This window comes from Eleutherodactylus coqui, chromosome 4 (genome assembly GCF_035609145.1).
Source record: "Eleutherodactylus coqui strain aEleCoq1 chromosome 4, aEleCoq1.hap1, whole genome shotgun sequence".
In the NCBI taxonomy this organism is placed as follows: domain Eukaryota; kingdom Metazoa; phylum Chordata; class Amphibia; order Anura; family Eleutherodactylidae; genus Eleutherodactylus; species Eleutherodactylus coqui.
Window position 1 is genome coordinate 139,177,031 of NC_089840.1, and position 144,179 is coordinate 139,321,209.

Below are 144,179 nucleotides of genomic sequence, written 5' to 3' on the forward strand. Positions count from 1 at the left end.
TTACTGCTACCCACAGTGCTCCCCAAGAGAACATAAGACTAGCACATTACGTCAATCAATCATGTAAAACAAGATAACTCCAAGGCATCAGGACCAACCTCCCATCACTATGTACCCTCTAAGGAATCCACATCTCTTACAACCATTGCACATGAACATAACCAAGGAACCATACTGATTCCTACACCCCAATTTGCTTCATCACATCATTGTTCAAACGACACCTAGTCACCTTGGTCACAGTTCCTATCCTAAGTGAATGCCCACTCTAATCAGTAGCCATCAATGCCAATGATTTCAAATAGCTCCTAACTACTGATATGTATCTGGATTAATAAGACTCCTTTGTCATGGTGGCACAAGCATTGATAGATTCCTACTCTGGACATGACAGAATTGCCATGAACCAAGAGAAGAACTTCTATACCCCCTTTCTGCCAACCCATATTCCCTCAGGCACCATAAGACGCACTGGAAAGTGGCCCTTCAAAAATTAGTACCAGACAATCCTGCCTTGCAGGATTTGTCTTCAACCAATGCAGACATATTTCCAGCCTTTTTCCTGTAAAAGTCCATATTCTCTCCCCATGACGACCCTCCATATACGACTTTGTGATACCGTGTTTCCCTGAAGATAAGACACTGCCTTATATTAATTTTTTTCCCCAAAAGAGGCATAGTATCTTATTTTTGGGATGGGGGGCTTATATTCACCTGGTCCATGACGTCTAGGTCCCTGGCACTGCTGATCTCCAGCGGCGCTGCTGCAGGCTACAGTGTCCTCGGCGTTCATACGGAACTCTCCTTCTGGTGATGGGGTTTTGAATACCCCGCCTCTAGCAAGTGAGTGCTGTGATTGGCTCACGATCGCCATGGCTCAGCCAATAAGAGTCGGCGCTTGATGAGCCAATCACAGCTATTCAGTGATGTCATTCACTGAATGACTGTGAATGATTGAGCGCAGGCTCTGATTGACTGGCGCTCAATCCAATCACAGCACTTACTTGCTGGAGACGGGGTATTTAAAGCCCTGTCACCATAAGGAGAGTTCTGTGTCAGTGCAGAGTACACAGTAGCTGCCGCAGCCCCGGGGGATAGCGCGAGAGATTAAGACACCGCCAGCTAGGTTAGTATTGATGTTCTTCATTTTTTTTCAATTTGCTAAGACTTATTTTCAGGGGAGGGCTTATATTTGGGGAAACCGGTAGTTGTGATTTATGTCCTTTATTATTTTATGTTCTGATGCATTTCCTTGATAAAAGCCTCCATAATCTGTGCTACAAGTGTGAGATCTCCTCGAAGTCGCTCCGTGATGTGGAGTCCAAGAGACTGTAATGGTCTCTCCAGAAGCCTCACTTCCCTTCTGCTGTAGTTTCTGAAAGATCGAGTAGACATTATGTTTCAGATCATTGTGTTGGGAAGTCCCAAGTGCGCTCCATGTGCAGCTTATTGACTGATCAATGCAAACTCTCCAGTATTTTCTGATAAGATGCTGCATTCATCCAGACATCTATTTTGACTAAGTACTTTTATACGGTTCAACTATCGTCCGAAAAATTGCTCAAACAAGTGATTTTAAGCCATAGTTGTCATGTGTTATTGTGGGATCCGACAGAGAATTGAACGAGAAATCGCTCATTAGTGACTAGTCACTTCGTTTCGGCTCACAGAAATAAAACGACTAGTGAGTGACTTCTCGCTCAGTGTGAACAGGCAGTCATTCATCTCTGAACGACTGCCTGTTCATAGTGAATGGAGATGGGCGGCTGGAAGAAATCTCCGGTGGGCTCTGTCTCCATTTAGGGAGAGACTATCACTACTGTGTGAAAACACCTAAGTTTCCTGTGCCCCTGTAGTTCACACACACCCTAATTAGCATAAATTCACCATCACGCTCCATGGTATAGATGATGTATTTCTCTTTACAGGCCTTGTTGACCTCTTCACTTCTCTTCACTTCAATGGGGTTGACTGCAGTGGACAGTTGTGGCACCACTATGTGGGGAAGCAGAACTGGTGGGAGACAGAGGTTCCAGACTTTGGACCCCACAAATTATAAAGTTATGGCAAATCCTAGCAACATGCTATCGCTTTGTAAATTGGGAATAATCCTTAAAATTTGCTTCACATTCAAAACACTGATTTGTTTAAAGGTGCAAGTGCTTCTAGGCTCCCCCATTTACTATACTCTAATGCTCCTCCTCACATGATGGGAAATGATAAGTCCTCAATTTTGAAGGAAAATAGACATATGAGTTCAACTCTCATGAGCCTATAAGTTTAGTGAATGGGGCTCATAGGAGCTGCAGATTTCCTTTAAATCACATTTACTTAGACACACGGATATAGAAAAAATGACTCAGACAAAGTGCAATTAGTTAAAAAAATGTAATATTTATTATTTGTGTATTCTATGTGTTTTGGTTGTTACCTCCCATCACTCATGAAGAGCGAATAGCAACACGCAGGACAGGAAAAAACCCCTGTGCAGGAAACCTGTAGGGAAACCATGGCCGCTGTACTGCCCTTCCTCCGGGCATACTAAGGGAGGTAACACTATACAATGTATGCAAGGTGAAGGTGTGTGACTACCTACAGTGACCGCATGTGACCGCCTACCGTGACTGCGTGAGACTTCCTACCGTGACTGCGTGAGACTTCCTACCGTGACTGCGTGAGACTTCCTACTGTGACTGTATGGGACTACCTATAGTGACTGTGTGGGACTACCTATAGTGACTGCTTGGGACTACCTATAGTGACTGCGTATGACTACCTACCATGTGCGGGTGTGTAATAATGTTCATTGAATGTGTTGTTGGCTGTACAATGTGTGACCATAAAAAGCATACGTGACATCTTCAATCCTCATCTGTCACTGCGACAGGTTCCTCTTCTGCCTGTTGGACTCTCCACATCGATGGAAACCTATGGATGTTCTCACAAAGGGCGCAGGGTGGAGGTGGGTTGCCCCATGGGCCGTGGATGGTGAACTCTTTGTGATGTCTCCTGAACATGGGAATAGCCCAGCTGTGTTGGACCTGCCACTGTCTTCTCCATGCCCAATGTGACGGATCTTCTGCCATGACCTAGGATTAAACAGTGTATGATTAGTATTATTATCCCCATAGACTCTTCATGGAGTGTTTTGTATTATTCTTACCAGGTCACAGGCGCTCCGGTCCACAAACGCATTAAATCCCATGCGGCGGAATAGCTGGTTCCGTTGTTCAAGAAATAGGTCCTTCCTCTTCCTCCAGCCATCTCCAAGGGCCCAGGCGTAGATCTCTTCACAGAAGTCAATGTCCTCCTCCATCTGGTTGGCTAGGAAGCTGCCAGGAAAAATTAACAAGTCAGAAGAATGTAGAGCGGGTTACCTGTCTAAAGCCGGCTGCACACGGCCAGGTCAGATTCTGCATGCTGGAGGCTGCAACAGAATCCAGCTCTGACCACGGCCGGTGACCCCGCGCACCTGCTTTCTCCTGTACTGCAGATGACCGCAGACACTTGTCGTCAGTCATGCGCAATACAGGTTTTTTGTTTTTTTTTAATCTTTGTTTTCCCGTGTCATTGCTAGGCGATGACTTGGGTATCCACAGCCTATTCGCAATCGACATTGTGGATGGTCTGCGGGTCGGACGCCTTCCATTGACTTCAATGGAAGCTGTCCATCCGGATCCCGTTGAAAAATAGGACATTCTGCAAATTTAAATCCGCTCTCGGAAATCACAATTGCCGTCATGTCATGTGAGCGGATATGTGAATGTTCTATTTTTTAATGGGTGCGAAATACCCTGGATTGTCCGCTCAGGTGACGATCGTGGATTCCGCAATTCAAATCCTAAGCAGATCTGTTCTAATAAAAGCAACTCACAGCGCTCGAAAGAAGTTTATTCGATATTCCTCTGTTCGCTGTCCGACTCTCCGGAAGTAGATGAGGACCATCGCCAGCAGGTACTGGTGGGAGGAGAAGGACAGTGAGAGGCTGGAAGTAGATTTACTTATAATTCATTATATTAGTGATCAATATACTTCTGTGAATACTAGTCAGTAAAGAATATAACTACACTGTATGGTTAGCTGTCACTGTTACATCTAATACTGACTATAATGTCACTAAGTTACAGAGCGCAGCGCATCACCAGGCCGATTACATCAACAGAAGTCCCTTTATTTAATGGGGTTGTCCCATGAAGAATAGTGTTTATATTTAAATCCAGCCCAGAATTAAGAACATTTTGCATTTACACTTACTAAATGTTTCTATCCCCAGATATTCCAGGACTAATGTTAGAATAGCGCCACCTGCTGGGGCAGAACCTTTATGCATCCAGTCCAGACTTGCTTCTCTGTAGTAACAATGTCTTACTCTCTTATCACTCAGGCCGGCTTCACGCGGGCGATAAAATCAGGCAAGATTTGTGCGTTTTGAGACACACAAATATGAATCCCATTCTTTTGAACGGGATCATACACATGAGCGATGTTTTTTTGCAAAGCGGAAAACAAATCACATGTTCTATCTGGCTGAGTGATCTCACATTTCAGCCCCATAGTTCACAATAGGGCCATCTACAGCAGTGACGGCCCCATTGAAAGCAATGGGAGTAACTCCTTGATCCTTTCACAGCTGCACCAGAGGATCCCCGTTTCCCCAAAGTGATGCAAGGCTGTTTTCTAATGAAAACAGTTCAAATCCTGGGGGATATCACATGGTCGGGAGCGTGATATGGGGGCGTGATTCATGGCCCAATATCGCGATTGCCTGTGTGAAGTTAGGCTTACTCATCATCTCTTCTGACATCAGAGAAGATGCAACAACTTCAGAGGCAGCTGCTTATCACACCAGGAATCCCTCAACATACTCAGTGGAGCTGAGAGGGGAGCAAGACTGAGCTGTGACCACCTTGGAAGATTTACTGAGGTGGATACAGAATAGAAACAGTAGGTGGCGCTGTTCTATCATTAGTCTTGGAATATCTGGGGATGGAGACATTTTTTAAAGAGTGTAAATGCAAAAATGTTTATAATTATCATCTGGATTAAACTATAAACAACAGTTGTCGTCCCTTTAACCCCTTTACACCACATGACATAAGGTTATGTTTCGGCAGGGTGGTTCTTTAGATAACATGACATAACCTTATGTCATGTAGATCCTACAAGATCTGAAGAGATCCTACACTATCCGGCAGCGGGAGCTGGTTGTTACTGATAGACGGTTTCCCGCTGCAACAGCGGGGGTGCATCGGGACAGTGACCCCTGCTGTTAACCCCTTGCATGCCACGATTTATGTAGATTGCGACGTATAAAGGGTTCACAGAGGGAGTGCACTACTTCTGTAATGTTATTGGACCCCTTGCAATGTAATCGCGGAGGGAAGATGGGTTGCCTGGCAACAGGATGCCAGATACAGGTGCCTTGCTTTGCCATTGTCAATGTTCGCTATAACCAGCGATAAGGCATTGCAGGACAGAAGTGCTGCAATGTCTCACCAAAGCGATCATAGCTGCTATGAACCAGGTCCCCTTCAGGAACATAAACTGTGTAAAACAGCAAAAGAAATTGTGTAAAGAAAAAACATTAAAAAAACTAATGAAAAAACTTTTTTGCTCAATTTCCTCTATTTTTATTTTTTTTTAAATAAAAACACACATATATGGTATCATCTATCTGTAATGACCTGTACTATAATTTGAGCACACTAATTATCCTGTGCAGCAAAAACTTTAAAGGAAACACACAGGGAAAATGCTTATTTTATTCATTTTACCTCCAAAAAAGCACAATAAAAGTCAGAAAAAAAGCCATATGTACCCCAATATGGTACAGAGAAAAACTACAGCTCGTGAAATAACAAACAAGCCCTCAAAGAGCTCCATCCATGGAAAAAGAAAAAAGTTAGAACTTTCAATGAAACGATGTAAAAATAATAATCATAAAAAAAGAGGTTTTATTGTGCAAAAGTGTAAAAACCTAAAAAAATGATGTTTTTGGTATCATTGTAATCATACCAACCCGCAGAAATAATGTATTGTGTCATTTATGGTGCTTGATTGACGCTGTAAAAAAATAAAACTAAAAAACAATGGCAGAATTAATGTGTTTCCTCTCCCTGCTCTGAATAAATGAATAAAAGTTTTACATCACATTATATGCACCCAAAAATGGTACAAATAAAAACTATAGTTCACCACATAAAAAAGAAGACCTTATACGATCGTATCAATAAAAAAAATAAAAAAAACATGGCTCTTGAAAAGTGCAAATGAAAATCCCCCAAAAATCGTTGCGTCCTTAAGCTTAATATAGGGCATGTCCTTAAGGGGTTAAATATGATGGATATTCTCTAATTTGCCAGATTTTCTACTTCTTTCCACAATATTAGCTCACCTTGTCAGATATCCTCATGCAGCTGTCTCTGGCCAGGAACTTCTTGAAGTAGTCAAGCTCTAGAAAAAGAGGAGAAATCTGAATATTTCGGCAATTAATGTATCAGTTTTATCAATCTGTTTAGTCACTACAATAAGTAATAAAATTTTTGGGACATAAGGGCGAGCACCCACTGGCGTTTTTTTACCTGCGTTTTGCGTTTTGCGTTTTGCGTTTTTCCTGCACAGGCATAGAGATAACATGTGTTCCTGTCCACTGGCGTTTTTTTTGCATTGCGTTTGCGTTTTTAACATAGGAGCTGTCAGTTGCATATGTGTCCTTATTTTTCTCCATGGAAATTAATTGGAAAAGCCGCGAAAACGCCGCGAAAACGCCGCGAAAAACGCCGCGGAAAACGGGCGGAAAAACGCGGGGAACGCGGCGAAAACGCTGCGTTTTTTTCCCGCGGAAAACGCAAACGCCAGTGGGTGCTCGCCCTAAGAGTGAAATCAGCAGCCGAAGAGCAATCAGTTCTGTCCTTCTACAGGAGTCTCCTGAACACCACTGACGTCACATGTGGTGACCGAATCACCCAGACAGAAGGACAATATATCACTGACGTCACATGTGGTGACCGAATCACCCAGACAGAAGGACAATATATCACTGACGTCCATGAGAGGTTGGAGATAGATAGGTTAGAATGAACGAAAGGGAAGTAAAGTGTTAATAGCCGAGCGAACTGTAGAAGAACGGTGAGACCCCAGGTACAAACTTCTTAGAAACATTTTTGGGGAGAGAACACTTTTAAAAGCTAAAATTGTGATATGTTAAACCAAACCTTCCAGCGGGATAATGCTGGCTGAACCAAGTGCAGCATGAGCCCAGGACAGGTATGCAGGGTGCCCGCATGTAATGTGATGCTGATACATTGGGGCGTTTCAGGATAACACACTTTGAAATTTGCTTGTTTGACTCGGGACAGAGCTCTCAAGTCAATGAGGCGGCCATGCCAGACGCTCTTGTGACTAACGGGTCCTCTCTCTGCTTGTGTATAGGGAGACTTGTCAGTCAACATACGGGTGGGGAGAGTCCAGCTTGGGCCGCCTCATTGCCTTAAAAGCTCAGTTCCTGAGTCAAACAAGCAAACTTCAAAGTGTTTTATCCTGAAGCGCCACAGGGTATCAGCAACACATTACATGCATGCACCTTGCATACCTGTCCTGGGCTCATGCTGCACCTGGTTTCGCCAGTCGGATCCCACTGATACTGATACATAATGGAGTCTGATAGATTTCTGTAGGATACTGTATACCTGCTGTAACACTAGAAACACCGGATGCAGTCTTACCGAGTACACGGAAGAAAGCTTCCCTTTCCTCCTGTAGTTGGGCCCGGTCATCCCTCCTCCTCTTCTGGGGCTCATCCTGACACGGGCCGAGATCTCTCTTCCTCTTCTGGCCGATGCGTCCTCTGTTGTCTCTTCTGCACAACGTGCCATCCGTAATCCTTACAGGGGAAATAAAAAGGGATTATCATTAGGACAAGCCCATCATAGCTTCTATGTCCGGTCTAACTAACCATGCAGTCTCAATACACTGGGGTTACATTATGTGTATTTGTCCTGTCCCTCCCTGTGTAGTCACTGACCCCTATAACTTTTCATAGCTTACCTGGAGCTCACGGCATTCCTTCTAAACAGAAAAAAGAAAGAAAATATCAATAAACGTTCATTTACATACAATAGAAAAATCATTAACACGGCATCATTTATTTATAGTCACCCAAATATCTCTATATTTATATCTAATCACTAGAGATGAGCGAGCACCAAAATGCTCGGGTGCTCGTTACTCGGCACGAAATCATCGCGATGCTCGAGGCTTCGTTTCGAGTAACGAACCCCATTGAAGTCAATGGGCGACCCGAGCATTTTTGTATATCGCCGATGCTCGCTAAGGTTTTCATTTGTGAAAATCTGGGCAATTCAAGAAAGTGATGGGAACGACACAGCAACGGATAGGGCAGGCGAGGGGCTACATGTGGGGCTGCATCTCAAGTTCCCAGGTCCCACTATTAAGCCACAATAGCGGCAAGAGTGGGTGCCCCCCCCCTCCCAACAACTTTTACTTCTGAAAAGCCCTCATTAGCAATGCATACCTTAGCTAAGCACCACACTACCTCCAACAAAGCACAATCACTGCCTGCATGACACTCCGCTGCCACTTCTCCTGGGTTACATGCTGCCCAACCGCCCCGCACCACCCAGTGTCCACAGCGCACACCAAAGTGTCCCTGCGCAGCCTTCAGCTGCACTCATGCCACGCTCATGTCTATTTATAAGTGCGTCTGCCATGAGGAGGAACCGCAGGCACACACTGCAGACGGTTGGCACGGCTAGGCAGCGACCCTCTTTAAAAGGGGCGGGGCGATAGCCCACAATGCTGTACAGAAGCAATGAGAAATATAATCCTGTGCCACCGCCATCAGGAGCTGCACACGTGGGCATGGCAATGGGGAACCTATGTGCCACACACTATTCATTCTGTCAAGGTGTCTGCATGCCCCAGTCAGACCGCGTTTTTTTATAAATAGTCACAGGCAGGTACAACTCCGCAATGGGAATTCCGTGTGCACCTACAGTATGGGTGGCTCCCTGAAACCCACCGGCTGTACATAAATGTATCCCATTGCAGTGCCCATCACAGCTGAGGTAACATCCGATTAAATGCAGGTGGGCTTCGGCCCACACTGCATGCCCCAGTCAGACTGGGGTTCTTTAGAAGTGGACACATGCAGGTACAACTCCCTGTGGACCCACAGCATGGGTGGGTGCCAGGAAGCCACCGGCGGTACATAAATATATCCCATTGCATTGCCCATCACAGCTGAGGTAATGTCATGTTTAATGCAGGTGGGCTTCGGCCCACACTGCATGCCCCAGTCAGACTGGGGTTCTTTAGAAGTAGACACATGCAGTTACAACTCCCTGTGGACCCACAGCATGGGTGGCTCCCTGGAACCCACCGGCGGTACATAAATATATCCCATTGCAGTGCCCAGCACAGCTGATGTAACGTCAGCTTTAATGCAGGTGGGCAAAAAATTAATTGGATTACACTGTAGGCGAGGGCCCAAAAAAATTGGTGTACCAACAGTACTAATGTACCTCAGAAAAATTGCCCATGCCCAACCAAGAGGGCAGGTGAAACCCATTAATCGCTTTGGTTAATGTGGCTTAATTTGTAACTAGGCCTGGAGGCAGCCCAGTTAAAATAAAAATTGGTTCAGGTGAAAGTTTTAATGCTTTAATGAGCATTGAAACGTATAAAAATTGTTTACAAAAATTATATGACTGAGCCTTGTGGGCCTAAGAAAAATTGCCCGTTCGGCGTGATTACGTCAGGTTTCAGGAGGAGGAGCAGGAGGAGGAGGATGAATATTATACACAGATTGATGAAGCTAAAAGGTCCACGTTTTTGATGGTGATAGAGAACAATGCTTCCATCCGCGGGTGCAGCCTACGTATTGTTTAGGTATCGCTGCTGTCCGCTGGTGGAGAAGAGAAGTCTGGGGAAATCCAGGCTTTGTTCATCTTGATGAGTGTAAGCCTGTCGGCACTGTCGGTTGACAGGCGGGTACGCTTATCCGTGATGATTCCCCCAGCTGCACTAAACACCCTCTCTGACAAGACGCTAGCCGCAGGACAAGCAAGCACCTCCAGGGCATACAGCGCGAGTTCAGGCCACGTGTCCAGCTTCGACACCCAGTAGTTGTATGGGGCAGAGGCGTCACGGAGGACGGTCGTGCGATCGGCTACGTACTCCCTCACCATCCTTTTACAGTGCTCCCGCCGACTCAGCCTTGACTGGGGAGCAGTGACAGTCTTCCTGGGGAGCCAGAAAGCTGTCAAAGGCCTTAGAGAGTGTTCCCCTGCCTGCGCTGTACATGCTACCTGATCTCCGCGCCTCCCCTGCTACCTGGCCCTCGGAACTGCGCCTTCGGCCACTAGCGCTGTCGGATGGGAATTTTACCATAAGCTTGTCCGCCAGGGTCCTGTGGTATAGCATCACTCTCGAACCACTGTCCTCTTCGGGTATGAGAGTGGAAAGGTTCTCCTTATACCGTGGGTCGAGCAGTGTGTACATCCAGTAATCCGTTGTGGCCAGAATGCGTGTAACGCGAGGGTCTCGAGAAAGGCATCCTAACATGAAGTCAGCCATGTGTGCCAGGGTACCTGTACGCAACACATGGCTGTCCGCACTAGGAAGATCACTTTCAGGATCTTCCTCCTCCTCCTCAGGCCATACACGCTGAAAGGATGACAGGCAAGCAGCATGGGTACCCTCAGCATTGGGCCAAGCTGTCTCTTCCCCCTCCTCCTCATCCTCCTCATGCTCCTCCTCCTCCTCCTCCTCAACGCGCTGAGATATAGACAGGAGGGTGCTCTGACTATCCAGCGACATACTGTCTTCCCCCGCCTCTGTTTCCGAGCGCAAAGCATCTCCCTTTATGCTTTGCAGGGAACTTCTCAAGAGGCATAGCAGAGGAATAGTGACGCTAATGATTGCAGCATCGCCGCTCACCATCTGGGTAGACTCCTCAAAGTTTCCAAGGACCTGGCAGATGTCTGCCAACCAGGCCCACTCTTCTGTAAAGAATTGAGGAGGCTGACTCCCACTGCGCCGCCCATGTTGGAGTTGGTATTCCACTATAGCTCTACGCTGCTCATAGAGCCTGGCCAACATGTGGAGCGTAGAGTTCCACCGTGTGGGCACGTCGCACAGCAGTCGGTGCACTGGCAGATGAAACCGATGTTGCAGGGTGCGCAGGGTGGCAGCGTCCGTGTGGGACTTGCGGAAATGTGCGCAGAGCCGGCGCACCTTTCCGAGCAGGTCTGACAAGCGTGGGTAGCTTTTCAGAAAGCGCTGAACCACCAAATTAAAGACGTGGGCCAGGCATGGCACGTGCGTGAGGCCGCCGAGCTGCAGACCTACCAGGTTACGGCCGTTGTCACACACGACCATGCCCGGTTGCAGGCTCAGCGGTGCAAGCCAGCGGTCGGTCTGCTCTGTCAGACCCTGCAGCAGTTCGTGGGCCGTGTGCCTCTTCTCTCCTAAGCTGAGTAGTTTCAGCACGGCCTGCTGACGCTTGCCCACCGCTGTGCTGCCACGCCGCGCGACACCGACTGCTGGCGACGTGCTGCTGCTGACACATCTGGATTGCGAGACAGAGGTTGCGTAGGAGGAGGAGGGTGGTTTAGTGGAGGAAGCATACACCGCCGCAGATACCACCACCAAGGTGGGGCCCGCAATTCTGGGGGTGGGTAGGACGTGAGCTCTGACTCTGTCCCAGCCTCCACTAAATTCACCCAATGTGCCGTCAGGGAGATAAAGTGGCCCTGCCCGCCTGTGCTTGTCCACGTGTCCGTTGTTAAGTGGACCTTGGCAGTAACCGCGTTGGTGAGGGCGCGTACAATGTTGCGGGAGACGTGGTCGTGCAGGGCTGGGACGGCACATCGGGAAAAGTAGTGGCGACTGGGAACTGAGTAGCGCGGGGCCACCGCCGCCATCATACCATTGAAAGCCTCCGTTTCCACAACCCTATACGGCAGCATCTCCAGGCTGATAAATTTGGCTATGTGGACGTTTAACGCTTGAGTGTGCGGGCGTACTTGCGCTAGCGACGGCTGGACGGTGCGCTGAGAGACATTGGTGGATGGGGCCGAGCACAGCGAAGGTGAGGGTGTGGGTGCAGGCCAGGATACGGTAGTGCCTGTGTCCTGAGAGGGGGGTTGGATCTCAGTGGCAGGTTGGGGCACAGGGGAAGAGGCAGCGGTGCAAACCACAGGCGGTGAACGGTCTTCGTCCCACCTTGTGGGGTGCTTGGCCATCATATGTCTGCGCATGCTGGTGGTGGTGAGGCTGGTGGTGGTGGCTCCCCGGCTGATCTTGGCGCGACAAAGGTTGCACACCACTGTTCGTCGGTCGTCTGCACTCTCAGTGAAAAACTGCCAGACCTTTGAGCACCTCGGCCTCTGCAGGGTGGCATGGCACGAGGGGGCGCTTTGGGAAACAGTTGGTGGATTATTCGGTCTGGCCCTGCCTCTACCCCTGGCCACCGCACTGCCTCTTCCAACCTGCCCTGCTGCTGCACTTGCCTCCCCCTCTGAAGACCTGTCCTCAGTAGGCTTAGCTAACCAGGTGGGGTCAGTCACCTCATCATCCAGCTGCTCTTCCTCCAAGTCCTCTGTGCGCTCCTCCCTCGGACTTACTCCAATTACTACTACCTGAGTGATAGACAGCTATGTCTCATCGTCATCGTCCTCCTCACCCACTGAAAGCTCTTGAGACAGTTGCCGGACGTCCCCAGCCTCATCCCCCGGACCCCGGGAATTTTCCAAAGGTTGGGCATCAGTCACAACAAACTCCTCCGGTGGGAGAGGAACCATCGCTGCCCATTCTGGGCAGGGGCCCGAGAACAGTTCCTGGGAGTCTGTCTGCTCCTCAGAATGTGTCATTGTAATGGAGTGAGGAGGCTGGGAGGAAGGAGGAGCAGCAGCCAGAGGGTTTAGAGTTGCAGCAGTGGACAGCGTAGAAGTCTGGGTGGTCGATAGATTGCTGGATGCACTTTCTGCCATCCACGACAGGATCTGCTCACACTGCTCATTTTCTAATAAAGGTCTACCGCGTGGACCCATTAATTGTGAGATGAATCTGGGGACACCAGAAACGTGCCTCTCTCCTAATCCCGCGGCAGTCGGCTGCGATACACCTGGATCAGGAGCTTGGCCTGTGCCCACACCCTGACTTGGGCCTCTGCGTCCTCGCCCGCGTCCACGTCCTCTAGGCCTACCCCTACCCCTCAGCATGGTGTATTACGAGTAGAGCAGAAACAGAACACTGTAATTAAATGTGCCGCTTATTGGCCTGTGGTTGGAGGCTGACTTCGCTTACGGAACGCACAGCAGAGCCAGGAAACAATTTTGCGCATGCCTGTAGTGAGACATAGGTGCTTTTGACTGAGCTAGTGGAATTCACAGTGCAGAAGCAGTCAAGTGGCCAAAGGGCAGTGGTAGGCCTTAAGTGTTTTGCTTCAATTTTTTTAAATGGTGAGCTGAAACACCAGGCAGATACTGTATGCAGCGTATATTATGTATACTGTTTCCCTCTGGCGCTATGACGGCGGTGATGTAATGGGCACAGCAGAGCCAGGAAACAATTTTGCGCACACCTGTAGTGAGACGTAGGTGTGTATGACTGAGCTAGTGGAATTCACAGCGCAGAAGCAGTCAAGTGGCCAAAGGGCCGTGGTAGGCCTTAAAGGGGTTGTCCCGCGCCGAAACGGGTTTTTTTTTTATTCAATAGGCCTCCCGTTTGGCGCGAGACAAACCCAATGCATGTGTTAAAAAAAACAAAACGTTTAGTACTTACCCGAATCCCCGCGCTGCGGCGACTTCTTCCTTACCTTAGCAAGATGGCCGCCGGGATCTTCACCCACGATGCACCGCGGGTCTTCTCCCATGGTGCACCGTGGGCTCTGTGCGGTCCATTGCCGATTCCAGCCTCCTGATTGGCTGGAATCGGCACACGTGACGGGGCGGAGCTACGAGGACCAGCTTTCCGGCACGAGCGGCCCCATTCACCAGGGAGAAGACCGGACTGCGCAAGCGCGTCTAATCGGGCGATTAGACGCTGAAATTAGACGACACCATGGAGACGAGGACGCTAGCAACGGAACAGGTAAGTGAATAACTTCTGTATGGCTCATATTTAATGCACGATGTACATTACAAAGTGCATTAATATGGCCATACAGAAGTGTATAACCCCACTTGCTTTCGCGGGACAACCCCTTTAAGTATTTTGCTTCAATTTTTTTAAATGGAGAGCTGAAACACCAGGCAGATAATGTATGCAGCGTATATTATGTATACTGTTTCCCTCTGGCGCTATGACGGCGGTGATGTAACGGACACAGCAGAGCCAGGAAACAATTTTGCGCACGCCTGTAGTGAGACGTAGGTGCGTATGACTGAGATAGTGGAATTCACAGCGCAGAAGCAGTCAAGTGGCCAAAGGGCAGTGGTAGGCCTTAAGTATTTTGCTTCAATTTTTTTAAATGGTGAGTTGAAACACCAGACAGATACTGTATGTAGCGTATATTATGTATACTGTTTCCCTCTGGCACTATGACGGCAGTGATGTAACAGGCACAGCAGAGCCAGGAAACAATTTTGCGCAAGCCTGCTGTAACGCTTAGCTGCGTATTAATTAGGACTACTACCCCCAGCAGACACGCAGTACACTGAAGACGGTCACAGGCAGCCCAAATATAGTATTTTTCCCCAATTTTTTTGAAAAAGCCCACTGCCTAGTGGGCCTGACAGTATATCTCTTTCACCTTTCCCACTGTCCCTGCCTCACCAGTACTGCCTCTATACTCTGTACAATGACTGCAGACTGAGGACGCAATGGTCTGCACGCCCGATATACAAAAAAAAAAATAATTGTGCAACACTGCTAAAAGCAGCCTCCACAGTACTGCACACGGTCAGATGTGGCCCTAAGAAGGACCGTTGGGGTTCTTCAAGACGAATATAACACCTAACGCTCTCCCTATAGCAGCTAAAGCAAGACAGCACTTTCCCTGATCTATGTCAGAATGCATCTGTGGCGAGCCGCGGGCGGGTCAGATTTTAAAACTCGGGTATCACCTGATCTCCCCAGCCACTCACTGCAGGGGGGTGGTATAGGGCTGGAACGTCACAGGGGGAAGTTGTAATGCCTTCCATGTCTTTCTATTGGCCAGAAAAGCGCGCAAATGTCTCAGAGATGAAAGTGAAAGTAACTCAAACATCGCGTGGTGCTCGTCTCGAGTAATGAGCATCTCGAACACCCTAATACTCGAACAAGCATCAAGCTCGGACGAGTACGCTCGCTCATCTCTATTGTCTAGTAATTTTGTTATGTGTATTGCACAGCTGCAGCAAATGAGAGGCTAATGTTTGCATGAGACTGGGGGATGCCTGCAAATGTATCAATTTATGTCCTGTCATGTGGTGTGTGAGTGATTATAAGTATGAGTATCTGAGAGCAAGGGTTATTTCTTCTTCTGGAGTCTTCTATTCTTCTGGGTTCCTGAGTGAGAGTGCCAGCCACATGGGAGTACCTTCAACCCTCATGTGGTGAAGAATGGAAGAGAAAGAAAGGTATCCTGAGGACCCTAATGCCAGAAGCCAATAGAGAGCAAAAGAAGTAAGAGAGAGAGAGAGAGTTTGAGACTGAGCATGTCCAGAAAAGGCTGAGATCCTCATGCAGAGGTACTGTACTTCAAGAGTGTCTGTGGAGTGACCCTACCCCTATCCTCGCCTGGAGAGTTTCCCTGCCAGATAATTGAGACTGCAGGACCGACGTCATCCTGTTTTTCCTCCCTGACCGCAAATCTGCTGTTTTGCCTGCACGGCCATCTTTTGCATCTGTGCCTTGTATCACGTTTATCAAGTAAAGTTTTGCCATGCCCTGATCGTTCCCAGGGACCTGCTTTACATTATACAGTCTGCGGCTCCTTTATTTACTGGCGAGGGTCATTCCGGTGGTTAATGGAATGGTGGCGTCACCCGTGACAACCTTCTCTCCTGTTCTTATGTTTATTGGCTATCCCTCCCCTAGGGGTGTCCAGAAGAGCCCCAGCGCTGCTCTGGCTGAGGCTACATGTCCCCCCCGGGGAGGGAGCGTGGTAAGTGCCACCGTGACAAGTGACCACTCTACCCTCCCAGCTCCTCAACGTATGCCCTGTGTCTGGAGTCACCCTACGGGATGCTGCACTTATTTAAGATCGGGCCGGTAATACAGCATTTTAGCGCTAAGTTTGCCGAGGCATACTCCCCTGAGCAGGGCGTAGCTAAAGGGGTTCTAAAGTTTAGCTTGGGGCCCTTCTGGAACTTTGCTTCATGGCCGTGTCTCACCCATCACTTTTAGAAGCATTGCTGGCCGGCTTTTTAAGTGATTTATTAATGTAGCATAAGCCTTGAGACATAAGTCCATCCTCCACCACTCCACGAAAAGAAAAAAATATACTGTATATACACATTGAAGACAACATAAGATAACTTTCATACCATGTTAGACTCAGATACAGTGGCTTGGCTCTAGTGTACCTCTAAGGCCTCCTTCACATGGGCAATATAGCATCGCTGCGAGAAAATCGCAGCGATATCGCATCGCTGCACCGTGCGATATCGTTGCGTCTTCTCGCGGCAATACCGTGATTTTGTAGCATCACATGCGAGGATTTTTTTTGGGGGGGGGGCTTGAAATATAAGCCCTAGACCAAAAATAAGCTGTAACTAAAGGGAAAAAATGTATACATCACCTCTCCTGTGCTGTCCGTGCCGCTGCAGCTTCTCCCCTGGTCCCAGCACTGATCTTCTTCCTCCTTTTCTGGATTGAAAAATCCCTGGCTGCTGTAAGCACTGGCTGTGATTGGCTGCCGCTTAGCCAATCACAGCCAGGGCTTGAAGAATGGCTGTGATTGGTTCAATCATTGCCATTCATCTAGCACTGGCTGTGATTGGCTAAGTGTCCTGCCAGAAGAGAAGAAGAAGATCAGTACCGGGACCTGGGGAGAAGCTACGTTCGGGCTGACAGCGAGGGAAAGGTGATGTATGTGTATTTTTTTTTCCAGCAGTTAGGGCTAAGATTATAGCTTTGGCAGTAGCATTTGCTACTGTCAAAGTCGCATTGCATCGCACGCAAACCGCGTTTCCGTGCGATGCAATGCAACAGAGAGGAAGGCTCCATAGGGAAACATGGAGTGTCGCGGGCATATCGCCGGACGTATCGCCTGACCCATGAGGTTTTTGTGTCGCTTTGTAGCATGCTATAAAACATTGCATGTGTGAAGGAACCCATAGGAAAGCATGTACTTCTCATACATGCGATTTTTTAGCATTGCAGCAACACTACAAAATAGCGCGACCTTGTCGCCCGTGTGAAGGAGGCCTTATAGTGAATTTAGCATATAATGGTCAGATACTAGTTCTACACAGTGATAGAGATTACAGTGCAGTTAATTCCTGCAATCACAGATAATGTCATATCTGATTAGTATCATTCACTTTCAGTTTTCACCTCTACCTGGCCCAGACAGCCATGACAACTTTTTCTAGCTACCGCTCGTCTCTGCAGAATTTGCAACATAGACATCTTTGGCTTTATAAGTACCCTTTGTAGTTCCTCTTCTCGTAGGTAGATCCTCATTCTCTCCCCTGCCCCGTCATCACACAGAATGCCCTTTCATGGTTTTGTCCACCTTACTTGTCACACACTATGCTTCTTATGGTTCCCTCCTTCCTCCTTCATCACACATGATGCCTCCTATAGTTTTTCCTCTTCCCCGCATAACACATGATACTCCTTATAGTTCTTTTTCTTCCTTCCTGTCACACACAATATCCCTTATAGTTCTCTCTGCCCTCCTATCACACACATGATATCCCTTATACTTCTCTCTCTGCCCCTGTCACACACAATGCCGCTTATATTTCTCTCTTTGCTTCTGTCACACACGATGCCCCTGATAGTTCTCGTTCTGCTCCTGTCACACACGATACCCCTTATAGTTCTCTCTCTGCTCCTGTAACACACAATCCCCCTTATTGTTCTCTCTGCCCTCCTGTCACACACAATGCCCCTTACAGTTCTCTCTCTGCCCCCTGTCACACATGATACCCCTTATACTTCTCATTCTGCTCCTGTCACATACTATACCCCTTACAGCTCTCTCTCTACCCCCCTGTCACACATGATACCCCTTATACTTCTCATTCTGCTCCTGTCACATACTATACCCCTTATAGCTCTCTCTCTCTACCCCCCTGTCACACACAATGCCCTTTATAGTTCTCGTTCTGCTCCTGTCACACACGATACCCCTTATAGTTCTTGTTCTACTCCTGTCACACAAGATGGCCCTTATAGTTCTCTCTCTACCCCCCTGTCACACAGGATACCCTTTATAGTTCTCGTTCTGCTCCTGTCACACATGATACCCCTTATAGTTCTCTCTCTACCCACCTGTCACACATGATGCCTTTTATAGTTCTCTCTACACCCTACTGTCACACACAATACCCCTCATAGTTCTCTCTCTGCTCTTGTCACACGATGTCCCTTATAGTTCTCTCTCTGCACCTGTTGCAGTGTCCGAGGAGCAGGCCCACAGCCTAGGAGACAGCGGGGTAGAGTTTGGGCCTTGTCACGGGGCTCTACTACCATCTCCCACCCTGAGGGTAGCATGAGACCCATCTCAGTTGCCGCTGGAGGGAACTTGCACAGGGGTACCCAAATATGTAGTTTACCTTAACAGTCTTGTCACTGGTGACATGACCATACCTTCCTCTATGGTGAATCCGGATGATGGAAGAAATGGTCCACACTCACAGGGAACTTTAACCCTTTCCAATCCACTGTCTGACGTCTGAAGACATCCTGATTGAAGGCTGTACAGCTCCGATGTCGGAAGATGTCCGGCCAGGTATTCTTACTGTATATTATTGGCCGCTCTGTTGTCGGGGGCCTCTCCAGCATGTTCAATACCGCAGTACTGGCTCTAGCCAGCAGGTTGCGCCATTGTATAATGGCAGAAAGAAAGCCCCCTAGGAAACCCTGCATCCAAAATTGGATTGCAAAGGGTTAAATAGCAAAGCCGGGAACAGTCGGCAGTGCTTGTTTACTTGAGAAAAAACATTCACAGTCCAACCAATTACATAACTTCCGGCCAGCAGGAATATTGGTGCAGAACTCACAAAGTGGTGCAACTGGGAGAAAAATCATAGGATAGCAGAAGAAGCTACAGTCCTATTTATCTGTAGGGTTCTGGTCCTGGCACAAACTCCTTTAACACTCGCCAGCTCTCTACTGGTCGGCACTCATATCCGGCATGCACTCCATGCTACGATGGCGGTTCCATTCTCTCTGTTCATCAGTGGCTCAGGATACCACTGGCATCTCTTGGGTAAAGGAGGCCCAGGGAAGGCTGAGGATGCCTTTAAGCTTCTTTCATTCTTAGCCACACAGAACTGAAGGTGTCTGTGCGGTTAACTTGAAGCTCCACGCACGCTCCTATCACTTGCAAGCTCAGAACGGATCTCCTTCCAAAACCATCTTGCATTCACATATATGAAGCACGATCACATGACTAACAAGATACATTTCTCAGACATCTCACATACCAGTTCTGCAGTGCTGCAGCTATGCAATACACATCATATTCATATAACATGAAAGACACTGACAATACATAAGCACGAGACAAATGCACACACACATTATGGAGGGGTCCCGTTAACTCTGGGCCACTACACTGTCACACACAATGCCCCTTGCAGTTGTCTCTCTGCCCTCCTGTCACACTCGATTCCCCCTTGTACTTGTCTCTCTGCCCCCCTGTCACACACGATTGCCCCTGGTAGTTGTCTCTCTGCCCCCCCGTCACACATGATTGCCCCTTGTAGTTGTCTCTCTGCCCCGTCACACTCGATTCCCCCTTGTTCTTGTCTCTCTGCCCCCCGTCACACATGATTGCCCCTTGTAGTTGTCTCTCTGCCCCCCTGTCACACTCGATTCCCCCTTGTACTTGTCTCTCTGACCCCCTGTCACATATGATTGCCCCTTGTAGTTGTCTCTCTGCCCCCCTGTCACACACAATTGCCCCTGGTAGTTGTCTCTCTGCCCCCCCGTCACACATGATTGCCCCTTGTAGTTGTCTCTCTGCCCCCCTGTCACACTCGATTCCCCCTTGTACTTGTCTCTCTGACCCCCTGTCACATATGATTGCCCCTTGTAGTTGTCTCTCTGCCCCCCTGTCACACACAATTGCCCCTGGTAGTTGTCTCTCTGCCCCCCCGTCACACATGATTGCCCCTTGTAGTTGTCTCTCTGCCCCGTCACACTCGATTCCCCCTTGTTCTTGTCTCTCTGCCCCCCTGTCACACATGATTGCCCCTTGTAGTTGTCTCTCTGCCCCTCCTGTCACACACGATGCCCTTAGGCCTCAGGTCCACTAGAAAAATACAATCCGTGCAGAATCTGCGGATTTTGCCCATAGGGAATCATTGGCCATCCGTGGTCCATTAAATTGATTTTTGCACCCGCAAGTGCAAGTTGCTCTAACTACTAAAGACACTTGTCATGAAGGTGTTGAATAATCCAGAGACTGTAGTAGCCATTAAAAGTGTCATTTTCCGCTGAATTTGGAGAAACCCCTTGTTATATTAGTTGCGTTGAGCCATTTAAATCATTCTTGTTTGACTGTTGTTTTTTTTTTTGCAAACAAGTGAAATTTTGTCAATTTGGGAAATAAACTTAATTTGAAATTGAATAATTTTGATTACAAGTGAAAATATGATGAGGTCTTTCTATGTAAACTTTCTATGTTTCATGCTCTTAATAGAATAGTCACAAAATTTACTTAAGAGGCTGGCACCTCTTAATAGATGAGGATTTGTCAAATGCAACTAATGTGATAGATTGAAACCTATGCCAGATTCAAGCTGGCGTAGGCTTCAGATATAACTTATACCCGTTTCTGGCATAGATTATAATAAATGTGACGGGCTATGGGCGACCACAACCCCTAATGCTAGACGCAACCAACTTTTAGAAAAAGTAGCAGGAACTGCTATAAAAGTCCAGTTGGTGTGTATCCCAAAACTGACTTTCGTTAACCTGAAATTTGGCGTAGAAAGCATGATAGATATGCCCTAATATATACAATTCATGGTGGTTTCAGGTGGCAGACCATTACTGGTTGCTGCTGCCTTTAGCAGGCCTTCATTAACTGCTGCCCCCTTTAACAAGGCTGGCTGTTGTGACCTGTGCAATCATATCCTTAAAACTGAGTGCAATACTTATATATTTTTTAAATAAATTATCTGTAATGAATTTATTATACTTATTTTAAATAAACCACAAGAATGTTTTCTACAAAAAAGGAACTTTAAAGGAGTTCTGTCGTTAAAAAAACAAAAATCATTACTTACCTATTCCTCCCCCCGTCAGTCTTCTTACTGCATCTTCTCCTCACTGATCTTCTGGCTCCTGCAGTCCCCCAGGTCATCTCACCCTCAGCGGTCTGGATCTTCTTCCGGTGACAAAGCCTACATTCACAGGCAGTCTGCCTCCTGCAGGTGAATGTATGCTACGTCACTAATGACATAGCGTTCACTGCCTGGCTGGGAATGCTGAGTTACTGCCCAGACTGTGCATGCGCTTTGTCTAGCGGCAATAACATATGAACACTTGCAGTGAGACAGCACGCATGCTCAGTCTCGGCAATAGCTCGGCATTCCCTGCTAGGCAGTGAATGTTAAGTCACTAGTGATGTTAAGTACACTGACCTGCAGGAAGGAGAATGCCAAGAATGGATGCTCCATAACAGGAAGAAAAAGGATCCGAACAGCTTGCGGTGAGTTGACCTGCGGGACTGCATGAGCCAGGAGAAGATCAGCGGGGAGAAGATGCAGTAAGAAGACTGACGGAGAGGAATAGGTAAGTATTGATCTTTTTTCTAATGACAAAACCCCTTTAAAGTGATTACAGTGATATGTCTGTTGTGTGGATCTGTGCAGGAGTTTTGGAGAAAATTGCCTTTTATCAGTAGCAGCAAATACATAGAGAATTACTTATAGTCCTGAATATTCATGAGCTGCAGGCTGGTGACACCCACCCCACCATCCAGCCAATGATTGGCTACTCTCTCTCTATACACAGAAATAGGCAGAGGGCAGTCAAACATTGGCTGTAGGCTGGACTGGGTGTGATAAGCCTGCAGCTCATGATTATTTAGTGCAAAGGCTGGACTGAGCGTGCCAAAGTGGGTGAAACCACAGGGATTTCAAGATAGTTGTCACTGGTGGCTCTGTAATCCCTCCCGACATTAGCAGTAATGGTACTCTGCTAAGCTGTCGCACAGTGGCACAAATAACGTATATGGATATGTTTGAAATAAATAATTGCTTTGTCACGGATAATGACAGTACTCCAATCTGAACTCCCAATCTGGTGATAGAAAAATAACTTGAGACGAGTCCAGTAGCTTGTATTAGTAATCTGGGAGCATGCAGTTTTACTTAAGCTTTTTGTAAATACAGGTGAAATACATTTAAACTTTGCAGCATTAAGGATGTAGCAGAGCTGGCAATGATGCAGTAATTTAACACATTGAAAGCAGTAGATTTGCACCTTAAACAACACTTTCTTCAATGCTCTCTCTGTACTTCTCTAGAGGTGACCCAGTAATGATTTCCTCTCAGTGTTGACTAGCCGATGGGCTTACTGGAAGTATATGATGCAGGTGTTAGATAAAGGTTGAAATTGGCCGCTGAACTAATCCTGGCTTTGAATTAACTTGGTAGTTTAACTCACTGTTTTGTGGAACACTGGCCTCCGACTCAGATCTCCTCACTTCAGGAATGAAAAGGCTGCAGAAAGGGACCTCGCTACCCTTGCTGGTTTGCTGAAATACTGCACACACGGCTGTACTGCTAACACAACTTCTCCTCCGACTGCGACTTGCTGCCCACTCTCCTCCGACTACACTCTGCTCACCTCTCTTTCACTTCCTCCCCCAACCTGCACTTTCTTCAATCAACACCCTCTCTTCATAGGGACTCATGTTAGTGTTTTCCCACTCTAGACTCATGCACCAATCAGCGGAGGCGTGACATATAACCCACAGGCAACCAGTTATTGCCAGCACTTAAGCTCTTAGCTTAGGAAGGGGAGAAACAGGGTTTCTCTGATGCGCGGCACCTTCTATGCCTACAGGAAATGCATAGACAGGTGTGACAGACCAAGGTTGGTGTGACTGCTCTGGAGTCCCTTTCGGGCCACTACTTTAGGACTATTTTAAGTAGTCCTCTGTACAAGTGCTGCTATGAATAAAATGCAATACAGTCTCCTTAATAAGAAACAAGGTGATGTACCCATGCATTGCACAGTGCTATAAGCTATATTGAAAATTTTAAAGTTACCTCCTTCTACTACATGGATTTGTAGTGTCCTGGAGTAGAGCAGGAATGCCACAAACTCTTTCTTGCCTCCTTTTTATGTGTTGTATGTGTTTGGTGTTCATATCATTAACCTTAATGTGTCTGTGTCCTTGTCACCCTAACCTGCTCGTAATTGGAGGAATAGTGAGTGGGCGGGTTAGGGGCGAGGAGTGTGAGAGAGTGAGAAGAAGACGAGATGTGGATGGGAGGACGTGTGTAGTAGGCTCAGACCCCGTGAAAAAGCCAAAAGAAACCCAACCTAACTGTGGAGTCGGGGCAAGATCCCCTCAAGAACGAAGGACCTGTGGAAATTCGGAAGGGAAATCGAGCGGAGTATGCCACCGCCTCCTCTGCTTATCCACAGAAGGGTGCAATGGGTCCGGCTGCACGTCTTCTGGTTGGAGTAAAGGTTGGGCGTGAGTCAGTGTATGGAGTCCTCGTTAGATCCTAGACGAGAGAGCCTAGGAACAGAGAAAAAGACTGTCCTATTTTCCTTCCACACTGACAGCACTTGTTAAGGCAATCCCCTGTCAGATAACTGCGACTGATGGAAAGTGTGATTATGGTACGGAATGTTAGCAAACAAAAAATGGTTGGCGATTGTCATGGAAAAGATGGTTCAGATATGTTGCTACCCAAGAATGTTGCCGCATGTACTGAGGAATCCCATGTTATAAAAGGTTAAACCGGAGGCACACAGTTTACTTAACAACAATTGGATTATTGACTCTTTATTTGTTTCATTATTTTAAAGGAGCACTTGCATCACGTGAACATTTCAACTTAGACTGTTATCATCTTCACTGCACAATTCCTTAAAACATAGATTTTATTATTTATCCTAAATTAAAATATGAGATAATCAAGAAACATAGAAAAAAATTTCGTGTCTGGAATCCCAGTATACCAGGAATTAAAAAACAAATGTGAAGTGTATTGAGTAGCTTCCCTTAGATGCCCAGACACTGATATTAGCTTATGAGATTTGTCTGTATGGAAGACAAATAGGCTACTTTGATACTTGTGAACCTTAATTATAATACTGTTGTCGCGAAACTCATCTAAATCTCAATTGCTAAATAGTGAAAGGATAGACCACTTGTATCTGTGTTCCTTTTTCCTAACGGCACTAAATCTTAGATCGATCAAAAAGAGTATAGTTCACTGGCGTGACACGTTTCTGCTGGATAACCGGCTCCTCAGGAACCTTAGTGAACAAATGTTCATAGTCACAGTGCTATTTGTGTTACGCAATGGACTTCAATTCTCACCAAGCTTAAAGGGGTTGTCCCGCGCCGAAACGTTTTTTTTTTTTTTCAATAGCCCCTCCGTTCGGCGCGAGACAAACCCGATGCAGGGGTTTAAAAAAAAACAAAAAACGGATAGTACTTACCCGAATCCCCGCGCTCCGGTGACTTCTTACTTACCTTGCGAAGATGGCCGCCGGGATCTTCACCCTCGGTGGACCGCAGGTCTTCTGTGCGGTTCATTGCCGATTCCAGCCTCCTGATTGGCTGGAATCGGCACACATGACGGGGCGGAGCTACGAGGAGCAGCTCTCTGGCACAAGCGGCCCCATTCAGAAGGGAGAAGACCGGACTGCGCAAGCGCGTCTAATCGGACGCTGAAAATTAGACGGCACCATGGAGACGAGGACGCTAGCAACGGAACAGGTAAGTGAATAACTTCTGTATGGCTCATAATTAATGCACAATGTACATTACAAAGTGCATTAATATGGCCATACAGAAGTGTATAGACCCACTTGCTGCCGCGGGACAACCCCTTTAAGCTCATGGCTCGTCCAAAATTAAAGATCCAAGCTGACAGCAGCATTTAAAGGGTTAACAGAGCTGATCAGCTGCACGGCTGATTGCTGTAATAAACAGCTGACGCCTGCGCTGCATGAAGAGAGGTCGCCCCATGATCTCTCTTCATTCATACCCTGACGCTGCAGGACGTAAATATACGCCCTGGAGCGTTAAGGGGTTAAAAGTTGTGGTGGAAGGACAGGACAAATGGGTCCCTGGTAGCTTCTGTAAATATTGTGTCAGTCACATGTAACCTCATTTTGTGAAAACCTATATGCAATCTTCTGCATAATGCTTTGTCTCTTTTTTCATCTCTTCTTTTTTTTTCTTCCCAGCTTTATCAAGTTGCATTGCAGACAATTTTTTTTTTCACTCCAACTTTATCAAGTTGAAATATTTTTTCTCCCTCCTTTCTTTTTCCCGCTTTTCTTACTTTATAAACCAGGGAAGAAGGCATACTCACACAGCTCTGCGCATGCTAACAGCTAACACAAGGGTAAGCCCTAAACACCTAAACATTATGCTCCAGTCTGCCTATTGTTTCATTTGGAAGCCACAACTAGTCTTCTAGTGTAGTATCACTATCTCACCTGGAAACTACCAGGGACCCATTTGTCCTATCATTCCACCATAACTTTTAATATTGCTTATCGCATCACAGACGTTTTGAGGCCTTTACCGCACGAGCGACTTCCTTGCACTGCGAAAAAAAATCGCATGTATGTAGAGCCCATGCTTTCCCTTTGGGTTCTTCCACGCAAATTATGTTTTGTAGCATGAGAGATAGCGAGATTACAAAATCATGGCATGCTCCATACAGCGGCGATTAGCATAATCTTTATTTTTTTTGTAGCCCATGTTTCCCCATGGAGCCTCCTTGTTTATCGCAAAGCACAAACTTGCGATTTTCATGCTATGCGATGTGATTTTAACATTAGAAAGTCCTACTGACCTTCTTGCTACAAAATCGCACATTTTTTCTCGCATTAGGAAATCGCACGTAGTATTTTTCCTCAAGAAAAAAGCATCTCTGAAGCTACAAAATCGTGTATACATAGCAGCGATATCGTTGTCGCCGTTGGGAAGAGGCCTAAAAGTCGTTTTAACATAAACACATTTTGTCTTTTAATGTCTTTAAAAAAAAACACGCCACCATAATCCCGAAAAGGGATCACGGTTTTAAAAGTTATTGTTATTTTACAGGACTTTATTATTACTTTATTTTATAATATTTATTGTATTACCGTGTCCTACAATAGTGCATAACGCTTTATTTTATGGCTGACATTTTTCCTCATTTTTTTCTTTTCTGCTCTTTTACTTTTTTATGCACTATAATTATTGTACACACGTCTTTCTTTTTTTAATCTGTTACTGGTAATAGTGTATCCCCAGCTGCAACTGAGGAGTGGGCATTGCCCTGAAATGCGTCTTTTTATGCTGGTTTAAAATAAAACGGAGAAGCTGAGCTTACTTCTGGTACTGTATATTTCGGTCAGCTGTGCCTACACCCATCATATTTTTTTCTTCACTAATCCATCAGAATAATCTCACCTGCCAGTGTGACTATAAGGGCTCCAACACACTTGCGTTTTTTGTTAACGCGATTGTCAGTGGGACTTTCTAATGTTAGAAACCCAACGCACCAAAAACGCAAGTTGCGTTGCATTTTTAACATTAGAAAGTCCCATTGACAATCGCGTTAACAAAAAACGCAGCGTTAAAAAAAACACAAGTGTGTGGTAGCCCTCATTGGGTTGGCTGCATCCGAACAACTAAGGGCTCATGTCCACGGGCAAAAGAAGAATTAAAATCCGCAGCAGATTTTAACTCTTCTCCTGCCCGCGGATCCGCACCCCATAGGGATGCATTGACCACCCGCGGGGTAGATAAATACCCGCGGATGGTCAATAAAAGTGATTTTAAAAAAAATGGAGCATGAAAAAATCTGGACCATGCTCCATTTTCGTGCGGGTCTCCCGCGGGGACGGCTCCTGCGGGCTTCTATTGAAGCCTATGGAAGCCGTCCGGATCTGCGGGAGACCTAAAATAGGAATTTAAAAGAATTTACTCATCCGGAGCGGGCGGGGAAGGTCTTCTCTTCCTCACGGCCGGATCTTTCTTGCTTCGGCTCGGCGGATGTGCCCGGCGCATGCGCGCGGCACGTCGGCGACATGTCGGCGACGTGCCGCCGGCGTGACGAGTTCATCCGCCGGCCGAAAAAGAAGATCCGGCCGTGAGGAAGAGAAGACTTTCCCCGCCCGCTCCGGATGAGTAAATTCTTTTAAATTCCTATTTTCAGCGCTCATGTCCGCGGGGCAGGAGGGACCCGCTGCAGATTCTACATGTAGAATCCGTAGCGGGCCTGATTTTCCCCGTGGACATGAGGCCTTAGTCTTTTCCCTGACCCACCATCTTAACCCCTTAGTGACCAGCCCAGAGTGTTTTTACATCCTGGCCTGCTGGGCTTTAATCCCCAAGGATGTAAAAACATGCCTCCTCTGGGGATTAAAGCCCTGCAGGCTCTGGATGTGACAGCTCCATGCCCACCCCACCCCCAATCACGTGAACGCCGGTTAAGGTCAATACAAAGTAAACAAAAAGTAAAATTTCAGCTCCCCTTGTCCTTTGTCTCCTGTCCATGTTCCTAGTTCCGTATTTCCTTGTCTGGTACCTTTCCTAATTACGCTCTCTATAAAAGGCCTGGCCTTTGCCACTCCCTCCTTGTGTTATTGTGCCCTGTGCCTCTAATCAAGCATCTCTCCCACGTACCTGCTTCTCTACAACCGTTCGTCCATCTCGGCTTACAGAATGGTAAAAGGAGAAGTTTTGGCTTTTCGGAAATCGCCCATCCTATTCATTCAGTCCATCCACCCAAAACACCCAACCAAGGACGGACTCTGCACCCGAACCAATGCAGATTGACGCCAAACTCCTGCAAACTCCTCTCCTTAGCAGAGAAAGAAAGGAGCCGCTCTGAGAATTTATGCCTGTACTGCGGGAGGTCCAGTCATCAGGCTATGAACTTTCTTATCTCCCCACTTTCTTATCCCTATCAAGATAACTATGCGGAGCCATAACATCTAAAGCATTACCATGTTGAATTCAGGAGCAGGAAAATCATATTGCAATCAGAGCTAAAACCTGTTGCGTCCTCCGGACTTGCAACCTCAAAAACACAAACAAAAGGCACAACTGTGCAAAAAAAAAAAACTAAGGGGAATTCTCTCCCCATCATCCTCTAACCCGGGAGGGGGCCCTGCCTACTCGGCGGACCGACGGCTCTAACAAGTGCGAGTCCGCGCGCGTGCCTGGGCCCAGTTCCTGTCAGGGAGCCCTAGCACAAAAGAAAGGTAAAACAGAAAACCAAACAAAGCATAAAAGAACTTAGCTAGGAGCTTCAGCCAAGGTGTGTTTCTCCGTCGCTGTCCAAAGGTAACTGAAGGATTGACCAGCACAGGAGATCATGCTGGCACTGTTTAAGTAAGAGCCAAGCTACTCAGCACCAGGTGCTGACTGACGTTATTCCTGCAACTACCACACCCCTCAACTCCAGGAGAAGCAAGGGCACACCCAAAACCTGGTCTGGCCTGCAAGCAAAGTGCAGGCCTCAGAATGGCTGCAACAAAACCGAACCCGTTGACATGGAAATGGTGGCCTTTTTCCTTATGGTTTCGGGGCCCGTCCTTCAGGAGACAAGGGAACTGGATATTCACATAGAGCCAGATCATCATCAGTTTTCATCTCATCTCTTCTCCAAAATTACCAGTCATGCTAGGAATCCCTTGATTTTCTACTCACAAGCGGGCCATCAACTGGGAATCAAGAACCATTACCTTTCCCTCAGAGCATTGTAAGGTGAATTGCCAATTCAAACTGTCGACACCCAATGTTATGACCCTCCTCAAAAGATTGTGAACTTCCCAACACTTGGCAATTTTTTTATCCTGGGAACCTTGATGTTTTCCGCGATGGATCCTACAGCTTTTGCCTTGGAGGAATTGAAAATCTGAAAACAACTGATATCAGCTTCTGAGGGTGTCTCCTAGGTGTAGTGGTCACTCCATTTTTCTTGGTTTGACCTCTGATACCGGGTAAATTCCGCAACATATATATTTTTGTCATGGTTAATCTTACTTTGTCCAAGTGCTGTTCTTATACCATTATTTCTACCGTTAATCCCAGAACTGCTAGAAAGGCTGTGGGGAGCAAAAATCTTTATACAACTGGATCTCAGAGGAGCATATAATCTGGTACGATTCCGCCCTGGGTATAAATAGAAAACAGCGTTCAGAACAAGATATGGACACTTTGAATATCTAGTCATGTTGTTCAGTCTTTGCAATGCTCCTGTCACCTACCAATATGATATACTGTAGAAACTGTAGATTAAGGCTGACCTTTTCTCAGGAACTTAAAAGGTTAAACGTTTTGTCAGGTTTGCAAATTTTTACAGGAAAAGACTTTTCAAAAATTTGTTTCATACGGCCCTTCTGAAAACCTTTAAAGAAGGCTCCTTTCCAGGGAGAAGCCAGCCACCTCCTCCACCAGTGATTGTTCAAAGGGTAGATGAGTATGTTGTGAGTTCAATGAATATTGTGAGACAATGTTCTGGACTCAAGACTTTGTTTGCAGTATCTGATAAGGTGGAAAGGATACAGGCGAGAGGAGAAGTCTTGGGAGGCGGTGCCTATGTCCCTGAGGCTTTTACTGCAAGTATCTGGGAAAACCAGAGCCTGGGATATCCAGGAGCTGTCAGGATTCAAACCTGCAACCTCCTGCACTCAGAGCAGCAGCTCAACCTATTGAGCCACTTCAGCATGCTGGAGAGCTCTTCTGAGTCCTAGCACCTTGTTCCATGTCCTTTGTATCCTTTCCATGTTCCTAGCTCAGTTTTTCCTTGCTTTGGTCCATCCTGTGTCTTGTACCTTCCCTGATTAGGTTCTTTATGAAAGCCTGGCCTTGCCACTCCCTCCTTGCTTGTTATTGTGCCCTGTGCCTATAATCAAGCATCTTTCCTACATTCCTGCTGCTTTACAACTGATTGTCCATCTCCTGCACGAGACCACTGCTATACATCCTGACTATGGTATTGCTTCAACCCTTGTATTATCATCTTGCAAACCAGACCCCGGCTACTCCTGGACCACGCTACCTTCCTGCAAGTGGCTACATCACGAGACTTAAATACCACGCTAGACTTCAATAATATTTCTTTTAGTTAAAATGTTCAGTAATGTCATTAGTTGCTACATAAGTGGCACCAGCGGACACTGTTGGTGAAGTCACTGAAACGCGAAAACTTTGTTTTGGTAGTATATCGTAGACAGCAGCTTTGCCCGACCTAATATCAGCAGTTTAAGAAATAGCAACCAACAACAGCACAGCTTTCATTTTACCTCAGCTATGTAAGAAATGAAAGCTGAGCTCTAGTGACCAATCACAGCACAGCTTTTATTTTACCCCAGCAGTAAGTGAAAGCTGAGCTGTGATTGGTTGCTATTGCCAACAAAAATTAAAGGGTAAGTCAGTGAGTTTTTGATTTTTTAAAATTATGCCAGTACTCGCCACCTAGTGCTGAAGCACGCTCATGCAAGATTTCACTCTTCGGACCAGAACTGTGGATTTGTATGCAACACAAACAGATTTTGTGTTTTACATAAGACTAGCTGATATACCCGGATTAACCAGACTTAATTTGGTACAGGCGTTTATCTGTTCACATGGAAAATTTTATGAAGTCGTGGGTACTTCAGAGGAATAAAATATGTATGCACATAGAGGAGCGTTAGATTCTCCTCAGACTGCAAGTACTGATGTCCCACCCTTCCCACTTTACTTTTTAAAATAATCCCCCCTTTTTATTCAAATTTAACCACAGACTGGAGGTTGCAGCCTATTCTTAGCCTTAAAGTCATGCTCCATTCCTGCAGTCCATGGCTGCATGGACTTTCAGTATATGCACAAAGAGGGGAGGTAGATTCTCCTCAGTACATACACAGATAGGTGAGGTAGATTCTCCTCAGTATATACACAGACTGGGGAGGTAGATTTTCCTCAGTATATACACAGAGAGGGGGGGGGGTAGATTCTTCTCAGTATATACGCAGAGGGGGGAGCTAGATTCTCCTCAGTATATACGCAGAGAGGGCAGCTAGATTCTCCTCAGTATATATGCAGAGAGGGGAGCTAGATTCTCCTCAGCTTATACGCAGAGAGGGGAGCTAGATTCTCCTCAGTATATGCACAGAGAGTTGAGGTAGATTCTCCTCATTATATACACAGAGAGGGGAGGTAGATTCTCCTCATTATATACACAGAGAGAGGAGATAGATCTCTGTATACAAATCATTTCCCTAGGCCAGTGATGGCGAACCTTTTAGAGACCAAGTGCCCAAACTGCAACCTAAAACCCACTTATTTATCGCAAAGTGCCAACACATCAGGGGGCGGGGCTTATCACGACGTATGATTTTACCCCAGTCATTCTAAAAAGGACCGGGCCGCTTAAAAAAAAAAACAGGGTGCAGATTTTGACTGCTTTTTAGATGCGGAAATACTGCAGAATGTGCTCAGCGGAAATTTCTGTGGAAAATTCTGCAGCATTTCCGCATCCAAAAAGTAGTCAAAATCTGCACCCTGTCTATTTTAAAACAGCCCTGCCCATTTCTGCCACCTGTAAACATACCCCAGCAGTAATAGTGACACACCCCCAGCAGCCCCAGCGGTAATAGTGACCTCCACCCCACAGCGGCAGCAGTGGTAATAGTGACCCCCTACAGCGATAATAGTGACCCCCACCACACAGCAGCCCCACCTGTAATAGTGACCCCCCAGCGGTAATAGTGACACCCCCCAGCAGCCCCAGCGATAATAGTGACCCCAACCCAGCAGTAAGAGTGACCCCCACCCCCCAACGATAATAGTGACCCCCACATCACAGCGGCCCCAGTGGTAATAGTGACCCCCACAGCGGCCCCAGCGGTGATAGTGAACCCCACCTCACAGCGGCCCCAGCGGTGATAGTGATCCCCACCCCACAGTGGCCCCAGCGGTAAGTGACATCCCCAACAGCGGCCCCAGCGGTAATAGTGACCCCCACCCTACAGCGGCCCCAGAGATAATAGTGACCCCACCCCCACCCCACAGCGGCCCCCAGTGCATTAGGGACACCCCACAGCGGCCCCAGCGATAATAGTCACCCCCACCCCACAGCAGCCCCCAGGGCATTAAGGACAACCCCCAGCGGCCCCTAGTGCAGTAATGACACCCCCAGCGGCCCCCAGTGCAGTAGTGACACCCCACAGCAGCCCCCAGTGCAGTAGTGACACCCCACAGCGGCCCCCCAGTGCAGTAGTGACACCCCACAGTGCGCCTCCCGAGACCCACATACTTACCACCTCCTCCTCCTCCTCCTCCTCCTCCTCCTGGAAGCTCAGCTCCTCTTCTGGTCAACGATGGTCCCGCCATACATATTAACTTTTTATTACCCACTTCTGCCTCAATAGGTAATTCCCAGCAACCTGATTGGTTGTTTGGTGAATCAGCCAACCCAAACAACCAACCAGGTTGCTGGGAATTGCTGATTGCAGCAGAAGTGGGGAAGAAAGAGTTAATATGCTCCCGGCACACACTCTGACTTCAGTGTGCTGCCGGACGCCTCCCCCTCCTGACGGAACCAAGTAGTAGGAGACGTCGGAACAGGGGAGAGGGGAATTCCAGCTGCACACTGAAGTCAGTGTGTGCCGGGATCAGCGCGGCTAGCAGTGCCGTTTGTGAATGCCAGCAGGGGAGCCACGGCCTCTGCTGGTATTCACAAGTGGTGAGCGGCCAATGGGGCGCGTGCCAGTAGGGAGGGCTCTGCGTGCCGCCTCTGGCATGCGTGCCATAGGTTCGCCACCACTGCCCTAGGCTTTATGATTTCTGAAAAAGAATTCTGATGTATCGAGGATTTTCACAATTTTTCACGCTTTGAATTGAATACAGAAGTTGCGATCCATTTACTTTTCCCATTTACGACAAAAAATGCCTGGGTTAAATTTCACATTTCTGCGGTACAGATGTGTGTTATCTACATTACATAGGGGTGCACTTACTTTTGCACTTAAAATTGAATAATCACGTTGCCATCCCTCTACTTTTCCTATTTAGGACCTAAAGAATGGTTGTGCCAATTTTCACATTTGTACGACCCCGGGAATTTACATAACATGGGGGTCACTTGCTTTTGCTCTTAAAATTGTATAATAAAGTTGCGACCCATGTACTTTTCCTATGTATAACCTAAGGAATGGTCATGCCAAATATCAAATTTGTATGACACTGGGTAGTTAAAGGATTACTGGTGAGTCAGTCAGTGAGGACTTTTGATTATATGAAAAAAAATTATATATATATATATATATATATACATGCGCACACACACACATACACATACATATATATGATTATTAGTGGCTGCAACAAGCAACAAATATTGTTAATGTGTTTGTTTACTGACATGAGCGGCAAATAAGGAGTTAATCTAATTAAAAGATGGTAACGTCACCTCAGCCAAAAACTGAAAGGAGGAAAGAGTAGGGTAGAAGAGGCGGAAAGTCTGAATCTTGTGGCTTTCTTAATTTCCTGTTTAAACAAATGCACACTACAACGTGAGGAGAGCGAGGTGTGAAATGTACAAGTATCTCTTATGCAGACATCATAAGAAGCAGCGAGAGAAACCCATCAGTAGCAAGAAGCTGGGCCACCAATACACCACCGAACTGCACAGGTAACTGCAAACATTAAGGGTCACTTATATGGGGACTACACCTTAGAACCAGGAACGTGGGTCAGCCTTGACATTTTCTGAATGGGTTTGACTGTTGCTTTTCTACTTCTGTATTTTCATTTTCCGCTAGAACAGTTGAATTCACAATGCTGCAGGAACAAAAATAAAGTTGCACGCTAGTTTTTTGTAATTCCTCCAAGAAATGTTCAAAGGTTGCGCCACACAACAATGATGGCTTGCTACTACGGTGAGGCAACAAGTATAATCTGTCGTAAATGTACGCTACTTTCTGGAGACCATAACAGGCATGATTAAATTCTAAATATTGTTGCAACAGCATCACCACCCCCTCTTAAAACCAAAAAAAAAACTGTCAAAACCTGACCTGCGTGTCGTTTATAGATATAAAGTTCAGTTTATAGACCACATATTGTTTACATAATTTTGTCATAATTGCATCTTTACTAGTAAATTGAGGGCGTGTAACTTCTTCTATAAATGTGCTGCTTGTGAATGATATAATGTGAATGAAAGGATACAGGGGGTGGACATGCATTTCATACAGTGTTTCCATATTTTTGTCCATCCCTATAAGTTTATTTGGTGCAATAGTGCTACTACAGTTGCTCATGATCATTGCTTCTTTCTATCCATTTTTCCTATTGCTCAGCCTTGACTGAACTCACCATTTGATCAACATTATACTGTTTGTGACAGGGAAATAATGAAATATATATATATATATATATATATATATATATATATATATATATATATATATATATATATATATATATATATATATATATGCCTTTGGCCTAATGCACATGGACGGATTTCTGCTGTGCTTCACGCGACAGAAATCCGAGGCGTTACCCCGCAGCTAGTAGGTTCTATTGAACCTAATAGCTTTCTGCCTTTCAATGTTCATGCTGTGGAATTCTACAGTGGAATTCCGCAACGTGAAAGAAATCGCAGCATGTTCTAACTGCCGTGGAAAAACGCGTGGCTGGCTTCCATTGTAGTCAATGGAAGCCGTCCGTTGCACAATTTTTCCGCTGTGAGCACAGTGGAAGTATCGCATGATTATGCGTCACTGCCCACCGCTGGTGCGTCATGCGCTGCACTGCACATGCGTGCAGGCTCGCCAGATGGGTTCGCGTGGCGGATCTGCAGAGGTTAGTATGGGGTCTTTGTGGGGCGCCGTGTCGGACTCCGCTGCAATATTCCGCTGCCGGAGTCTGCCACAGCCGTGGGCATGCGGCCTTACCCAGAAAAAATGAGCTAGGAAGCTGAAACTGCCCTTACTATTCTACATATTCCCCCAGATATCAATGCACTTGCAACATCTCTGTGCAGTTTTTTGAGTCCCTTCAAATAGAATTCTCAAACCACTCATTTGCAGCATTAGTTGCCTCTAAAACTCTCCCAAACCGTTGTCTCTTTAGGTGTTTTTTGAGATTGGGGAACAGATGGTAGGCAGATGGAGCCAGGTCCGGCGAATAGGGTGGATGGGGCATCAGTTGAAAGCCTAAGGAGGCCATTTTTGCAATACTGGCACTTGCAGTGTGTGACAGGGCATTGTCACGCAACAGGAGGACACCTTCGGAGATCTTTCCTTTATGTTTTTCCTTAATATTTTGCCTTAGCTTTGCCAATAACGAACAGTAATATGTTGCATTGATGGCTGTACCCTTTGGGAGGTAGTCTACGAGCAGAACTCCCTTCCTATCCCAAAATGTGGTTGCCGTTGGCCTCTGCGCTGACCTTTGCAGATGGAACTTCTTTGGCCTGGGGAAACTACTGTGCCTCCATTCCTTGGACTGTTCCTTTGTCTCTGGATCATAACAGTAGATCCAAGTCTCATCACCAGTTACCAGCTTGTCCAGGAAATCTGGTGCAGATTTGGAAGTGTTTTTTCACGTATTTCTGTGCGTAATTCACCCCCTCATTGAGAAGACGTTAATTCCGCAGCAGAAATTGCAATAAAATTGATATGCTGCAGGATTGAATTCTGCACCGAATGTGAATGTCTCACGCGTTGCATTTCCCACTGCTAGGTACACGTGATGCGATGCAAGGTTTCCCTATTGAAAACAATGGGAGAAACTCAGTGCTTCTACTTCACCCAAGTGATGCGAGGCAGTTTTGTTACAAAAATGCCTTGCATCTGCTGCAAAATCGCATGTTCGCAGGCGCAATATCGTGCATATTTTATATGCCCACGCAAATAGATTCATAAACGTTATGAACTTTTAAATCTCTGTTAGGCCTCTTTCACATGAACGTATATCGGCCACTGTTTTCACGACCAGCCGATATATGCTACTATCATATGGCCGTATTCCAGCATCTGAAAGTGGCCTAATACAAGCCTATACCTACCCTGTTAAAAACATAATTACAGTATAATTAAAATCTTGACAGGATATTAGGAAGACTGTTCTGTATATACTAGTCTGGTCTTTTACATTATGAAGTATGAGGCGTTCCATATAAAAAAAATATATAGTAGATATTGTCAGTTATACAGTGCTTTATGTGACATTGGCGGGTGGATGCGTAGTTCTAATCTATGCATTGATCTCATTGGTCATCATGGTTTAGTCCATACTTACATTGTTGTTGGTAAGAAGCCACAGTACTTCCCGCAACTACTAGACTGGACATTATCAGTAATAACAGAGCTTAAAAAAAAGAGTGCTAAACACGTTCCCACCGCTGCCTGCTGTGCTCAGATAACACTTGCTGGGTGTCGCTTGCACTACCACTTCTCACGCCATCTCATCCATGTCGTGCACAATCCTCTCATTATTGTGGTAGGTTTCTTTAAATTATATGTTAATACAAAATGATTTTAATTTTTCCTATAACCATCTTTATATAGTAAATGCAAATTCACAATATGGTACTTGAATGTGTCCTAATTTTCTGTAATTGTGATAAAAGTAATCTGTTTGGGAAATTGTAGGGTGTTAATTTGTGGTGTAGTAAAACAGAGGACAGATATGATCTTCTCAGGCTCAATCTAAAATTCATCAAAGTTTTGTCTTGTGTTGCAGAAAACCTTCTATGTTGTGGCTGTTATGTACAAATGGTAGTGGAGGGCTGCAAAATATACAGGATAAGGCCTCCTGCACATGGGCAAACCTGAATTGCCCCAGGATTCCACAGCAAATACTGTCCATAGCTTGCTATGACAAAGTGATTTTTCATGTACAAATTGCGATTTCTGCTCATGGAGGGGAAAAACAAATCGCTGCATGCTCCACAGATGTGAAGCGCCACACAGACAGCCTTCATTGAAGTCAATGGAAGCCATCCGACCCACAGCTTTTTAATCTCTTAATTTTTCTTTTATGCAAATAGGAAACTGCACAAAAAAAGGATTTTTTTTTTTTAATTTTTAACAAATTTTTTTCTTTTTACACTATTTTTTGGTTTTTGTTATTTAAAACTTATGTCCCTATGTGGGACTAGAACCATGAAAGTTATGATCGCTATGATAATGCATTGCAGTACTTCAATGCCTTATTTCTCATGATAGTGATCTTACACAATAGCAGGCCAGGACTCCGTTGTCTAGCATCCGGGTGCAATGGCTACCCATCAGTCCTCCCACCACAATGACCTCACAGAGGGAGCACGCTCCCTCTAAACTATTTACATGCCACGATATATATTGATTGCAGTATTAAGGGGTTAAGAGCAGGGATCGATGTTCTCCTAATCTTATATCAGTCACAGCAGGCTTCTGCTACGCGATGGCTCGGGCTCAATTCTGAGCCCCCTCCATCCACAGAACACAAGTTAATGTCCTATTGCGTTAAGTGCCCCCCAGCCAGGCTGTAAACTTATGTCCTATGGGGTTAATTGTTTGTACAATAGCCATCTTTCTTTGTAGATTAGGGTCAGTTCCGGGTTTTCTGGAGGAAAGAAACTGAAATAAAATGATAACAAATAGATCACTTTTTTTCCCCATTGAAATCAAGTGAAAAGACTTCTATTTGCTTCCATTCTATCAGGTTTCTGTTTTTTTTTTCTTTTGGGATGGAAAAAGTAACGCTGCTGACTGCACTATTTTCTTGTCCAAAAAAACGGAAACCTAACTGAACGCAAGCAAACTGAAGCGGATTCCCCAGTGGCGAAAAGTATGGATCAGTTTTTTTCCATTTTATTTCAGTTTCTCTCCTCCAAAAACTGAACAAAGAGGAAGGAAACCCTGAAGTCAGCCTAACGCAGGTGTGAGAGCAGCCTAGTTTGTCCCTAAGGGGTTATGTGACAGAACACTGTTTAGTAAACATGGGCAGAAGCATGTATTACATAAAGAAGACAGGAACCTAAGAGGAGACATACATCTGTTACACCTACATGTCAGCCTCCAATCACAATCCACACGCACAGCACATGACCTGCCCCAAAACACTATGTTCTCAGGGATGCAGACACAACACACGGCGGTGAGACACGAGGAGCTGGGACTTGCTGCCTACTTGGAGGTTGGAGGATGAGCTTCATGTACTGTGTGTTTTCATTCAAAACTTCCTCAGGCGGACAGACAGGTAAGGACAGGTGTGCTCACTATTACTTCTTGTGTACTATGAAAGTGGCCGTAAATATGGATATCTTACAGTATTACTTGCATGTGCTTGTTGGTCACCTCAAGGCAGATTTGGTGTAATTACAAAGAATCCAGTACCTATGTCAACCATGAGAACCCAACCTGCAGTACTACAGCGCAGTGTTACCCTACCTGTTCTAGCTCGCAGCAGACATCCTCAAAAAGGTTTTATCTCACAGCAAATGTGCAACAAAATTGTAACAGTCTTACCTTCTCTCTCTCCTTCTCACCTACTGTTTCCTCTCACTTTCTCTTTTTCTGTCTTATTCTCTTTCCTTCTGCCTCTCATTCTCTCTTTTCTTCTCTATCTTCTTCTCCCTTTCTCATTTTCCCCTTTCTCTCTCCTCCTCTTACCCTCTCCTTTTCTGTCTCCTCTTTCCTTCTATCCATTGCGTTCTCTCTCCCTTTCCTTCTCTCCATCTCTCCCCTCTGTTTCATTCTTTCCTTCTCTCCCTCTCCTTTTATCTCTCCTCCTCTCTATTACCTTCTCTTTCTCCTCTCTCCTTTTTTTCTCTGTCTCCTCTTTCCTCTGTCTCATTCTCTCTCCTTCTCCCACTCTTTCCTTCTCTCACCATTCCTTGCTCTATTACCTTCTCTTTCTGTCTCCTCTTCTTCTCTTTCTTTCTCTCTCCCCTCATCTCTCTATTACCTTCTCTCTCCTTTTTCTCAGTCTCCTTACCATGGCCCCCCCTTAGGAGCTTCTCTTGGCACAGCACCCCGCTGGGAATCACTGCTATAGGGCAACATTACTGGCTAAAGTTGAATCCCTTTATTAGTACTGCAACCCAGCCATGTAGGAGTCATCCATATACACTGGTCCCAAGCCCGGATAAATGGGGAGAATTAAGGAAAGACCTTGCAATCTACCCTGTAAAAATGTCACCTTGGAAACCCTATGAAAGAGCTCTCAAATGATTCCGATGTGGTATTCGATGGCAGGGCCCCCAGGCCAAAGGATTCTCTAAATGCTACTGCAGGGTCTGAGTACAAGTAGTCAGGGTTTTTCTCATGACGCAACTGGGGAAAAGCTCTCGCAGGCTCAGCTGCTGATGCACCTCATGAAGAATGGAGAGGACTGCGCTGTACTAAAGCTCACATACTAGCAGCATGGAATATGCGTGGCATGAATCTAGGGAAATTGGATATTTTGAAATGCAAAATGGCAAGACTTGACATTGACATTCTTCGGATTAGCGAATTGCACTGGACAGGTAATGGATATTTTCAGTTCGATGACTTCGCATTGCACTATGCCGGACATCAGGATATCAAGAGGATTGGAGTAGCCTTTATTACAAACAAGCAGACCTCAAAGGCAGTAGAAAGTTTTAGAACAATCAGTGACTGTATCATTGCCATCCGGATACATGGTAAGCCAGTGAACATCTCAATCTTCCAAGTCTATGCCCCAACAGCTGATGCTGATGAGGAAAAATTTTTATGCAGATGTCCAGAAGACTCTAAATGAAGTGCCAAAGAAGGAAATCATTTACATTATGGGTGACTTCAATTCCAAAGTCAGTAGCCAGCCAGAAGCAACCATCACAGGAAGATTTGGGCTTAGTGAAAGAAATTAGGCCAGTGATCACCTGGTACAGTTTTGCCAACAAAATTGTCTCAGGATAACAAACACATAGTTTATGCACCCCAAACGCAAACTATACACGTGGACATCTCCCAATAACCTCCAGCGAAGTCAGATTGATTACATCCTGTGTAATCATCATTGGCAAAATTCAGTTGTTGCAATAAAAACCTTTCCTGGCACCGACTGCAGCACTGATCATGAAATCCTTGCTGCTAACATCAAATTCCGTAGCATTAAGAAAGGTACGCCATTAAGAAAATTTGACACCTCTAAAATCCTTCAATCCTTCACTATTGAGTTAGCAAACTGATTCGAACTGCTTGACACATCAGAAAAGCATCCCGAGGAACTATGGCACGATATACAGTCCACAGTTATGGAAACAGCCAATAAGAAGCAGGAAAAACAACTCTATTGGTTGTCCGAGCAAACCCTCAGAATAGCTAATAAAAGAAGAGTGGCAAAGGTGGCCGGCAACAAAGACGAAGTTGTGCAACTAAATGCCGATTTTTCAGCGAGCGGCAAGGAAAAATAAGGAAATGGACTGAAATGAGCATTGCAAAAAACTTGAAGCAGAAGCCATGAAAAGCCATATGCGATTCTCACAAGTCAAGATGGCCCGAAAACCTTTCTTGGCATGCAACAGCACAATCAAAGGCAAAAATGGGAATTAACTGAATGACCAACAGAGTATCAAGAATAGGGGAAGGGAATACTCAGAGGAACTATATGCCTGCAACCACATACCTGGACCATTACATGAGGTGGAGCCTGTGAACTTGGAGCCATCCACTATGAAGTCAGACATGGTTATAGCAGTGAAACAACTAGCCAAAAATAAAGCATCAGGTGTAGATCACATACCGGCAGAGTTATTGCTGCCAGTACCAGTGAAAACAATCACAGCGCTGTGCCAGGCAGTATGGAGATTCGCACAATGGCTACAGGACTCCAAAAGATCTGTCTTCATCCCTCTACCAAAGAAAGGCGACTCCCAGAATTGCTCCAACTACTGAACAAAAAAATTATACAGGAAACACTGAAATCAGAAGTTGAAGCGGCACTCCCTGATGCGCAGACAGGATTCTGGCAAGGACACAACACCCACGACCATATTGCAAACCTGCGATGGACCATGGAAAAAGCTTGAATGCCAAAAGAATATCTACATGTGGTTCATCGACTACATCAAGGCCTTTGATTGCATTGACAATCACTTTATACCAATCAAGTCACTGTGAGAACACAGTATGGGGACACAGATTGGTTTGGGATTGGCAAAGGTGTACGGCAGGGCTGCATCCTCTCACCCTTCTTGTTTAACCTATATATGTGGAAGTGATCATGCGTAAAATGGACCTAGATGAATTGGAAATCAGGGTGAAAATAGGTGGAAGAAACCTCAACAATCTCCGTTATGCGGATGATACAACTCTGCTTGCAGAAACAAAAGCCGGTCTGGAGCAGCTGATATGTAAGATTACAACTGAAAGTGAAAAAATGGGCCTCTACCTGAATTTAAAGAAGATTGAAATTATGACAAATGCAAAAATTGGCCAAATTTCACGATGAGGGCATAGAGGGCATAGAATGCATGCAAAGCTTCATCTTCCTTGGCTTAAAAATTATCCAGGCTGGAAAATCTATGTCAGAGATAAAACGTAGTATTGGATTGGGGCGAAGCTACACATGGACAAAATCTGGAAAAGTAGGGATATCTGTATAGCAACTAAATGCAGGATAGTGCAAACAGTTTCCCCACAGCCATGTATGGATGTGAAAGCTGGACTGCGAAAAAAGCTGGAGCTGGAGCTGTGATGCCGGCGAAAGCTGCTGCGTATATCCTGGATGGCAAGAGTAACAAACAGAGAAGTTCTGAATCGTATAAGACCCTGTATCTTACTGGAGGCCAAGAACGGCCCGGCTCAGACTCATGCATTTTGGTCATGTAATGCGAGCAGAGTCGCTAGAAAAAGCTATAATGCTTGGAAAGATCAGTGTCAAAAAAAGACCTGCCTGCCAAAGGACACGATGGCTGATACTGTCAAAGCTGATACTGGCATGGATCACACAACTGAAAGAAGCAGTGCAAAACCGAACAACATGGATGGAACTCGCCTTTAGGGTTGCCGAGGGGCGTGAATGACTAAACGGCTAATAACAACATTAGTATTCCAATATAGAGCATCTCATTACTTACATATCAACTCGCGTTCCATAATAAATACACCTATAGCATGAATAGGGAATAGACAGACACAACTCATGTTACCAGTTTTGGTGGGTGTAGTTTATGTCCATGTTGCCAACTTGCCTTATTCTTTTCTTCTGGACAACTTATTCAAAAATAACAGACAGTCAACATTTTTTACAGACTGGAAAACCCTAATAAATGCTAAGGATTATAAGGGATACGGGTTTATAGGTCAGCAGCTGATATGAACACATTACCAGCATTTGATTTGAGTTGTAAAATGAAGATAATAATAGCCATAATAACCTGCTCAAGTACCTCACAGGTTCATCAATTTTTTTTTTCACGGACCCTGGAAAAAAGTGCCCTATTTTTATGGACTGTAAAGGAATTTGGACGTTCAGTAGACCTGATTGCTTCATGCGAATGGATATAAAGCTACGGCTGTGGTGAATGTTCAAGTGATTGGCTGCAGCAGTCACCTGCAAAAATCTCATGTATCACAGACAAAATAGTCATGCAGTTGTCCATAGCAACTCGTCAAATTCCAACTACTATTTTGCTGGGTTAGAACATGAAGGATGTAATGTGTTTTGTTACTATTGGCAATTTATCAACATTTTGGTATTTAATGAATTTTAGCCTTTTCCGTACTGAGCAAAAGAGGTAAAGGGGTTTTCCCATGATTTAGGCTGGATTCACATGATCATATGCATATTTACATGTGTTCTTACAGAATGGGCATCGCATATTTATGCACTTATCTGCATATGTTACTGTACTTTGTGTGTGCAAATCATGCACAAAAAACATGCACCGATGCTCTCAGACATTGAAATGGCCAATTAGTTTAATGAGTTCCATATCCGCTCTTTCCCTTCCCAAATGCACAGGATAATGAAGCATGCTGCATATTTTTTGTGTGACCAAAATGCACATGCAAAATATGCACATGTGAGCAAACCCATTAAAATCAATTGGCTTAATTCTCGGTGTATTGCCTGTGCAAACTGTTTATGTTCAAATACGTCTGTCTGTAAAGCAATTTTAGGGCTGGATTCACACACTACCCCTCCTGGTTGCTGCTGACCAGGACATGTGACTACTGCAGCCAATCAATGGCCACAGCATTGACCTTCTAGAGACAGTGTTTGGCTGCAGCAGTCACATGCTCTGTGTTAGAGATGGGCTTACCACTGGGGGCACCAGGGCCCGGTTGCTGCGAGCTGCTCGTCTGGGTGCTGCGGGGGCCCGGGCTGGCACTCTGGTGGTTGATCACGGCGGCAGGTGCGCTTGTCCGCTGATCGGCCACACGGCGCTCGAGTCAGTGCGCGCCGCCGGAGGGAGGTTTTATGATTTCTCCCGGTTGTCATGTGACTTCTCCCTGCCCTCTGGGCGGGGAGTTCTGCATATAAGCCTGGCTGGCCCACACTCTCATTGCCAGTGTTTGGTTTAGACTCGCTCTGCCTACACCCACGTTTACCTGATTTTCTCGTGTTTGACTTTGGACTTCTCTTGACTCTGCCTCCTGTTTGCCCCTTGTACTTCGCACATGTCCTCCGGTTTTGACCCTACCTGCTTCTCGACGACTCTCTGGTTTGCTCCGTTTGTTTTCTGTCACTTTCTTAGAGCTTCCTGTTAGTTTTGCTGTCCCTCCTTCCGTGGGGTCCCTGTCCCTAGTGCAGCATAGGAACGTCGCCCAGTTGTCGCCCTGGGGCCTAGCCCAGGGGGTCAAGTAGGTAAGGGCACAGGAGAGGGCTGGTGTAGGAATCCCCTGTCCATGTGTCCCAGCCGTAACAGAAACACTGGCCATATTGCTGCTGGATACTCGTTTTGACCTCCATGTCTGACCCCTGACATGGAGGCTGTTGCTGCTCTAGCCAACCAAGTTCAGGTCTTGACCGGGGTAGTGCAAGACCTGTCCACTTGGCTCCAGTTACAGGAGCAGTCTGCCACCAGTGCCTCGGCTGCAACAGCTGCAGTCCCGGGGTCGGAGGTCGAGCCTAAGGTCTCCCTACCTGATGTTTTTTCCTGGGGACCGCAGGGGCTTTTTCTCTTTCTGGGAAGCATGCCGGTTATATTTTGAATTGCGTACCCACTTGTCGGGTTCTGAATACTAGAGGGTGAACATAGTTATTTCACATTTGAGGGGCGACCCTCAAAACTGGGCATTCTCGCTACCACCTGACTCACGGCCCCGCCAATCTATAGATGCCTTTCTTATGGCCCTTGGGCAGATTTATGACGAGTCAGATAGAGCAGGGTACGCCGTGAGTAAGTTATTGAGTCTTCAGCAGGGTAAACGTGCCACGGAAGAATTCTGCTTCTGGCACTTTTGTGTGGAGTCAAAATGGAATGACCGCGCTCTGGAAGATTTATTTCTAACTGGTTTGTCTGAGTCCGTTAAACATCTGTTGTTGTCGCATTCGGAACCCAAGACGTTAGAGCAGGCTATGACTATCGCAATAAAGGCTGACCATCGTCTTGCAGCCCAACGCAAGACTCGGACCGAACTACCAATGCCTGCTTCTCGACGACTCTCTAGTTTGCTACGTTTGTTTTCTGTCAGTTTCTCAGCGCTTCCTGTCAGTTTCCCTGTCCCTTCTTTCGTGGGGTCCCTGTCTGTAGCACAGCGCAGGGACCATTGCCAAGTTGTCGCCCTGGGGCCTAGCCCAGGGGGGCAAGTAGGTAGGGACACGGGAGAGGGCTGGTGTAGGGATCCCCTGTCCATCTGTCCCTGCCAACTGTAACACTCTGCTCAGCAATCAGGAAGGACAGAACAGTCATGAAGCAATTACAGTTGCAAGAAAACCCCTTTAAGGTCATTAGTAGGGATGAGCAAGCATACTCGTCCGAGCTTGATACTCGTTCGAGTATTAGGGTGTTCGAGATGCTCGTTACTCGAGACGAGCACCACGCGATGTTTGAGTTACTTTCACTTTCATCTCTGAGAAATTTGCGCGCTTTTCTGGCCAATAGAAAGACAGGGAAGGCATTACAACTTCCTCCTGTGACGTTCCAGCCCTATACCACCCCTCTGCAGTGAGTGGCTGGGGAGATCAGATGACACCCGAGTATTTAAATCTGCCCCGCCCGCGGCTCGCCACAGATGCATGCTGACATAGATCAGGGACAGTGCTGCTGCTGCTATAGGGAGAGGGTTAGGTGTTATTTTAGTCTTCAAGAACCCCAACGGTCCTTCTTAGGGCCACATCTGACCGTGTGCAGTACTGTTGAGGCTGCTTTTAGCAGTGTTGCACAATTTATTTTTTTTTATATATCGGGCATGCAGACCATAGCGTCCTCAGTCTGCAGTCATTTTACTCAGTATAGGGGCAGTACTGGTGAGGCAGGGAAAGAGGTATACTGGCTATATAGGCAGTGGGCTTTTTCCCAAAAACTTCCAAAAAATACAATATTAGGCCTGCCTGTCACTGCCTTCAGTTTACTGCGTCTCTGCTGGCGGTAGTAGTTGTTGAATTAATACCCAGCCTTGCGCATAATTGTTGCCAGTGCATATCACAGGCAGTGTGGTTGTTCCCACAAAGTTTAAAAATATACAAGATTTGGCCTGCCTGTCAGTGCCTTCCGTTTACAGCGTCTCTGCTGGGGGTAGTAGTTGGTGAATTAATACCCAGCCTTGCGCATAATTGTTGCCTGGCTCTGCAGTGCGTTACGTACGCGAAGTCAGCCTCCAACAGGACAATCGAAATACAGTGCATATCACAGGCAGTGTGGTTGTTCCCACAAAGTTTAAAAATATACAAGATTTGGCCTGCCTGTCAGTGCCTTCCGTTTACAGCGTCTCTGCTGGGGGTAGTAGTTGTTGAATTAATACCCAGCCTTGCGCATAATTGTTGCCTGTCTCTGCAGTGCGTTCCGTACGTGAAGTCAGCCTCCAACAGGGCAATCGAAATACAGTTCATATCACAGGCAGTGGGCTTTTTCCCAAAAAGTTCAAAAAAATACAATATTAGGCCTGCCTGTCACTGCCTTCAGTTTACTGCGTCTCTGCTGGGGGTAGTAGTTGTTGAATTAATACCCAGCCTTGCGCATAATTGTTGCCTGTCTCTGCAGTGCGTTACGTACGCGAAGTCAGCCTCCAACAGGGAAATCGAAATACAGTGTATATCACAGGCAGTGGGCTTTTTCCCAAAAAGTTCAAAAAAATACAAGATTTGGCCTCTTGTGAGTGGCTGGGGAGATCAGATGACACCCGAGTATTTAAATCTGCCCCGCCCGCGGCTCGCCACAGATGCATGCTTACATAGATCAGGGACGCTGCTGCTGCTATAGGGAGAGGGTTAGGTGTTATTTTAGTCTTCAAGAACCCCAACGGTCCTTCTTAGGGCCACATCTAACCGTGTGCAGTACTGTTGAGGCTGCTTTTAGCAGTGTTGCACAATTTTTTTTTTTGTATATCGGGCGTGCAGACCATAGCATCCTCAGTCTGCAGTCATTTTACTCAGTATAGGGGCAGTACTGGTGAGGCAGGGAAAGAGGTATACTGGCTATATAGGCAGTGGGCTTTTTCCCAAAAACTTCCAAAAAATACAATATTAGGCCTGCCTGTCACTGCCTTCAGTTTACTGCGTCTCTGCTGGGGGTAGTAGTTGTTGAATTAATACCCAGCCTTGCGCATAATTGCTGCCAGTGCATATCACAGGCAGTGTGGTTGTTCCCACAAAGTTTAAAAATATACAAGATTTGGCCTGCCTGTCAGTGCCTTCCGTTTACAGTGTCTCTGCTGGGGGTAGTAGTTGGTGAATTAATACCCAGCCTTGCGCATAATTGTTGCCTGCCTCTGCAGTGCGTTACGTACGCGAAGTCAGCCTCCAACAGGGCAATCGAAATACAGTGCATATCAAAGGCAGTGTGGTTGTTCCCACAAAGTTTAAAAATATACAAGATTTGGCCTGCCTGTCAGAGCCTTCCGTTTACAGCGCCTCTGCTGGGGGTAGTAGTTGTTGAATTAATACCCAGCCTTGCGCATAATTGTTGCCTGTCTCTGCAGTGCGTTACGTACGCGAAGTCAGCCTCCAACAGGGAAATCGAAATACAGTTCATATCACAGGCAGTGGGCTTTTTCCCAAAAACTTCCAAAAAATACAATATTAGGCCTGCCTGTCACTGTCTTCAGTTTACTGCGTCTCTGCTGGGGATAGTAGTTGTTGAATTAATACCCAGCCTTGCGCATAATTGTTGCCTGCCCCTGCAGTGCGTTACGTACGCGAAGTCAGCCTCCAACAGGGAAATCGAAATACAGTGTATATCACAGGCAGTGGGCTTTTTCCCAAAAAGTAAAAAAAAAATACAAGATTTGGCCTGCCTGTCAGTGCCTTCCGTTTACAGCGTCTCTGCTGGGTGTAGTAGTTGGTGAATTAATACCCAGCCTTGCGCATAATTGTTTCCTGTCTCTGCAGTGCGTTACGTACGCGAAGTCAGCCTCCAACCACAGGCCAATAAGCGGCACATTTAATTACAGCGTTCTGTTTCTGCTAATCTCGTAATACACCATGCTGAGGGGTAGGGGTAGGCCTAGAGGACGTGGACGGGGGCGAGGACACGGAGGCCCAAGTCAGGGTGTGGGCACAGGCCGAGCTCCTGGTCCAGGTGTATCGCAGCCGACTGCTGCGGGATTAGGAGAGAGGCAAGTTTCAGGGGTCCCCAGATTCATCTCACAATTAATGGGTCCACGCGGTAGACCTTTATTAGAAAATGAGCAGTGTGAGCAGGTCCTGTCGTGGATGGCAGAAAGTGCATCCAGCAATCTATCAACCACACAGTCTTCTAGGCCGTCCACAGCTGCAACTCTGAATCCTCTGGCTGCTGCTCCTCCTTCCTCCCAGCCTCCTCACTCCATGAAAATGACACATTCTGAGGAGCAGGCAGACTCCCAGGAACTGTTCTCAGGCCCCTGCCCGGATTGGGCAGCAATGGTTCCTCTCCCACCAGAGGAGTTTATTGTGACCGATGCCCAACCTTTGGAAAGTTCCCGGGGTCCGCGGGATGAGGCTGGGGACGTCCGGCAACTGTCTCAAGAGCTTTCAGTGGGTGAGGAGGACGATGACGATGAGACACAGTTGTCTATCAGTGAGGTAGTAGTAAGGGCAGTAAGTCCGAGGGAGGAGCGCACAGAGGATTCGGAGGAAGAGCAGCTGGACGATGAGGTGACTGACCCCACCTGGTTTGCTAAGCCTACTGAGGACAGGTCTTCAGAGGGGGAGGCAAGTGCAGCAGCAGGGCAGGTTGGAAGAGGCAGTGCGGTGGCCAGGGGTAGAGGCAGGGCCAGATCGAATAATCCACCAACTGTTTCCCAAAGCGCCCCCTCGCGCCATGCCACCCTGCAGAGGCCGAGGTGCTCAAAGGTGTGGCAGTTTTTCACTGAGAGTGCAGACGACCGACGAACTGTGGTGTGCAAGGTTTGTTGCGCCAAGATCAGCCGGGGAGCCACCACCACCAGCATGCACAGGCATATGATGGCCAAGCACCCCACAAGGTGGGACGAAGGCCGTTCACCGCCTCCGGTTTGCACCACTGACTCTCCCCCTGTGCCCCAACCTGCCACTGAGATCCAACCCCCCTCTCAGGACACAGGCACTACCGTCTCCAGGCCTGCACCCACACGCTCACCTCCGCTGTCCTCGGCCCCATCCAGCAATGTCTCTCAGCGCAGCCTCCAGCCGTCGCTAGCGCAACTGTTTGAGCGCAAGCGCAAGTACGCCGCCACGCACCTGCACGCTCAAGCGTTAAACGTGCACATAGCCAAATTGATCAGCCTGGAGATGCTGCCGTATAGGCTTGTGGAAACGGAGGCTTTCAAAAACATGATGGCGGCGGCTGCCCCGCGCTACTCGGTTCCCAGTCGCCACTACTTTTCCCGATGTGTCGTCCCAGCCCTGCACGACCACGTCTCCCGCAACATTGTAAGCGCCCTTACCAACGCGGTTACTGCCAAGGTCGACTTAACAACGGACACGTGGACAAGCACAGGCGGGCAGGGCCACTATATCTCCCTGACGGCACATTGGGTGAATTTAGTGGAGGCTGGGACCGAGTCAGAGCCTGGGACCGCTCACGTCCTACCCACCCCCCGAAATTGCGGGCCCCAGTTCGGTGGTGGTATCTGCGGCGGTGTATGCTTCCTCCACTAAACCACCCTCCTCCTCCTACGCAACCTCTGTCTCGCAATCAAGATGTGTCAGCAGCAGCGCGTCGCGAGCAGTCGGTGTCGCGCGGGGTGGCAGCACAGAGGTGGGCAAGCGCCAGCAGGCCGTGCTGAAACTACTCAGCTTAGGAGAGAAGAGGCACACGGCCCACGAACTGCTGCAGGGTCTGACAGAGCAGACCGACCGCTGGCTTTCGCCGCTGAGCCTCCAACCGGGCATGGTTGTGTGTGACAACAGCGGTAACCTGGTGGCGGCTCTGCAGCTCGGCAGCCTCACGCACGTGCCATGCCTGGCCCACATCTTTAATTTGGTGGTTCAGCGGTTTCTGAAAAGCTACCCACGCTTGTCAGACCTGCTCGGAAAGGTGCGCCGGCTCAGCGCACATTTCCGCAAGTCCAAGACGGTCACTGCCACCCTGCGGACCCTGCAACATTGGTTTAATCTGCCAGTGCACCGACTGCTGTGCGACGTGCCTACACGGTGGAACTCTACGCTCCACATGTTGGCCAGGCTCTATGAGCAGCGTAGAGCTATAGTGGAATACCAACTCCAACATGGGCGGCGTAGTGCGAGTCAGCCTCCTCAATTCTTTACAGACGAGTGGGCCTGGTTGGCAGACATCTGCCAGGTCCTTGGAAACTTTGAGGAGTCTACCCAGATGGTGAGCGGCGATGCTGCAATCATTAGCGTCACCATTCCTCTGCTATGCCTCTTGAGAAGTGCCTGCAAAGCATAAAGGCAGACGCTTTGCGCTCAGAAACGGAGGCGGGGGAAGACAGTATGTCGCTGGATAGTCAGAGCACCCTCATGTCTATATCTCAGCGCGTTGAGGAGGGGGAGGAGCATGAGGAGGAGGGGGAAGAGACAGCTTGGCCCACTGCTGAGGGTACCCATGCTGCTTGCCTGTCATCCTTTCAGCATGTATGGCCTGAGGAGGAGGAGGAGGAGGATCCTGAAAGTGATCTTCCTAGTGAGGACAGCCATGTGTTGCGTACAGGTACCCTGGCACACTTGGCGGACTTCATGTTAGGATGCCTTTCTCGTGACCCTCGCGTTACACACATTCTGGCCACTACGGTTTACTGGGTGTACACACTGCTCGACCCACGGTATAAGGAGAACCTTTCCACTCTCATACCCGAAGAGGAAAGGGGTTCGAGAGTGATGCTATACCACAGGACCCTGGCGGACAAACTGATGGTAAAATTCCCATCCGACAGCGCTAGTGGCCGGAGGCGCAGTTCCGAGGGCCAGGTAGCAAGGGAGGCGCAGAGATCAGGCAGCATGTACAGCGCAGGCAGGGGAACACGCTCCAAGGCCTTTGCCAGCTTTATGGCTCCCCAGCAAGACTGTGTCACCGCTCCCCAGTCAAGGCTGAGTCGGCGGGAGCACTGTAAAAGGATGGTGAGTGAGTACGTAGCCAATCGCACGACCGTCCTCCGTGACGCCTCTGCTGCCTACAACTACTGGGTGTCGAAGCTGGACACATGGCCTAAACTCGCGCTGTATGCCCTGGAGGTGCTTGCTTGTCCTGCGGCTAGCGTCTTGTCAGAGAGGGTGTTTAGTGCGGCTGGGGGAATCATCACGGATAAGTGTACCCGCCTGTCAACTGACAGTGCCGACAGGCTTACACTCATAAAGATGAACAAAGCCTGGATTTCCCCAGACTTCTCTTCTCCACCAGCGGACAGCAGCGATACCTAAACAATACGTAGGCTGCACCCGCGGATGGAAGCATTGTTCTCTATCACCATAAAAAACGGGGACCTTTTAGCTTCATCAATCTGTGTATTATATTCATCCTCCTCCTCCTGCTCCTCCTCCTGAAAGCTCACGTAATCACGCCGAACGGGCAATTTTTCTTAGGCCCACAAGGCTCAATCATATGACTTTTGTAAACAATGTTTATACGTTTCAATTCTCATTAAAGAGTTGAAACTTGCACCTGAACCAATTTTTATTTTAACTGGGCTGCCTCCAGGCCTAGTTACAAATTTAGCCACATTAACCAAAGCGATTAATAGGTTTCACCTGCCCTCTTGGTTGGGCATGGGCAATTTTTCTGAGGTACATTAGTACTGTTGGTACACCAATTTTTTTTGGCCCTCGCCTACAGTGTAATCTTAGTATATTTTATGGGCTTCGCCTGCACTCATGCTACAGCAAGGTGTGTGGGGTTGGCCCACACTTTTGCTACATAAATGTAACTGGGGCCTTGTCTATACTGCAACTACTGAAATGTGAAAGAGACTGTTATCTCCCTAAACTGCTGCAACGGGAATGTTACTGTGGCCTGTCTTGACTGCTACTACTACTGAAATGGAACTAATACTGTGCTCTCCCTATACTGCTGCTTCGGAATTGTTACTGGGGCCTGTCTTGACTGCTACTACTACTGAAATGGAACTAATACTGTGCTCCCCCTATACTGCTGCTTCGGAATTGTTCCTGGGGCCTGTCTTGACTGCTACTATTACTGAAATGGAACTAAGACTGTGCTCTCCCTATACTGCTGCTTCGGAATTGTTACTGGGGCCTGTCTGGACTGCTACTACTACTGAAATGGAACTAATACTGTGCTCCCCCTATAATGCTGCTAGTGATATGTTAGGGCCTGTCCCTAATGCTACCGCTGAAATGTTACTAATTCTGGGCTCTGCCTATACCGCTGCTAATGCTATGTCACTGGGGTGTGGAAACGGAGGCTTCCCAAAGACATGATGGTGGCGAGGCCATTTCCCACCAACGCGGTTACTGTTAAGGTGCATATAACCACGGACACGTGGAGAGGACACGTAGTGCCTCAAAAACATCCCCCTCCTCCTCCAACAATGAAAACATTCTTGCCAAATACCTTTGCATTGGTCCGTCTGGTGGTAGTCCAAGAATTTCACCTTTACCGACACAACAAGAGAGCCCCCCCACCATCCCCCCGCCACGGCCCACTTAATCCTGACCACATTCCGAAAACCAACTAAATAAAACCGCGCTACTAGGTCCGCAGTCGCCACCACATTCCCACCAACGCGGTTACTGTTAAGGTACATGTTACCACTCTGACTGGGGCATGCACTGTGGGCCGAAGCACACCTGTATTGTATGTGACGTTAGCTCTGCTGAGCAGGGCACTGCAATGGGATACATTTATGTACCGCCGATGGGTTCCAGGGAGCCACCCATGCTGTGGGTCCACAGGGACTTCACATTAGGGATTTGTACCTGCCAGTGTCTATATATTAAAAACCACGGTCAGACTGGGGCATGCAGTGTGGGCCGAAGACCACCTGCATTTAATCGGACGTTACCTCAGCTGTGCTGGGCAATGCAATGGGATATATTTATGTACCGCTGGTGGCTTCCTGGGATCCACCTATGTTGTCGGTCCACACGGAGTTGTAACTGCATGTGTCTACTTATAAAGAACCCCAGTCTGACTGGAGCATGCAGTGTGGGCCGAAGCCCACCTGCATTAAACCTGATGTTACCTCAGCTGTGCTGGGCACTGCAATGGGATTTATATATGTACCGCCGGTGGGTTCCAGGGAGCCACCCATGCTGTCGGTCCACACGGACTTCACAATAGGGAGTTGTACCTGCCTGTGTCTACTTATAAAAAACCCCAGTGTGACTGGGGCATGCAGTGTGGGCTGAAGCCCACCTGCATTTAATGTGACGTTAGCTTTGCTGTCCAGGGCACTGCAATGGGATATATTTATGTACCGTCGGTGGCTTCCTGGGACCCACCTATGCTGTCGGTCCACACGGAGTTGTAACTGCATGTGTCTACTTATAAAGAACCCCAGTCTGACTGGGGCATGCAGTGTGGGCCGAAGCCCACCTGCATTAAACCTGACGTTACCTCAGCTGTGCTGGGCACTGCAGTGGGATTTATATTTGTACCGCCAGTGGGTTCCAGGGAGCCACCCATGCTGTCGGTGCACACGGAATTCCCATTGCGGAGTTTTACCTGCCTGTGACTATTTATAAAAAACCCCGGTCTGACTGGGGCATGCAGTGTGGGCCGAAGCCCACCTGTAGTTAATCTGACGTTAGCTCTACTGTCCGGGGCACTGCATTGGGACAAACTACAGGAGCAATACAGCGCTAATGAGACGTGCACAGCTACGCTAGCATTGGAGTCCGCTGTAGGCCCGCTATTGCTGAGGGTTTGTGCAGAGGCCTATATCCTGGGTGCAGTGAAAGTCCGCTTCCTGCCTAGGATTGCTGAAGCTGGGGGCTGAGGCCTATGTCGTGGCTGCGGTGCAAGTCTGCCATGTTTGGCCGGTCAGATCAATTTTTGGTTCATGTCTTGGGTTTCCTAGGACCCACCTATGCTGTTGGTGCAAACTTAGCAGACGGCTTTCCCCTTGCAGTGTGGATTGAGCTATGCGACACCTTGACAGAATGAATAGTGTGTGGCACGTGGGTTCCCCATTGCTATGCCCACGTGTGCAGCTCCTGATGGAGGTGGCACAGGATTGGATTTCTCATTGCTTCTGTTCAGCATTGTGGGCTATCGCCCCGCCCCTTTTAAAGAGGGTCGCTGCCTGGCCCTGCCAACCCTCTGCAGTGTGTGCCTGCGGTTCCTCCTCATGGCAGATGCACTTATAAATAGACATGAGGGTGGTGTGGCTATGAGGCCAGCGTGTGGCATGAGGGCAGCTGAAGGCTGCGCAGGGACACTTTGGTGTGCGCTGTGGACACTGGGTCGTGCGGGGGGGGTGGGGGGGTGGGCAGCATGTAACCCAGGAGAAGTGGCAGCGGAGTGTCATGCAGGCAGTGATTGTGCTTTGTTGGAGGTAGTGTGGTGCTTAGCTAAGGTATGCCTTGCTAATGAGTGTTTTTCAGAAGTAAAAATTGTTGGGGGGGTGGGCACTCTTGCCGCTATTGTGGCTGAATAGTGGGACCTGGGAACTTGAGATGCAGCCCAACATGTAGCCCCTCGCCTGCCCTATCCGTTTCTGTGTCGTTCCCATCACTTTCTTGAATTTCCCAGATTTTCACAAATGGAAACCTTAGCGAGCATCGGCGATATACAAAAATGCTCGAGTCGCCCATTGACTTCAATGGGGTTCGTTACTCGAAACGAACCCTCGAGCATCGCGTAAAGTTCGACTCGAGTAATGAGCACCCGAGCATTTTGGTGCTCGCTCATCTCTAGTCATTAGTAAAACTGAAAAGGCCTTTTCTGTCATCAGAATGGCACATTCTGCAGCACTAATTTTCCTATAAAAAATACAGAAAAATACTGAAAATTTGGCAGACCCCCATAAAGTCAATGGGATAGATCAGTTTCTTGCTTGAAAACAGATCTGTCATGGCTCCAATGGCTTACAGAAGCCATGACACTAAGGGTGGTTTCACATCTGTCCGCAGGTATTCTGCTTTCCTGCTCCATTCAGGTTCTATTCTCTTGACGGAACAGAGCATTACTGGACAGACCCCATTGACTATAATTAGGTCCACCCAGCTGTCCGTCTTTTGGACAGAAGAAAGTGCTGCATGCAACATTTTTACTTCCTGTATTTCCAGCCAGATCTGTGACGGACCCTCCAGCCCTGCGGTTTTGGCGCAGATGTGAAACTGGCCTAAGGTCAACAGTGTGTAAAAACTGAACAAAATATGATGAAGTACACATTCTAGAAAAATGTAATGTACAGTCAGTACGGCATGTTTTAAACTTGTCCTATTAAGGATTGTCTACATAGCAGCTGTAGTTTAATTTGACTGTATTTTGATCAGTGCTATTTTCTTGTTTAAGGCTGAACTCTTCATTTTATAACTGAAATAAAAACACCCCGATGAGGTGCGCCTGAGGTGACCATGGCCATTAACAATGGAAAGTCCCCAGTTCGGCAGAAACCAGACACTGAAAACTTTGAAGCCAAGTATGACAGAAGACTCGAGTTTCATGAAACCTTGAGAAGTCGCCACAATACTACCTCTTGTCGGCAGGACAATCCCAGCTGGGGTAAAGAGCAGGAGAGACATTCCCCGAGAGAGCAGGAGTTTTTTAAGAGACGACATCTTTGGATTGATGAGTTAGGAGATAAACGAATAAGATCTCCTCCCAAGTCAAAGAAATATATTCCACATGTTCCTATGAATCAAAATGTATTTAAAGTATGGAGCAAAGATGAAGACATGTCACGTTTTCAGGTAAAGCCATTGTGTGAGGATGCAAATCATGTGCCGAAAAAACATCCGTATATATAGTTATGTATGTATAGCTTTAATTAATGCAGATGTACTATATGCAGGGGCGTAGGTACAGGGGGTGCAGAGGTAGCTGTCTTAACCCAGCCCTGGAACCTTAGGTGGCCCAAAGGTCTATCATATAAGAAAACACCAGTATTATAAATGGCGCATGGATGGTCGAGGGGCCACATTACAGATTGTGTCTTGAGAGCCCCCTACATTTACCCTCTGCCTAATCTTTTAAGATTCTATCACTGTCATTGGCTGCTTTCATTGCATCAATGGCTTCTTAAGAGACCCAGCGATGCAGAGGAAAGTTGTGGGGGCCCCCCCCTCCCATACTGAACTTCTGCATCCGGGCCCCTGAGCCTTTAGCTACGCCTCTGAATTTATGATTTGCATGAATTCTCTAGCATGCATTTGACAGTTTGTATGTCTAAACACCTTTGTTTTTCGAGGGTACTGAAAAGCATAAAGCAAAGGCTACTAAATAGTGTGACCCTAGCCTCAGTGTTCTCTTTATGGTACGTAAGGCATGGGTAGAGAGGTGAACTCCCCCATCCGCTCTTTTTCATAAGGTATAGTCATCTATCGCGGTTAGGCCGACCTCACCACTATAGCCATTGCCAATCTGCATGTTGGTATATGTGATTTTGTCCCAATTGCCATTATTTAGTATTTAGAGGCAGAAATGTTCCCCAATGTCCTGCAGGAATATGATTGTAATGCAGTCAGGGCTTCATGGCATGATTCTTTTCTTCCAGATAAAGTAAAAATTACGAAAAACAGGAGCTTACCTTCCAGCATACCTCAAATTGTGAACAAATATCTGTTTTCAGTTGCAGAATTCTGTTCAGGTCTCTATAAAGGTGGAATATGTTAAAGCGACCCTCCGGGCCGGGAGAGACAAAGATGGCCGTACCAGCTTCTGACTACCTGATACACTGTGCATTAGTAGCGTCATTAGTCTAAAACCCTAGACCTGCCTTAATGAACCAGTGTCTTAGGCTGCTTACACATGTGCGTTGGGGCGTTCCATTTTCCTTCTTTGTTTGGCAAGCAGGAAAGAGGAGTCTTCTGGCTAAATGGGTCCGTCTTGTGATGGAACCAAGCAGCGCTGAATGGACCCCATTGTATATAATGGGGTATGTTCGGTTTTCGCTCAGCTGCCCAGCATTTTACTGGAGGAGAAAGTGCTGCACGTGGTGCTATTTCTTCTGGTGTTTTGTGCCGGTCCTGTAAGGGAACCTACGATCGGAGGTTCGAGCACAGATGTGAAAGTGGCCTTAGACTACTAATGCATAACTACTGCACAGTGTACATCAGGTAGCCAGAGGCGGTTCAGCCATCTTTGTTTGGACAGGCTTGGAGGATCAGTTTAATGACCAGTAAAATACTTTGCGATAAAAAAAACTATTTTTTTGACACACCAAGATTTCTTGCCGTTCTATCTTTTGACGGCACAATGCCAGCGGCTCCGTAGACTCCTATAAGAGACTATGCAAGCCGGCCAGCAAAGTAAGGGGGAGTTTAAAGGGGTTGTCTCGCGAAATCAAGTGGGGTTATACACTTCTGTATGGCCATATTAATGCACTTTGTAATATACATCGTGCATTAAATATGAGCCATACAGAAGTTATTCACTTACCCGCTCCATTGTTAGCGTCCTCGTCTCCATGGTTCCGTCTAAATTCGCTGGCAGCTTGCTTTTTTAGACGCGCTTGCGCAGTCCGGTCTTCTGCTCTGAGCACGAGCCGCTTCAGCCTGCTAGCCGCTACAGCTCTTCTGTGCATGCGCAGAAGAGCTGTCACTTCTCGGGAGCGCGCTGGAGCGGCCATTCTGTACCATCCTCTGTTAGAGGAAGGTGCAGAAACTGGAGCCGCCCAGCCGTCCCGAGAAGCCGTCCAGCCGTCCAGCTGTCCCGAGAAGCCGCCCAGCCGTCCCACCGTCCAGGTAAGTGATGGGTCGGGGGTGATGTGTCACTAACAGGCGTGGGCCCCTCCGGGTGTCCTAGCGCTGAGCTCCGGAGCCTAGCGCTGGGCTCCGGAACCTACCGCTGGGCTCCGGAACCTACCGCTGGGCTCCGGAACCTACCGCTTGGCTCCGGAACCTAGCGCTGGGCTCCAGAACCTAGCGCTGGGCTCCGGGGCCTAACGCTGTGGCCCGGGACCTTCACCTGTCTTGAGGGGACTGGCGCTGGGCCGAGGGGCCTTCGTCTGATGTCAGGGTCTAGCGCGGGGGGGCTGGGGTCTAGCGCGGGGGGGGGGGCCGGGGTCTAGCGCGGGGGGGGGGGGCGGGGTCTAGCGCGGGGGGGGGGGCCGGGTCTACCGCTGGGGAGCCGGGGTCTAGCGCGGGGGGGCCGGGTCTAGCGCGGGGAGCCGGGGTCTAGCGCGGGGAGGGGGGCCGAGGCCTAGCGCCGGTTATCTGCTGCCTGGCGGTGGGTGACTGTGTGCCGTGGTCGGCCGCGTTCAATCCCGGGGTCCGGTCGGCGGCTGCGGGACGTCTGGTTGTCAGGGAGACACAGCTGGTAGCGTCTCGGGAGCGCGCACGTCGGGCTACAGCAAGCGAAGGGAAAAGAGCCGGCGGCCATCTTGGGAAAATTTTTATAAGTTGCTGAAACGCTGGAACTGTAAGTACAAACCAGCTAGAAAAGTCATTTACAGGGGGGCTTAGTAATGTATGCTTAATTAGGGGGACTGGGCAAAAAAAAAAATTCACTGCTTCCTCGAGACAACCCCTTTAACACTGGGGAATGAATGGAATCCCTGGGGACTCCCTTAGTATCCGCAGGGATTCCCTTCATTGTCCTGGTGGCCAATGGATTTTAGGTATGCGGCGTCCGTGCACTGCAAGGTGCCACAGCCAGGCATGTAAATTCATGGAGCATAACCACGACTTGGTCCCGGCTATTCTTCGTTCACACGATTTAACGCTCCGATAGCCGCATTGTTTTAGTGTGGTTATCGGAGCCTTAAACTGACGCCCATGTGAAAGCTACTACATGAGCACAAGCAGCTGAGCTAGCTCACATTTTCCAAACAATTGCAGGTGCAACCCTGCAATTAGCGCTATTACATGAGCCTTAACGGTGCTTGCGTAATAACGCCCTAAATGTCTTTTCACATGGGACAGAATATGCCATCCCTAAATTCTGCACCAAACCATGCACTGCTAACTGCAGATTTTGATGTGGAATTGCCTGTCGGATTCTGCAATTAATATTATTAATAATGATAATAATAATAATCTTTATTTGTATAGCGCCAATTTATTCCGCAGTTCTGCACCAAAATCCGTACAGTAGCAGGGCAGATTTTGGGGATGAGCATTCCGTCCTATGTGTAAGGTCCCAAAGACTGTTATAGGAGCTGTAGGCTGAACCTGCAAGCACCCAGTAATTAGCGCTATAACATGAGCATCAATGGCCCTCAATTAATGGCACCCTAAGGATATGTCCACACTTTTTTTCCAACACATATTTCACTAAAATCAGTGAAAGTGAAAAAAAGCACCACTAAAAAAACCCCAAGAAACACCATTTTTATAGGGCTTTTCACATTGTAGCATTGACCTACAGCTGACATATGGACGCAGCGTTTTTTGCTGCAAAAAGAAAAAAAAACACCAGGGTCAAAAATCGCTAAAAACTTGGAGCTTTTGGGGAAAAAAAACTATCAGTGTTACTTTCCTTGATGTAACAACTGATGTAACAACTAGAACTACAGAACACGCTCTTGTTTGCTCTGTTACTCTATTTTGTTGCAAATGCTTGCTTTATTTCAAAAAATGATGATTTTTTTCCCTTTATTTTCTTGCAGACATCTTGGTACCATAATCGCTCTAAATCATATCCTTTTGACTTCAGAATTGGAATATCAGAACAGTATTTGGGTCCCAAAACCAAAAAGAATGATGTAACCCTGAAAGAAAAAGGTGAGGATCTGACTACTCTACATTATACATATTTTACCAAAATGTTGGAATTTTACAAACATTTTATAGACCAGAAAGGATGTTTGAAACAGTTTAACAACTTTAAAAAAAAAAAAAAAGAAAGTTGCAGTTTTTACGGCAGTTCTTGATGCACTATTTTAAACTAAAGTCAGAAGTGTTAGGCCTCATGTCCACGGGGAAAAGATTATTTAAAATCTGCAGCGTTTTTCCCGCAGGGATGCATTAGACGCCCGCAGGTAGTTAAATACCTGCGGATGTCATTTTTCCCTTCAGGCGCGGATCCGCGTGTGGGAAAAAAACGTGACATGCTCCATTTTCATGCAGGTCTCCCGCAGGCTTCTATTGAAGCCTATGGAAGCCCTCCGGATCCGCAGAACACCCGTACCAGAATTAAAACTTACCTGTCCGGATGCTGCGGATCTTCCCTCCGAGCACATCCGCTGGCCCGTAGAAAGTGATCCGACCGCGACGGAGGGAAGATCCGCAGCGTCCGGACAGGTGAGTTTATTCTTATTTTCAGCCTCATGTCCCCGGGAAAGGAGGGACCCGCTGCGGACTCTGCATGGAGAATCCGCGGCTGCCTGATTTTCCCCGTGGACATGAGGCCTTACTCACAGAAACAGATCAGTTCTTCTATATAGAAAAAAAATTCACTGCAGAGAACCTACAGAATATAATTATCTAAAATTTAACTTTTATTGATATTCTAAAATAATGGACCTACTACCTAAAACACAGACAAAACATAAATTAAGACCTGGTTTGATACATGACCCCAGGTTATTGACTTATAGATGTATTACTAGTGTTTATGACATATTTCAATTAGTGCTATATTATGCCAGTGTCGCAGTGCAGCTGGTCATAGACCAGTTCAGGGTAGATTTTTTTGTCCAATGGTATATACCGCCACAGGCTATAATATGCACAAAAGTATGCCGATAGCGTCTTGTCAGGATCTATCCCTATTGTATTGTTGGAAACTCAGCTATATTACGTGACCAACTCAGACGTCAGTTTTTTCAGGCTTATTGATGTCCGTTATATGTATAGGATAAGGTGTTCTGTCAGGAATGGTAAGTTGGGAATCTTAAGGGACTAAGGCCATCCGTCCCTATAGTTTATCAGGCCTTATATACAAAGAATGCGTAATTCCTCTTTTCCAATTCTGACATACATCTAAGTTGTTGATCATACCAATAGTGCTCAACTTAAATGGGCAAGCAATTGTGATCACCTCCTCTGTAAAGGCCCATTTAGACACAACGATTATCGCTCAAAAGATGTCGCTCAAGCGACTTTTGAGCGATACTCGTTCTGTTATTTACAGCGCAAGATGATCGTTCAAGATGAGCGATCACCTTGCGCTGCCAGCGGAGGATGCAGAAAACAAGCGCAGTATCCCCGCTTGTTTTCTGCACCCAGCTGTTCCCCGCTCCGGGCGCCCGGCTGTTATACAGCCAAGCGCTCGGAGTGGAGGATGCAGAAGACAAGCGGGTTGTCCCCACTTGTCTTCTCCATTTAGCTGTTCCCCAGCTCCGGGCGCCCGGCTGTTATACAGCCCGGCGCTGAGGGCGGAGGATGCAGAAGACAAGCGAAAACTGCATGAAGTAAGTGCAGTTACACACAACGATTATCGCTCAAAGGATGGCTTTTGAGCGAATTTTGAGTGATAATCGTTGTGTCTAAATGGGCGTTAAGTCTCTGCTGAGTTCCACTTGACAATCACTAGCCATCTATAGATTGCTGACTGCCCCTCTCACATCTTTACTGGTGACACTTTTGAGGGACTACACGTCCTAGGACAGACTGACTTATAGTTTGATAGTTTTACTCTAGTTGTGCTAATGTCTCATAATGCAGTTGTTTGCTGCTTGTTACTGCGATGTCATGTTAGTACTTGACAGATTGCCGTTATCATTATTTTCTATCATCAGATAGTTTTTATCACTGCTTCCTATCATCAACGCGTTTCCTCAGCTTGATCTATACTGATTGCTGATTCATCAGGATGTTAGAAGTTTTTTCTCACGCTCGTATACTGCCTTGATGTCCGGCTATATACTCTCATGCAGCCGTACACGCTCACGCAGCTTCTGGGTTTAGTTTCCCAGTGTATACTCACAGTCTTGGTAGGCACAGGATTCGCCTACGTTTAAGCAGTAAAGGCTCCACCTACTCTGGACGGGGGCTCGACCTCACTTGCACCTATCAGCTACCGTTCTCGGACGCCAGGCGCTCCCTGACGAAACATCGCAATCTTACGTCAGGTCACACAAGTCCTTGCATGCGCTACTGGTCCCGGCTTCACATACAGTGCTGGGCTGTGATCCCGTAGCGATATGGGGATTCTGCGCATGCGTATAACAACAAGTACAGTGGCCTACATATACAATAAAGTGTGCAGGTAACACCACGATCTATTGCGGAAGCGCACTTTATTAGATGTACCTTAAATGCCAATCGTTAGATTTTCATCAGAAGTGAATACAAAATAAACTGGAAATATAAAGCTGGGACTTATTTCTGTTTCTGCTTTTAACAACTGCTGACTGGTTCAAAAAAACTGCGCGAAAAACTGCAGTGTCGTTTTTCTGAAGGCCCCCATGGCTGTCATGAATAAATGCCTATGAAGGTTGTACCTTCACAGACTGCTTGTTAAAGTGCAGTATAATGTAATCCTCCGGTATTACTTTATACTGAATAAAGCCTTGGTCAGACTAGCATGTTTTCCGTGCATGAATAACCTAGTAAACCCCCTCCCCCCCAAAAAAACCCGCACATCGCGTGTAGAAAATTTGCGTGAACGGGGGCATTTGCATTCACATGTCCTATCTTTTGCAAGTGCGAATATTTTGCGCGTCTAACAAAAAACGGACATGTGAACATTTCATAGGAAACCATTGGTTCTAATAAATGCGATCTTTTTGCGCAACTATTCATGCATGGAAAACATGCTCATCTAAAAACAGGCCTAAGAGATCAAACAATTGCAAGTTTAAATCCTCTATGGGAAGTAAAACAAACAAAAAAAAGTAAAAATCAATTTGTAAAGGTTTTTTTAATTGTTGAAAAGAAATATAAAAGGAAGTAAAAGTTTAACCCCTTTTCCTAGATTAAGGATGAAAAAAATACAATTTAAAAAATAAAAGGGATATTTAGTATCCCTGTGCCCATAAAAGTCCGATCTATCAAAGTAACACATTATTTAGCTTTTCAGAAGAAATGCAGCAAAAAATATATCTCAATTTGGTATCAATAACTATATTGTCAAACAGAATAAAGGTAACGTCATTTTTTCCACAATGTATACGCGGTAAAAACAAAACCCCCCCACCCCCCCAAAAGATGGTAGAATTGTGTTTTCTTCCCCAGTTCACTTGACTTAGAAATTTTCAAAACCTTTCCAGTAAATCATGTGGTACATAAAATGGTACTGTTAAGGACCGTTACACATGACCGGTCACATTAACCTTTCAAGCCTTGGGTTCCAAATTAGTTCATACCTGGATGCATCAGAGAGGCCAAAAACTATAGAGATGAGCCGCGGCAAGTATTCAGCCCACTCTGCTTAAGGCGCGTACACTGAATCTTTATTGACTGAGTATATCTAATGCAGGAAAGGAATACGTCATTAGTCACGAGGTTAATCTTATTGGGTTAGAAAAACATCAAGAATTGTGCTTTGTTGAACAATCAGCGCAGTGAGAATAAATATGTGAAATGTCCTTCAAATGATTATTCTCTCTTGTGAGTTTGGATGATCGCAGCGTCTTATCAGCATGATTTGCTCTTTTCCCAAAGCTCAGGACATGGGGGAGTCTTTTCTGATAGCGGCTGTACCAGGCAAATGTTCTCGGATGAATAGAAAGAAAAAAACAAATCATTAGACATTGCACCGAATACCCTGCTGTAAAGTTATTTTTGCAAATTTATTGTTTCACTACACACAAGCTTATTTACATCTTATAATGCTCCATTTTGTATCTAGCGGCCATTTTGAGACAGATTCTTCCATTTTATGGACCTGTACTTTCTCAGTACCACTGAAAAATAAAACTCATTCCGCAAAAAACAACCCTCATTTCGCTACGTGAAAGGAAAAATTAAAGTTATGATTTTTTGGAAAGTGGGGAGGAAAAACTGATATTGGAGAAAAAAAGGGCTGTGTCCTTAAGGGGTTAAATAAAGCACATTTGCTGTAAAATTCCACAACCAAGTACCTTACAATACAAGAGAATGGGAGCTTCCAAAAGAAAAAAAACCTGCATACAACAATTGATTTTGTTGTGAATTGTCAGCCCGGTTCCACAGTTTGTTTTTTTAAACACACTGAAATCAGACAGCCGTACTATATTATGACTGCAATATCCCGAACTCCAAAAGTTCTACTTACCGTCCCATATAAAGTCATGGGGATCTAAGCCTGGGTCAGTAGCATCGTGAGAGAATCTGGTATGGCGGTATACATTTTCCCATATTTTGGCAACGTAAAAGTGGCCTTGGGGGCCAAAAATAGTTTTTCATTAAACTGACTCAAAACCTAATCAATTATGGAAAAATAGAGCTTGAATTCTAGGGTCTCCAGTTAGATTATGCATCCAGCTCCAGAAAATGAGTTCATGTTTGACAACTGCTTAGTAGAGGATAGAATTGTTCCTGCTAGGGGTTCAGTTAAAAAAAGAACCGTATAATGCAACAGCAGAGAAGCCACCATCCTAGATTGCTACATTATGTCATACTCTTATAATGCCTACCTTCTAAAATAAGCAAGTGTATGTCTCGTATGCAGCCAAGTACTATATACTGGTATACAGGCAGAGCTCTACTAGTATTTATCTATTCTTTCACAGGAGTTCAAACAATCCAGGAAACTGCCACAATCCACTTAAAGAGGGAATCCAGCCAGCAAACCGAGTAAGCAGTTTTGCATAGAAAGTGATCATTCCTTTGTTTACCAGTGTAGTCTTTGATAATTATGTTTTGCACAGTACAGCATTTGGCTGTCTCCACTCCCATAGACATTGAATAGAGCGGTAGGGCACATGCATGATCGCTGCTCCATTCAAAGTCCTTTGTAGTAAGGGTTCGGGATTCCCATTCCAGGGCTCAATGGCAGTCCCGTCAGTTGGATGCCTGCAATGATATGTCACCTATTCTTTTGCTAATTAAATAACTGTAGGAATTACACATGTAGCTTGTATATTTTGCATTAGTCACTCAGAATCTATCAATGGTCATTTGCTCAGCATGTTCCACAAGAAAGGGCTCTTTCACGCGAGCATATATTGGCCATTGTTTTCACAGCCGGCCAACATACATTACGATCTGATGCTTTGGATTCCAATGCATCAGCTCACATGGCCGTATTCCCATGGCGTAAAAACGCCCGGCCGAGCCAGTATAGCGCCGGCCGCTTTCACACTGGGCCAAAAAAATTGTCCTGGAACTATCTTTCCAGCCGGAATACGTCAGCCGCTGCATCGGCTCCTATGGAAGCCAATGACAGCAGATGGAGAAGGGAGGTAGTTTAGCAGCATTACTCCTAAACTTCCTCCCTCTTCTCTCCTCCTCTTTCCTTCCCTACAGACGTTTGCAATGGGAGGGGTGGGGCAGAGCTAAGCTCTGGCTGCAGACAAGGGGCAGGTGCTTAGCTCCACTTCCATCCTGACCACTCCCATTGCGAACAGCTGGAGGGGAAGGGAAGGGGAGGCAACAGCATTGCGGTTTTGGTGTATATGCGTCAGGGCCCATGCCGTCTGAATGGGCGCATAAACGTTAGATTTGTGCAACCGTTCACCCGTTTTTATGGCGCCAGTGGCTACCTTCACATTTGCATCGTGGGGGCTCCATTTTCATTCTGCGTTATGATGGTGCTAAATGGACCTCATTGACCATGTGTTCATTTGCTCTCCGTTCAGCTGTCTGGCATTTTACTAGACTTTTTCGTCCTTCGTGCAGGAGTTTTTCTTCCGGCATTTTGTGCAGGATCTGCAAAGGAACCTCCAAACGGAGGTTCATAACACAGATGTGAAAACAGCTTTATAACACTACCATGAGTTTCTGAGAAGTGACTGTGCTCACATGATGACAGGCAGCAGCGCATCTGTAATATACCTAAGTGTAACTACCGGCAACACTTATTGTACATGGGAGGAAAAGGTCATGTATCTGTGATCCTCAACCACAGGGTTGCTTCAAATATACAAATAAAAAGCTGGACACCATTCTAATGAGAGAGATGTTCCAATCCCTAGAAGGTCATGTGTTCCTCAGAGTTGGGGCTGAAGTGTGAATGGATGTTGAGTAATATATGGAACACCAAGTGTTCTGTACTCCAGAAGTGCGTTCCAGCAATCTTATAGATCCACCAGAACTACAACTAAAAATCAATGGACTACACTTGTATCTGGCTTGGGGAGACACAATGATTATGTATTGCCCTTTGTTCACCAATAACAAAATTTAGTTATACAATGTTTTCTTTTCCGTGAAACCACTTGGGTGCCACGGTCAGTGTTGACCATAGCATCTAATGGATTAAATAACTGGATTAAAAAGTCAATAAAAAGCCTAATTGGAAAACACAAAAAGGATGTGTGTGCAAACACAAGACACACTGATATGTAAAGACGCAATAGTACAGTAAATGTATATCATCCCAAATATTTTCTTGAAATAAATTGTACTGACTTTATAATTAAACATTTAGGCCTCGTTCAGACGAGAGTATTTTCGCGCGCACATACACGCGCACAAAACTGTGCGCCTATTTAAAACCATGGAGTTCCTATGAAGTGTTCACATGGGCGTGTTTTTACTGCGTGCGAACGTGCGCAGCAACTAAGAAAGGACATGCATGGCAGTTTGGTCCGTACTGCGCTGCTCTTAACATTGGCTCCTATGGGACACGCTGCACACGAGTCAGCTCGTGTGACCGACCCAATAGACAGAAATGTAAATTTTTATTTTTTTTTATGCTAAAGCTAAATGCTTTTGTGTCTTTCCCTTGGCATAAAGCACTCCATGTTGTGTTCCGGATGTGTTTTGTTGTAAACACCAATAGACGATGTGCAGCCTGTTATATAAAGAAGAAACTTAGTAATCAAAAGTTCGCTGGGGCGCGAAAAATCGTGTGTCTCACAACTATCAATAGTTAAAATACTGGCGCCGTGTATATTGGCTGGGATGCTGATACAACTCAAGGTATGAAGCGCATCTACATGCGCTCCATGCAGCCTCAGTCACATTTGCTAACACGCATATGTAAAGCACGGACCTTCGTTCACGTGCATTTTTGCTCGCACGTTCAAACACGTGCATGTGCGCGCGGAGTAGCGCATACGCTCGTCTGAACGCACCCTTAAAAAGGTGTCAAAAGACCTTAAATAACTAAAGGAGATCACTGACATAATAGAGAGTGGAGCCGTAACTTACCACTTACCACTTCTATAAAGAATTAATAGCCATGTGAGACAGATAAGACAGGAGATCACATGTATAAGTATAATAAACGATACCAGAATGAAGTGCATTGGTGCTAATGGATAAATAAGGGCCACAACATAGGAACAAGATGGGATTATGATCCACAAGAAACAATCAAGGATCCAAATTGTAGGCCCAGGATCATCTAAAAACTGAAGAGGAGCACTGGGCCCATGCACAAAAGAGCCCACGTGCGGCATTGTTTGCGCAAGCGTAGAAGCTTTCTTGCCAGCCAGATCAGTCCCATAATAACTTTAAAATAGATTCCATGTTTATGTTTACACTTTATCTGTGTTTTCACTTTAAGAGGGCAATTTATATATTTTGTATCTTTTTATTTTACAGTTGTGCCACAGCAGTTTTGAACGGGGTAAGGCTACATGTGATTTTCATTTAATCCCCTTTAGTGGGGGTAATAATATGATAAAATCTGGAAACATAAAATTGTTGAAATATTTGGGTTTACGCTATAACATCTTTCATGGCAAATATTCTCGCTCACGACCTGAAGGTTGCAAGTTCAAACCCCGAAGGGTTCAGGTAGCCAGCTCAAGGTCGACTCAGCCTTCCATCCTTCCAAGGTTGGTAAAATGAGTACCCAGCTTGGTGGGGGAGTAATAAATAAAAAATTACCTGAAAGTGCTGCAGAATAAGTTGGCGCTATACAAATAACAAGATGTCTTAAGCCTCATACAAAACTGTGTGTTTTGGATAGTGTGGTGTAATGTATTACTGTGTTGTGGAATGCTTTGCTGGAAGAACACCCCCACAAATGCCACGTTAGACCGTATTATCCTAGAGGCATTAAGATGAGGAGATTGCTATGCAATGGAAATATATTCCTGTTTTTAAAAGTGTGAACATGTTGGATATTCTGCAGACAATTGTTGTTAATGTATTTCCTATATTTTGCATAATACAAACTATAGTTTTTTTTAGCTCTGTACACAGAAAATGTACACTGACATTGTGATATACAATCTAATCTTTCTATCTCTGTTACACAGCCATGTATGTACTCACTGAGGCCAGGATCATAGGAAGCCAGTTAACCAACCAGGAAAGAAACAGAGCTATGTAAAATCCCATGCATGGAAGCACGTGTAGAACATACAAATTACATGCAAATATTATCCTGATTTCAATTTAGGATCCGGTTCTGCAAGGCATCAGCGCTAACCACTGAGCCACAGTGCCGACCACATGTAAAGCTCCATTCACATATATGTTTTCCCAGTGCCAACTAATGTCCTGCTAAAGCATAACACAAAACATTTCTTCTTTGCAAATCATTGATTTTATCAATTTATAGCATTTCTGATTATTGGAAATAATCCTTCATAGCATTTACGCTGACCTCTTATTAGTACAAGCACTAAATAATAAGCAAAATGTCTCAATAAGCGCCCTGTGCAGATAGGCTTTAAATGAATGTCCGCTTTTAACATGTACAAAGTGTAAAAGTCACTATCAACAGCATCAACTGGTAACCTACTAGCATCAATGGTGCAAAGTCACCAAAAAGTCCAGAATCCAAAGGATGGAAAATAGCACCGAGAAATAAGGAAGTGTAACAGCATACAGGTGCAAAATAGCCCAAATTGGATTTTATTCCTCCATCACCAAGAGCAATGTTCCAACCTATTGGTCTTTGACAAATGTATGCTGTTGGTGCTGGAGCAATGAAATCCAACTTGGGCTATTTTGCACCCTTAGGCCTTAGTCAGACGGGCGTTTTTTGCCGCGATTTGCGGATCGCATGACGGATGCGCATCTGCAAATCGCGTGACCGGTGCGCGCAAGTCGCCCGCAAATCGCCCGAAAATCTGCTCCTAGCCGCGTTTCATTAGAAACGGGCCGGAGCTGGCCAGCGCATTGCATTCAATGGAGACGGCAATACAGCCGTCTCCATTGAAAGCAATGCGCTGCGGGCGAGCCCGGGATGAATTGTCGGTAAGGGCTTAAATATATAAGCCCTTACCTGCAATCCATCCTAAAATGTGTTAAAATAAAAAAAAAATGCATTCTCACCTTCTGCCTGCAGCTCCGGGCAGCCGTCCTGCAGTGGGTGTGAAGGGGGTGTGAGTCAGACCTGCCCCCTGATTGGCTCAGCGCTGAGCCAATCAGAGGCATGCCTCACTCACACCCATTCATGAATTCATGAATGGATGTGAGTCAGACCTGCCCCTGATTGGCTCAGCGCTGAGAGGCAGCAGTCACTCACCCATTCATGAATTCGATGCTAGATGTAACCTACTAGCATCAATGGTGCAAAGTCACCAAAAAGTCCAGAATCCAAAGGATGGAAAATAGCACCGAGAAATAAGGAAGTGTAACAGCATACAGGTGCAAAATAGCCCAAATTGGATTTTATTCCTCCATCACCAAGAGCAATGTTCCAACCTATTGGTCTTTGACAAATGTATGCTGTTGGTGCTGGAGCAATGAAATCCAACTTGGGCTATTTTGCACCCTTAGGCCTTAGTCAGACGGGCGTTTTTTGCCGCGATTTGCGGATCGCATGACGGATGCGCATCTGCAAATCGCGTGACCGGTGCGCGCAAGTCGCCCGCAAATCGCCCGAAAATCTGCTCCTAGCCGCGTTTCATTAGAAACGGGCCGGAGCTGGCCAGCGCATTGCATTCAATGGAGACGGCAATACAGCCGTCTCCATTGAAAGCAATGCGCTGCGGGCGAGCCCGGGATGAATTGTCGGTAAGGGCTTAAATATATAAGCCCTTACCTGCAATCCATCCTAAAATGTGTTAAAATAAAAAAAAAATGCATTCTCACCTTCTGCCTGCAGCTCCGGGCAGCCGTCCTGCAGTGGGTGTGAAGGGGGTGTGAGTCAGACCTGCCCCCTGATTGGCTCAGCGCTGAGCCAATCAGAGGCATGCCTCACTCACACCCATTCATGAATTCATGAATGGATGTGAGTCAGACCTGCCCCTGATTGGCTCAGCGCTGAGAGGCAGCAGTCACTCACCCATTCATGAATTCATGAATGGGTGTGTGAGTGAAACCGGCCTCTGATTGGTCAGGCTGTGACCAATCAGAGCAGATCATTCAGCAGGCGGGGATTTTAAAGCCCCGCCGGCTGAATAGTGCCGAGAAGCAGTTCAGGAGAACTGACAGCGGCCGCGGCTGGACTCCGGCTGCAGCGGAAAGGTGAGTATACAATTTTTTTTTATTTTAACACATTTTAGCATGAATTGCAGGGAAGGGTTTATATATTTAACCCCTTCCCGACAATTAACCCCGCGCACGCCGGCAGCCCATTGCTTTCAATGGAGCGGCTGTATTGCCGCTCCATTGAATTCAATGGGCAAACATCGTTCTTCTCTGCCACAGCTGTTACAGCTGTGGCAGAGAAGAATGATTTGTCTTCTATATGTTCTCAATGGGGTCGGCGCTGCTGCCGCCGGCCCCATTGAGCGCATATACAGAAGGGAACAGGAATCGCAGATCGCAGATAGGTGCGATCTGCGATTTTTTGTTCTATAATTTTTCGGACGAGCGCATAAAAAGCGCTCATGTGTCCGATACCATTGCGAAGCAATGGTTTTAAAAAATCGCCGGACGCATGCGCATGCGCAAATCGCGGCAAAAAACGCCCGTCTGACTAAGCCCTTACGTTGTCACACTTCCTTATTTTTTAGCTTTACATAAGTTTTATCAGTATTCCTTAAAACAAGTTAAAAACTGCATATACAATAATGTCATGAAGCAATGATAGGAACAAATACTTGAAGAACCAATCAAACTAAATATATAATAAGTTGCAAAATGTAATTTTCCATTCTTGTGTAACCTATAAAAAATGCAGAAGGATACCTAAAAGGAAACCATCTTAACAAAAAACATGGGGAGACAAGACAGACATGAAAGGGATCGATGTGGGGTAGAGGAAGAAATATTAGGCTAGTTAACCCATTAAGGACCAAGCACGATATTAGGGTGTTTGGTCCTGGACCTTTAATCCCTGCCGATAACAAAAAGCTGAGAACCCAGAGGAGAAGGGAGAAGTGTTCTTTAACTGCTTCTGCCTTCTCCTTTCCTGGGTACATAGCGCTCAATGAGCGCTATTTACTAAAAAGTGAAAGTGTTTCTTCCACTACACGATTCAGCGATCACGTGACCGCTGTGTTCCCCTGTTACAACAGAGCTGATCAGCTCTGACAGTGACTATTGTCAGTATATGGGGATGTGGAAATCCCAGCTGCAGGGGAAAAGTGTCAAATATAGTAAAAAACACAATGTGAGTGTCCCCCTTTTATGATGTCATAGATGGTAAAGAAACTAGTTACAAAAATAAACAAATACAGAATAAAACAAAAATATACAAAAAAAAAATGATCCAAAGCTGACACCATATGCGCCCTATAAGGCTGGGTTCACACAGGGCGGATTTGCCGTGGCTTTGCCGCGCAGAATTTCACCGCGCCAAATCCGCCCGCGGCCGCTAATCTCGGGATTAGCCAGCCATGTGGATGAGATTTCTCAGAAATCTCGTCCACATGGGATGGTCAATCCGCTGCTGTAAGTCCGGCTGAGACTGCGGCTGCGGCCGCCGCAGCCGCGGTTTCAGAAGATGCAGCATGTCTATTTACTTTTCTTTTCTGTTTATTCTTGTCGCGGCCGCGCTCTCTTCTATGGAGCGCCGGCCGCAACGGAAAAGCGAGCAGCCGGGCCGCTTCAAAGCCGCCGCGGTTTAAGCCGGCCAAACCGCGAGATTTCCGACGGGAATACACCCCGTGTGAACCCAGCCTAATACAAAACTATGCATATTATATATCAAAACGAAACAAAATGTGGAACCCGTTCCCATACTTTATTTTGCCCTAAATTTACTACTTAAAAAAACAAAACTATAAATAGTAAACATTTTTTTACCCCCAATAAAACTAAAAAATGGGGAAAAAAGTAGCGGAAAAAAAAGATATAAAAATATAGCCCTATAGGTCATGGGGAAAAAAAGCTTCAAAAATAATTTTGGTAGCTGAAGGAAAAAAATATGGCAGTAAAACCACCACATGGGTAAAATCCCTAAAGTGTCTGGTTCTTTAGGCACAAAATAGCCTGGCCCTTAAGGGGTTAAGTAAAGACTGAATGGGGACTTTATAGCCACCCCATCCCCCATCTCATTCCCCTATAATGAAAAAAACTAAAACAAATCAGACTACAAATTAAATAGCGGGTAGTGGAAGCGACCATAACAGAATGACGACTGGGAGAATCTGGGATTGGACTGAAGAACTCCATAACCGCATAGAGGGGGAATATTGATACCAGGATTCCCAGGGTCTCTCTAAAAGTTCCTCACAATCTGTAAGAATGACCCCGGCATCTCATTAATCATAATCCAGGACAATACTTCCTTATCTTTTGGCGTCCTTAATCTGCAGTGATCAGTGGATTTGAAGTTTAGAACCAGAAAAATGAAGCCCTGATCGCTATAGAGATATATAAAGAAATTATTTAGCATAGTAATTAGAGATGAGCGAGCACCAAAATGCTCGGGTGCTCGTTATTCGGGACGAACTTTTCGCGATGCTCGAGGGTTCGTTTCGAGTAACGAACCCCATTGAAGTCAATGGGCGACCCGAGCATTTTTGTATTTCGCCGATGCTCGCTAAGGTTTCCTTGTGTGAAAATCTGGGCAATTCAAGAAAGTGATGGGAACGACACAGCAACGGATAGGGCAGGCGAGGGGCTACATGTTGGGCTGCATCTCAAGTTCTCAGGTCCCACTATTAAGCCACAATAGCGGCAAGAGTGGGCCCCCCCCCTCCCAAAAACTTTTACTTCTGAAAAGCCCTCATTAGCATGGCATACCTTAGCTAAGCACCACACTACCTCCAACAAAGCACAATCACTGCCTGCATGACACTCCACTGCCACTTCTCCTGGGTTACATGCTGCCCAACCCCCCCTCCCCCCCACAGCGCACACCAAAGTGTCCCTGCGCAGCCTTCAGCTGCCCTCATGCCACACCACCCTCATGTCTATTTAGAAGTGCGTCTGCCATGACGAGGAACCGCAGGCACACACTGCAGAGGGTTGGCACGGCTAGGCAGCGACCCTCTTTAAAAGGGGCGGGGCGATAGCCCACAATGCTGTACAGAAGCACTGAGAAATAGAATCCTGTGCCACCGCCATCAGGAGCTGCACACGTGGGCATAGCAATGGGGAACCTATGTGCCACACACTATTCATTCTGTCAAGGTGTCTGCATGCCCCAGTCAGACCGCGGTTTTTAATTCATAGACACAGGCAGGTACAATTCCCTATTGTGAAGTCCCTGTCGACCCACAGCATGGGTGGCTCCCTGGAACCCACCGGCGGTACATAGAAATATCCCATTGCATTGCCCAACACAGCTGAGGTAGTAATGTCGTGCTTAATGCAGGTGGGCTTCGGCCCACACTGCATGCCCCAGTCTGACTGGGGTTCTTTACAAGTGGAAACAGATGCATTTATAATTCCCTGTGGACCCACAGCATGGGTGGGTGCCAGGAAGCCACCGGCGGTACATAGAAATATCCCATTGCATTGCCCAACACAGCTGAGGTAGTAATGTCGTGCTTAATGCAGGTGGGCTTCGGCCCACACTGCATGCCCCAGTTAGACTGGGGTTCTTTACAAGTGGACACATGTAGTAAAAACTCCGTGTGAAGCTACAGCATGGGTGGCTCCCTGGAACCCACCGGCGGTACATAGAAATATCCCATTGCATTGCCCAACACAGCTGAGGTAATAATGTCGTGCTTAATGCAGGTGGGCTTCGGCCCACACTGCATGCCCCAGTCTGACTGGGGTTCTTTACAAGTGGAAACAGATGCATTTATAATTCCCTGTGGACCCACAGCATGGGTGGGTGCCAGGAAGCCACCGGCGGTACATAGAAATATCCCATTGCATTGCCCAACACAGCTGAGGTAGTAATGTCGTGCTTAATGCAGGTGGGCTTCGGCCCACACTGCATGCCCCAGTCTGACTGGGGTTCTTTACAAGTGGAAACAGATGCATTTATAATTCCCTGTGGACCCACAGCATGGGTGGGTGACAGGAAGCCACCGGCGGTACATAGAAATATCTCATTGCATTGCCCAACACAGCTGAGGTAGTAATGTCGTGCTTAATGCAGGTGGGCTAAAAATTTATTTGATTACACTGTAGGCGAGGGCCCACAAAAATTGCTGTATCAACAGTACTAATGTACCTGAAAAAAATTGGCCATGGCCAACCAAGAGGGCAGGTGAAACCCATTAATCGCTTTGGTTAATGTAATGTGGCTTAAGTGGTAACTAGGCCTGGAGGCAGCCCAGTTTAACGAAAAATTGGTTCAAGTTAAAGTTCCAACGCTTTTCAGAGCATTGAAACATCTAAAAATTGTTTAGAAAAATTATGAGTGAGCCTTGTGGCCCTAAGAAAAATTGCCCGTTCAGCGTGATTACGTGAGGTTTCAGGAGGAGGAGCAGGAGGAGGAGGAGGAGGAATATTAGACACAGATTGATGAAGCAGAAATGTCCCCGTTTTGGATGGTGAGAGAGAACGTAGCTTCCATCCGCGGGTGCAGCCTACGTATTGATTACGTATCGCTGCTGTCCGCTGGTGGAGAAGAGAAGTCTGGGGAAATCCAGGCTTTGTTCATCTTGATGAGTGTAAGCCTGTCGGCACTGTCGGTTGACAGGCGGGTACGCTTATCTGTGATGATTCCCCCAGCCGCACTAAACACCCTCTCCGACAAGACGCTAGCCGCAGGACAAGCAAGCACCTCCAGGGCATACAGCGCTAGTTCAGGCCACGTGTCCAGCTTCGACACCCAGTAGTTGTAGGGGGCAGAGGCGTCACCGAGGATGGTCGTTGCGATCGGCTACGTACTCCCTCACCATCCTTTTACAGTGCTCCCGCCGACTCAGCCTTGACTGCGGAGCGGTGACACAGTCTTGCTGGGGAGCCATAAAGCTGGCCAGGCCCTTAAAGACTGTTGCACTGTCTGGGCTGTACATGCTGCTCGATCTATGCACCTCCCCTGCTACATGGCCCTCGGAACTGCGCCTTCTGCCACTAGCGCTGTCAGATGGGAATTTTACCATCAGCTTGTCCGCCAGGGTCCTGTGGTATAGCAACACTCTCGAACCCCTTTCCTCTTCGGGAATGAGACTGGGAAGGTTCTCCTTATAGCGTGGGTCGAGCAGTGTGTACACCCAGTAATCCGTAGTGGCCAGAATGCGTTGAATGCGAGGGTCACGAGAAAGGCATCCTAACATGAAGTCAGCCATGTGTGCCAGGGTACCTGTACGCAACACATGGCTGTCCGCACTAGGAAGATCACTTTCAGGATCCTCCTCCTCCTCCTCCTCCTCCTCCTCCTCAGGCCATACACGCTGAAATGATGACAGGCAACCAGCATGGGTACCGTCAGCAGTGGGCCAAGCTGTCCCTTCCCCCTCCTCCTCATCCTCCTCATCCTCCTCCTCCTCCTCCTGAACGCGCTGAGATATAGACAGGAGGGTGCTCTGACTATCCAGTGACATACTGTCTTCCCCCGGCTCTGTTTCCGAGCGCAAAGCGGCTGCCTTTATGGTTTGCAGGGAACTTCTCAAGATGCATAGCAGAGGAATGGTGACGCTAATGATTGCAGCATCGCCGCTCACCACCTGGGTAGACTGATCAAAGTTTCGAAGGACCTGGCAGATGTCTGCCAACCAGGCCCACTCTTCTGAAAAGAATTGAGGAGGCTGACTCCCACTGCGCCGCCCATGTTGGAGTTGGTATTCCACTATAGCTCTACGCTGCTCATAGAGCCTAGCCAACATGTGGAGCGTAGAGTTCCACCGTGTGGGCACGTCGCACAGCAGTCGGTGCACTGGCAGATTAAAGCGATGTTGCAGGGTGCGCAGGGTGGCAGCGTCCGTTTGGGACTTGCGGAAATGTGCGCAGAGCCGGCGCACCTTTACGAGCAGGTCTGACAAGCGTGGGTAGCTTTTCAGAAAGCGCTGAACCACCAAATTAAAGACGTGGGCCAGGCATGGCACGTGCGTGAGGCTGCCGAGCTGCAGAGCCGCCACCAGGTTACGGCCGTTGTCACACATGACCATGCCCGGTTGGAGGCTCAGCGGCGCAAGCCAACGGTCGGTCTGCTCTGTCAGACCCTGCAGCAGTTCGTGGGCCGTGTGCCTCCTATCTCCTAAGCTGAGTAGTTTCAGCACGGCCTGCTGACGCTTGCCCACCGCTGTGCTGCCACGCCGCGCGACACCGACTGCTCGCGACGTCCTGCTGCTGACACATCTAGATTGCGAGACAGAGGTTGAGGAGGAGGAGGAGGAGGGTGGTTTAGTGGACGAGGCATACACCGCCGCAGATACCACCACCGAGCTGGGGCCCGCAATTCTGGGGGTGGGTAGGACGTGAGCGGTCCCGGGCTCTGACTCTGTCCCAGCCTCCACTAAATTCACCCAATGTGCCGTCAGGGAGATGTAGTGGCCCTGCCCGCCTGTGCTTGTCCACGTGTCCGTAGTTAAGTGGACCTTGCCACTAACCGCATTGGTGAGGGCGCGTACAATGCTGCGGGAGACGTGGTCGTGCAGGGCTGGGACGGCACACCGGGAAAAGTAGTGGCGACTGGGAACTGAGTAGTGCGGGGCCGCCGCCGCCATCATAGCTTTGAAGGACTCCGTTTCCACAACCCTATACGGCAGCATCTCAAGGCTGATAAATTTGGCGATGTGGACGGTTAACGATTGAGCGTGCGGGTGCGTGGCGGCGTACTTGCGCTTGCGCTCCAACACTTGCGCTAGCGACGGCTGGACTGTGCGGTGCGAGACATTGGTGGATGGGGCCGAGGACAGCGGAGGTGAGGGTGTGGGTGCAGGCCATGAGACGGTTGTGCCTGTGTCCTGAGAGGGAGGTTGTATATCAGTGGCAGGTTGGGGCACAGGGGGAGAGGCAGCGGTGCAAACCGGAGGCGGTGAACGGCCTTCGTCCCACCTTGTGGGGTGCTTGGCCATCATATGTCTGCGCATGCTGGTGGTGGTGAGGCTGTTGGTGGTGGCTCCCCGGCTGATCTTGGCGCGACAAAGGTTGCACACCACTGTTCGTTGGTCGTCTGGCGTCTCTGTGAAAAACTGCCAGACCTTAGAGCACCTCGGCCTCTGCAGGGTGGCATGGCGCGAGGGTGTGCTTTGGGAAACACTTGGTGGATTATTCGGTCTGGCCCTGCCTCTACCCCTGGCCACCGCACTGCCTCTTGCAACCTGCCCTGCTGATGCCCTTGCCTCCCCCTCTGAAGACCTGTCCTGAGTAGGCGTTGCACACCAGGTGGGGTCAGTCACCTCATCGTCCTGCTGCTCTTCCTCCGAATCCTCTGTGCGCTGCTCCCTTGGACTTACTGCCCTTACTACAACCTCACTGCAAGACAACTGTGTCTCATCGTCATCGTCCTCCTCACCCACAGAAACTTCTTGAGACAGTTGGCGTAAGTCCCCAGCCTCTTCCCCCGGACCCCGGGAACTTTCGAATGGTTGGGCATCAGTGACGATAAACTCCTCTGGTGGGAGAGGAACCGCTGCTGCCCAATCTAAGCAGGGGCCCGAGAACAGTTCCTGGGAGTGTTCCCGCTCCTGAGCAGGTGTCATTGTAGTGGAGTGAGGAGGCTGGGAGGAAGGAGGAGCAGCAGACAGAGGATTCGGATTTGCAGCACTAGACGGCGCAGAACTGTGGGTGGATGATAGCTTGCTCGAAGCACTTTCTGCCATCCACGATAGGACCTGCTCACACTGCTCATTTTCTAATAAAGGTCTCCCGCGTGGACCCATTAATTGGGCGATGAATGTGGGGACGCCAGAAACGTGCCTCTCTCGTAATCGCGCAGCAGTCGGCTGCGACACACCTGGATCAGGAGCTCGGCCTGTGCCCACACCCTCACTTGGCCCTCCGCGTCCTCGGCCACGTCCACGTCCTCTAGGCTTACCCCTACCCCTCAGCATGCTGTATTACCAGTGATTTGATTTCCCAGGCAGGAAATAAATTGGTGCAAGCCTGCAGGCCAAATATAATGTTTTCGCTTTTTTGCAAACGGAAGACCCCACTGCGTATATTCAATGAACAAGAAGTTTAATATCTGTGGTGTGGCCCTCAAAAAGTGTCACACAAGTATAGTGTAGCAGAGTTATTAACTCTAGCAGAGCAGGTATTTGCCAGTCAGGAAAGACAATGGCGCTAGGCTGCAGTAAAGCGTAGCTGGTTGCGTCAGATTTTTGTACGTTGTACACGCAGCACACACGTACACGCAGACCTTAGGACTGACACAGGCAGGCCAAATATAATTTTTTTCCTTTTTAGCTTAGGGAAGACCCCACTGCGTATATTCAATGAACAAGAAGTTTAATATCTGTGGTGTGGCCCTCAAAAAGTGTCACACAAGTATAGTGTAGCAGAGCTATTAACTCTAGCAGAGCAGGTATTTGCCAGTCAGGATACACAATGGCGCTAGGCTGCAGTAAAGCGTAGCTGGTTGCGTCAGATTTTTGTACGTTGTACACGCAGCACACACGTACACGCAGACCTTAGGACTGACACAGGCAGGCCAAATATATTTTTTTTCCTTTTTAGCTTAGGGAAGACCCCACTGCGTATATTCAATGAACAAGAAGTTTAATATCTGTGGTGTGGCCCTCAAAAAGTGTCACACAAGTATAGTGTAGCAGAGTTATTAACTCTAGCAGAGCAGGTATTTGCCAGTCAGGATACACAATGGCGCTAGGCTGCAGTAAAGCGTAGCTGGTTGCGTCTGATTTTTGTACGTTGTACACGCAGCACACACGTACACGCAGACCTTAGGACTGACACAGGCAGGCCAAATATAATTTTTTTCCTTTTTAGCAAAGGGAAGACCCCACTGCGTATATTCAATGAACAAGAAGTTTAATATCTGTGGTGTGGCCCTCAAAAAGTGTCACACAAGTATAGTGTAGCAGAGTTATTAACTCTAGCAGAGCAGGTATTTGCCAGTCAGGATACACAATGGCGCTAGGCTGCAGTAAAGCGTAGCTGGTTGCGTCAGATTTTTGTACGTTGTACACGCAGCAGACACGTACACGCAGACCTTAGGACTGACACAGGCAGGCCAAATATAATTTTTTTCCTTTTTAGCAAAGGGAAGACCCCACTGCGTGTATTCAATGAATAATAAATGTCTTCTGGCCCTGCCTACACAATTCTATCCCTGTAGTATTAATGCCGGGTGCAATGCTCTGCACAGCCGGTTTTGAGAAAAAAAAAAAAATGCAACACTGCTAACAGCAGCCTGGACAGTACTGCACACGGATAGAAGTGGCCCTAGAAAGGACCGTTGGGGTTCTTGAAGCCTACACTAACTCCTAACACTCTCCCTGCCTAACCCCCACTTCTGTCCCTATTGCTGGGCGCAATGCTCTGCAGATCCAATTTTGGACAAAAAAAAAAAAAATACTGTGCTAACACAGTACTGCACACTAGTAGATGTGGCCCTGAGAAGGGCCGTTGGGGTTCTTGAAGCCTACACTGACTCCTAACGCTCTCCCTACAGCAGCACCAGCATGATAGTACTTTCCCTCAGCTAACTCACAAGGCATGTGTGGCGAGCCGCGGGAGGGGCCGACTTTTATACTCGGGTGACATCTGATCGCCCCAGCCACTCACAGCAGGGGGGTGGTATAGGGCTTGAACGTCACAGGGGGAAGTTGTAATGCCTTCCCTGTCTTTCAATTGGCCAGAAAAGCGCGCTAACGTCTCAGAGAGGAAACTGAAAGTAACCAGAACACCGCGTGGTACTCGTTAAGAGTAACGAGCATCCCGAACACCCTAATATTCGCACGAATATCAAGCTCGGACGAGTACGTTCGCTCATCTCTAATAGTAATATGAACCTAAAAATGACCTGATGATAAAAAGGTGGAGGAAGATTTCTACTAAAAAAAGAAATAAAACCGATCTGATTGTAGAATTGTCATTGTGTCATTGAGTGAACATCATGGGGATGTTTTCAGAGAACCAAATTTAAAATGGCAAACACTTCCCAGTGTCACATTTTGCAAAAAGGTCCACCCACACAAAACCAAAAAATGGCAATATTTATGTAAGTAAAGAAGACAAATACCAAACTTTGACTATTGCTGTAACTTCTAATTTACTAATTTATGGCCAGTTTTACTTTAAGACATTCATGAATTCTAATGCACCGAGCAGAAGTTGGCCGAAGGCTAGCTCGAGTGGTTATGCCAATTCTGACTATGTCACTGGGGTTGCTACTCTGCCCACAAGTGGTGGCTTGTGCAGCAGAGGTGGATTGCAGTAGGGCCCTAGCGGGGGCCCATCTGTAATTAGTGTGGGTTTGGTGTGACGCCAGTGCCTTTTTGTGTTATGGGACAATAAAATAATTAGTTCAGTCCCAAGCAATTTAGTGAAACCCGAAGGCACATAGTTTACTTGCAGCTTGGAAAACACTCCCCACTAATCAATGTTGGGTTAAGGAGAAACCTTCTACCAATCCCAGTCCTAGCTAGGGGTGACTGACAAGTAACAAAGTGGGTTAGGGGGCATTTTGCACAGTCATGCAGAGTTAGACAGAGAACACCAGTCATTAACACTTAAGTGACCAGTTAAAGTCAATACACATAACAAAACACTAATACACACACACATCCACATTCTGCATGGGATAGCTAACAAAGTGCTGTGGGACTCCAACTCTGGGGCACTACACCAATGCTAAAATAACTGCTATAACTTATTTATCTTTTTATTTTTCTAGGAGTTACTGCAGCTTTCTGAATACTTGATGGTATGTAAAGATGATATTACATGAATGTGCATGTGTGAGATGTCATCTAGAAGTAATCGAATACTGGTAATACCAGTTTTTACTATTTAGGACACTATTTACAAATGTACCTCTTAATGAAAATGGTGTTAAACATATTTCTATGATTGAGGTTTTTATGAGGCCGTGTTATAGGAGATAAAATAACACAATCGATTCTTACTGAAAATTTTGTACAATTTTTATTATTTCTGTTTTCCCTCGGCCCACTCTTGTAAACAGTTCAGCAAAACTCCATGCAGCGGTGATGTGCCCCTGTCTCATGGCCACTGAGGGTCACCGATTCCGCACTGTTCAAATGCAATGCCAAATCTTTTGGATGAAGAAGCCGTGTGAGATGGTGATTGTAAGAAGATCTGCTGAGCCACCGCTGCAATGTTTACAGGGAGAGCATCAGAAATTATCTAAAAGTACAAATCATGAAGTCCGTCACATCACTGTTTGCCACTACTCCAACTTTTCAATGTTCTGATCCAAGTCAGAAGGAAACTAACGGCTGTTCTGGATCCAGCACATGTCGGGCAGCAGCAGCATCTGACGGGCTCCATTAACTATAATGGGGTCCTCTGGTTCCTGTTACAATATCCGGCATTCTACCAGAATAAATAGTACTGCATGCTGTGCTATTGTTGTTTGATAATTTACTGAAAGCTGCAATAGAGGCTTAAAAACCGAACCTCTGACATCGATGTGAATAAACCCTACCACAGTCACTTATCAGCAGTGAAACTCTAATGATTGATTGAACTCTTACAATTAACATGTTGCTATAGGACTCAGTTTTCATTTGCTCTGATTTAATGATATGTTTAACCCTTGATGCTTTTAGGCGAACATGTAGGAGTCAATCCTGCTACATACACAGAGGGTGCCAGCTGTTTCTCATAGCTGACACCTGCCGACAAGAAAAGCAATAAGCACTAAAGGCCCTTTTAGACACAACGATTTTCGCTCAAAAACGCTTAAAGACGTCTTTAAAGCAATAATCATTGTGTCTACTGCACTGACATCGTGCAGTTTTCGTTAAGCCATCGCTGATCTTTCAGCATGCTGAAAGACAACAATCAGCCTTATCAGCGGAATACAGCTGATACTATTGTTACTATTGTATCCAGCTCCCTGACGACAGGTGGGGTATGAAGAACACAGATGCCCAGCTGTGTTCTTTATCCCCAGCTCGGAGCGCCCGGCTGTATAGCAGCCGAGTGCTCCAAGCGGGAGACAGCTGGCTGCAGGAGACAAGCGGCCCCACTTGTCTTTTGCATTCCCCCCTCGGAGCGCAAGGTGATCACTCAATGTTTGAGCGATCACCATGCACTTTAAAAAGCATACAACAAATATCACTCAAAAATCGCTCAAAAGATTTTTTGAGCGATAATCGTTGTCTAAACCAGGTCAGTTGTCATGGCAGCACAGGGTCTTCTGAAGTCCCCCAGGGATGCCATGTATTTCTGCCTATTAGGACGTGCATATGGCTCATCCTAATAAAATGCATTGGAATTATACGAAGTACTGCAGTATATGGCATGAGCAATCAAACTATCGAAAGTTCAATTCCTCTTTGGGGGCTAACAAAGTAAAGCGAAAATAATTTTTTTTATTCTAATAGGAAAAAAAAAAGAAAAAACATACTAAAAAATAAAAAAATAAAAACCTTTTCCCGTATCATTACAAAACAATCGGAACAAAAACAACCCCAAAACATATTTGGTACCACCGTGTCCATAAAAGAAAAAAAAATACACATTACTAGAACTGCACTCTTTTGAACACCCTGTCACCAAGAAAAAATGTAATAAAATTAAAAAAATACATGAACAAAAAAGTCATATGTATACCAAAATAAAAACCACAGGTCACCTTGTTAAACCGTGAGCCCTCACAACCACATTGACAGAAAGATAGAAATGTTATGATACATAGATATGGGATAGATAGATATGAGATAGATAGATAGATAGATAGATAGATAGATAGATAGATAGATAGATAGATAGATAGATAGATAGATAGATAGATAGATAGATAGATATGAGATAGATGGATAGATAGATAGATAGATATGAGATAGATAGATAGATATGAGATAGATAGAAGATATATAGATAGATAGATATGAGTGAGATAGATAGATAGATAGATAGATAGATAGATAGATAGATAGATAGATAGATAGATAGATATGATAGAGATAGATAGACATTAGATAGATGGATGGATGGATAGATAGATAGATAGATATGAGATAGATAGATAGAAGATAGATAGATATGGGATAGATAGATAGTTATGAGATAGATAGATAGATAGATAGATAGATAGATAGATAGATAGATAGATAGATAGATATGAGATAGATAGATAGATTATACACACATATATTACTTTAAGACATTTCATTTTTTAAGGGTAGTACAGAAAAACAACTACCGGTACATCTGTTATCGTATTAATCGTACTGACCCGTAGAATAAAGTTGTCATTTTTGCAGCAGTATGGAAGCTGTAAAAACAAGATGGCCTTTAAGATGGTGAAATTGCATTTCTTTTTCATTTCACTCCATTTAGGAATCTGAAAAAGTTATTCATTACTATAAATGGTGCATTAAGTAGTACCTATGAAAAATACAAGCCCTCAGACAGCTACATCGACGGAAAAATAAAAGTTATGTTTTTTTAAAAGTGGGAAGGAGAAACTGAAAATCAAGAAAATGGTTGTCCTTAATGGGTTAATGTCTAAAGTTGTACTCTTAAAAACGTAGTCTTTTATTTACTTGTGACAGCGTGGCTTGCTAGACCAATCCAACTATCCCATCAATGTGGAGTTAGTTATGTACTAAGTGGTTTCCAGTGAAGTAGCATTAAGCTTGCAGTTACCACTACCTTGTTATGAGTCACTTGTATATAATAAGACCTATTATCTTTTTGCAGGAAGCCCTACATAGGGAGCGGAAACTGAAGAAGAAGCTGTGTGTCTTACAGGAGCTTCTCGGTGTGCTAGTACAGACCTCAGAGAAGTCATGGACGGTAATTATTTATTACTATGGTATATGAAGGGAACCAATAATAAGTGATTCTGATGTATTGATTATATATACACTACCGTTCAAAAGTTTGGGGTCACATTGAAATGTCCTTATTTTTGAAGGAAAAGCACTGTACTTTTCAATGAAGATAACTTTAAACTAGTCCTAACTTTAAACAAATGCACTCTATACATTGCTAATGTGGTAAATGACTATTCTATCTGCAAATGTCTGGTTTTTTGTGCAATATCTACAAAGGTGTATAGAGGCCCATTTCCAGCAACTATAACTCCAGTGTTCTAATGGTACAATGTGTTTGCTCATTGGCTCAGAAGGCTAATTGATGATTAGAAAACCCTTGTGCAATCATGTTCACACATCTGAAAACAGTCTAGCTCGCTACAGAAGCTACAAAACTGACCTTCCTGTGAGCAGATTGAGTTACTGGAGCATCACATTTGTGGGGTCAATTAAACGCTCAAAATGGCCAGAAAAAGAGAACTTTCATCTGAAACTCGACAGTCTATTCTTGTTCTTAGAAATGAAGGCTATTCCATGCGAGAAATTGCTAAGAAATTGAAGATTTCCTACAACGGTGTGTACTACTCCCTTCAGAGGACAGCACAAACAGGCTCTAACCAGAGTAGAAAAAGAAGTGGGAGGCCGCGTTGCACAACTAAGCAAGAAGATAAGCACATTAGAGTCTCTAGTTTGAGAAACAGACGCCTCACAGGTACCCAACTGGCATCTTCATTAAATAGTACCCGCAAAACACCAGTGTCAACATCTACAGTGAAGAGGCGGCTGCGGGATTTTGGGCTTCAGGGCAGAGTGGCAAAGAAAAAGCCATATCTGAGACTGGCCAATAAAAGAAAAAGATTAAGATGGGCAAAAGAACACAGACATTGGACAGAGGAAGACTGGAAAAAAGTGTTGTGGACGGATGAATCCAAGTTTGAGGTGTTTGGATCACAAAGAAGAACGTTTGTGAGACGCAGAACAAATGAAAAGATGCTGGAAGAATGCCTGACGCCATCTGTTAAGCATGGTGGAGGTAATGTGATGGTCTGGGGTTGCTTTGGTGCTGGTAAGGTGGGAGATTTGTACAGGGTAAAAGGGATTCTGAATAAGGAAGGCTATCACTCCATTTTGCAACGCCATGCCATACCCAGTGGACAGCGCTTGATTGGAACCAATTTCATCCTACAACAGGACAATGACCCTAAACACACCTCCAAATTGTGCAAGAACTATTTACAGCAGAAGCAGGCAGCTGGTATTCTATCGGTAATGGAGTGGCCAGCGCAGTCACCAGATCTGAACCCCATTGAGCTGTTGTGGGAGCAGCTTGACCGTATGGTACGCCAGAAGTGCCCATCCAACCAATCCAACTTGTGGGAGATGCTTCTAGAAGCGTGGGGTGCAATTTCACAAGCTTACCTCAACAAATTAACAGCTAGAATGTCAAAGGTGTGCAATGCTGTAATTGCTGCAAAAGGAGGATTCTTTGACGAAAGCAAAGTTTGATGTAAAAACAATGTTATTTCAAATACAAATCATTATTTCTAACCTTGTCAATGTCTTGACTCTATTTTCTATTCATTTCACAACGCATGGTAGTGAATAAGTGTGACTTTTCATGGAAAACACAAAATTGTTTGGGTGACCCCAAACTTTTGAACGGTAGTGTACTTAAACTATTTACGAAGCAGGAAAGCAGGAACCATTTAAAAATTGAAAACACTATAGAGATACCGCATATTGAATAAATTATATATTCACCATATAACCAAAGAATGAATAGTTGGTGCGCCTACAGGTGTTTATAATATGAGAGTAACTATTAAAGGAGTTTTCCAGAAAAATACTATTGATGACCTATCCTCAGGTTATCAACTGGAGTCCACTGCTTGGGACCCTGACCGATCTGCTGATTGTGTGCCCGCTAAGAACACCCCAATACCCAGCCTGTGTATAAATGCAGGCTGGGGTCCCATTGATTTTGGTGAGAGCTGCTTCTGCAATTAAAAGCAGTGGCCACTACTCAGGGTCAGAGCAGCAGCTTCCGCACAACCTCTGCCCCTTAACAACTGTCTGCTTACTGTAAATTGAGGCAGTTGGGGAAAGAACGCTTCCTGCCCTGCTCCACCTTCATTCCGACAGCGCTGTGAGTGATGCCAGCGATACTTGCTCCTAAGTAAGTACTGGAGTAAGCATCACTGGGACGCGCTGCAGGGCATTGCTTGCACAACAGCGCGGTCCGTCTAAGTGGGGCATAAGTGTCCTTTTACACGGAACAATCAGTTGTGGAAGGAACATCCGAGTCTTTTGCTCTTAAAAGATGCCCATTTACACACAGATAATAGTTTACATTTTTTCATCATGGCTCGTTTGGTCCATCATTGGTCTGTCAGGGGAATCTGAAAATGCCTGGGAATAGTTTGCGAACGACAGAATGATCGCCTTCTACACAGAACAACTAGCAAACAAATGATGTCTGCATAAAATGAACAACGACTGATAAGTGGACAAATTATCGTTCAGTCATTGGCCATGTTTATGCTGAACGACTGTCTTTCGTTTTTGCAGAATTTAGTGATTATTTGAATGCTAATCGTTCCGTGTAAAAGGGTCTTAATCAGTGGCAATGCTGGACCGTATAGTGACACACCCTATGGACAGGGAGGATGGTAACACCCAGTTGTCGATGTATTTATAAAGTTTTAGGAGAAATAACAGAGGAACGGCTTAACACAAAGGGCTAATAAAAGCTGCTCCAGGATTGTTATAGTAAATAATTGTATTCTCCATTATATAACACACTTAGGCCGCCTGCAGACGGCCGGGTCGGATTCCCTGTGAGAATTCTCGCAGCGGGACATGATCCACGCCCCTGCAGGGACCAGTGGGGCGCTCACCTCTCCTGCGGCTCTGGCTCTCTGATGTGCCGGCTGCCGGCCAGCCGGCGCATGCGCAGGGGGAGCTGGCGGCCAGGGAGTGACATTTCTGTGTGGGCCTCTGCGAGACCCACACAGAAACAGAACATGCCGTGATTTGTTTTCCGCGTGTGATTTCACGCGGACAAATCGCGGCCGTCTGCCTAGGATTGCGTTTTTTAATTGTAATCCCATGGCAGCTTCCACGGGCGAAAATTCTGCGGGAAATCCCACCGCAGAATTTCCGCCCATGTGCAAGGGGCCTTATGAGGAAAGCTGACAGCTCTTCTTTAGCCAGTCACCCAATCCTTATGTGTACAAGGCCAGTATAGAGTACTAAAGAAACAAGAGTATGTAATGATTTAATGACAGAAGACCAAGAGCTATGGGGAAGTAAAATGTATAATTCAGACCTGGGATAAATTTAAGGCATCCGCGTGGGATACAAAATCTCGCTACAAAACATCACTCATGTGAAAGAACCCATTAGAAACCATGGGCTTCACATCGTAGCGATGATTTTGTAGCCCATCCAGATGCAGCCTCAAGGAGTACTCCAACATTATGCAGCTGTGTACCATACAGCTGCAAGCAAAGTCTATAGACTCTAGTGCAAAAAAAAAAAGAGAGAAAGGATGTCACTTAGTATGTTATTTTTTGTGTAGATCATTCTTTTAAATATAGCATGATAAAGAGGTAGGTAGACACATACCACCTGAACATATGTTAAAAGGTAATTTTTTTGGCACACTGGCCTGTGTCCAAAATATACTTGCTAGGAGTATTCACAGCGTGTTTACTGCATGTAATTAAAAGTGGGGTCTGAACTTAGTCTACAGATTTGCATTGCACTGTCATTCAGGGGCCCATGCACATGTACACTATTACCAAAAGCTGGAAGTTATAGCCATTATAGACTCAAGGAAATCTCAATATCGCATTCTTCAATTTCATAAACATTCTCGGTATAATTAACTCTTTTTATGTCTAGTTACATTTGTGATATGAAATAATTAAACACTGTTTAGTGTTGCTGACTTTCTACCTCCTCTCTTATAGACTCATTTCATCTACTTGAGTGACCACACAGAGAAATGTGTGATATGTTAAAAAGACTCTGTCCCCGTCTTTTTGCCCCCCTCTCTGAGAGCACCATAACGTAGTGCCTGTCAGATTATCACAGTAACATGCCTGCTGTCTGGATCTGTGTAGTTGTGCAGCGTCCGAGGAGCCGGCCCCAGCCTAGGAGAGTTTGGGCCTTGTCATGGGGCTCTACCGTCTCCCACCCGGAAGGTAATCAGGGACACGTCCAAGGGCCCGAGGACAGGCTATTAAATAAGCTAGGCCCTGGACACACTGCATCCTTTATACCTCTTCCATTTTCTTAGTCCACAGACTGAAGGTGTCTGTGCGCCAACAGGCTCCCAGAATACAAGAGAACCCCAAAAGAAGCCGCCTCACTCATTCACCTTGCAACCACATATATATGACAAGGTCACATGACAGACCAAAAGATACATTTCCAGACATGACCCAGACGGTAACCCATTCAGTGCTGCAGCTATGCAATACACATCATATTCACTCACATGGAAGACAGTGACAACACATATAGCACAAGACAACGGACCATTCAGACATGTCTAGCAACTTTTGTACATAAACTTCTGTACATTACAGTAGTAGTGGAGAAACTTGCCTTTTAACAGTAGCAGTACAAACATAGATGACTACTTGAAAGTAGTCCTGGATATTCATGAGCTGCAGCTACCTACCACGCCCCCCCTCACCCCTCCTCCTGTAGACACTGATTGTCCACTGCCTGTCTATTACTGTGCATAGAAAGAGCGTCCAATCATTGGCTGGAGGGTGGTGTGGGTGTGGCCAGCCTGCAGCTCATGAATATTCAGGACTTGTTCTGGTCTAGCTGCTACTAAGTTTTTTACTACACAGCTTTCTTCTTCCAGTCTTTTTCTACTTCTCTATGCTTCATCTTCCCCGTTCGTAGGTATCTAGTAGAGATGAGCTCTCCCCTGCTCCCCGCTGCGACTCACCTGTCAGCCGCAGCGGCACCCGAATCTTTACCCCCGAGCACAGCGATACTCGGATAAAGCCAATTACTCGAGCGAGTAGTGCTTATCCGAGTACGCTCGCTCATCTCTAGTATCTAGCTATTTTACCTCCCCTACCCCCCTGTTTTTTCTTTGTATTCATTTATTTTTATAAAATTTGTTACTTGCTTTTTTAATTTGTTTGGATTGGATGCAACTAAATAACAGGAGAATAACACAATATGTGAATCCCTTTCCTGTTATCCAGTTAGAGACAATACGACAAGTTACACAATTTATTTTATTACATTTGTTAAGTATTTGATATTTTATTGCATTCATGTTTCTTGTATTTCCCTGAAAGTGTCAATAAAAATCTTTTGAACATTAACTCCTGCACAGATCCACACAGCGGAGATATCAGTGTAATCAGTATCGCAGGCGCTACCTTATGGTGCTCTCAGTGAGGGCTGCAAAAACATGGTGACAGTCTCTTTAAGCATTTTCCATACTGCAGTTTTATGGGCCACTGTAACATGAAGGCAGAATGAATGTGTCTAGAATTAGGCTGCCTGTCCACGGGCGTATTTTCATTGCGTTCCCTGTGGCGATAATCTGGCCGCGGGGAACGCAGTGAAAGCTTTCCATAGCGTTGCTATGGAAAGCGCTTCCCCCTTGTCCACGAGTGGAGAATCATAGCAATCCTCTGCTCGCGGGCGGCAATTCGAATTGTCGCGATTCTCCGCGGTGAGATTGGCTGACAGCGGAGATCTGTCTGCCGGCTTCTGCTCCCGGGCGGGTGAATGTGTGTTCTGGGGAGTCTGACATGTTAACGCAGTGGTTGTTCAGCCTTTCCTTTGTGATACTTTATGAGCCTCATGACAAGAAAAAAAAAAGTAGAAACTATTGACAGGAAGTACAGATGAGGAGATTTTGGCTGTTTTCAAAGCAAGTGAGGGCAGCCTGAAGGTCTTCACCCGCACCCTTGTCACTGCCCATTTAGCGGATGTTTAATTCCTATGCGCGATTATCTTATCTGACAGTATTGCACATGCCTGAGTGTCTGAGTAACACCTGTATTACCAGTCCTGTTCCTGCATGTCTTACAGGCCCAGCTGAATGAAGATCATTTAAAGTGCAAAGTGGCGAATCTTGAAAACCAGCTCTTCTTCTACACTCAGGTATGCTACATAGACATAATTCATTTCTTTTCTTACTCTATTTGTTTTCGCAGCCCCCTGTTATCCTCTGTACGTAAACTACAAATACATTGTTGCAGATATGTAATTCAGGAGAGGAACCTGTCAGCATGCATGATCTTGCTGTTTAAACTGCGCTTATCATGTAGCAGTCATGAAAAACAGGGTTTTATTACCCCCCCCCCCCCTTTTTTTTTTTGAGGCAGTCATCCTGATATTCCGGATTACACATTTCATGTCTGATATTATAATTTATTTCAGTTGATCCTCTTAGGCCGCCAAAACCAAGCCCTTCAAAGAGCGATAGATACCGCCCCCTTATTCCTCCACTTGAAGTCCTGCCCACAGTGCCCACAGAGCAAAAAATGTTATAGCTGCACTATGGCACGGTCTGGATGAGCACTGCTACATTAGCTCAGACTAGTTTATGTAAACGTGGTGACAGGTTCCCTTTAACACACTTGTCAAACACAAGGCCGCCGCCTCACACTGTGGCCCACAGGACATGCATCCAATCCAACAGGAATTCTACTCGCCCAGCCTGCAGCTCTGGTCCTGCGGTGGTAGTGCAGTCTGTGACCGCTGACCTCTTCATTCCGGCATCTGTGTGCACTGCCTTACACAAAGTGCAAACTGCAAGGTGAGAGGTCAGTGTTCACAGACTTGGCAACGACTGCCAAACCGGAGCTGCAGGCTTGTTGAGTGAAAAGCCTATAAGGATGCTGCCTGGCAAGAGGCCAATAGGAGAGTTGCTATTAATACTGTGGCCCCTATGGGGGGCACAGTTACTACTGGGGCCACTATGGGAGTTACTATTACTGCTGGGGGTCCGTTTTACTACTAGAGCCACTACAATGAGGGTCACTTTTATTACTGGAGCCACTATTACTGCTGTGACCACTATTACCACTATGGGGGTTACTATTAGGGCTCGTTCATATGTGTGTAAGCGCTTTTCGGTTGTGCAAATATGCTGCATATATTTGTGCAACCGAAAATCTTACACCTGCACTTTGTTGGCTACTCTAGCATATTTTTATATGCACAAATGTACTAAAAAAAGAGCAGACAGGCCCATCAAAATGGTGCACAAATACGCGATGAATAGACAGATTTCCTGCGTATTCACTGTGGATTTGCGCCCGCTCATTTCCTTCAATTAACTATTACGGTGCGGAAAACGCACCAAAATGGGTCATGCCGCATATTTTTTCATGCATTTGCACATCATGTGGAAAAAAAAATAAGTTCGTATGAACGAAACCACTGAAACCAATGGGTTCTATGCATAGCGTGTCACACGAAGAATATTTGTAATACGCTCCTGTAAATGAGCCCTTGCTATACAATTACGATCGGCTCTTAGAAGACAACCATAAGGCTGATGTGGCCCTTGGTGATGATGAGTTTGTCACCCCTGGTTTAAGTGAACAGTAAAATTCCAAACCATGTAAGGCCCCTATATGTGCAGCTTCCTTTCTCAGGGGAAACACCTGCCATGGTGGTAATGAGGATGACGGGGTGGAGTCAGATATGTGGTTTATTTGGACTAGTTGGTTTTATTTACTCATGCTATAAATATCTGTCCACCCATGTTTCATTCTTCTGGAATGATGCCAGTGTGTTCTGGTATGGGAGGTTCTTCACAGCACTGTGTGGTTAGTGAGGACATAAGATGATAGCAGGCGGGTTTATACAGATTGTGCTTCCTAGTTAAACGCTGAATACTGTTATTGTTCAGAAATAGAAAAAAAAATAAAGTTTGTGCACCCTTTATAATCCACGGCTTTCGTTGACTATGTAAAATTGTGCAACAGTGAAGTCCTGAAAGTCAACATGAGGGATCACTGAGACTGAAGACATTAAAGTTGTCATCACATCACTGCCAGCACTGTCATTTCTCTACCAGCACACCTTTGCTTCTGTGGGTTCTATCCTGTCTAGCTAAGGTTAATGTCTTTGGTCCCGTCTAGTTAAGTTAATTAGTCCTGCAGCTGTTACCTCTGTCAGCCAATCAGTTTCTCCCCACTCCCTATATAACCCAGCTTTTCCTGGATGGGAGTGCCGGTTATATATTTCAGTGTTCATGTGTAGTTGTCTTTTATTTGTTGTCAGTTTGTCCCTAGTTTTCTATACTCTGGTTCCCCTCTGACTTTAGTCCTGTCCTTGTGGAAGTAGTAGGGTCGCCCCATTCGGTACAGGTGCTCCGCTGCTATGTGGGTTTTGTCGAAAGGGTTTAGAGTGCCCCGTCTTGATCGCTACCCCTTGCTTCTGTTTGGTCCTGCGTCTAACCACTTATGTAGCAAGCAAACATGTCAGTACTGACTGCTCCAGTACCAAGTCATCTCAGAGTTAGCAGTCCAGAACGAATGTAACAAAAGTGTCCTGAAGAGCTCACATTCTGCTTCAGCTCTGCTTCTCACAATAGTTCTCAGCTTTTACAGGAATAAAACTTGTTTGCGGTCTATTAAAGATTCTGCAACGTTTCAACTTAATTTGCTTTAAATTCTTTTCATTTGTAAGATCTCAAGATCTGAGTGCTGACAATGATTAATACTTATATGTGCTATTCTCTCACATTCTATGCTGTATATAGTGATGATCAGCTTCATAGTGGTAGGCAAGTTGTGGTGACAGTGAGGTACAGTTCAAACCAAGCCTGACCTGCCTTATTTTGGCAGCAAAGATAAATGTGTAGTCTTTATACTCAGGCAAAACACTAAATAAACTCCTGCTCATGGAAGTGACAACTAAACACCTGATGACCTAACTACCAGCCACCTGAAACAAAATAATCAGTGACAAGTGTTACCTTACAGGTTATAGTGTGTTAGTGCAAATAATAAGATTTGCTATACAGTATGCTTCTGGGGTCCAAATTCTTAGTTCTAGGATAAGCCAAGCTCGGGAGATTAGTTTCAAAAGATATTATAGTGGCAAAATCTGGAACTTACATAAATTTCGCAAGAATGATCCTCCCCTTGGAGTTTAGAAATTCTCGCGTTCCAAGAGCCATAACTTTTTCATTTTTCCATTGACACAGGCATGTGAGGGCTTGTTTTTTGCGGGACAAGTTGATGTCATCAGTTTTGGGTATATATAATGTATTGCATAACTTTTGTAAAAAAAATTTGTAGGGAGATTGGCGGAAAAAAAGAAATTATGCCATTTGTTCTTCGGATTTCATTTTTACAGCGTTGAGCGTGCAGAATAAATAGTGTGATAACATTATTCTCTGAGTCAGCATGATTCCGGCGATACCAAGTTTATACAGGTTTTTTATGTTTTGCTATTTTTGTACATTTACCGTATATACCGGCGTATAAGGCGACGGGGCGTATAAGACGACCCCCCAACTGTCACCTTATACGCCGGTATACAGTGGAGAAAAAAAAAAAAATTTTATTACTCACCTCCCACGGCGTTCTGTCGCTCGCTCCGGCAGGATGTCGCTCGCTCCTTGTCCCCGCCGCAGCATAGCTTTCTGAATGTGGGGCCTGAAATCCCCGCTTCCAGAAAGCTAATACACACGCCAGCAGCCATGACATCATTGAATGGCTGTGATTGGCTAAAGCACACGTGGCTTCAGCCAATCACACTATTCAATGACATCATTGAATGGGTGTGATTGCTAACACGTGCGCCTTTAGCCAATCACAGCCATTCAATGATGTCATTGAATAGTGTGATTGGCTGAAGCCACGTGTGCTTTAGCCAATCACAGCCATTCAATGCTGTCATGGCTGCCGGCGTGTGTATTAGCTTTCTGGAAGCGGGGATTTCAAGCCCCGCATTCAGAAAGCTATGCTGCGGCGGGGACGAGGAGCGAGCGACAGCCTGCCGGAGCGAGCGACATCCTGCCGGAGCGCGACAGAACGCCGTGGGAGGTGAGTAATAAAATTTTTTTTTTTTACACTTTTTTTTTTTTTGTATTACCGGCGCATAAGACGACCCCCGACTGCAGAGCAGATTTTTCGGGGTTCAAAAGTCGTCTTATACGCCGGTATATACGGTAAATCTTTTTTTTTCTTGAAGGTTAGCTTTTGTGTCGCCACATTCCAAGAGCCGTACTAATTTTATTTTTCCATTGCCAGAGCTCTAGAAGGCTGTGTTGTTTGCGGGATTAACTCTAGTCTTCATTTATCTAATTTTTAGGAACATGTAAAATTTTGATAGCTTTTTATTCCATTTTTGCCAGGGTCAAAATCTGTAATTCTGGCATGTTTATTTTTATCTTTCACTGCATTATCTGAGCAGTATAAATAATGTATTAAAGTAATTCTACCGGCTAGTACGATTATACCAATACCAAATTGTAATAGCTTTTTTCTTTTTAGCTACTTTTTTCACAGTTTAAAAAAAAAAAAAAAAAAAAATTATTATTATTATTTTTTTATCCCTGCATTCAGAGACCCCTAGCATTTTAATTTTTTTTTTTTATCAACGGAGCTGTGTAATGGTTTTTATTTTGCGGGATGAGTTGTACGTTTTATTAGTACCATTTATTGATCTGTGCAGAATTTTATTTAAATTTATTTTTTCCATGTTGTGCACCCTGCAGATTAACCTCTTCCTGCTTCAGGATTTTCATTTATGTCCTGCAGCGTCGGGGTATGTATGAAGAGAGATCGCGGCGCATCCTCTCTTGATACAGCGCGGGCTTCAGCTGTTTATTACAGCTGACACCTGGGGGCAATAACTGCAATGGTACAGCATTACGTCATACAGCAGGAGGGAGCAAAGCTTTGCTAGTTGTGGCCCCAAAGGGGGACTTAAAAAAAAGTAAAAATCAATAAAGTTTTATTTATTGTAAAAAAAAAAAAAAGAGTAATAAAAGTTTAAATCACCCTACTTTTGCCATATCTATAACAAAAAAAATCTAAATCATAAAAGAAAAATACATATTTGGTATCGCTGTGTCCGTAAAAGTCCGATCTATCAAAGTATTGCATTCTTTACCCCACACGGTGAACATAGTCCGAAAAAAAAAAAGAACGCCAGAAATGCATTTTTCTAATTACCCTGTCTCCCAGAAAAAATGCAATAAAAAGCGATCAAAAAGTCATATGTATTCAGAATTGGTGCTAACGTAAACTACAGGACATCCCCCAAAAATGAAAAATAAAAAAGTTATTGCACGCAGAAGATTTAGCAGAAAATAGTTAAAAAAAATTAAATGTCTTTGAAAACAAACAAGAAAAAAAGAACTACAGCAAAAACAAAAAAAACTATACAAGTTTAGTATCGTAGTAATCGTACTGACTAGAGATGAGCGAGCGTACTCGGAAAAGCACTACTCGCTCGAGTAATTTGCTTTATCCGGGTATCGCTGTGCTCGGGTCTGAAGATTCGGGTGCCGGCACGGAGCGGGGAGCTGCAGGGGAGAGCGGGGAGGAACGGAGGTAAGATCTTTCTCTCCCTCTCTCCCGCCCGCTCTCCCCTGCTCCCCGCCGCGACTCACCTGTCAGCCGCAGCGGCACTCAAATCTTCAGACCCGAGCACAGCGATACTCGGATAAAGCACATTACTCGAGCGAGTAGTGCTTTTCCAAGTACGCTCGCTCATCTCTAGTACTGACCCATAGAATAAAGTTATCATGTCATTTTTATTGCAGTTTGTGCGCCGTAAAAACAGGACGCACTGAAAGATGGTGGAATGTTGTTTTTTTTCCATTTCTCTGTACTTTAAAATTTTTTTACGTTTTTCAGTACATTATATGGTACATTATATAGAAGCATTGAAAAATTCAACTCGTTCCGCAAAAAACAAGCCCTCATGCAGTGACGTCGCTAAATAATTAAAGGAGTTATGATTTTTTAAAAGGGGGGAGGAAAAAACGAAAAGAGGGGAAAAAAAAGGGGCCACGTCATTAAGGGGCTAAATAATGTACTAACTTCCTTCTCTGGGTCATTACGACACAGGGACTCCACATGTGTAATTTTGTTTTTAATTTTTTACAAAGTAAAGGGAGAAAGGTGTTTTTATTTTTTTTTAATTTTTTTACTAGTTTTTTTTTTTTTAACTTTGAAATTTTTGGCCCTTTACGGGACTTCCACAGAGACCCATCAGGACCCCCTGATCACATTGCAGTGGTCCGATGGTATCATACATGTGGCGGTCGCATAAACCATGTTATGTAAAGGGTTAACACAGCAGAGATCAGAGGTTTTCTCCATTCTCTGCTGTTTAAGAGCTGGTGCCCGGCTATCCTCTAACAGCCCATCACCAGCTCTCCCTGCCACAGGGACCATCGGCCAGCTTCTGACAAGCCAATGGTCTCTGTGGCAACCTGTAAACAAAGCAGTGCAGGAGTTTAAAAAAAGAAGCGGAAAGTTGCCGGCAGATCGGTAATATTTGCCTGTTTTTTTTAAAGTATCTGCACTGTTCTCTGTGGGACTGTGCAGGCAGAGCACACTGCCACAGCTTATGGCATTGTGCTCTGCAGGTCCCATAGTGACACATAGCCCGGAAATCTTCCAGGCTATATCACTATGGGCAGTGGAGCTTGTCCTGGAAAATTTCCGGGCATGCCACTCAAGGGGTTAAAGAGTGAGTGCTTAGGGGTGCTCATGTAGGAGAAATAATCTGGAAGCATGAACACAGCAGATGAACATATAACCTTGTTGAATTTAATAAAAAGGCATTTGTATGCCCTATCCCTGCACACAATGTAGATATCTGGAGGCATAACTACAATAGTATTATTCAAGATGCGCATGACCCAATTACTTTATGGGATCCTATTCTTCTGGAATAATCTCCACTCACATTTGCTGAATTGTGTTAATGTCAAAAACAGGAAAAATTGAGGAGTTCTAAAACTTTGTCCAGTAGCATTATATATGGGCTTGATGGGCATACTCTTTACAAGCTGGATTTTTACTGGAATGATGTGTGGGTTGGTAGTGGGACCCATCACTCCCTCTCAGTCCAGTATAGGACTTTCCTGGTTCCCCAGTCAGTGCTGCTGTCTCCACTGTCTGGGTCAGAGCCTGGGAGCGAAAACAAGTCCACTGTGTACTTCTGATTGTTTGCTGACAAACGTTGTATGCTATTGCTAGGTGAGCAAAACGTTGTTTAGTGAGCGCCCAGCCGGGCAGGTGTTTTATTTCTGTTTATTGCATAAAGTTTAGGTGCTGCACATGGCTTTTTCTCAACTGATCTTTGGTTGCTGGAATAAAATAAAGCTGGACGGACTTTATATGGACCGTGTGAGCAACTGTGTCCTTGCTGTACCTCACCCCCAACACAGACATGGATAGAGTATATATATTTTTGTAGCACTGCAAATATACTTTAGGCAATTAACATTGATTCATCAAATGTCAGTCTCTTTTGTTTTTTTAAATGGTTAGGGCTAAAGGACAATGTCACGGAGTACAGCTCTGTGCACTTGTGTATGTACAGCGACCATATACTGCAATATTGGCTTTGTCAGACTTCATTTGTGTTCTGTTATAATCTACAGTAAAGAGCTGGAGGCATGAGCAGCTACCATAGGGTCTCATGTACCTATGTGTGTATGAGCCCTTATGTGGAGTTATTTTTATGAAAATTCCTAATTGAGATCTTTTTTCATAGAGTTTTCCAAAAGCAAGTGTGAAACAGCTTCTCTTAGAGATGGAAGCCCACAAGATGAAATATCAGGAGAAAGCCAAAGAGTCACTTCAGAGGTTATCAGATGATAAAATAGCCACAGAGAGAAAACTCCAGAAGGTGCAGGTTTGTACTGAAATAGAAAGCTGCCCGCTGACAGTATAGGCTGTTTTGACAAGTGCAAATTTGTGTGTAAGCCATATATTTCTCAACAATGGGACTGGATCATGTCAGGAGCATGCAGGAAATGCCATTTCTTTTCGTAAAAAGAAAAAAACCTTACTTTGCTTCTTGCTATAAAAAAAAATTGTTGCCAACCGTGTAATACCTTTTTTGCTTTGGCCCTTTTCAGTTCTACTTTATATCGTCCACCGACCACCATGTGAGATGTGAGATGAAAAATCACTCTGACCACTAGGGGTCTCCATTCCTTCCATTTTTTTTGTTCTCTCCTTTTGTCATGGGAAATCTGTCTCTAGTAACAGAAAAACAAGACAAAACACAAACAGTAAAGGAAGGTGATGGAGGTTTATTGAGAAAATAAAAAGGGAAGGGAAGGAGGAGAATGGAGAGAAACTAAAAATTACAGATATATCCTGCGGAGGGGAAAGCAGTGAAAAATGCCATATACAAGTCATATAATGGCCAGAACTGGTGCTACTGCTCATGTACACGGCAGCTGAGAGTGCAGGTGTGCTGTAAACCCAAGAGGGAGCAATGTGGTTCAACCCTTTCCTTGAAGCAGTTTCTATGTAGGCTGTGGGTACTAACTGCATGTATGTTGCTACATTATATTTCACCCAAAAGTTACTATATCCATAACCTTACAGTGTTTGATGCATCTCAAATTGCAGATGTCATTATCCGTATCTTCAGATGAATGCGAGTTGTGGAAAGAAGAATATGAAAAGCTGAAAACAGACTGGATTGAACTGAGCGACAAACATAGTCATCTAAAGGACGAAAGGAACATTCTCCATAGCAAACTGCAGGTAGTAAAGTGTTTACTAAGGATAAAGGTGGCCATACACCACCAACAACCGTCTGCTGAACAACTGTTTATCCAACAGGTGTTTCCTCTGGATTCCCCATGTACATGAATGCTCAGCTTGGCCAAATGTTAGTATGTTTAGGGAGTTGGGCAGCAGATAGACATCTCCGGTGGCAGGATCTCTCCCGGATCAAAATGATCGGCTGTTAAAATTCAACGTCTCCGATCCTTCTTTCCCCAGAAACTATCTGTCGAGAGAAAGCTGAGAAACCCCCATACATATTAGTCATTATTGGTGAGTTCAGTAGAGTAGGCTCTGGTGTGTACAAAACCTACAGTACAACTATTTTAGTAATCCCACACAAACTAATATGTAAAGTGTTACTGGTTTATTGCCTTTTGTTTGCCTTCTATATACATTTCTCTAGCAGCAACAAGGTGTACAATACCAGAGAAGTAACTATGTGGCATTGACAACTGATTTTTTAAATTTTCATATATTTTTATGTAATCCCTTCATGCTATGTGCCGTCCATGTATGGCATTAGTGCCATAATAACACTATAAATATAGTACAGTGGGGAAAGGCCTATATACCACCAGATGGTACCAATAAAAACCTTAACTCTCCTTTAAAAAAACAAAAAAAAACAAGCCCTCACACCGCTGATGGAAAAATCATAGCTCAGAATATTTCTTTTTATCCCCCCCCAAAAAAAGTTATAAAAGTTTTCACTCTTTATATAGTATTGTGTAAAAGTTTTAGGCAGTGGTGGAAGAAATGCTTCAAAGTAAGGCCTTCTTCACACAACCGTATATACACAGCTCTTGTAGCTGTGCTCAAAAATTGCGACCATCTGAAGTATTCTATTCCTATGTATTCATTCTGATGAGCGATTGTTGGCTGTGTGAAAAAAAATCGTGTTGAGTAAAATAGGACATCGGCGACCAAAAACGGCAACTGATTTTATACGACGTATGAAAAGATAGGTCTTGGAGGGGGGAGGGAGTTTAGTTGCGTCCAATGCTGGCTCTATTTAAGCATTAGCAGTCATTCCAAGGAACTCTGCCACTAAGGGATTTCTGCGCTGCAGTGTATAGTTTTGTTGATACACTACTGCCGCCTGTGTGGGATAACCTCCCTTTATACAGCACAGGTACAGGATGTTTATTACAGCCGGCACCCAGCGGCAACAGGTCCACTCAGCTATGTGACAGATCGGACCCATCAACCATTTAAATGCCCCGAACAAGGAGATCACAGGGAGCCGTGCAGGTGTCATGGCAGCCGCGAGCCTTCTGAAATTCCCCAGAGCTGTCTTGGCAGAATGCTTATCAAGCCATCCCTGTTGGATGGCTTGGTAGACTGTAATGCTATCACAGGGGCAATCAAAGGATCACTACTATATATACATGTGTATATATATATATATATATATATATATATATACATATATATATATATATATATATATATATATATATATATAAAGCTTTACTAATTGTAGAAAAAAATAAGTTCAAAAAAACCCTTTTGCTATATTTATTAGTCACAGTGGCAGAAATAGTCCTTATATACTTTCATCAAATCACCGAAAGGAACTCTAAACTAAAATATAACTTTTATTATTAAATCTCAAAACTTGTGACCCTACATTGACTCTTATGGCACAGATATATTTCTCCTACCTTTGAGTGGTTTAAATAAAAGCACAAATAAAAGTAAATACAAGCCCTTAAGTTTTAAGATTTAATAATAAAAGTTATATTTTAGTTTAGAGTTCCTTCCGGTGACTTTTGCTATATTTACAACAAAAATAAACAAAATAAACAAAAATACATATTTCGTATTGCTGTGTCCATAAAAGCCTGATCTATCAAATTAATGCATTATTTACCCCACACAATGAAAATCATAAGAAAAAAAAATAAACGCCACAATTGCACTTTTTTTTGGTCACCCTGTCTGCAAGAAAAAAATGAAATGTATTCCAAAATTGTACCAACGCAAACTACAGGACTTCCTGCAAAAAATGAGCCCTCGCACAACTATGTCGACGGAAAAAAAAGGTTATTGCACGCACATAATGGCGGCATAAAATTTTACTCCACTAAGAAAAAAGGTTTTTAGTACAATATAGTGTTAATTAAATAGTACCATTGAAAAATACAAGTCATCCTGCAAAAAACAAGCCCTCATACAGCTAAGTCGATTGATAAATAAAGGATAAATAAAGTGAATGAACAAAAGCGAAATCTAAATCAAATCAATACATTGTGACCTCCTTTTGCATTCAAAACAGCATCAATTCTGTGTATATTTGTACGAAGTCAGGAATTTTCAGAATTGGTTGGATGTATGATTAACCAATTATATCAAACAGATAATGATCATTTTCATATGTGGATTAAACAAACAGTCATTAACTGACACAGCTGTGTAGGAGGCTTAAAACTGGGTGAGGAACAGCCAAACTCCACAAAATAGCAAGACTGACAGCAACAAGATGTAAGCCAGTCTATTAGACCCTGTCTCCAGCTGTCAGAAGTATACTATACTAATGTATAAATAGTGCAGTGTAGTATACAAGCAATTGAGTGATTGCATCTTCAAGTCCCCTCGAGGGACAAAAGAGTTGTGCATATAAAAGGTACTGTAAATTAAGTTTTTAATAAAAAACAGAATTCTAAGACATGTTTTTCCCTACAACATCCACTTTTATGGAAAAAATAATTAGGTATCATCACATTTATAATGACTTCTAGTATAAAAAATACTTTGTCCATTAACCTGCATGGTTGAATGGTTTGAAAAAAAAAAGTTTGACCCCTTAGTGACAATAGAAATTCTGTCCTTGTTTTTCAAACCCTTGAGAATATTGACCATATAGAGCCCCCTATGTAAGTACTGCCCATAGTACGGTCATTTTCTAAACTGCTCTTGGAAAATGAAATACCGACACTGGAGAGAGTTTTCATTAAGTAAAATGTCATTCACAGACCCTTCATGGCACCGTTTAATGGCCGGTCTCTTTGTGGAATGTTCTTGTTTTGATTATTCCTTTGCTTTTAGTGGTTTGGATCTCAGGAATCACAATGTCAACAGCTCCATAGTCGGCTTCAAGGACTGGAAAAAAAGCAGATTGAGCTTCAAGCCTCCAATGAGCACCTTCAAGAAGATAATGAACTCCAAGAGGAGCAGCTGAGATCTCTACAAGGTTTACTTAATTTAATTCTATTAAGAATGCCCCTATTAGGTCTTATGACTCCATAACTAGGTTTATGGGCTCATAGGACAGGGATGGGGTGGTGGTACTGAATCTGTGACAGGTTTCCTCATACACAGTTTCCCCATTCCTCCTGTCTGCCCATGAAGCCGCCATTCGATCCATTGAGAGAATGCCTCTCATTTTTTATGCACACACGAAGAAGACAGTATATGTGTGCAATGAGGAGAGGCGTTCTCTCAATGGATCGAATGGTGGCTTCATGAGCAGACAGAGGGAAAGGGGAATCTGGTGGGTATCCAAATAATTCCTCTGGACTCAGTACCCACTATGCTACAAGCCAATAAGCTTAGTTTATGGGGCTCATAAGACCTGACAGGTTTTCTTTATCCCTTAAAGGACCACGTGCAGTAAATTTACAGCATTTGGTCCTGGGCTTTAATCCCGACCCATAGCAGAAGTGCAGCGTGGGATTAAAGCCTCTGCAATCACGCAGGAGTGAGTCGGGTTCTTGATGACCCAGATGAATGATTATCGTTCAGTGTAAATGCGGCCCTGACTGAACAAACGAGAATTTGCTTCTCATTAGTCGTTCAGTATCTGCATGCGCATCGTTCCGTGTAAACAGGAAGTCGATCACTCATGAAGTTTAAATGAATAAATTACTAGCTCTACTGAATCTTTTCCCATACAATATACAGTATGCAGCATATCAATCGGCTCTGCTCCTCTTGCTTTATAAGACTTCATGTTTAAAAGCATATGCGTAAAACACTTATGCATGTAATTAGCTGTGTATTGAATCTTTTTACCTGCATATGATTGCGTATACTACTGCGGTAATAATGTATCTTGACACCACCGGAAGCAAGGGGTTTGACAGGAAGAACACCCCTCTCACACCCCTAGCTTCTGATAGGGTCAAGGTTGCAAGGTCCCTAGCACAGTACATGCTGTCAGATAGCAGCATGTACAGGTGATAATGTGAGGCTAAGAATAGTTACCCAGAGCCAGAGGTGTCGGCCTCACTGCTTGTGCTGCGCTGCCTGGACTGTCATGTTGCTTTCACCCGCTGCCCCGCCCATAGCTGCCACCTTGAGCGGTTGTGCTCCACTGCCGGCTCTGTTTGCTCCGTGGCCGCCGCTCCCCCTTGGACACATGTCGCCCTCAGCGTCTCCGGGACAGTGAGATATGTATCGGCCATTCCCCCCTGGCAGCTGGCGGCCTTAGCGCTTCTGCTTTGCCGCCAGGATAGTCGCAACAGGGGGTGTCAGCCCGGGTGGGGGTGGTCCGCATACCAGTCTGTGTCTTTCCCTCTGGCCCTGTTGGCTCCCTGCATCCGCCGCAATGTTTTACTTACATCGGGTGGGGGTGGCTATTGTGAAGCAGCGACGGCGGCACCTTTCCAGGACCTAGTTTCAAGGCTGCTGGGCAGCCAATCAGCATCAGGGGGCATCGCCCCCTGTCAATCTTGACTCCACCAGGACTTCCTGGTGGCGTCAAGATACAGTAATACCTACTGCATCTTCAACGTCACTGCTTCACTTTATAGTTATGTTCTCTGGGGGCATGGTCTGGCACCTGAACTGTGAGGACACGCAAAGGTTTGGCTCCCGGGCAATTATATAAAAAAAAAAATGTGTGCCTTGTGAGGCTAACAACTCACTCCCATCTGTTGTTCTGGACACCTAAGGTGAGGGGGAACACGTAGAGAACCATTCCACACCCTTGAGCGCTTAAGATCTGCGGCCAACCTGTGAGCTGAAGCCGCAGGCTCTCCTGACACCAGTCCTGGCGCCTGTTTGTGTCCAGTCTCCGGGAGATCCGGCGGAGTCAGGTGACAAGCGGCATCCCCACTTGCCGACGGAGAGTCAGTGCTGCTTACCGAGGCCCATGGCATCGGCTGGAACAGAGCCAGGAGATTTGAGGAGACCCAATGCTGCAGCAACCACTGTCTCGTCACATCAACGTAAGGGAGAGTGCCACTCTGCCTGCTGTGAGTGGCACAGGGCTTCCTGCCTCCCCCTGTGGTCTTGAGGCCCAGGAGAGCTACAGACCTTGCCTCCCTATAGTCTGATCTGCCTGTCCTGGACGGCCTGTGCATTACCGCCGTCCATATCCCACAGCACTTCATCTAGCAGTGGGCGGAGAGGCGCTAGTTTCTCTGCTGCCTCCAACACCTGATGGGTCACTGGGTAGGCGATCCCGATCCCAACCCCACCCCACCCTTTTACTGCTCTTTAAAATCATTCAAATAAAACAATTCCTTTCTCTCCAAGGTAATCAAGAACTCTGCTGCCATCTAGTGGCTAGGCCAGTAATACAGTGTATAACTGATATAATTAGGCCTGTGGATTGAATGGGGGCACCAGCTGCTATTTGCAGCCCACCTCTTTGCATCAAAACAGTACCCTCGTCCCACCTGCCTCCCACATCTATCCAGGCTAACAATTTACCTCCAGCAGCTAGCCCCTGAGTACATGTCATTTCTATCACCAAGAATACAAAGCAATCTTCTTCCTATCTAATCTAGGATGTTTATGAATCCTTACATTTTGAAAGTCATGCATAGGGGAAGTGGTCTCACCTACTACGCCAAGAATTAACATCGAAACAGGCAGCCCATAAACCACGCAGTCCTACCAGATGAGTGTCCTGACTCATGCTCGACAGAAAAGGACATTGTCTCATCTCCCACCTCCATCTATTTCTTCACAAACAAGCATCCAGAGGAACTTGGTGCCCTAATTTTTCCAGAGAAGTAATTTTCTATTTGAACCATTGGCTACATGGCAATTACACCAAGAATTCCAACTTCTTGTTGGTCTGCCTTAAAACTGTGGACATTCAAACCCTATAAGCATATGCAGTGAAATTCATAGAGCTGAAAACACGCATACTCTGTGGTGACAGAATGCCACACTGAACCCCGACCCGTGGATGGTATGTTATACACTTAAGCTACAATACTACTGCAAAAACAAGCAGACTTTGCCATATTACAATTATGCTCCAATTATGCCAAAATTCAGGAAACAACCCAAAGTCACCCCAATGCATAATTCATCCCAAACAATTCAGGGCTGTGGTCTCTCTTACCCGTCCCAAGATCAGGAGTGTGCTCTGACAGCTCCCACCTCAGGAGGCTCCACTCTTTCAAACTTGGATACCAAAGAACTATGAGAACATTTAGCAATTATTCAAAAGAGAGCTGCAAGGAGGCATTTCAGAGTATTCTAAACTAAGAGGGACAAAATTATTAGCACATTAGATCTCAATAGAAGCCATATTTAAGAAAACCAAAATAAAATTGAATTAGAATTGAAATTGGAAGATCTTGAAAATAGGTCTAGATGAGCAAATTTATGCATTGGAGGTCTACCTGAGCACATTTCAGTGCTTAAAGAGGCAGCTTTAAACATCTTTCAAGCCCACCCCCCGCATGCTGATTTTAGTTTATTCAGAATAGATTGTATCCACAGAGCTCTAAATAAGCCACACAATCCTAGTCAACCTAGAGACCTTCTTACATTTCATTACCCTAAAGTACGAGATATGATTCTCACAGCCGCCAGAAATGTCTTTTCACTGCTAGGTACCAAGCAAGGGGTACAACTTTTCAGATCTAGCTCCATCAACCCTTGAACGTAGACGCTAAATTTGTCCTGTCACTATGGCCTTACAAAGAGCGCAGCTCCTTTATCGATGGGGCTTCCAGTTTAGGTTGTCCTTCAAAATTGAAGACCAAGAACACATTATACGATCATTGTCTGAAAGGCTCCTGATTCTCCATGCTGCAAACATCCCGCTGGTAGTCCCATCGACCTCAGAACACTCTTCACTATCCCAAAACCCGGCTAGGCTTTGGGACACTAGACGTCAGAGGCCCTGCCCATCGACCTCTCGCAATCCTTCTTGAAGAGGTTCAGAGATGCCATGGCACCTTACTGGAACTGTAATGTATGATCTGACCTGATCAGAATATTGTCAGTATTTCTATACTGTTTCCTTTTGGTTTGTTGGGGGAGCTCTGGTTTTGCAGCTGTTTTTAGGATAGGGCTCGGGGGTTCTTCCACGGCTCATCTCTCCCCCTGGAGGAGCAGTGGGGTTGTGGACCTATATACACCCTTTTCTTTTTGAGTATATGGTGGAAGTCAGTTTTTCTTAAGATATTCCAAGCTACATTGTTAAATATGTTTTTACAAAAGATAAATACCGCCACCACGGATGTTTTGGATAAAACTGGATTATGTAAACTGGGTTGGTTCCTTTTATGGACCACCCTCGCATTCATGAAGTTATAATGTTAAAGGTTATTTCACATATCTTCAAATATGTTCATTTGACTGCCATTTACCACACAAGGTATAGGTTTGTGTCCTCAACAGAAAGAATCTTAACTGCTCTCCTAAGTGTATTGAATGGTCCAAACTCCATTCCCACGATCTCGTTCTACCCTTGCTTCAAAAATCATTTCTCTTCTACATATCATGTGTAGAGTATTAAGCCATAATGTCCGGGGTTTTAACTCTCACATTACGAAAAACCTAAGCCATTTGTATCCAAGAATCCCACTTTACGCCAACTTCCTTCCCAAAACATTTTAATCCTCCTTTAGTCCACTTCCACTCTAGGTTTGCCACTAAATGTAGAGGAGTATCTATTTTTCTACGTAATTCCCTCCCTTTCACAGTCTCCAAACCAATTTTTGATGACTAGGGTTGATATTTATTCTTATTGGGCAAATTGTACAATGAAAAACTTTGTATTGTAAATACTTATCCACCAAATGACACCCCAATAGAATTTTTCTTAGCAATTTGTGATATTCTCACTCCATTGGATTACAGAAGGATAATTTGATGCAGAGGCTTCAATTTTACTCATGATCCCAACATTGACTCAACCGCCCCGACACCCCCCCCCCCTCCCAATTAACAGACTATTACCCCATTTAATTCACCGAGATTAAGTGGGTTTTATCCCAGTTAGACAAGCTCCTGACAATGTACATAAAATTCTAAACCTTATCTATATTGGGAAAATGTGATATTGGGATATTAAGCCCCCCTTATAGACTTCTCTTGAAGCCACTCAAATTTCTCCACACAAATGGCCTACCCTGCTCTGGAATAAATGCCCGTTTCCTCCTAACTTTAGAAAGATTGCGCCTTTCTCATTTTTCTCTATTTTGTTATGGAGGCATGCGTGTTTCAAACTGACCCCTTGACCTGTCCCTTCCCCGCTCACCCCATTGTTAAACAACCCAGCATTCCCTCCTGGCCTAGACACCGCACAATTCACATGGCGGCAAACAAAATTACTTCCCCTACGATTTCCTAATCCACAGTAAATTGATCTCCATTTCCTTCTTTTAATAGCCAATATAAACCTCCTCCAGAGGAGTGGTGGAGGAAAATGCAAGTCCTTCAGTATTGGTCTTCTATAATGCCCCCTACAGCTAAGGTAGAGATGAATCACATGGAAGCAATATGTAAATTCTGCCCCATACATCTTGGCACCTTGTCCCATGTTTTGAACCATTTATTTCTCGCCTGAACAAAAATGAAAACTCAGCCATTTGATTGGACAATCTCCCTATTTGAAACAATTTGGGACCCCTGGATTGCCTTAGTTAACAACCCGAAGTTACATTATGTGAGACTCTAAGAGTGAGATGGAAAAGTCCAGCAGTAATAATTTGTAAGACGGGCTGGACCTATACTCTAAACACTTTTGGTTACACACATAACGGAGACAGGCTACCAACCTTTACCTCGTATATTAGGAGATACAGTAGTAAGATAGGAGGTAGTATAAACAAGTAATATCTTTTTGTTATACAAATTTAGGAAACTACTTATCCCAAGTGCCTTTATCCCCCTGCGTGGGGTCACTGCAGCAGAGTGTTACCACCTTTCAAATTAAAATATAATAAATTTGTTTGAAACATAAAGTTATGTTCTCCAAGAAATGTATTCCATGCTTAAATATGCTTTTTATTGTAATGATTTTACAAATGACCGATTTTTACTTCTCTTTAGTTAGACTGAGGAATTCAGAGGAGCAGAAACTTGAGCTGCAGAAACAGATAAAGGCTTTACAAAGTAAGTTGCCCTAAATATGTGATCAAGTTAAAAAGCCACACACTTATAGGGCTCGTACAGACGAGTGTAGTTTTTGTGCTGCTAGCAGGGCACAGAATGCCCTTCTATAAGGAACCAATAGGTTACTATAGAAGCCTTTACATGGATGATTGCTAGGTGTGTGTAACAAAAATAGGACATACGAGTGCAAACTCGAATGTCAGCTATGAGGTGTGCGCAAAGATATAGGCTATGTCCTATCTTTGCTGCGTGCTTTCCATAGACTCCTTCCCCCTGCAGCCAGTTTAGGCATTCCTGACTAGGGAAGCTGGTGAGTATACAATTAACTCACCTGGACTCAGTAACCCCCATCCTATGAGCCAATAAACTTAGTTTATGGGGTCATAAGACCTGACAGGTTCTCTTAATCCCTTAAAGGACCAAGCGTGGTAAATTTATGGCACTTGGTCCTGGGCTTTAATCCCAGTTGATAGCAGAAGTACAGCGCGGGATTAAAGCTCCTGCAATCAAGCAGGAGCGAGTCGGGTCCTCAGCTGGCAGACACAGCGGCGAAGGCAGAAGCGTTTAACCGCTCCTGCCTTTTCGTTTCCAGGTTCCGCGCTCAATGAGACCTGACCATATAGTAATACACGCATGACATTCACCGTGCAGTATAAGTGATATGTTCTCTTTATTCTGTGGGTTATTATGATTCTGGCGATACCAAATTCATATTTTTTTTATTCCATTTTACTACTTTGTAAAATAGAAGCATTTTTCACAGAAAAAAAATTCCATCAGTGTCATAGCTTCTTTATTTTCCATCTACGGAGTTGTAAACGGATATGATTTTTGTGGGATCACTTGACGTTTCATTTGCACCATTTTGTTATGCACATGACTATGATCTCTTTTTATTTCAGTTTTTTGCGAGGCAGGATGATTAATATCAGCGATTAGAGATGAGCGAGCACCAAAATGCTCAGGTGCTTGTTACTCGGGACGAAATTATCGCAATGCTCGAGGGTTAGTTTCGAGTAACGAACCCCATTGAAGTCAATGGGCGCCCCGAGCATTTTTGTATGGGACCTATGCTCCGCTAAGGTTTTCATTTGTGAAAATCTGGGAAATTCAAGAAAGTGATGGGAACGACACAGCAATGGATAGGGCAGGCGAGGGGCTACATGTTGGGCTGCATCTCAAGTTCCCAGGTCCCACTATTAAGCCACAATAGCGGCAAGAGTGGCCCCTCCCAACAACTTTTACTTCTGAAAAGCCCTCATTAGCAATGCATACCTTAGCTAAGCACCACACTACCTCCAACAAAGCACAATCACTGCCTGCATGACACTCCGCTGCCACTTCTCCTGGGTAACATGCTGCCCAACCCCCCCCCGCATGACCCAGTGCCCACAGCGCACACCAAAGTGTCCCTGCGCAGCCTTCAGCTGCACTCATGCCACACGCTGGCCTCATAGCCACACCACCCTCATGTCTATTTATGTGCGTCTGCCATGAGGAGGAACCGCAGGTACACACTGCAGAGGGTTGGCACGGCTAGGCAGCGACCCTCTTTAAAAGGGGCGGGGCGATAGCCCACAATGCTGTACAGAAGCAATGAGAAATATAATCCTGTGCCACCGCCATCAGGAGCTGCACACGTGGGCATAGCAATGGGGAACCTATGTGCCACACGCTATTCATTCTGTCAAGGTGTCTGCATGCCCCAGTCAGACTGGGGTTCTTTAGAAGTGGACACATGCAGTTACAACTCCGTGTGGACCGACAGCATGGGTGGCTCCCTGGAACCCACCGGCTGTACATACAAAAGTGAATACAAATCACAAAGAATTACTGAGTAGCAGATATAAAACTTGTATGAAAGATGCAGAAAATGTTTAATACAGTATCCTACATGATCACTTAAGTCTGCTTACCTCCAAGTCGAGTCCATTCACAAACCATTCAGTGCCCAGAAAGTTGACGGCCATGTCTGCATCCCCACTATACACCAGGATGCGATACTTCTGCAGAGAAGGATAAATAGCAGATAATGGCTGTCCAAAAAAAATTGTGCAACACTGCTAAAAGCAGCCTCAACAGTACTGCACACGGTCAGATGTGGCCCTAAGAAGGACCGTTGGGGTTCTTGAAGCCTAAAATAACTCCTAACGCTCTCCCTATAACAGCTCTGGCACCAGCAGCACTGTCCCTGATCTCTGTCAGAATGCATCCGTGGCGAGCCGCGGGAGGGCCCGATTTATATACTCGGGTGACACCTGATCTCGCCAGCCACTCACTGCAGGGGGGTGGTATAGGGCTTGAACGTCGCAGGGGGAAGTTGTAATGCCTTCCCTGTCTTTCTATTGGCCAGAAAAGCGCGCTAACGTCTCAGAGATGAAAGTGAAAGTAACCCGAACATCGCGTGGTACTCGTCACGAGTAACGAGCATCTCGAACACGCTAATACTCGAACGAGTATCAAGCTCGGACGAGTATGTTCGCTCATCTCTATCAGCGATTTCTGGCAAAGTTTTTCTTTTTGGCAATTGTGTCTGTCATATTGGATAAACAACAATTTTGGATGGAACTGATCATTTAGAATACATCAATACCAAATCTGTGTGTGTGGGGAGGGTAATTTGCATGTTGCGCTCTCCTCTCTTCTGCTCCCCAGCACTATTGGGTCCATATCTGGACAGGGTTCACTAGAACAACCAGAAATAACCTTAAACTCCTTTACTTCACCAGCTGACTTTGTAACACTGGAACAAAGAAGCAAGTCGGACACGGCAACTTTACATGTCAGGCATTCCCCAGAGGTAGACATACAAAATGACCAACTGCAGGCCATGTGGGAGAAGTTACTGTCTCAGGAGAAAGAGGTAAGACTTTTACAAATGATAGATCCTTTTAGGCCGGCTTCACATGGGTTTATATGCAAAGAATAGAACCCATTGATTCCAATGCTTCGTTCGCATTTTGGTTATGCAAAAAAAAATTATATATTTTACTGCATATTTGCACACCAAATGTCCCCATAGAAGTCAATGGGATTGTGCAAATGTGTGCGTAATTCAACTGCAAAAAGAACACATCTGGAACCCATTAAGACTAATGAGCCATTTCTATCAGTGTCTGCTTGCTGCTTGCTAATGTACATGTGTTGAGGGACAAAGCACAGTGAAATACGCTGATGTGCCTGTAAACAAGCATAGTTCATTCCGCAAAGATGCAGCGCTCAGGCATACAAATACGTGTATGCTTATGTGAAGCCAGGAATGCCCAAAGTTAGGACATGCTGTGATTTTTTTTCCCATCACTTGTGTATGACCCGGGGATTCATATCTGTGCAAGATTTGTGTGTCTCACAACGCACAAATCTCAGGCGATTTTCATGGTCGCGTGAAATTGGCCTTAGTAGTGTGTGACATCTTAAAGGGGTTGTCTCGCGAAAGCAAGTGGGGTTATACACTTCTGTATGGCCATATTAATGCACTTTGTAATATACATCGTGCATTAAATATGAGCCATACAGAAGTTATTCACTTACCTGCTCCGTTGCTGGCGTCCCCGTCTCCATGGCTCCGTCTAATTTCGCTGGCTTCTTGCTTTTTTAGACGCGCTTGCGCTGTGCGGTCTTCTGCCTGGTGAATCGGGCCGCTCGTGCCGGAGAGCTGCTCACCGCGTCGTCATCATAGCTCCGCCCCATCACGTGTGCCGATTCCAGCCAATCAGGAGGCTGGAATCGGCAATGGAACGTAAGGAAGGAGAAGAAAATCCACGGTGCACCATGGGAGAAGACCCGCGGTCCACCGTGGGAGAAGACCAGCGGCGCCATCTTTAAAAGAAGAATAGAAGAAGCTGCAGAACGCTGATGCAGGTAAGTGCAATGTGCTTTTTAAAAACTAACCTATGCTTTCTTTTTAACAGGGCAGAATGCGGGGGTAAGTGAAAAATTTTTTTTTTCGCTTTCGCCGCGAGACAACCCCTTTAACAAAAATGCCGTTAGTTAGGATATGCCCATATTAGAATCCACTGAATGGGGCTTGCAGAAATCTATACGAATGCTGTACAGCAAAAAAAAACATTCTGATGCATGGAACAGATCTTCAGTCACAGACATTTCGGTAAGGCTCTGCTCACATCTGCACCAAAGGCTACGGCACTGATCCGCCATGAAAGGATGACGGGAACCGAACGGATCCCACTCTAGTCAATTGGCCCATTTGGTTGCGTACCCTTCGACCAGGAGATTCCGTTTTTCTGCTCTTATAATGGCAGAAACACAAAATTCCTGAGAATGCTTTCAAACTTGCAAGAAAAATCGCATGTTTTGTTGGGTGATGCGAGAGTGAGTGAAAATGCAGAATTATTAAACCAATGATTTTCAATGGTTTCATTCCCATTTGCGATGTTTTCACTCATGTGATGGAAAAAAAACCCCTTAAAAACGCAGAACGATAGGACATGCAGTGCTTGTTTTTTGTTTACAACACGTTTCCCTATGGAGCCTACTTTTTCATTGCGTTGGATAGCTTGAACTTGCGATTTTCATGTGATTGTGTTTAACCTTCTATTATCTAATGTGGAAAAAACGTATGGAAAAAAAAACAAAGAAAAAACAAGTAGCAGCGATGTTTTTGCAAGAAAAAGCATTGCTGACACTCAGACATCTCATGGGCAAAATTACGATTTTGCTGCGATTTTCTCGTGGCGATATTGTGAATGCCAGTGTGAAGGAGATCTGACAATAGACAAACAAATCCACCATGTGCGACTGTACGCTAATAGCGCTCCTCTTGTGCTTTCCAGCATGCAGGTCTGAAGGCTGAACTTGAACTGATCACTGATGAATATCGGTCTTGTCAGAGAAAACTGAAGCTGTGTAGAGAAGAGCTCAAGGAAATGACCAGGCGAAAACCAAAGGTAAGGTTATCACAGATAAGTAAGAGGGGTCCCCTATAAGATTCAGGGTTAACTGCATGGACATACATAGAACTCAATGATAATGCAGTATGAAGTGAGCTCCCAAGCTCCCTCTAGTGGTGACTCTAGGCAATCAGCACGTTATCCTTTAACACCTCGGTGCTGTTGTACATACATTATTGGTGCTACAACTATACAGTTATGGGCCATTTTTACAGGACGATTTATAGCTCAAAATTCATTCAAACTTACACTGCACGATTATCGCTCAAATTTGTTAAAGTACAGGGCTGGATCGGGGGTCCTAAGGGGAGGCCCCGCATGACAAGTTTGCTACGGAACAGGAAGGTGTGTAAGGGGTTAAATATTGTGAGATTAGGAGTTAAAGGGGGGCATGGGTATGGTTGAGAAGAATGATGGGGATTGGTGGAGAGAGGTTTAGGGGAAGGAGATAGAAAAGGGTTAAAAGGGGATGTATAGGTGGGAGCGCCACCTTAGCAAAAAGGGAGAAGAATGGAGCACCAGAAGCGGAGGATACTGTTTGGCAAGTTGACAGCAGGTAGCGACAGGAGTAGGGAGAGGTAGCAGCAGGGTGAGGAGTTGTTGAGCAGAGAAGTTGCAGTTTAAGAGCAGGGAGTGCTTACTGTGTTATGGCGTCACTGGAGGAGACGCTGCAGATGCTTTGGGCAGCGACAGAGTGCCATCCCCCCAAGGTAGCTGCAGGAGCAGGTGGCCATAGCACTGGTGTAAGCTCTGGACACTGGTTCAGAAACAGGAGAGAGAGCGCGGTGTGCACACAGGGCCTCCAGCTAGGCCAATAGCACATGAGGCGGTACCCCGGACCCAACGCAGGATGAGGAGCCTCTCCGGGGACCTTCTTGATGGTTGCCCCCTCCCCAGTGTTAAAGGGAGCGGGAAGAGACAGTCCGGGAGGAATCCTGGACAACAGCCAGGTCCGATGGCTTATCGCAGACCTCGTTCTCCTTGGGGAGGGGGGCTTGGTGTCTGACAGCAGAGTGCAGGGAGAAGAAACTGCGGGCTCCCTGGGTGAAGTACCGGCCTGGGAGCGAGTCCAGTGGCATGAGGCAGGAGGAAGCAATGGTGTAGGAGAAGCTAAGATGAGCAGAAGGGCCACGGTCAGCTCACCTGGAGCAGGGCCAGTCAGAGAGATGACTCTGCATCAGAAAGATCCACCTAGGGCTACAGTGAGCTTGGCAGAGCACACCAGGGAGTGGAGGAGGTCTGGATTAGAGGAGGAAGAGGTTGGGGAAAGGAGGGGGTTGGACTCTGTTGGGGAGTCAGCGGGTGACGACTGCTTCGGGGACTTCAGGGGCAACTAGCCATTTAAACTGAAAAAGACGGGGATGTGATTTGTTTAGACAAGGCAATAGGGGAAGATTACATGTGGTTTTAGAAGCTGTTGGGGCGCATTTAGAAAAGGAAATAAAAGAAAATATGGCAAGATGATCATGTGGAGATTTTTTCCCCTTCTGTTGGAAAAATTAAATCTAGAAAAGAGTAAAAGACAAACCCATTGTCTTCTGCAGAGTTTTCAAAATTGGTTGCAGGCTTTTGCAATTTTGGCCAGAGTTATTGGCAGAAAAGCATCGGAGAATTGTTCAGGATTGTCTTGTTATTTGGATGTAATAGGTGAAGTGTTTAGGATTGGGGCGGCAACGGAGGCCGCCGAGTGGGGTTTGAGCCCTGTACTGGTGTCCAAAAAAAAACTAATCGGGCGGTGGAAATCGAATCTTCGGTTATATGTGCGGCCAGTTCAATGGTTATATGTACGGGTGGTTCAGTGGTTTGGATTGAGATGGGAGCTCTTATGGGAGCCCATGGCAGTGGCCATAGGTGGGAGGAAGTTTAGCAGCGTGGCTGCTAAACTCCCTCCCTTTGTTCTCCTCCCCCCCTTCCCCCGTGCAGGCTCAGCTCTCATTCCTCCCTGCTTGTTATGTGCAATGGGAGGTGATGGGACGGGGGCGGGTGCTGGTCCACCCACATCCTCCCATTGAAGGCTATAGACAAGGGGTGGGATGTGGGTGGAGCTAAGCACCAGTCCTCTCCCCGCCCCTTGTTCATAGCCATCAATGGAAGGAGGTGGGGCAGACCAGTGCTTAGCTCCGCCCCATCCCCTCCCATTGCACAGAACAAGCAGGGAGGCACGAGAGGTGAGCCTGAGATGGGGAGGGAGGGGAAATGGGCGATGGCCTGGTGAGGTCGGCGTATTTTTGTCGGGCTCACCAGGCCATCTGAACAGGCGCACAAACGTTTGATTTGTGCTCCTTTTCACCAGATTTTCTTCTCCCAATGTAGCGTATATCGGCCTGCCTTGAAAACGGCGGCCGATATTCGCTCGTGGGAATAAAGCCTAAGTGTCAGAAAAGTCCACTATAAAGATATATGAAGACATTAATCAGCACAGAATTTTTGAGCTAAAAACAAGAAACAAGGTGGAAATTGACTCCAAACATCTGACTGGTACAGATTTTGGCAAATGTCAACAGGGCCATTTCATTTTTACATCAGTTACTGTGTTTCAGTTATCATGTCCCCTAAGGGACTAACAGTTTACAACATTTTTTTGTGTAATAAATAGTCCTTAAAAGGAATTGACTGGCGCTCTGAAAGAATACACTTATCCCAAAGGAACACATTTTTTTTTCTTTCTAAATAATAAATTAATTGATTCTAGCGCACATATGGGGTGATGTTAGAAAACTAGAAAGTTATGATATTTATCCATGATGTGATGTCATTCTACTGCCTCAGGCTCCGTCCACACTTCATCACAAGGCTGGCACAAACGTTGCCAAACGGACCCCATTGGCTATAGTGGGGTTCCTGTCATACTGATCAGAACTTCTCCAGACAAAACCACATGACATTGTACTGTATTGTCTTGGATTTCCTGCAGGATCTGTCAAAAGAGCCTTAGGCTACATTCACACAGGTGAGCGCCATATCGGGCTGAGAAACTAGGCCTGATATCGCGCTTTCCAATGTGTGTTTTTTATTCTGATGCAAAGATTTTTTTAAATACAAATACACCTCAAATACTTTAAAATTGCCATCTTCAGGTGTGTTTCGTGCTTGTCAAAGGGTTGCAAGTGTTTCCCGTTGTACATCACGCAGCATGCGATTGCCATGCGATGTCTATTAAGGTGTCAATGAAAACAATGGGCAAGGCATTCCAAGGGAACATGAAAAGATAGAAGGTGCTGCAATCGCTCATGTGAATAAGTCCACTCAAAAGAATGGATTTCATATTAGTGTATTTTGTGCGTCTCGCAATGCACGAGTTTCTCGCTCCTGTGAATAGGCCCTTACTGCGCTTTCCACTTTCCTTTGCTGTATTCACTTTTTGTTTTCTCTAAACAAAAAAAAAATCCAAAAGTTAAATTGATCCTCTATAATGTATCCATATCATAAAATGTATAACACTACCAGCTTCCATTCGTATCTCTTCCATGTATGTTTTCAAGGAATTTCACTGCTTATAGCAAAGACCTTACGGGGTCACAGACACCTGAGGGGCTCATAGCTTCACCATGGGAGCTTTGCTGTACTGTCCCCATTACAATATATGACATTGCAGCAAGTCACCCATCCTGAACGCAGGAGCAGAGCTTAGTGCTTTATCAACAACCTGCTACCTGACTTCTGCAAGTTCTGTCCAACAATATATTTTTTAAGCAAGTACACTGAAGAAATGTATATTAAAGGGGCGTTTGGACAGAAAGATCCTAGTTTCATAAATCGTTCAGTTTAAAAGCAAGACAGACAAGCATAGTGCGCTTTTCGTTTGTCGATTCGTTTCAGCCGGCATGAAAATCATTGGTGTCCTGTTAGGTTTAAACGCTGATCATTCAGTGTTTTCACGGTTCCCAATGATGATTTGCCTGTCTAGAAAGGCTGCCCGAGTGCAAGTGAGCGGTTGTTAACGTCACCAGCTCGTTCACCCGGGAAAACTAGAAGCGTTGGGTTCTGGTTAGGTGTAAAAGAAGAATTAAGGCCATTTTACCATCTGATGTTGTACTACTGTGGGGACCTTGGGGCAATTCTCTGCATAATACAGATACTTTGTTAGGGAAATCTGCAAATAGTTCCCCATCAAGTAAACAATGAGGATAACGGACACCCTGTAGACTCCATAGATCCATTTTTATTGCCGAATGACATAATCTCTTCTCTTCCACAGAGACGCTGCTGCTTCTGGATACCCGTCTTTATGGTGATACTTTCTGTAGTGACTGGGTTCTTCATCTCCAGCTACGTAGAACATTAAATACACTGAAATGTTCACCTACCTCAGGGTTATTAAGTATCTGCATTTGTTCAATGTTTGTAAACAGTTTTTGATTTTGTTTCTATTTTTTACTTCTATGCAAACTTAGTAGTTTTCTAGGCAGCGCCGTACTGTCAGTGCTGGGATACACCGGGTCGGAGCAGAAACCAAAATGTTTGGTGTTGCAGTAATCTGCAGTATTTACCTGTGCCTTCAGTAATGTCAACACAGGTGCGGCTGCAACATAAGTGGAAGTGCCTTATGGAAGACAATGGTCATTGCAGTATTGTTGTTGAAGTAATAATAAAGAACTACTGAAGATATTTACACAAGGCCCTTTATTACCGTAAACCTATTTTCTTTCTATGCTGATAAATGATCACTGCAGGGATAATGACATTTACCTTCTGAACTCTGTCAGGTGCAACATTGTGACACAGAACTTGTCTAGACTAATCACAATTCGCATCAGTGCATGTCTATGTATATATGTGGAAAGGTGGGTAGAATCCACATGGTTCCCGTGACACACAACTGAATCAGAACAGGAAATGTCATCAAAAGCCTCTTAAGTAGAACAGCATTGGGAAAGACAAAGTCAGAGATCCAAACAGTCTGTAAACCCAATCCACATCTGATCAGTAGGCTGCTGCTGTGGCAGTCTGTAAGACCAAGCACTGAACAAGTGCAGGTGATGTTTTACACTTGGCAGATTTGCTGTGGATTTTTTTGCAAATCCTCAGCACCTGGTCCGCAGCTAATTTCACTTCAATTGAAGGGGTGAAATCTGCTGCGAATCTTTTGATTCAGAAAAATCCAGAACAAATTCACCATGTGGGAACACACTGTAAGGGAACGTTCACACGTTGCTAAAATGGTGCTGACTCTGATGCGGATTTTCCGCTATGGAAAATCCACACCATTTCTGCTACTTTTAAAGTCCCCTAAAGTGAAATTTCCATCTTAGACATTTTATGGAATGTTAAAACTATCTGATAAATGCAGGTCCTACCACTATGACCCACGCCTATCTCTAGGTCTCCTAGCCCGCCTAGTGAGGGAGCTGCAGACCACCACATCCATGAGGAGAATGAATGGGTGGCTGTGAATGTTTGTGGCTGTTTGTTTCTGGGACTCCCATAGAAGTAAACAATGATTCTGAGCTCACATCACCAGGCTGTATTTCATCTAGCAGATCCCAAGAGAGGCCAATCTTAGGTATAAAAAAAACATAATGGCCTTTTACACAGGCCAATAATGGTTTTGATTCCTGCGACCCAGTGAGAATCTGAACAATTATCGTACAGTGTAAATGAATGTCCCAACTGAACGATGAATGAGAATTTGTTCTTTTCTTCAGTTTCTGCATATGGAAATCTGAATAACTGATTGGCCCATGTAAACAGCCTGTTAACTGAGTGGAAGAGGGGTGAGCCACAACAATCCCCATCCCACTCCATCTTCATGCACTGAGCGATGCTTGTTCCTGTGTAAAAGCACTGGAATTGCTGAGACAACATGTAGAAGCGCTCTTACAATAATAAACCAAAACATGGGAACTCTTTCCCTATCTAAACAAACTCAGAGATGGGACGTGCCTAAATGCAGCAGGCAACTGGGAGATCCAGGACCAAGCTCTGACTGAGACCACAATCAGAGCTGGACTGAAGATTTAACAGCAAGTCAGGTAAGCCCCTGGCCAAGCTAAATAGCCCTGACAATTACCGATAGGTGCAGGCTAAACATGTCTCACCTAATACCACATGCCCTGGAGCCAGAAGATGGAAAACCACCTGCAAAACCTGCACCAGACTATCAGCAAAGCAGCAATCCCAGAAACCCTGTGACAGCAAGGTTTTTCAAACTTCTGACCAGTAAGTGCTGAGGGTAAACTACAAGCAAGTCTGCCAGAGCCAATTAGGTGATTTCCTTTTTTAATATGCAGCTAGGAATTACTATAGGGCTTTTACGATAGGTTTTTACTACTTTAAAAGTTGCACGGCACGAAAACCGCTTTTTCATGCGATGCAACACATAGGAAGGCTCCATAGGGAAACATGGGCTTAAAAACCTTGCAAATCGTGGCAATATTTAGCAACCCGCGATTTTTTCTTTTCTAGCAATGTAGCAGCCTACAAAATATCGCTAATGTAAAGGAACCCTTCAGAAAGCATGGGCTTTACTTACATGGGATTTGTAGCGCTGTCGCATCAAGAGAAAATCACACAATTTTGACGTTCGTGTGAAACTGGTCTTAAATGTTCAGTCCAGGCCTGTAGGAACGACTGTAGAGTCTGGTACACAGACTCCGGAATAGTAAAAGAATACACTTGAACCTTATGAAGTCCCATCTGACAACACGTAGTCTCAACGGTGATACGCTTCAGGGGTGTAAAAGACAAACAATTCTCAAAGTTCTTGGTGGTGTCAAACAAGTAAACTGCATGGTAATGCAGGAGGAAACCAAACATGGTGCACAGATTCCATTCAGTGGAAGGGATGTCAACGACAGAAATGGTTCCTGGCAGCTCAGTCTGGTAAGGGGTTAGATGTGTCAGGAGGTCTGAAAGTTGGATCTGTGTTCTCCAAAGACGATCTTGGGAAAACATTTCCGGGTACTTGAGCATGGCAGAAACATCTATTACATGTAACGCCCCACTATTTTGTATTAAGTATAGTTCCTTCCATGTTCAGAATGTGTAAAGGCCCCTGTATGAACCCAATCTTATGAAGCTCCTGGAGATATAACTGGATTTGCAAGATGTCTGCTGCACCTAAGGCCTCCTTCACAAAGGCATTTTTATACATTTAGCACTGCGCTAAACGCTGTAAAACACTCCCATTCCTTTTCAACACTGCACTTTTTTTTGGGGGGGGGGGGGGGCCTTAAATTTAAGCCCAACTCCGAAAGATACACTATGTAAAAACAAAAAGCAATACTCACCTAGCAGGCGCCGTCTGGGTCCCTCCCGTTGCTCTTTGGTGCTCCGGGAAGGCTTCTGGGCACTTGACAGAGCATCTCTTGATGGTAACAGGCTTTGAAGACCCCGCTGCCAGCAAGAGATTGCTCTGATTGGTTCATTGAGTACTGGCTGAGCCAATCAGAGGCAGCGTTCAATGCACCAATAACAACCATTCAACGATTGGCTATGATTGGTGCTAATCGCGGTATAATGCTCCAATTATGCAGAGAAAAAATGGGGTTCATATTCGTATGAGATTCGTGCGATCAACACTACAAGATTACTTGATTTCTCTTACTGAGAGCAATCGCATAGAGCGAGTACTGAGACCCCCACTAATCACTAAAATGAAGGAGCAGAAGTGCTCAACTGAAGGCCGGACCCTTTAAGCTGTCACCGCTGCTTGTTGGCTGCTAAAGGAGGTTTATTGAAGTCTAAGAGTCAACATCCACTTGTGTTTTTTTAACGCGATTGTCAATGGGACTTTCTAATGTTAAAACGCATCACAATTTTGTGGTTTGCAATATTTGTGCAATGTGTTTTTAACTTTAGAAAGTCCCATGGACAATCGCGTTAAAAAAATGCAGCGATATCGCAGGTGGCTAGATATTCCCACAATATATACAATAATATAATGGCAGTGTTGTTTATTCATCATCAGGGCGGCAGCAAACATCCACAACATCTGAGTCTGACAGGGATGTCCCATCCTAAAGGTCTTTTTCCCACGACTGTATGGTCGGTCGCATTGCGACTGAAAAATGCATGAATGAGATATGTCGGCCGGGGGCTGCGTATAAATTCCTTCGGGAGATGTAAATCCTTCAACTGGCTCAATAGAGCCAGCTAACACAGTTTAGCAGCGCTAGTTGCTGCTACACTCCTTCCCCCTCTCTTTGCCGGCAGCTCCCATAGAAGCCTATGGGAGCCGCCAGCTGATTGCGGTCGACAGATAGGGCAAGACCTATGTTTTCTGGCCACGCCAAAACATCGACTGACGTATTTGGCTGTAATGTCCTATCTTCGTCGACCACGATGTTTTGATGCGGCTGATAATTGGCCATCTGATCGAATACATTGGAATCCAATGGTTTGAGTGGTCGCAATTTTCGCCCAACTTTTTATCACGGCAACATAGCCGCAGTAAACCGCTTGAATGAATAAGGCCTAATGGTCCTTTTACACGGGACAAATCAAGCACAGTCCTGCTGATGGCCAGCACATCTTTCCCCGTCAACAGAGATCTACAGCCGGCTTAGGGGGCAAATACATCAGTTGTTCCTCCCCAGAAGCCAATACTTGGCCAGTAGAAAAAATAGTAGGAATTAGGGCTCCTACCCACTTGCGGTTTTTTAACGCGATTGTCAATGGGACTTTCTAATTTTAAAAACACATCACACAAAAATCGCAAAACACAAACTTGTGATGCGTTTTAAACATTAGAAAGTTCCATTGACAATCACATTAAAAAAACGCAGCGATATCGCTTACCGCAGGTGGAGCGCGCCAGAGATCGTTCCCACCCACCTCCATTCCTAGATAAACTCCCTGTTTGCACTGAACGACACAGCGATCATCCAGCCATGATTTATGGCTGCATGAGAGATTCAATCAGCTACTTATTGCTGATGGTTCTTCCTCTGCCGGCGACTATAGCGCACAATTAGGCCTCTTTCACACAGGCAACAGCGATATCACCGTGAGAAAATACCCTCCACCTGCAGTGCAACTGGCTGTGCATGGCAAAATGTATCCCCCTGCCTGCGGTGCAATTGACCGTGTATGGCAAACAGGGGCCCCCCTACCTGCTGTGCGACTGGCTATGTATGGCAAACCCAAACCCCACAGTCTGCGGTGCGACTGGTCAGGCATGGCAAAAAGGGCCCACCTGCCTATGGTGTGACTGGCCGTGCATGGCAAACCCAAACCCCACCACCTGCAGTGTGGCTGGCCATGCATGACAAAAACGGTTCGCCCCACGCCTGTGGTGCGACTGGCCATGAATCGCAAAAAAGTTACTCCCCACGCCTGCAGTGCAACTGGCTGTGTATGGCCAACAGTTGCCCCCCGCCTGCAGTGGACTGGGAGGACTACCCATTTACCTCTTAGCTCCCCTTTATCTATGAAATAAAGGACACAACAACCTGCTGGCGTTTTACGTGGGTAGGCCACAGCTTTATTTAATTTCTCTTTTACTCCACTTTATACCCATCTTCCATGCCGCTTAACCGCTTTATAAAATTTAAAACTTTTAACGTAAAAACAACCAGGCGTAAGAAAGCCCCATGATGGGCCTGTACAGCCCTTCCATCCATTGCTGGCATGGAATAAAATTACCGCCTAACCCTAAGCTGTGACAACTTCCTAAACAACTTAACTTCCTCGTAATAACTCTATCCCACCTCCCTTTCCTTACAGGGCGGGTGGGTGGGCGACTCCACTCTTCTTTCTCCTTCTGAGCACTGACTCCTCCTCTTCCTCTCTTCTCTTTCCTATCCCTCTAACACCTTCCCTTGGTCGCTTCCTTCCTCTCCATCTAGCTAGCCCCGCCTCCCAGTCCCCCACAGCTACGTTATACACTTTGCTGTTTTTCAGACTGGGAGGACTACCCATTTACCTCTTAGCTCCCCTTTATCTATGAAATAAAGGACACAACAACCTGCTGGCGTTTTACGTGGGTAGGCCACAGCTTTATTTAATTTCTCTTTTACTCCACTTTATACCCATCTTCCATGCCGCTTAACCGCTTTATAAAATTTAAAACTTTTAACGTAAAAACAACCAGGCGTAAGAAAGCCCCATGATGGGCCTGTACAGCCCTTCCATCCATTGCTGGCATGGAATAAAATTACCGCCACCAAGGATGCAGCATATCCCTATGCTGCACTCCGCCCCCCACATGCCAGCCACAACGCCTCCTCTACCCCGTCCTGCAGTCCTGACAAAAACGTGTCGGTGCCAATATCACTAAGGTGAACACCGTCACCCCTAAACATGCCTATCTCTCTCTTTTCTAACTCCCAATGTCTAACTGACACCCCCCCAATTGACTGAACAAATTTAGACATCTTAAAATTAACGTTCCTCCTCGCTCTCTCTATAGCCTCCATATCCCTCGCGTCCCTCCAGAACCTTCTGGCCACAATATCTGACCAGACTATAATAACGTCGTTAAAGAATTTTTTAAAACGGTATAAATCCTCCTTCATCAACGTTAGCAACTCTCCCACTTTAACTTTCCCCAGATCATTTCCACCCGCGTGGATTACCAAGATCACTTTATCGGGTGACCGCCTGCTGATTTGCAGCACCTCTTGGAGCAGCCCGGTCCATTTCAAACCTCGTACGCCGTGCCATTGCACGCATACGTCTTTTTGTCCCAAATGGGGACCCACCGGCCTTGCTCTGGCCCTCTTTTCGGCCCAAAATATGTAGGAGTGTCCTACCACCCACACTGTCCAATTTGAACCTGTAAAACAAATCAAGAAAGAAAAACAGGGGAAGACTGTCCCCAACATCAAACTCATAACCATTTCACAGTACTCTCAAATCCGGCCTTACATAGGACCGGTATGCCTCCGATTTCCACCTACCCACCCTTTTTACCTCCTCACTTCGCAACCCACAGGAAAACGCCGACGTGGCCGCCCCAATTCTAAACGAATGAGACCCAAAATCGTTTGGCGCCAAACCCAGGTTTTTTAAGCATGACCGCATTATCGCCGTGAACTGGTACCTTGTTACCGGACATCCCGTTGCGTGCACCAATAGCGGGCCGCCACCACTGTGGCGTGCCATAACGTCTCTAACTAACTTTACTGGGCACCACTCTGTCCCCAGCGCACGAATCCGCAACCATTCTCCCGCTCCGTATATGTCCGTTTTCGATTTTCTTATGCAAATCTTAATATCGTCGTCCCCGAGCGAAACATCCGAAAATTGCAGACCTCCCGGATTATTTTTACTCGTCGATACTAATTCGCCCAACCGCAGCGCTGCAAAAAAGGCTAAGGAAAATGTAGTTCTAAAAAGCGCCGTTTCTTCCGCGTTCGCACATACTGATCCCATTATCTTCATCATTGCGCAAAGCAGCTCGAAAGTGATCGGGCGTCTCCCATCCCGAGAAAACTTCTCTTTCTTCCAACCTTTCAGTATTTGCGTAAAAACAAAATCCTTTGTCACGTCCCGACTCCCGTGTAAGCGTAACAAAAATGCTATTGCCGAAACGTGTTTTCTCGCCGCATCAGCCGACGCTCCCCGCCCGCGCAGGTTCGCCAATGTGTCTAAAGTAACCGCTCTTGCCTGTTCCGTATCCGGAAAACCACCCCCGGCGACCTCAAACCATTGCTTCCAAATCGCATTGTAGCGCCGCCATGTGGCTTCGGATACCGACTTACGGACCAGATTCAGGAGCTCCTTTCTATTATTTGCCATAAGAAAGCAGGGCAACATACCCCCTCGACGTCCGCCGTCGGGTGAAGCTCCCTGAATTTCGACATCTGAAATCGAGAAAGAGCGTCAGCTTTGTTATTTAAATGTCCTGGTACATGGCTCGCTTTGAACTTTATGTTATGCTGTAGGCAATCCAAAATCAAATGGCGTAAAGCCGCCAACACCAATTTGCACGCTGAGGACTGTTTATTTACCGCTCTCACCACCGTCTGGTTATCCGACCAAAAACATATACTTCTATTAGCCAACACCGGGCCCCATAGTTCAATGGCGACCATGATGGGAAAAATTTCCAACAGAGCTATGTTTCTCGTCCATCCTCTCTCGACCCAGGCTTCCGGCCACATGGCGTTGCACCACCTGTTACCAAGAATCACACCAAAACCACAGGCTCCAGCTGCATCTGATACCAGTCCTAGCTCCTCACTGTCGACTTCTTCCCTTTGGCATATTACCTGCCCATTGAAAGTTTCGAGAAAAACCTTCCATATGTGCAGGTCCGCCTTCATTTCCTTTGTCACCCTGACAAAATGATGAGGCTCCTTTGCCCCTTTCGTCGCCAAAGACAATCGCCTCGAAAAGGCGCGTCCCATAGGTATGACCCGACACGCGAAATTTAGCAGGCCCAGCAGCACTTGCATTTGATGCAGTGTAACTTTCCGTGATGTACCAACGGTCTCTACCATCTGCCGCAGCCGCGCAATCTTTTCCTCTGGTAGCCGAAACACCATATCCTTAGTATCGATCTCGATACCTAAGAACTCCAAAGCTGTCACTGGCCCTACTGTCTTTTCCGCGGACAGGGGAACGCCTGCTCTTTCCATCAGCCTCTGAAAAGATGCCAATAGAAAACCGCATACGCCTGACTCGGGGGGCCCTACGAACAAAAAATCGTCCAGATAGTGTAATACCGAAGGGATGCCCGTCTCGAATCGAAGTATCCAATCCAAAAATGAACTGAAAATCTCAAAATAATAGCACGAAATAGAGCATCCCATTGGCAAACACATGTCCACGAAATAGCACCCTTCCAATCTACACCCCAACAGATGAAAACAATCAGGGTGTACCGGAAGCAACCTGAAAGCTGATTCAATGTCCGCCTTTGCTAACATTGCGCCAGCTCCCGCCCGACGGACTAGATACACCGCCCGGTCGAAAGACGCATACGACACTGCCGCTTGCTCTTTCGAAATCCCGTCGTTGACCGAATCACCCGCCGGAAAAGATAAATGATGGATAAGCCGGAACTTGCCCGGTTCCTTCTTCGGGACCAGCCCCAAAGGTGAAACCCGCAAGTTCCCGAATGGGGGCTCCCGAAATGGGCCCGCCATCCGACCCAATTCTACCTCTTTCAGTAACTTCTCCATCACTAACTCTTTGTTTTCTCGAGCCGATTTTAGATTGTCGCAGAGCCTAAGGGAAAAAGTCGGGTTGTGCGGTATCCGGAAACCTTCCGTAAAACCTAACCTAATTAATCTTGCCTCCTGCGTCCTGTGGTACCGGACGAGCCACCGCTCCAGGTACCTGACGTTCACTGGGGTTCGCCCCTGCGCTGGGCACCCCTGGTGTAACTGCTGTCCTCTGTCGCCTAAAACACCGTACTGCGGAGTGTGCTCCTCCGCACACTGAGCACTCATGCCGAAACTTACACGATGCGTAGAATCGGCAATGACCTTCGTTGAAGGCCCAGCACGATCCGGAGGGTTTTGATGCCGCAGGTGCCTGCTGTCCACTGGCGCCTGCAGCGGTCCCCTGAAAAAACGGTTTTACCGGTTTTTGTGAAAGAATAAGCTGGATCCACACATCCGTTGCCTTCGTGGCCCAGCTTATGTTCCTCATTCCGGAAATACGACGACGAAAATCCTCGTCGTACCTCCACCACGCCGACCCTCCGTGCAGTTTATAAGCACTATGAATGGTGTTCATATACACCATTAGTTCAGGGCCCTTCTGTGGGCTATGTTGACAAGCTACGTGTGCCAACATTAAAAACGCCTGTAGCCAATTACCAAATGTTTTGGCTACTTTCGCTTTTTTGTCGGTCCCACGTTCCGAAAACCGTTCTTTGTCGACCGCAATATGTTCCACCGACAATAGTGACCATATGTCAACATATGTACCATTTTTAATTTTCTCCGTTACTTCTTCCGTCAAGCCCACCCCGAGCGGGGCTACCCCGCAGAAAAGTGTATCTGCGAACCTTAAGCCGTCACCAACCAGCTCTTCGCCCCTACGACTCGCCCCTTGCGAGCTCTCGGGTGCGTGAGCCAAACTTTTACCAACCTCATAACGATTTACCAGCGCTTTTAGCGCTCCCATAAACTCTTCATCACACAACTCTTCGCCCCTACGACTCGCCCCTTGCGAGCTCTCGGGTGCGTGAGCAAAACCTTTCTCAATTCCAGAACGATTTACCAGCGCTTTAAGCGCACCCATAAAATCTTCGTTATACTTATCACCTGATGTTACCGATACATCCCAAACATTTTGTAGTGTGACTCACCCGCCTTGTTCCTCCCTGGTTCCGCCAAGAGGAAGCTCGGGCCGGGTGGCGTTGATACACGATCCCGCCTCTGGCCTGCGTGTCGTTCCGTGCCCAAATCATGGGTGACACCACGGCTTCTCTGGCTCTGCGCACTGAATGCCCTACCGGCCGAAGGTGCCATATTGTGTCTGCTACTGCGGGGAGCGTACCTATTATCTGCGGAAGAAGCCGGCGAGAGAGATGAAGTATCGCGTGAAGCCCGAGCGTCCCGCTCCCGGCCGCTGCGCCTATCGTAAACAACCGCCGCTCCTGCCCTTCTCTGTGTATCCATTAGAGGGGCCTTCCTTTTCCGACCCTCATTCTCTGGAGACGCTGACGAGCTCGTAGATACCCGCGCTCTTCTGCCTGCCCTAAACCGCTGCGCCCCTTTTTCGCTTCTGCGCCCCCCCACCCCTCCATACTTACCTTGCCCTGCTGCTTGCTCCTCCCTAGCGCGCCAACTAGCTCGCTCCCTTGACGAGCTGCCCGGTGAGCGCCCGCCTGTGTGCCGCTCGTGTCGGGCGCCCTGCCATCCACCTGCTGCCCCTGATGCCACTATTGCTTGTTGCTGCATAAAGCGCCCCCGCCCCTCCCCCCCCCTCCCTTCTCCAGGCGGAGGGGCTGTTGCCAACGCCCCAAGCCCCCTTCTCATGAAAACTATACTGCCTGCACTATCTCCACTATCCCTACTCTCCCTTCTATTTATCCTCCTGACACCTCTCTTTGAAATCCGACCCCCCCCCCTTCCCTCTCGCTACCCCCGCTAAGCTCTCCCTCCCCCCCGCTGCGCTCCTCCGGGCTGAACAGGGACTCGCTCCCGTAGCCCCTTGTGGCCTCCTTCCGAAGTGCAGGCCTCCCGCCGGTACTACTTCCGGCTCGCAGATCCCTCCGCCTGCTGAGGGAGACACGTGTCCCGCTCTCGCTCACCTCCGCCATGATCTCCTGCACCGCCACGGGATTCCCCTTGCCCGCGCAGGACTTACCCGACCTTGGCACCGCTCCGCCTCTCCCGGTGAGTAGACCTCCGCCTTCCGCTCCGCTCTCGTCCCCACTCCTACGCTCCCCAGGCCTGTAAGCCTCCGCCTGGCGCTGCGACCGCGCCGCTCCACTCCGGCTCGCTCCCGGTGCTCTTGGGCTGCTTCTGCCCCCTTTTTTCGTCGCTGGGCTGGGGCTTAATCTTGCCGGTGGTTGCCTACGTCTTTGCGGCCTCCCACGAGGTTCCGTGCCGCCGCACTCCGCCGCTGGCTCCTCTTCCGGCCTCGCCTCCGGTAACTCCGCCGCCGCTGTTGCCGCCGACCGGTACTCTTCGGCCATCTTCACGAGCCACAGGGGACCCTGGCTGGCCACCGCTTCCCGAATTTGCTGCGTTAGGTGCTCCATCTTCAGACTTGCTGCAGACCTCTCCTGGTGCGACTCCACTCTTCTTTCTCCTTCTGAGCACTGACTCCTCCTCTTCCTCTCTTCTCTTTCCTATCCCTCTAACACCTTCCCTTGGTCGCTTCCTTCCTCTCCATCTAGCTAGCCCCGCCTCCCAGTCCCCCACAGCTACGTTATACACTTTGCTGTTTTTCACGACCGGCCGTGTATGGCAAACCTTAAACCTCCCGCCTACAGTGCGACTGACTGTGTATAGCAAAAAGGTAACCCCCTCCCCAGCCTGAGGTATGACTGGCTGTATATGGGAGAAAGGTAACCCCCTGCCTGTGGCTCGACTGGCCATGTGGGGCAAAAAGGTACTCTCCCTGCCTGTGGTGCGACTGGCTGTGTATGGCAAACCCGAACTCCACCGCTTGTGGTGCGACTGGTCAGGCATGGCAAAAAGGGCACCCCCCACCTGCCTGGTGCAAATGGCCCTGTATTGCGAAAAGCTACCACCCCCGCCTGCGGTGCGACTAGCCGTGGTAAAAAGGTAACCCCCTCCCTTGCCTGTGGTACGACTGGCTGTGTATGGGAAAAAGGTAACCCCTCCACCTGTGGTGCGACTGGCCGTGTATGGCAAATAGGTACCCGCCGCCTGCGGTGCGACTGCCTGTGTATGTCAAAAAGGGGCCCCCAGCCTGCAGTGCGACTGCCCGTGTACGTCAAAAAGAGGCCCCCCGCCAGCGGTGCAACCGGCCGTGTATGGCGGAGCTTGAAACTCCCACCTGCGGTGCGACTGGCAGTGTATGGCAAAAAGGTAACCCCCTCCCCCGCCTGTGGTATGACTGGCTGTGTATGGGAAAAAGGTCATCCCCCCCGGCCTGCAGTGCAACTGGCCATGTATGGCGAAAAAGTACCCCCCTACTGCGGTGCGACTAGCGGTGCATGCTAAAATGGTACTCCTTCTCGTCTGCGGTGCGACTAACCATGTATGGCAAAAAGGTACCACCCTCCGCCTTCGGTGCAAATGGACGTGTATGGCAAAATGGTACCCACCCCCCAGCCTGCGGTGCGACTGGCCATGTATGATAAACCCCAAACCCCCTCCTACGGTGTGACTGGCTCTGTATGGCAAATAAGGTGCCCCCACCCTGCCTGCGGATAGCTATGATAGTGCTGGATGGGCATGATTGTGCGTTGTTGCACCTATGGTCATCTGAATAAGACCTTAGGTAAAGAAAGCCGAGCTATGACTATATAGCACTTGTGCCTTTGATTTCAATCATACTCTATAGTCAGTGGTAGTTTGACACATATATGTTGTCTTTATTAACTTTACCAATCACACCATGTAAATTAACAAGCCTTTGGCCGGATCTCTGTGCCTGCAGCCTACTAGTTTACATTTTGAGCTTGATGGTGCTGTGCACTCCTACAATTGGCAGAAATCAGCTGTCACACTGACATCCTGAGGCAAGTTTCATGCGAGTGTTGTAATTTTCGGCCACCAACATCACGGCCGAAAATTGCATAAATGACAGAAAGCCTCTACAAAGTCTTGGCTAAATCTTGCCCATTCATAGGGCCGAGTGTGTGCTGCGGCTCGGAATTCCAGAGGCCGTGAGGAGAGAGTTTAGCGGATAATCATGGCAATAGAAGCTCCCATAGAAGCCTATGGGAGCTGCCTGCAAAGGGAATTTAGAAGCATATGTGCTATCTTTTCCGGCCAGACGACTTTATGGGCTGGAAAATCGCCCATCTGAGCAAATGCATTGGAATCGAATGCTTCAGATGGTCGTGATTTTCGGCTAATCTTTTATCAAAGCAAAATAGCCGCGGTTGTGAGTGCCATGCACCTGAATACAGAACCCACTGGCTTCTCATGTGACTATGCTGCCATGCAGACGCATCACTTCACATTGTCTATTTGCAGGAGTTTTGTGCTATCTACTATCTGGGCTGTTTTGAAACATTGTTGCAGCTATGACTTTTTGCAGCAACTCTACCTTGCAGAGCTCTTCGGGTCAAGTATTTCCTTATTGTGCATGAAGCAGCCACACCACTTTTAGTAGAAGTTACTTGTAGTGTTTCTTTTTTTTTTTGCATTCCAAGAAATGTAGTCAGTTTTGTCTACTGCGTATTAACCCATCATTTCAGAGTTCTAACAGGCCTGATTGATATTTTCAAGTCTTTGGACACCAGCATTTTCCTGACTTCTGAAGCTAAGTTATGTTTGCTTTCAGATCTTTCGATTTCTCCAGGCTTCAGTAACCAGCAAATCAGTGCAACCTGGAAAACATGCACAAGGCTTCTGCAAGAGCAAAGACATTTTTGACTATTTATACACAGATAATCCTTAGGCCTCTTTTACATGAGTGTTATTTTAACGCGAAACAGGCGTGTAAAAAAATAGCATCTACTAGAACCAATGGTTTTCTTTGGATTCTTTCAGACACACAATTTTTTGACGTGCATAAAAAAGTTGATATTTCTATTGCATCAAAGATAGGTCTTGTCCTATCTTTTGACGCGAAGATGCCGGAGGTTCCTGGACACTGGAGGGCAGGTGTCAGTATGTCAGTTGCTGTTAGGGCCGGTGTAAGGATATCAGGTGCTGTTTGGGAAGGTGTCAGGCTGTCGCGTGCTGTTGGGGTCGGTATCAGAGTGTCCGGTGCTGTTAGGGCAGGTGTCAGGCTATCGGGGGCTGTTAGGGCAGGTGTCAGGGTGTTGGATGCTGTTAGGTCAGGTGTCAGGCTGTCAGGTGTTGTTGGGGCAGGTGTTAGGTTGTTGGGTGTTGTTAGAGCCGCTGTCAGGGTTTTGGGTACTGTTAGGGCTTTTTGTACTGTTAAGGCAGTTGTCAGGATGTCGAGGGCTGTTAGGCCAGGTATCAGGGTGTTGAGGGCTGTTAGGGCAGGTGTCAGGGTGTTGGGTGCTGTTAAGGCAGGTGTCAGGCTGTCGGGTGCTGTTAGTGTTAAGTGCCACCGTGACAGGTCCTTGCACTACACCCTTCCAAATCCAGCCGTATGCTTGGATAGAGAGACATTCCCTGCAACATCTCCCTCCTGGGTGTTGCAGAAGCTGCAGTGTCCCCACATTCTTCAGTACCATCCCGTCCGTTGCAGAAGTTGGCGTCATGAACAGGATCTGACCTGATGTGCCTGATCTGACCTAAGTTAATGGACTGCCATACAAATTTCATTGGGGCCACTCAAGATGGCACCCATTATATGTTATTGCCCTCCTCTGTGACTTACTACCACCAAGTAACTCCTGCCAAAGTTGCTTGGCGCCAAACTGACAACACCCTGGCTTGGTGCAAAGTAGGGGGGGACTACCCCTGCTTCATGGACTTGCTGGTGCCCTAAGTGGGAGGAGCTAACTGCGGCTGCTGACTCCTCGGCCCAAAGCATTATTGGCCAGAGAGTGAGAGACATGTCTGCAACTACTGATGTGTGATCCACAAGGGAGAGAAGAGCCACCGCTCACGTGGATAGAGGTTTACAAGGATAACCAGCTAGCTCGCGCACTGATATATGAGTATACAGCTGTTGCATCCCCTCATACGGGATTTTGAGGACCCGGGGTTAAAAATTGCACTTCAGTGCCAGGAAGCACATTTTTCTTTGGAAGGAGTTGAGGCCACCGTTGATCGGGCCTCCAGAAATCAGGAAGCCGGACTTGCTGGGCATGACAGTGATGCCACCAAAAGAGCTGCAGAGACGGCGCTGTAATCCCGATAGCCCATAATCTGGGGCGTTATTAGGGCTCCCACCCACTAGCGTTTTTTTACTGCGAAATTCGCAGCGGTTTTTTTTTTCTGCAGGGGTCTTTGGGCTATGGGAGTTGTAAAGCTAAAATCGCGATTGCGCAAAATCGCGATTTCGCGGTAAATCGCGATTTTGCGCGATCGCGATTTTAGCTTTACAAGTCTCATAGACCCCCTGTAGAAAAAAAAAACGTGCGAATTTCGCAGTGAAAAAAAACGCTAGTGGGTGGGAGCCCTTAGGCCTCATGTCCACGGGGAAAATCGGGCCCGCTACGGATTCTACATGTAGAATCTGCAGCGGGTCCCTCCTGCCCCGCGGACATGAGCGCTGAAAAGAAAAATAAATGACAATAAACTCACCTCCCATCCGCTCCGTTTCTTCTCTTCGCGGCGGCGTCATCTTCTCTCGTCGCGGCCGGATCTTCATTCTTCGGCTCGGCGGATGTGCACGATGACGTCGGTGACGTGCCCCGCGCATGCGCCGGGCCGGAGCAAAATGATCCGGCCGCGGCTGAGAGAGGATGGCGCGGCGCCGAAGAGAAGAACCGGAGCGGGTAAGTAAAATGTGATTTTTGTGTCCCGCGGATCCGGACGGCTTCCATAGGCTTCAATAGAAGCCCGCGGGAGCCGTCCCCGCGGGAGACCCGCATGAAAATAGAGCATGGTCCAGATTTTTTCATGCTCCATTTTTTTTAAAATCACTTTTATTGACGATCCGCGGGTATTTATCTACCCGCGGGTGGTCAATGCATCCCTATGGGGTGCGGATCCGCGCGCGGGAGAAGAGTTAAAATCCGCTGCGGATTTTAATTTTTCTTTTCCCCGTGGACATGAGCCCTTAGGGATCTCCTCTTGGTAGAGTTTATCGTCTCCATTGGGCTGGTCTACAAAGACTGGAGAAATATACGTCTCGCAGACCATCAGAAAGCCCAAGACCAGATTTGTCTTTTAAAGAACCCTTTATGTAAGAGATACTGCTGCATTTTCACATTTTTTTTATTTTTCATGTTGTTTTGCAAATAGACTGCAAAGTAAATTTTTCTCATGCTGAAAAGTTTTATAAAATTATGCAACGTTCAATAATGTTCAAGCATATGTGCTGGTGGAGTAAAGTAAAGGGCGTATTCAGTTAAAAAGTCTATGTGCTTATGCTCTCTCTCTTAAAGTCATTTTTCTTACTTAAAGTCGTTTTTTGTGCTTAAAGTCAATTTTACATGCTTAAAGTCATTGCATAATCATGCTTAATTAATGTTTAGTATAATATAGTCAATTCAATGCTAATTTTATGCAAATCCAAGTACAGTCACTGTGTATGAGACTGCATGTATGGAGTGATAGTTCAATGTGTAGGATTGGAGGTCTCTTGTGTACCCCTTAGTCCACACTTTTGTGTTTGCAGCCCGTCATCAGCCTGTCTCAGAGGGCGGGGCCTTCCTACCACTTTTTCAGTCACAGACAGCAGCATAGACTGAAGCTACTGAGTGTTTTGATTTTTTTTTCTGTTTTTCCAGGGTACCACCTGTGTTCTTTGTCACCTCTTCTAATTTGTGTTGTACTGTAGGTCACACAATGTGTTTCATTCTATTTAGAGGCGCCGGGGTCGGCTTATTTTTAAGTAGGGGGAAACTGTCACGTCCCAGAATAATATCCTAGTCCCCTTCATAATGGTCATACATGTATTGTCTTATGTGGATGCACTGTGCAAAACTGTCATGGGAGATCGAGTGAGTTACTAAATTCGCCAGACAATTCTGTATAAAGCAACCCACCATACCAGGTACCTATTCACATCACAGGCATTATTTTTTCAGTGTGGCCGTCTGCAATTGGGATCACCACACAGAGGTATGTAAGTGTGACACCCATGCAGATGTTGTGCGGGGCACATCTAGGCTTAGGCTTTCTTCAATGATTGTCTGCCAGAGTGTATGTGGAGTGACCCCTACCTTTTTATCTCCTCCGGAGTATACCCAGTTTCCAGGACCGGTGACATATAGATAACATGGACTATAGGGCTGTATTGTTTCTGTGTTTTCCTCCCAACCTTTGTAATTTGTAGTTTGATGTCATTGAATGATACCTGTAACTGGCTGCTATTTCAAGCTTATCCTTAAGTAAAGTTTTATCGGGTCTCAACTGTTCCTGAGGACCCAAGGTATGACATGCAAGCCTCTGTGTTTATCACTCCGCCGCATAGATTAACAGTGTGTAGGAACGTTGGCGTCACAATGTGATATCTACGACTAGCCCCCCTCATCCCGAGGACTACTGACCCTATCCGCTGCTACGGTAACTCCCTCCGGGACTAAGAGTTTGTAAGTGCCACCGTGACAGGTCCACGCACTACACCCTTCCAACTCCAGCTGTATGCTTGGATAGAGAGTCATTCCCTGCAACATCTCCCTCCTGGGTGTTGCAGAAGCTGCAGCTTCCCCACATTTTTCAGTGCCATCCCACCCATTGCATTAGGGTGGGTGTCAGGGGGTTGGATGCTGTTAGGTGAGGTGTCAGGTTGTCGGGTGTTGTTAGGGCAGGTGTCAGGGTGTGGGTTGCTGTTAGGGCAGGTGTCAGTGGGGGCTGATGACATCATAGAGGGAGCATCCTTTCTTTGTAAACCTCCTGCATGCCAAGATCAACATCAATTACAGAATGTAAAAGGTTGACAAAAATAATGAAGGTTGCGAACAGCACAATATTTAATGGTGAATTCAGCAGGGCAAGAAAAAGATGCCCGGTCACAAGAAGGGACTTGATCCAAGAAGTCCAAAAATACATACAATACAAAAATACATACAAAGTCTATCACCTGGGAGGAATAAACAAGGGAATTGTTTGCACTGCTAATGCTGTCACGTCTCTCCTTAGCATGTAAGGGCTTAACATTAGGGATCGATGTGCTCACTGATCCCCGCTGTTGCAGCATCGAGTTTGTGTATCTGATGACGCAGGCTCAACTCTGGAGCCCGCCTCAACCATAGGGCCCAATTATACATATTTTTGCAGAACCCCCTTCCCACCCAGGATGTTCATATATGCCCTGTGGTATGAGGGGGTTAAAGTGGTTATTGAGCCTTTAAAAATTGAATGTCTATCCTTAAGATAGACCATCAATATCTGATCGGTGGGGGTCTGCTGCTCAGAGTCCCAACCAATTAGCTGATTGAAGGTTCCTGTGATTGCTGCAGCCTCTTCAATATTGACATCTGAACACGATGGTGTTTGTACTCTGAACGCTTCTGAGTACCACCAGCCGGTCCAGGATGGGACAATTTGCTGACTTTCAGGATAAGCCTACACAAAACAAAAGTGAGGTTGATTATACAGTGTTGGGCAAACTTTGTGAACCTTTTATGGGCAAAACAAAAGTATTGTCTAAAAAAGCCCATTCCAATTCTATAAAATAATACAACAGCCCGTTTGGGTCAAGAAATGAGATATTTGGATAAAGTGAACTAGAGGATAACGAATTCTCTTCTCTCTCTTTCTCCATAAAATAACTGTACATTACATTGTGTAGTAACTACAAGGACATTCCATATGATGGGAAAAAAAAGATTATTCCCAATCTAAAATAAATCATTGTATTAGTATAATAGGCTTCAGTTGGATCATCTCATATGGCACCCCATATGCACAAAATCAATACTATATGGATACAAATTCCATTGAAAGCAAGCAAATCAATATAAATTCATATTCATGGTGCGCCACCTGCTGGAAGCTTTGTAGAGCTGCTAAAAATGTATTTATTCTAACTGCAGTATTCATTTTTAATTTGGAATTATATTGACTCTATATTGCAATCTTATGAGACTTATAAGTATATTATTATTATATTAGAGTTTTGTGATTTCTCTTATAGGGTAGTTCCCATCTCATAAAGTCATGGTACTGGGATTTATGATCAGCGGGGTCCAACCTCTGGGAAGAATGAAGGGACTGTCACTGCATAGTAGCGCTCCTGGTCACCCAGCTGTGCAGAGAACATTCAATTAAATGGAGCTGTGCTACAGTTCCCCTAGTGATATATCCTAGCACCATTCAATCACTTTATGAAATCAAAATCCCCCTTTAATTAAGTCAGATTTATGGGAAAAAGAGAAGACAATCAGATTCATCTGAAAAATCAGAAATCAGACACTTTAGCACAGAATTCTTACTTCCTATCTCAGAATTCTAACTTTTTATCTTTTTACCCCGAGGGGCTCTTCTGTCTGGCAGCTCCTCTTTGTTCCCTCTTTGGTTACTTAAGAAATGAAGCGCTTTTATGTTTCACATCCGCAGGCCTTTTGCAGCTGTTCTTGTTTTTTTGCAGACTCTTACATACAGGAAAATGGAAAAGATGCAAAACTTTTGGATTTGACGCACGTCATGTTGCCCTTGGGGCATCGGGTACTCATGTGCAAAAGATACTCAAAGAGGCAGGTGATTTGTTTCTTATCCTGGAGGAGATGTGAAATATATGTCATAATACACCTTGAGGGCTTATTGACTCGAGCGTATATCAGCCACCATTTTCACAGCCGGCCGATATACGCTACCATCTGAGCTGTCTTCACCCTTCTCTCCCCCACGCTGGCTCTCTGCCTTTCACTCTGTTTGCATTGGTGCGGTGGGGGTGGGGGAACTAAGCTCCCGCCCCTTGTCCGCAGCCAGCAATGGGAGAGGGTGGGACAGGACAGAGCTTGGCTCCACCCTACCCCCTCCTATTGCAAACAGCCTGAGGGGAGGAGAGAGGCAGAGAGCCAGCAAAGGGGAGAGAAGGGGGAAGACAGCTCAGATGGTAGTGTATATCAGCCGGTCGTGAAAACGGCGGCCGATATACGCTCATAAGAATAAGCCCTGAGGAGGAGGAATGCCCTGACCACATCACTATCAGACATCTGAGAATTGATTGAAGCAACAAAGAAAATAAGACTTCCATTTGGGTGGTAATTAGAGATGAGCGAGCACCAAAATGCTCGGGTGCTTGTTACTCGGGACGAAATTTTCACGATGCTCGAGGGTTCGTTTCGAGTAACGAACCCCATTGAAGTCAATGGGCGACCCGAGCATTTTTGTATATCGCCGATGCTCGCTAAGGTTTTCATGTGTGAAAATCTGGGCAATTCAAGAAAGTGATGGGAACGACACAGCAACGGATAGGGCAGGCGAGGGGCTACATGTTGGGCTGCATCTCAAGTTCACAGGTCCCACTATTAAGCCACAATACCGGCAAGAGTGCCCCCCCCCCCCCCTCCTAACAACTTTTACTTCTGAAAAGCCCTCATTAGCAATGGATACCTTAGCTAAACACCACACTACCTCCAACAAAGCACAATCACTGCCTGCATGACACTCCGCTGCCACTTCTCCTGGGTTACATGCTGCCCAACCCCCCCCCCCCCACAGCGCACACCAAAGTGTCCCTGCACAGCCTTCAGCTGCCCTCATGCCACACCACCCTCATGTCTATTTATAAGTGCGTCTGCCATGATGAGGAACCGCAGGCACACACTGCAGAGGGTTGGCACGGCTAGGCAGCGACCCTCTTTAAAAGGGGCGGGGCGATAGCCCACAATGCTGTACAGAAGCAATGAGAAATATAATCCTGTGCCACCGCCATCAGGAGCTGCACACGTGGGCATAGCAATGGGGAACCTATGTGCCACACACTATTCATTCTGTCAAGGTGTCTGCATGCCCCAGTCAGACCGCGTTTTTTTATATATAGTCACAGGCAGGTACAACTCCGCAATGGGAATTCCGTGTGCACCCACAGCATGGGTGGCTCCCTGGAACCCACCGGTGGTACATAAAAATATCCCATTGCATTGCCCAACACAGCTGAGGTAGTAATGTCGTGCTTAATGCAGGTGGGCTTCGGCCCACACTGCATGCCCCAGTCTGACTGGGGTTCTTTAGATGTGGAAACAGATGCATTTATAATTCTCTGTGGACCCACAGCATGGGTGGGTGCCAGGAAGCCACCGGCGGTACATAAATATATCCCATTGCATTGCCCAACACAGCTGAGGTAGTAATGTCGTGCTTAATGCAGGTGGGCTTCGGCCCACACTGCATGCCCCAGTCAGACTGGGGTTCTTTAGAAGTGGAAACAGATGCATTTATAATTCCCTGTGGACCCACAGCATGGGTGGCTCCCTGGAACCCACCGGCGGTACATAAAAATATCCCATTGCATTGCCCAAAACAGCTGAGGTAGTAATGTTGTGCTTAATGCAGGTGGGCTTCGGCCCACACTGCATGCCCCAGTCTGACTGGGGTTCTTTAGATGTGGAAACAGATGCATTTATAATTCTCTGTGGACCCACAGCCTGGGTGGGTGCCAGGAAGCCACCGGCGGTACATAAATATATCCCATTGCATTGCCCAACACAGCGGATGTAACGTCAGCTGTAATGTAGGTGGGCTAAAAATTAATTTGATTACACTGTAGGCGAGGGCCCACAAAAATTGCTGTATCAACAGTACTAATGTACATCCAAAAAATTGGCCATGGCCAACCAAGAGGGCAGGTGAAACCCATTAATCGCTTTGGTTAATGTGGCTTAAGTGGTAACTAGGCCTGGAGGCAGCCCAGTTTAACGAAAAATTGGTTCAAGTTAAAGTTTCAACGCTTTTAAGAGCATTGAAACGTATAAAAATTGTTTAGAAAAATTATGAGTGAGCCTTGTGGCCCTAAGAAAAATTAGGTGGAGAAGAGAAGTCTGGGGAAATCCAGGCTTTGTTCATCTTGATGAGTGTAAGCCTGTCGGCACTGTCGGTTGACAGGTGGGTACGCTTATCCGTGATGATTCCCCCAGCCACACTAAACACACTCTCTGACAAGACGCTAGCCGCAGGACAAGCAAGCACCTCCAGGGCATACAGCGCGAGTTCAGGCCACGTGTCCAGCTTCGACACCCAGTAGTTGTAGGTGGCAGAGGCGTCACGGAGGACGGTCGTGCGATCGGCTACGTACTCCCTCACCATCCTTTTACAGTGCTCCCGCCGACTCAGCCTTGACTGGGGAGCGGTGACACAGTATTGCTGGGGAGCCATAAAGCTGGCAAAGGCCTTGGAGAATTTTCCCCTGTCTGCGCTGTACATGCTGCCTGATCTCCGCGCCTCCCCTGCTACCTGGCCCTCGGAACTGCGCCTTCTGCCACTAGCGCTGTCGGATGGGAAGTTTACCATCAGTTTGTCCACCAGCGCCCTGTGGTATAGCATCATTCTCGAACCCCTTTCCTCTTCGGGAATGAGAGTGCAAAGGCTCTCCTTATACCGTGGATCGAGCAGTGTGTACACCCAGTAATCCGTAGTGGCCAGAATGCGTGTAACGCGAGGGTCACGAGAAAGGCATCCTAACATGAAGTCAGCCATGTGTGCCAGGGTACCTGTACGCAACACATGGCTGTCTTCACTAGGAAGATCACTTTCAGGATCCTCCTCCTCCTCCTCTTCCTCCTCCTCAGGCCATACACGCTGAAAGGATGACAGGCAAGCAGCATGGGTACCATCAGCAGTGGGCCAAGCTGTCTCTTCCCCCTCCTCCTCATCCTCCTCATGCTCCTCCTCCTCCTCCTGAACGCGCTGAGATATAGACAGGAGGGTGCTGTGACTATCCAGCGACATACTGTCTTCCCCCGGCTCTGTTTCCGAGCGCAAAGCGTCTGTCTTTATGCTTTGCAGGGAACTTCTCAAGATGCATAGCAGAGGAATGGTGACGCTAATGATTGCAGCATCGCCGCTCACCACCTGGGTAGACTCCTCAAATTTTCCAAGGACCTGGCAGATGGCTGCCAACCAGGCCCACTCTTCTGTAAATAATTGAGGAGGCTGACTCCCACTGCGCCGCGCAAGTTGGAGTTGGTATTTCACTATAGCTCTACGCTGCTCATAGAGTCTGGCCAACATGTGGAGCGTAGAGTTCCACTGTGTGGGCACGTCGCACAGCAGTCGGTGCACTGGCAGATTAAACCGATGTTGCAGGGTCCGCAGGGTGGCAGTGTGCGTGTGTGATTTGCAGAAATGTGCGCAGATCCGGCGCACCTTTCCGAGCAGGTATGACAAGTGGGGGTAGCTTTTCAGAAAGCGCTGAACCACCAAATTAAAGACATGGGCCAGGCATGGCACGTGCGTGAGGCTGCCGAGCTGCAGAGCCGCCACCAGCTTACGGCCGTTGTCACACACGACCATGCCCGGTTGGAGGCTCAGCGGCGCAAGCCAGCGGTCGGTCTGCTCTGTTAGACCCTGCAGCAGTTCGTGGGCCGTGTGCCTCTTCTCTCCTAAGCTGAGTAATTTCAGCACGGCCTGCTGACGCTTGCCCACCGCTGTGCTGCCACGTCGCGTGACACCGACTGCTGGCGACGTGCTGCTGCTGACACATCTTGATTGCGAGACAGAGGTTGCGTAGGAGGAGGAGGAGGGTGGTTTAGTGGAGGAAGCATACACCCCCACAGATACCACCACCGAGCTGGGGCACGCAATTCGGGGGGTGGGTAGGACGTGAGCGGTCCCAGGCTCTGACTCTGTCCCAGCCTCCACTAAATTCACCCAATGTGCCGTCAGGGAGATATAGTGGCCCTGCCCGCCTGTGCTTGTCCACGTGTCTGTTGTTAAGTGGACCTTGGCAGTAACCGCGTTGGTGAGGGCGCGTACAATGTTGCGGGAGACGTGGTCGTGCAGGCCTGGGACGGCACATCGGGAAAAGTAGTGGCGACTGGGAACCGAGTAGCGCGGGGCCGCCGCCGCCATCATGCTTTTGAAAGCCTCCTTTTCCACAGGCCTATACGGCAGCATCTCTAGGCTGATAAATTTTGCAATGTGCACGTTTAACGCTTGAGCGTGCGGGTGCGTGGGGTCGTACTTGCGCTTGCGCTCAAACTGTGGCGCTAGCGACGTCTGGACGCTACGCTGAGAGACATTGCTGGATGGGGCCGAGGACAGCGGAGGTGAGGGTGTGGGTGCAGGCCAGGAGACGGTAGTGCCTGTGTCCTCAGAGGGGGGTTGGATCTCAGTGGCAGGTTGGGGCACAGGGGGAGAGGCAGTGGTGCAAACCGGAGGCGGTGAACGGGCATCGTCCCACCTTGTGGGGTGCTTGGCCATCATATGCCTGCGCATGCTGTTGGTGGTGCCTCCCCAGCTGATCTTGGCGCGACAAAGGTTGCACACCACTGTTCGTCGGTCGTCAGGCGTCTCTGTGAAAAACTGCCACACCGTAGAGCACCTTGACCTGTGCAGGGTGGCATGGCGCGAGGGGGCGCTTTGGGAAACAGTTGGTGGATTATTCGGTCTGGCCCTGCCTCTACCCCTGGCCACCGCACTGGCTCGGCCTGTGCCCACACCCTGACTTGGGCCTCCGCGTCCTCGCCCGCGTCCACGTCCTATAGGCCTACCCCTACCCCTGAGCATGGTGTATTACCAGTGATTTGATTTCCCAGGCAGGAAATAAATTGGCGCAAGCCTGCTGTTAAACGTAGCTGGCTGCGTATGATTTGTTTACTATCTCCACCCACCACACACGTACAGAGAACGCTGAGGACTGACTGAGGCAGGGCACATAGAATGTTTCCCTTTTTTTTAAAAAGAAAAGGCCCACTGACTATATTCAATCAGATAAGATATGTGTTGCACAGAAATGCAGTTATATGAAGTGCAGCACAGCGGAGACTTTTCCCAGGCAGGAAATAAATTGGCGCAAGCCTGCAGGACAAATAGAATGTTTCCCTTTTTGGGAAACGGAGGGCCCACTGACTATATTCAATCAGATAAGATATGTGTTGCACAGAAATGCAGTTATATGAAGTGCAGCACAGCGGAGACTTTTCCCAGGCAGGAAATAAATTGGCGCAACCCTGCAGGACAAATAGAATGTTTCCCTTTTTGGGAAACGGAGGGCCCACTGACTATATTCAATCAGATAAGATATGTGTTGCACAGAAATGCAGTTATATGAAGTGCAGCACAGCGGAGACTTTTCCCAGGCAGGAAATAAATTGGCGCAAGCCTGCAGGACAAATAGAATGTTTCCCTTTTTGGGAAACGGAGGGCCCACTGACTATATTCAATCAGATAAGATATGTGTTGCACAGAAATGCAGTTATATGAAGTGCAGCACAGCGGTTACTTTTCCCAGGCAGCAAATAAATTGGCGCAAGCCTGCAGGACAAATTGAATGTTTCCCTTTTTGGGAAACGGAGGGCCCACTGACTATATTCAATCAGATAAGATATGTGTTGCACAGAAATGCAGTTATATGAAGTGCAGCACAGCGGTTACTTTTCCCAGGCAGGAAATAAATTGGCGCAAGACTGCAGGACAAATACAATTTTTCCCTTTTTTGGAAACGGAGGGCCCACTGACTATATTCAATCAATAATATATGTCTTCTGGCCCTGCCTACACAATTCTCTCCCTGTAGTTTTACTGCAAGGCGCAATGCTCTGCAGACAGCCGATTTTGAAAAGAAAAAAATATGCAACACTGCTAACAGCAGCCTGCACAGTACTGCACACGGATAGATGTGGCCCTAAGAAGGACCGTTGGGGTTCTTGAAGCCTACACTCACTCCTAACACTCTCCCTGCCTAACCACCACTTCTGTCCCTGGACTATTACTGCAAGGCGCAATGCTCTGCAGACTGCCGATTTTGAAAAAAAAAAAATTTGTGCAACACTGCTAACAGCACCATCCACAGTACTGCACACGGATAGATGTGGCCCTGAGAAGGACCGTTGGGGTTCTTGAAGCCTACACTAACTCCTAACACTCTCCCTATAGCAGCTCCGGCACCAACAGCACTTTCCCTCAGCTAACTCACAAGACATCTGAGGCGAGCCGCGGGAGGGGCCGACTTTTATACTCGGGTGACATCTGATCGCCGCAGCCACTCACAGCAGGGGGGTGGTATAGGGCTTGAACGTCACAGGGGGAAGTTGTAATGCCTTCCCTGTCTTTCAATTGGCCAGAAAAGCGCGCTAACGTCTCAGAGAGGAAACTGAAAGTAAGCGGAACACCGCGTGGTACTCGTTAAGAGTAACGAGCATCCCGAACACCCTAATATTCGCACGAATATCAAGCTCGGACGAGTACGTTCGCTCATCTCTAGTGGTAATGCTATTCCATCATGCCTGCCCGCTCGTTGAAGTTTATCCAATACATCATGTGGAAGGACACTCTTCATATCAATAAAGTGGAGACTTTCTGCCCACTAGGGCTGCTAAACTCACACGCTATGAAGCCACTCTGTGGAAAGCTAGTGGAAGCATTTGCACCATTGCACTACTGGATAATTCAAGGATTTTTCTTGCTCCTCACTGTATTGTTGTGAAGGTTGCTGGTATAAACAAGAGAAACACAAGTCCATACCTCCCAATCATTTTTTTCTTCATGGGCTTGTCCTACAAAAGGACCTTCAAACATTGTGGGTGGATTGGGAAGGAGCTTAAAACTGTCCCATGAACAGGGATTCAAATGTTGGCGGTCTGCACCACTAGTAGTAGCAACAGCAACCGCTACTACTTCTAAGACTGGTTTCACACCTGGGTAAGGGCAAGCCACAAATATTTCTTTGCAGGAACTTAGTGGATTAAACTGTAAGGGTGTGCTCTTAGGGGCAGATTTAGGAAACTGTCTAAGAAAAAAACTATCTTACTGTAGTTGTCTATAACAACCAATCACAGTGCAGCATTCAATTTAAAGCATCAGAATATAAAAAG

General features: G+C 46.3%; 1 protein-coding gene and 1 pseudogene across 3 annotated transcripts; one reads left to right on the top strand and one right to left on the bottom strand.

The window, feature by feature from the left end:
* The first annotated feature begins 33,876 nt into the window (after positions 1-33,876).
* Positions 33,877-117,733, top strand: TRAF3IP3 (TRAF3 interacting protein 3). Of its 3 annotated transcripts, none has more exons than XM_066600206.1 (15): positions 33,877-34,007; positions 55,341-55,738; positions 59,596-59,710; positions 64,585-64,648; positions 67,565-67,589; positions 81,015-81,044; positions 84,014-84,109; positions 90,205-90,276; positions 97,876-98,016; positions 98,745-98,882; positions 101,955-102,099; positions 108,153-108,215; positions 110,945-111,078; positions 113,009-113,122; positions 117,324-117,733. In XM_066600206.1, the coding sequence occupies exons 2-15, from the start codon at positions 55,403-55,405 to the stop codon at positions 117,408-117,410; spliced, it is 1,560 nt and encodes a 519-aa protein (XP_066456303.1). In that variant the 5' UTR covers positions 33,877-34,007; positions 55,341-55,402; the 3' UTR covers positions 117,411-117,733. The 3 variants fall into 3 exon arrangements, with proteins under 3 accessions (XP_066456303.1, XP_066456302.1, XP_066456301.1); XM_066600205.1 differs by lacking the exon at positions 33,877-34,007 and adding an exon at positions 36,736-36,826; XM_066600204.1 differs by lacking the exon at positions 33,877-34,007 and adding an exon at positions 38,445-38,569.
* A 1,887-nt stretch (positions 117,734-119,620) lies between these two features.
* Positions 119,621-120,218, bottom strand: LOC136626534 (UPF0739 protein C1orf74 homolog; annotated as a pseudogene).
* Between the last annotated feature and the right edge of the window lie 23,961 nt (positions 120,219-144,179).

Excerpts from the sequence above, each read along its gene's own strand:
- TRAF3IP3 (XM_066600206.1), top strand. The coding sequence starts at position 55,403 with ATGGCCATTAACAATGGAAAGTCCCCAGTTCGGCAGAAACCAGACACT. Across the intron at positions 59,711-64,584 it reads TGTAACCCTGAAAGAAAAAG|GAGTTCAAACAATCCAGGAA; the intron begins GTGAGGATCTGA and ends ATTCTTTCACAG. Across the intron at positions 90,277-97,875 it reads AGCTCTTCTTCTACACTCAG|AGTTTTCCAAAAGCAAGTGT; the intron begins GTATGCTACATA and ends CTTTTTTCATAG.